At 45.7% G+C, this 138,245-nt stretch overlaps 8 protein-coding genes, 1 long non-coding RNA gene, 3 other non-coding genes and 1 pseudogene across 15 annotated transcripts; 5 read left to right on the top strand and 8 right to left on the bottom strand.

Annotated features, from left to right (window-relative positions):
- Positions 1–2,484: 2,484 nt before the first annotated feature.
- Sod2 (superoxide dismutase 2) lies at positions 2,485–9,797 on the bottom strand. 2 transcript variants are annotated; one of them, XM_042689721.1, is made up of 5 exons: positions 9,697–9,797; positions 9,249–9,451; positions 6,139–6,255; positions 4,845–5,015; positions 2,485–3,659 (listed from the first exon to the last, which is right to left on the bottom strand). In XM_042689721.1, the coding sequence occupies exons 1-5, from the start codon at positions 9,717–9,719 to the stop codon at positions 3,514–3,516; spliced, it is 660 nt and encodes a 219-aa protein (XP_042545655.1). In that variant the 5' UTR covers positions 9,720–9,797; the 3' UTR covers positions 2,485–3,513. The 2 variants fall into 2 exon arrangements, with proteins under 2 accessions (XP_042545655.1, XP_042545654.1); XM_042689720.1 differs by having other exon boundaries at positions 4,836–5,015; positions 9,697–9,796.
- Positions 9,798–16,876: 7,079 nt separating this feature from the next.
- Positions 16,877–25,255, bottom strand: LOC122116082. Its single transcript, XR_006148889.1, has 3 exons — positions 25,055–25,255; positions 19,952–20,244; positions 16,877–17,244 (listed from the first exon to the last, which is right to left on the bottom strand). It is a non-coding gene; the product is annotated as an uncharacterized LOC122116082 (long non-coding RNA).
- Positions 18,135–18,821, bottom strand: LOC122116081 (annotated as a pseudogene).
- Positions 25,256–25,805: 550 nt separating the features above from the next.
- On the top strand, positions 25,806–51,906 carry LOC122116080 (WT1 associated protein). 2 transcript variants are annotated; one of them, XM_042689698.1, is made up of 8 exons: positions 25,806–25,875; positions 31,581–31,618; positions 34,618–34,673; positions 36,175–36,233; positions 38,006–38,133; positions 42,230–42,408; positions 48,532–48,686; positions 50,683–51,906. In XM_042689698.1, exons 2-8 carry the CDS (start codon positions 31,589–31,591, stop codon positions 51,264–51,266), a joined length of 1,191 nt encoding a protein of 396 aa, XP_042545632.1. In that variant the 5' UTR covers positions 25,806–25,875; positions 31,581–31,588; the 3' UTR covers positions 51,267–51,906. The 2 variants fall into 2 exon arrangements, with proteins under 2 accessions (XP_042545632.1, XP_042545631.1); XM_042689697.1 differs by lacking the exon at positions 25,806–25,875 and adding an exon at positions 26,053–26,136.
- Positions 51,907–57,664: 5,758 nt separating this feature from the next.
- LOC122116108 (acetyl-CoA acetyltransferase, cytosolic) lies at positions 57,665–68,283 on the top strand. The gene is made up of 9 exons (XM_042689742.1): positions 57,665–57,769; positions 58,241–58,375; positions 61,139–61,320; positions 63,130–63,247; positions 64,732–64,875; positions 65,786–65,908; positions 66,866–67,020; positions 67,506–67,616; positions 67,901–68,283. Exons 1-9 carry the CDS (start codon positions 57,715–57,717, stop codon positions 68,069–68,071), a joined length of 1,194 nt encoding a protein of 397 aa, XP_042545676.1. The 5' UTR covers positions 57,665–57,714; the 3' UTR covers positions 68,072–68,283.
- A 2,390-nt stretch (positions 68,284–70,673) lies between these two features.
- Positions 70,674–70,800, bottom strand: LOC122116132. The gene has a single exon (XR_006148898.1). It is a non-coding gene; the product is annotated as a small nucleolar RNA SNORA20 (small nucleolar RNA).
- Positions 70,801–75,764: 4,964 nt separating this feature from the next.
- Positions 75,765–85,652, top strand: LOC122116106 (acetyl-CoA acetyltransferase, cytosolic-like). The gene is made up of 9 exons (XM_042689741.1): positions 75,765–75,845; positions 76,355–76,489; positions 78,619–78,800; positions 80,440–80,557; positions 81,567–81,710; positions 82,367–82,489; positions 83,370–83,524; positions 84,686–84,796; positions 85,279–85,652. Exons 1-9 carry the CDS (start codon positions 75,791–75,793, stop codon positions 85,447–85,449), a joined length of 1,194 nt encoding a protein of 397 aa, XP_042545675.1. The 5' UTR covers positions 75,765–75,790; the 3' UTR covers positions 85,450–85,652.
- On the bottom strand, positions 85,562–94,200 carry Tcp1 (t-complex 1). The gene is made up of 12 exons (XM_042689740.1): positions 94,022–94,200; positions 93,127–93,212; positions 92,694–92,822; positions 91,198–91,295; positions 90,721–90,831; positions 90,135–90,316; positions 89,832–89,958; positions 88,427–88,602; positions 87,567–87,690; positions 87,103–87,295; positions 86,832–86,995; positions 85,562–85,862 (listed from the first exon to the last, which is right to left on the bottom strand). The coding sequence occupies exons 1-12, from the start codon at positions 94,083–94,085 to the stop codon at positions 85,646–85,648; spliced, it is 1,671 nt and encodes a 556-aa protein (XP_042545674.1). The 5' UTR covers positions 94,086–94,200; the 3' UTR covers positions 85,562–85,645.
- On the bottom strand, positions 87,388–87,513 carry LOC122116137. Its single transcript, XR_006148902.1, has one exon. It is a non-coding gene; the product is annotated as a small nucleolar RNA SNORA20 (small nucleolar RNA).
- Positions 90,940–91,079, bottom strand: LOC122116133. Its single transcript, XR_006148899.1, has one exon. It is a non-coding gene; the product is annotated as a small nucleolar RNA SNORA29 (small nucleolar RNA).
- Positions 94,201–94,939: 739 nt separating the features above from the next.
- Mrpl18 (mitochondrial ribosomal protein L18) lies at positions 94,940–101,086 on the top strand. 2 transcript variants are annotated; one of them, XM_042689743.1, is made up of 4 exons: positions 94,940–95,133; positions 95,315–95,570; positions 99,859–100,090; positions 100,681–101,086. In XM_042689743.1, exons 1-4 carry the CDS (start codon positions 95,082–95,084, stop codon positions 100,750–100,752), a joined length of 612 nt encoding a protein of 203 aa, XP_042545677.1. In that variant the 5' UTR covers positions 94,940–95,081; the 3' UTR covers positions 100,753–101,086. The 2 variants fall into 2 exon arrangements, with proteins under 2 accessions (XP_042545677.1, XP_042545678.1); XM_042689744.1 differs by having other exon boundaries at positions 94,943–95,133; positions 95,387–95,570.
- Positions 101,087–103,091: 2,005 nt separating this feature from the next.
- Pnldc1 (PARN like ribonuclease domain containing exonuclease 1) lies at positions 103,092–121,342 on the top strand. Its single transcript, XM_042689739.1, has 19 exons — positions 103,092–103,173; positions 103,530–103,587; positions 103,870–103,943; positions 105,485–105,524; positions 107,468–107,591; positions 107,731–107,819; positions 108,751–108,851; positions 111,096–111,172; positions 111,330–111,473; positions 112,992–113,061; positions 113,995–114,080; positions 114,927–114,982; positions 117,079–117,143; positions 117,570–117,623; positions 117,756–117,798; positions 119,294–119,393; positions 119,906–120,081; positions 120,187–120,285; positions 121,258–121,342. The coding sequence occupies exons 1-19, from the start codon at positions 103,098–103,100 to the stop codon at positions 121,319–121,321; spliced, it is 1,596 nt and encodes a 531-aa protein (XP_042545673.1). The 5' UTR covers positions 103,092–103,097; the 3' UTR covers positions 121,322–121,342.
- An 8,705-nt stretch (positions 121,343–130,047) lies between these two features.
- Positions 130,048–131,031, bottom strand: LOC122116121 (mas-related G-protein coupled receptor member H-like). The gene has a single exon (XM_042689757.1). The coding sequence runs from the start codon at positions 131,029–131,031 to the stop codon at positions 130,048–130,050; it is 984 nt and encodes a 327-aa protein (XP_042545691.1).
- Between the last annotated feature and the right edge of the window lie 7,214 nt (positions 131,032–138,245).

The following is a 138,245-nucleotide window of genomic DNA, read 5'->3' as shown; positions in this document are numbered from 1 at the left end:
AAGAAGAAAGAGAAAGGGAGGGAAGGAGGAGTGAATGAAGGAATAAAGGAATGAAGGATCGAAAGATGGAAGAGTGGGAAAAAGACAGGATAGAAAAAAGAAAGAAGAAAAAGACACAGAAAGAAAGAACGAAAGAAAGAAAGAAAAAAAAAGAAAGACATGGATGGAGAGAGGGAGGGATGAAGGGAGGGAGGAAGGGAGGAAGGGAGGAAAAAGAATGAAGGAAAGAAGAAAGGAAGGAAGGAAGAGAACAGAAAAGAAAAATTCAGGGTAACTAAAATGGGGGTTTAGCTGGGCCCAGGTGGCTCACACCTGAAATCCTAGCTACTCACGAGCCTGAGCTGTGAGGACTGCAGTTCAAAGCCAGCCTAGGCAGGAAACTACAGGAGATTCTTATCTCCAATAATCCACTCAGTAAACTGGAAGTGGGGGCTGTTAAGGTGGCTCAGTGGTAGAGCACTTGCCTTGCATGCTCGAGGCCCTGGGTTCGATTCCTCAGCACCACATAAGAAAAAAGGCGGGCCTGGTGCTGGTGGCTCTCGCCTGTAATCCTAGCTACTCAGGAGGCTGAGATCTGAGGATCGTGGTTCAAAGCCAGCCCAGGCAAGAAAGATCGTGAGACTCCTATCTCCAATAAACCACCAGAAAACCGGAAGTGGCGCTGTAGCTCAAGTGGTAGAGCGCTTGCCTTGATCTGAAGAGCTGTGGGACAGCGAGCGACCAGGCCCAGAGTTCAAGCCCCAGGACCGACAAAAAAAAAAAAAAAGAAAAAAAGCGGAAGTGGTGCTGTGACTCAAGTGGTAGAGTGCTAGCCTTGAGCTGAAATGCTGAGGGCCAGCCTCCAGGCCCAGAGTTCAGGCCCCATGACCAGACCTAAAAGAAAAAAAAACTAAAAAGAAAACCGGAATTGTCGCTCTGCCTCAAGTGGTAGAGCGCTGGCCTTGAGCTGAAGAGCTGAGGGATAGCACCCAGGCCCAGAGTTCAGGCCCCAGCCCCGGACCAAAAAAAAAAAAAGAATAAAAGAAAAAGAAAGAGAGAGAAAGAAAAGAGAAAGAGTGAGGACAAGACAAAGAAAGAAACAAACAATTTAGGAGGAAGGAAAAGAGTGAGAAAAAGAAAGGAAACAGAAAGAGAGAACACGAGAAAGAGAAAGAAAGAAAGAAAGAAAAAAGGAAGGAAGGAAGGAGAAAGAGAGACAAAAGGAGGGAAGGAGAGAGGAGGAAATGAAGGAACAAAGGAACAAAGAAAGAAAAGAATAAAGGAAGGGAAAGACAGGATAGAAAAAAAGAAAGAATAAAGAAATACACAGAAAGAAAGGAAGAGGAAGAAGAGACAGACATGGAGGCAGGGAGGGAGGAAGGGAGGGAGGGATGTACAGAAGGACACTTGGATGGAGGAAGGGATTAAAGAAAGAAGAAAGGAAGGAACGGAAAAGAAAAGAAAAAAAAAGAAAAGTAAGGAAAAGACAGGGTAACTAAAATGCCAGCTTAGCTGGGCACCAGTGGCTCCCACCTGTAATCCTAGCTACTCAGGAGCCTGAGTTCTGAGGATTGCAGTTCAAAGCCAGCCCAGGCTGGAAACTCCAAGAGATTCTCATCTCCAATAATTCACTCAGAAAACCGGATGTGGTGCTCTGCCTCAAGTGGTAGAGCACTGGCCTTGGGCTGAAGAGCTGAGGGATAGCGCCCAGGCCCAGAGTTCAAGATCCAGGACCGACAAAAAAATAACAAAACAAAAACATTAGCTGGGCGCTGGTGGCTCACGCCTATAATCCTAGCAACTCAGGAGGCTGAGATCTGAGGATCGCGGTTCAAAGCCAGCTCAGGCAGGAGAGACCGTGAGACTCCTATCTCCAATAAACCACCAGAAAACCGGAAGTGGCGCTGTAGCTCAAGTGGTAGAGCGCTCGCCTTGAGCTGAAGAGCTGAGGGACAGTGCCCAGGCCCAGAGTTCAAGCCCCTCGACCGACAAAAAAAAACATTGCCGGCATTAGTAGAGCAGTTACAGGACCGAGGAGTGGCATGAGCCAGGAAGTCATGTGTCTTAGCAGGGAAGAGGCCCAGAAGCCATTTTTTCCTCTTCCCCAGAGAATCTAGCAAATTTAGTCATCTTTTTCTCCGTTCTGAATATTTGGTTTTACTTTAGCCAATAGGTTAACATAGTAGCAACACTATTCACCCCAGCATAGAGATGTCTCCTATTTGGGCAGTGGGAAGATGTAGGGCCCTTTGGTTTGGGGCCAGAAAGGAGGTATAAAGGTTTAATAAGGTAAGTGCACAGAGCTGTCACTACCATCCTAAAGTAACATTTAGAAATAAATGAGATTTTTAGAACTATAAGTCAGGAAATATCCAATTGATAGAATATTATTCAGGTCTTAAAGGTAATTAAGATGATGAGACATGAGGAAATGCTGAGCCACACAGTAGAGTCCCTGCTACACAGTGCTAGTACACATGTAAAAACGACACAGGCACATCATAATTGCTGAATCACTTACTGGGGGAAGAATGTTCCCTTTATTGAAAAACAACATAAAGATGGTGTAGAGGCTATACACAAAACAAACACAAAAAAAATCACAAAGTACAGAATAAGTGAAAATGTCTTTGAAAGCAAATACTTCTCAAGGAGACACACTACTGGACCCCATCCCAAGATCAATTTGCCTCTACCAGATGCCACCTCATCCGGCCCAGGGCCCAGCTTTCATGAGAGGTACACTGAGAAGATTGAACAAAGGGAAAGCACTTAAGTGTGCCCAAATCTGCCCACTCTGAACACTTCTATTTCGCATATCCTTCTATGTTTGAGAGCAAGCTTCCTATTAAAGCTTTTTCTATTTCTGCTTACAGAAAAATCCAGTCACACAATTATCTCCTCTCAATAGCACTCAGATTCTGAAGGATTGGTTTGTTCTGTGGTACTGGGGATAGAACCCATGGCCTTGCACGTCAGGCAAGAGCTCTACAACTAAGTGACCTCCCCAGCCCATTACATTTTTTTTTAAGTGGCAAAATGGTGTTACCATGGGTACACGTGACCATAAATGAAGGCCATGGTGACGTCCAGCCCTAGCAGGACCAGGGATCTCTAGTAAAAAGGGCAATTCTCAAAAAAGAGGGGAAATGCTCCATTTTCTACATCACTGCTAAACAACTTAGGCGAAAGACTGGACTTTGTAAAACTGCAATACAACAGGAATACGAAGGCTTCTTTACAGGCTTCAAAATACAAGGGTAGAAAAGGTTTGATGGTTTTATGATGACAGCTATAACCTCCTCTCAATAATGGCTCTCAAGAAAGTGTTCAGTCAAGACTAAATTACAGAGCTTTTACATTCTCAAAGAGTGGAGTAATAGTGCAATTTTAAAATATGAAATTATGTATAACATTAATCAAAAATGTGGATAAGCAACATTAACAAATGCTATAATATTTATTAGTATATTTCATACTCTACTACAAAAATAGTCATAAAGAACTTGACACATTCAATACAATGATCGTGTTTTACTTTTTGCAAGCCATGTATCTCTGAGCTACATTCTCCCAGTTGATTACATTCCAGATGGCCTTCAGGTAGTCAGGTCTGACGTTTTTATACTGCAGGTAGTAAGCATGTTCCCACACATCAATTCCCAACAGTGGAATAAGGCCTGTCAGATAGAAAGGGAAAAGAGCAAAACATGAATTTGTCTCTCTCAACCTTTATTACTCTACACACAAAGTTACCCTTTACAAAAGAATTTGTTTCTTACATAATTAGAAATCTGCTTAAGAATGGAAATTCGGACTAGGAAGGTTGCTCAGCGGTCGAGTGCTTGCCTACCATACATGAGGTCTTGGGTTTGAATCCTCCACACCACATAAGCAGAAAAAGCTGGAAGTGGTGCTGTGGCTCAAGTGGTAGAGTGCTAACCTTAAGATGAAGAGCTGAGGGACAGCACCCAGGCCCAGTTCAGGCCTCATGACAGGAAAAAAAAAAGAATGGAAATTCTTTTGTGCCAGTATTGAGGCTTGAACTCAAGGCCTACACCCATTTGGCTTTTTCCCTCAAGGCTCTACCACTTAAGCCACACTTCCATTTCTGACTTGTTGCTGGCTATAGATAAGAGGCTCTCAGGTCCATCTGCCTGGGCTGGCTTTAAACCTTGAACCTCTAATCTCAGCCTCCTGAGTATCTAAGACTTAATTAAGCATGAGCTATCAGTACCTGGCTTCAGCGACATTTTTTTCAAAGTTTCAAATTCAATTAGGATCATGGGAATTTGCTGATCCTAGGCTAACATTTCAAAATCAAATAGCTTCATATACCAAAGAAACGCAGGAAGGCAGGAGTCTGGGGACCTGAGTTCTGATCCCAGCTTAACATAAATGTTCAGCAGAATAGACAGAAAATCACAGGTTCCAAAGTCAGTCTCAATTTATACATTTTTCCTCTTTATCTTGCTATTTATCTACTATAGGCTTTAGGGTTTTTGGTTGGCTGGTATTTTTATTGTTTTGGGATTTTTTGCTTATTCTTGGGTTTGAACTCAGGGTATCATGCTTCATTTGGTTTACTTGTTTGGCTGGCAATACACCATTTGAGTCATGCCCCTAAGCCCAGCTTTTTGGATCCTGTTGTAGAAACAAAGTCTTGTGGGATTTTCTGCCAAGGCTCACCTTAAGCAGAACCCTTCAGATCGGAGCCTCTACTGGCATAAGCCACACGCTTTAGTTTTTTAAGCGCATGGTTGTTTAAATGGACACTAATTCTCTGTAGAACAAACAAGGGTGAATGAATGATCTACAAAATTATACATGCTTATTTTATAAAATATTGAGGAAACCTGTCGTTCCTTGCAGTGGATCCTGATTTGCACACGCAGCAATCTGGAGCTGTCCCCGCTCCTTATTGAAGCCAAGCCAACCCCACCCTGAGCCTTGGACACCAACAGACACCGCCGTCAGCTTCTCCTTAAACTTCTCAAAAGAGCCAAAGTCACGCTTGATGGCTTCTAACAGCTCCCCTATTGAAAAAAAAAAAAAAAAAAAAAAATATATATATATATATATATATACACACACACACACCAGATATAAACAATTATAAAATATTATATACATCAGGAAGCATCATCATCAATGGTATTCACCAGGCACTATGATGAAAATTATCTATACAACTTATGGGTAGGGATGGGAGGGGAAAAATTGGGAGAGCGAGGAAAGGGCTGACATCATCCAAAAAGAAATGTACTCTTTACCTGACTTACGTAACTATAACTCCTCTGTACATCACCTTTAAAATAAAAAAAATTTAGGGGGGTGGACGGGGGTGGGAGATGGGAAGGGATGGGAAGGGGAAACAAAGGAGGAAGCAACAATGCTTGATAAGAAATGTACTCATTATCTTGCCCATGTAATTGTAACTCCTCTATATGGTATTTTCACAATAAAAAAATTTTAAAGATAGGATCAAATTGAAGTTAAAAACCTGTATTTTAATCCTTCACTTTACATTTTGTTTTAATAAAAGGCACATTTACATAGCTTTTGCATAGACAAAATATATCCAGTTCAACAATATGTACGTTTCAACAAAGAGTGGCTGAACTTGAGTTCAGCTCAAACTTCATCTTTAGCTGAAAATTCCCTTCAGGATTCTTTTTTTTTTTGGTCGGTTGTGGGGCTTGAGTTCTGGGCTTGGGCGCTGTCCCTGCGCTCTTCAGCCCAAGGCGAGCGCTGTACCACTTAAGCCACAGCACCACTTCCAGTTTTCTAGTGGTTTTATTGGAGATAAGAGTCTCATGGACTTTCCTGCCCGGGATGGCTTTGAACTGTGATCCTCAAAACTCAGCCTCCTGAGTAGCTAGGATTACAGGCGTGAGCCACTGGCGCTTGACTCAGGATTCATTCTTTTACTATGCAAGTATGCACACTGAGCATATTTTGTAAATCAAACTATAAATAACTATATGTAAACTGAAAAAAAAAAAAAGGAAAGGAAAGAAAATCAGCTATTTCCTGAGAGTATAACTCAATAGCAAATACATGCTTGGCATGCATGAGACCCTGGGCTCAGGGACCAACAAGAAAAAGAAAATCCTACTGTGCACAAAAACAGACATGGTGGCATAAGCATATACCAACCTTTGGGTTCTCCACCACCATTAGGGCTCAGGTTTGTCCAGAAAATGCTGTGATTGATATGGCCCCCACCATTGAACTTCAGGGCAGGCTGAAGAGCTACCTGGGCCGTCACATCTCCTGAAATGTAAAAGGCACACATTTTTTTTTTTAATTCTTGTTTTTATGGCAGGCACCACTGGCTCATGTCTGTATTCCTAACTGCTTAAGAGGCTGAAATCTGAGGACTGGGGTTTGAAGCCAGTCCAAGCAGGAAAATCCATGAGACTCTTATCTCTGATTAACCACCAAAAAGCTGCAAGTGGAGCTGTGGCTCAAAGTGCAGAGCAATAGCCTTGAGCAAAAGAACTCAGGGACAGTGCCTAGGCCCTGAGTTATAGGGGGGCGGGGGAGGGTGCGAGAAACACCTCTGAAATTCAACATTTTCTTTGGTTTCAGTTCAAGTTTTATTTCCTCAAATACAATAAAGTTAAAGTTAAGGCTGAGTGTGATGAGGCACACCTGTAATTTCAGCTACTCAGAGGCTTAGGCAAGATGGGACAGGAAAGTCCACAAGGCCAGCCAAAGCAACCTGAGACTCTGTCTCAAAGAGAAAACCTCTTTTAATTAAAAAAAAAAGAAGAAGAAGAAGAGGGGCTGGGAAGGTGGCTCAATGGTAGAGTGCTTGACTTGTATGCATGTGGCCCTGGGTTCGATTCCTCAGCACCACATAAGCTGAAAAAAAAAAAAGTCAGAAGTTGAAAACAATGGAGGGGGTAACAATGGTCAATGGGAAGTGTACTCCTTACCTTGCTCATGTGACTGTAACCCGCTGTACAGTATCTTTACAATAAAAAATTAAAATAAAATTAAAAAAGCCAGAAGTGGCACTGTGGCTCAAGTGGTAGAGTGCTAGCCTTGAGCTGAAGAACTGAGGGACAGCGCGTAGGCCCAAAGTTCAGGCCCCACGACTGACCCAAAAAAAGAGCTAGTGATATAGCTTAGGAGTAGAACACTTTTCCAGCTCAATGAAGCTCTGGGTTGGATTCCCTAAAAAGATTCCCCCCAAAAAAGGAAAAAAGTTAACAACTTCTAACTAAAAGTTGACTAAATTATGTTAGTAAAGTACGTGTGATGGAATCATGATGCTATTTTGCTTGTACATTTCTTTTTCCCACAAGTTTTAAACAGGAAATTTTAACCTTTGAGTAATTTCAAAAATATAATTTTGAAATAAAAGGTGGCTCTGCAGGTACTCATACAAATAAGCAATGGAGTATTATTATAATAAAATGTAAGGACTTTGTTCCATTGGCTCTCATTAAATAAAGCGTTTCTCGGGCCACAAGAACTGAGATTAAGATGTTTTCACTTTTTTCCAGCACAGAGCCACGCCCCCAGTTGAGCTTTTCCAGTACTGAGCAGAGTTCCCAGGTGTCAGATGTTGTCTTGCAGGAAATACTTTCACAACTGGATATTCCCCAGCATCACCATGACCACATCCTTCAAACATTTGTTTACTGAATCGAGAGCCTTTTCCCGTATCAAGATTCATCTGATTCTTGCAAGTAAATGTTCCAGAATGTGGTAACTTCCTCTTCTACTTGCTTAGCCATTTAACTAAATACAATCCTGCTGAAATACCACATGCTTCCACTAGATGTCCCTAGTCACTGTCTAAGAAAACCTCTAAATTTCACGTGCCTGAAATTCAGTAAACAAACCTTTAAAAAAACAAAAAGTCCTACTATGTGGCTTATGAAGCAATACAGACTCAAACACGGCTATCAATTATTTTCTTGTACACACTGCTAACGGATTAAAAGGACAATATACAATTTTGCATAGACATTAAAACATCTAATTCCCTTATACATCTCCCTTCTGAGGTACAAACATAAGTCCACATACTACTAGTTGTGAGCTCTTAAAAAAAAAAAAGTTAGGGCTGGGAAGGTAGCTCAGTGGTAAAGTGCTTGCCTTGCATGCATGAGGCCTTGGTTCGATTCTTCAGCACCACATAAGCAAAAAAAGCCAGAAGTGGCGCTGTGGCTCAAGTGGTAGAGTGCTAGCCTTGAGCTGAAGAGCTGAGGGACAGCGCCCAGGCCCAGAGTTCAGGCCCCACGACCGGCAAAAAAAAAAAGCCAGGAGCCGGTGGCTCACGCCTGTAATCCTAGCTATTCAGGAGGCTGAGATCTGAGGATCACGGTTCAAAGCCAGCCCGGGCAGGAAAGTTCGTGAAACTCTTCAATAAACCGCTAGAAAACAGGAAGTGGTTCTGTGGCTCAAGCGGTAGAGCGCTCGCCTTGAGCTGAGGAGCACAAGGACAGCGCCCAAGCCCAGAGTTCAAGCCCCACGACCGACAAAAAAAAAAAAGTGAGCTCTATATTATATTGTAATTGAATTACCACTATCTGTTTTCCTACAAAATGGTACTTTTCCTTGTGAACTTTGACCCCTAAGTTAAATCAAGAAGTGTGTCAAGTCTAAAGGGGCCTGACGTGTTCTACAGCTCGCTAAAAGATTATCACAATGCTAACTCCTGCCTCTCTACCTCTCCCACACGGAGTAAATCCCCTTGCAAGGGGCAGCTCAGAGCAAACAGTGGGCATCTCCAAGTTTCCCAGGACTGTGGGAAACGCCCAGCACTCCCCTTCCCCCTCACTGTCGGGTCCCAGTGACCACTGCCTGCAATGCACCAGATTGGGGGGGAGGGGGGAGGGCAGAGCGCCCGCCTCTCCCACTTGCTGCCCAGGCACCAAGGCACTGAGTTGCTTACAGCCACAACTCAGCCCACTTCGGACACCACCCAAGGGCACTTGTGTGACCCAGGCCGCCAGTGGACAGGCCTCTAAGCCCTCCCGCTAGCGGCTGGCAAACCTACCTTGAGGCCGGGCAGTCCCAAGAGCACATTACATAACAAGGCTGGATTTTAAACGCACACAGGCAACACTGAGCTTGTGTCGTGCACGGTCCTACAGCTCACCAACGCTCCCGAGGGGTCACAGGAGGCTCGACTCCGCCGTTCTGAGATACTAAGGGGCCGTCCACCCGTCCACGCAAGGCTCACGGGCGGCCTTGGCTGCCTGGAAACCCGCGGGGTGTGCGGCGCTGCGGGTGGACCCGGCACCTACCCTTGGCCAGCGCCTCCTGGTACTTCTCCTCGGTGGCGTTCAGGTTGTTCACGTAGGCCAAGTGGTGCTTGCTGTGGTGCAGCTGCATGATCTGGGCGTTGATGTGCGGCTCCAGGGCGCCATAGTCGTACGGCAGGTCCGGGAGGCTGTGCTTCTGCCGGGAGCCCAGAGCGCCCAGGGCCGGGCCCAGGCTCCGGCCCGCGCTGGGAGACAGAGGCGGCGGCGGGTCACCCGCCGCTCGGGAGCGCTCCGCGTCCGCGCACGCGCGCGCCGGGCGCAGTCCCCAGCGGCGTCCCCTGCGGGCCCACGGCGCCCGCGGCCTCCCCCGCCGGCCCTCGCCCGGGACCGGGACCGGGACCGGGACCGGAACCGCGCGCCCGCCAACGCCGCCGCCACGCGTCCCTCACCCCAGGGTCCGGGCCGAGGCCCGCCGCCGCCCGCCGCTCACCTGCTCGCCACCCGGTACCACATAGCGCCTCTCCCGCCCCGCGGCCTCCCAGGGACACTGACCACCGTCCGCTCCGAGGCGCGCTTCTTAACCGCGGCGTCCGCGCCGCGCGCCAGGACCGCGCCGCCCCGCCCCGCCCCCTTCCCGCCGCGCCCAACGCGTGGGGGGGACCGCGGGGAAGTCGGGGCGTGTCCTGCCCGCCGCGGCCCCCACGCTGCCCGCCCGGACGACATCGGAAAGGGGACCGCAAGCCTGGCCGCGGTCGCGGCATCTCGGTGCCAACTTGTGGCGGCGCTCAGGCGCGTTTCCCAAAAGAAGGTCGGACCCTCCCCCGCTCGGAGTTGGTTCGGTCCGCAGGCCCCGCCCCGGCCCCGCCCCCGCCCCTCCTCCGGCCCCGCCCCGGCCCCGGCCCCGCCCGCCGGCCTCCACCAGAAGCCGGGGTCGGTCGGCCGCGCTCCCCGCGCTCTCCGGCGGCCAGGGCGCCTCCCCGTCCTTTACTGGAAAAGTCCGCATGGCCATAGCTCGCCCTCCGACCCCCCGGACGGTGCTTGGGGCCGGTGGGACCTAGCTGCTCGTCAGGACGGCCCGGCGAGGTGTAGGGCCAGGCCGAGCGTGGAGCCCTCTTGTCCCTGGTGACCTTGCTCTGCCAGCGAGCTGGCTCCGGGCCCGCCGCCCGCCGCCCGCCGCCCGCCCCGCCGGCTGCCACCGAGAAGTCGAGGCTGCGCTGCAGAACCGGCCTCCAGCTGTCTTTAATTTGCCCTTGGGATTCGTGGCGTCGACTCCAGGTGACAATGAACTCTCCCGAAGAGCGTACAGCTCGCACACAGTTGATCAGTCGAACAGGTTGGAACGCCAGGCTCACACTTTCCTCGTCAGCGGCGTGTCGGGCTCACAGGGACTTCTTTGAACCAGCTCGGGAGCATATAACGGAAATTGCTTCCTGTGCTGTCTTACAGTCCAATGAACTGAGTGGCCAATGGTTTCTAGACCACTTAAAAAACAATCCTGAATTGTGTGGCTTCTCCCTAAAAGCCTTGTCCTGCCAGTGACATGATCTGGGTCTTTAGTGGATAGACCAATATCAAAGGAAGCAGAGAGCAGATGCTGGAGAGTTTCTAGTGCCCTCACCCACCCTTGGCTTTCCACCCAGGGATGACTTAGACGTCGGGTAATTGGAATGGAAGGTCAAATTCAGAGGAAAAAGACTCGTTTACAGACATCAGGAGAATGGAGTCCGAGTATGTGTTGGAGTGAAGAAGAAAATTCAAAATGAGCAGTGTACTGCCCTAGCATGAACAAGGGCTAGGTTCAATTCCCAGTACTGTTTAAAAATAAAACAGAGAAGTTCAGGTTGAAACTTGTTTAATGACTATCCTCAAAGGGTTAATAACATCAGTTCCAGGTAGTTGAAATACATGTAGCTGAGATCAAGCACTCCATTTTCCGGGTGTGGTAGACTGGCACTAATTCCATGAGACACAGGCAAGTTAGGGAGTGATGTATCACTCCCAGCAATACATACTGTGACAACTGGAAAGAAAAAAAAAAACAGTTTGAAGGATGAAACAACAGAAGAACAAGAGAACAAAATGGAACCGTAACGTAAAATGAACCTAAACGATGTTATTGCCAAGCCTGTGAATCAATTAAAAGCTGGGACCACACACACACACACACACACACACACACACACACACACACACACACACACACACACACACACACACTTTACATTTATGTCTGTGCTCTTTGATCTGAAACATTCTCTCTCATTCCAGAAAAAAAAAAATCTGTGACAAAAGGCAAATTACCCCTCAGACAGGCAATGCCAACTTCTTTTCTGGAAGATACCAGCCCAAAATCTTGGTACAGACCACCCACTTGTTTTGCTTCTCTCGGGTGGTAGAGTAATAACATCCCCAGAGACAAAGACAGAAGTAAGAGTCAATCAGGCCATATGTGTGACTTGGAACTCTTATTCATCCATATCTTTCTCAGGCCCAGCCTCTGGTTCTCCCAATGTCTGTATATCTGAGGGTGGCTGAAGGCAGACTGAAGTGGTCTTCTCATGGCTGTCACGTAATATACCTTTCTCTGTACTTTACCTTTTTTTTTTTTTTTTTTTGTCATTGGTGGGGCCTGAACTGTGGGCCTGGGCACTGTTCCTCAGTTCTTCAGCTCAAGGTCAACACTCTACCACTTGAGCCACAGCACCACTTCCAGCTTTTTCTGCTTATGTGGTGCTGAGGAATCTCTACCACCGAGCCACTTTCCCAGCCCCTACCTTATCTTTTTATTTGGCATAAGGGGGCAAGTGGCTGCATGTGATGTCCAAGGAACTCCTCCTAGAGTTCAGGCCTGGTGTCTACAAACCTCATTTCAATAACAGACAGACTGGTCAGAGTGGTTTAATGCACTTCTTGTTTCTATAGATGATTCTTTGGGACTTAATGTGACCCCTTAGGAAATACCCTCTAGAACAAGTAACACATATTGGAGTAGAGAATATCTCTCATATCGTAACTACCAAAAGCAGCATCCTGCCAGAATACTGCCTCAATTCTAGGAGTATCCAGCACTGATAGGTAGTTGGGGTATGGGAGCATCCAGCATTGATAGGTAGTTGGGGTGTGGGAGTTAAAGACATTTGTGGTCTTTTCTATTACACTTAATAAACATGTTTTGTTTTCTTGTTGTTAGGTGGGATAGAAAGGAGTACTACATTCAAATGGTCCAAAGAAAAACACTTGACTAGTTTTGTTCCCAATTCCTTCAGCCACCTCCAGGTGCCCTCTGCAATATCAAGGCACCATGACTGCTCATCTCCCATACATAAATGTCCTATGGTTCCACAGCCATGCTGAGGTCCACCATGGTCTAGACGTTGTTTGGAGGAGGCAACCAGTGGTGGATTGAGATGAAAGCATTTTGAGCTGGCTATTAATTATTCTCCTATTCCAGTAACAGAAGTCCAGCCAGTCTTAAACATAGGAGAGTCTATTGTGTGTAGCATATGTGAAACAAGCAGTTACAGCCAGGATGGCAGTCCTGGGAAGCCATCAGGAATGCCTGCTTCTCTGACTTAGAGTTACCTCATGATCCATTATAGCTTATCCAGGCAGTGGGAAGGAAAAGAGATTCTTCTAAGGATCCTTTGTAGTGGATTTACTAAGTCAATTCTACTCAGTGCTCACGGGCCCAAACTTAGGTACAAGTTTCTAGTTAACCATAAGAGAGGCCAGGGAATATTTGATTTAGCTCTGCACAGTTTTGGTCGGAAAACAATGAATTCTGTTAACTAAAGAGAAAATGAGTGAATTGAGAAATACTAGTTTTGTGACATATCTGAACAGCAATATTTCCACCTGCTTGGGCATAAGCACTGGTCATTAAAAGAATGATATTAGCTACATTTCTTATTTTTCTTTTTCTTTGTATCACAAAACTTTGGCAGGAACCTAAAAGAGAACATCTGATATCCAGCATTGATCAAAATCTCGGAAGTCCACTCCCACTGCCACAATTCCTAATATTAAGAGTCCCACAATATTAAAAAAAAACAAAAACCTGTATTATAAATTCCTAAAGGATAAGATCCTTAAAATCAAAATCCTGAAAGATTACTATCCAGAATGTTGAAGTCCTAAAAGATGCAATTTGAAAAACCTCCTTAAGCTTACATAAGAAGAGTAAAGTCTGGGCTGGGAAGATGGCTCAATGGTAGAGCGCTTGCCTTTCATGCATGAGGCCCTGGGTTCGCTTCCTCAGCACCACATAAGCAGAAAAAAAAAGCCAGAAGTGGCGCTGTGGCTCAAGTGGTAGAGCGCTAGCCTTGAGCTGAAGAGCTGAGGGACAGCGCCCAAGCCCAGAGTTCAGGCCCCACGACCGGACCCCCCAAAAAAAAAAATATAAAAGAGTAAAGACAAATTTAAGGGGAAGTAATTGGCTACAACGTGACAAAAAAATTCAGTTTTTTTTCCATCTGTCTATATGGATATTCCTTACAGCTGGTGAAATATAGAAGCTTTTAATGATTTAAAGGTGACTTGAAACAGCCACCCCGGGGATGAAAGGCAAATTCTGGACCCTTAACCCATTACCCATTCAAAGCATGCTTTCAGCAACTTTGTCATAAGATACAAGATTGGGTAAACAAGGCTAGAATTTACAGATTAGAAGCCCCTATGACTAGATCAAACAAAAACTAATAAGTTTCAAGATGGCTGACTAAATGACACACAAAGATGACAGGGAACTATACTGAATAAAAGGATCTAAATAAGCTAGCCTTACTTGCTCTCAGTTAACTTAGCAATCACTAATTTTGGAGGTCACACAAGGGGGCAATACATTATTCGTTTCCCACTGGCTAACATGTCTGACATGCAGATTATGGTACTGGTTGCCCAGGTTAATTTGCAGTAACTTGTCCACCTTTGCTATGAATACTGACTCTAGGGCTTACAGTTATCTGATGGATAAAACAGGATAAAAGGCTCCATATTGTATCTGTCACTGAATCAGACTTTACTCAGCTCTGTATGTAGACATGTTGAGCATTTAAGGAAATTTTTGTCCATTATACAGGATTAACTTGGCCTGTTGTCTATCGGAACAGAAGTTTGTTTTTCTTACTCCACCCTTCTGCTTTCCCAGCAACTCAGGCACCTAAAGTCCCTCAACTAGAACATTTATGCAAGATGCTGATATTAGCAAGAGGAGAAACTCAAAGTTCCCGAGTTAAATCATCACTGCCAGTTAGCTTAAAAAACACATACACACACACAAAAAGAAGACTGCTTGCCCGTGTTTTGCAACCATGCTCATGACTAATGGACAAATTACCAAACTTTGCCACCCCATCCTGTAGCCTGATCCCCTCTCAATCACTGCTGTTTCCCTTCAGCCTAAGCGGAAGTCATCCAGCTCCAACTGAAATCCCAATATAGGAGCTTTGCTTGTCCTGTTTTAATACATGGCTTGTTCTCATGCAGTTTCCTTGCCATAAAATCCTACTGTCAATATTACATTTGCTTGAAGAAGCCAGCAAATAACTCACTGACAGGAAAATAATGGTGTATATGACTGGACAAGAAGACACACCCAACTTGGCATCTCACTCACCAGTACCATTTCTGTGGTCTAGGTAAGAGTGAGTATGGACTGGAACTCACACTCTGAAAGATTGAATTTAACCCTGCCTTGTTTGTAGGCAGTTCAAGTTTTGAAACTTCCCCCCTCCTCCTGCCCCTATAACTTCCCAACTTTTTGCTGTCTCCTCAATTTCTGATTGGCATTCTGTTTCGTATCTTGCATGGAACATGGGTCATTACTTTTGGACCTGAAGCTTGATATTACCCCCCTGTTCTGACCATGGACCATTTGTCACTTGTAATACATTTGTCTCTCAAACCTCAGTGAAGCCCTAGATTCTTTTTTTTTTTTTAGCCCTAGATTCTTAAGAGTTTCCTTTGACTGCCAATCTGACTCTTCCCACCCTAGTTTATAGTATAATTACACTGGCAGTGAACTGTGGAAACCAGAACAAAATGGAGGTTAAAAAGAAAGGTTTTTCTGGGCTGGGAAGGTGGCTTAGGGAGAGTGCTTGCCTTGCATGCATGAGGCCCTGGGTTTGATTCCTCAGCACCATATGCAGAAAAAGCTGGACGTGGCATTATGGCTCAAGTGGTAGAGTGCTAGCCTTGAGCTGAAGAGCTTTAGGATAGTGCCCAGGCCCAGAGTTCAGGTCCCAGGATTGGCAAAAAAAAAAAAAAAGTGGCTCAGTGGTAGAGTGCTTGCCTTGCATTCATGAGACCCTGGGTTCAATTCCTCAGTACCACATAAACAGAAAAAGCCGGAAGTGGCGCTGTGGCTCAAGTGGTAGAGCACTGGCCTTAAGCTGAAGAGCTCAGGTTCAAGCCCCACGACCGACCAAAAAAAAAAAAATTTTACTAATGGAACTAAAGCATTGAGTATTCCCTTGAGCCAAATAAAGGAGGTTGGCATTTGTTACTGAGGCAGGGTCTTACTGCTTCAAATTCACAATCAAAAGGCAGTAACTCCACAATAAAAGATAGTAGTGAAGAGGAAGAAATTTCAAAGAAAAAATTTAAAGACAATGACAAGTCACTAGTGAAATGGAGGAGGTGATTTATAAGCAGCTGAATGAATCAAAAGGATTCAAATAACTAACTGAGCTCAAAGAAAATTCAAAGAAACGGATGAAATAAAGAAGGCAATGCAGGACATGAAAGAGGAATTCAATTGATATGGAAATCCTAAAAAATCAAATTGTAGTCTTAGGAGATCTCAATAGGTCAAATTGAAAAGAAGAAAAACTCCATTGAAAGTTTGATGAATAGAAAACAGGATGTCAGATAAATGAGAGGTATTAGAGCAATCATTTAGATACTGAAAAATCACTAAGAAAATAGATGGATTTACAAGACTGTAGGATACAATCTCAATACTAAACCTATAAATCATGGGAGGGAGGAGGGGAAAAGGAGGGAGGGGGAAGAGGAGGAAGAAAGGGGGAAAGGAAAGGGAAGGGAAGGAGAAGGGAAAGGAGGAAGAGAAGAGACACAGACTGAAGGCATAGATAACCTACTGAAGAAAATAATAGCAGAAAACTTCCCCAACCTTGGAAAGAGAGGGTCATCGAAGTAGAGGTTTATAGAACACAAAACAGGAAAGATCAAAGAAGAAACACCCCTATATTGTAGTTAAAAGACCAAATACAAAGATCAATGAATATTGAAAGCTTCACTTTGTAAAGATGTGGCTTGGTGGTAGACAGCCAACCTCACAAGTATGAGGTCTTTAGTTTAAACCCCAATACCACCAAAAGAAAGGAAAGGAGGGAGGGATGGAAGAAGGGAAGGGAGGGTAAGGAGGGAGAGGAAGGACAGAACAAAAGAAAAAAAAAGAAAGATGGAGACCAGCATTTCATCAGTAGAACGGGGACACAAATAGGCTAAGGTAAACATCTAAGGAAGCCTAATAAAGGCAGAAAAGAGCAATGGATAAAAACAAGTTATCACGTTCCTGAAGGGAAGGGCTGCTTTTTTCCCCCACTCACCATAAAGGGTCATGGCTAATACCCCTATGATAAAGGATAAGTTAGCAAGAGAAATGCATAAGAAATTGTTTATTTTTGGTTCTAGGAGTAGAGTTCAGGTCTTCATACATGCTAAGGATAGAGCTAGACTGCATCCCAGTTCTCATTATAAGTATATTGAAGTATATAAGTATAGGAATCTTAAAAATACAAAATTCCAAGGGAGTCCCATCTGGTTGGCGCCTAAATGGTCTTCGTAGGGGAAAGGTAAGTAGAGTCTATAGGCAAAAGTCAAGCATGAGTTCTTGATGTGAATCAACTCAGAACACACAGTGACCTCTCTGGGTCTGGTATATGCTATAAATCTTTCTCTGTGACATGTTAAGTCCTTCTTGGCTAGGGAAAGAAGAGTGAAGATAACTGTGCTCTTCTTTGGTGGCGTGGTCTTTGTGCCTGGAAGGAAACATCATGGAACGCCTGTCCCTGTGCTTTGGAAGAGAAAGAGGTTCAAAGAAAGATCAGAGATTCTTTGGTTATGAGAATGCTTTTCTAGTTCAGAATATCAAAGTGCCACACATTGGAGTCCCCTCCCCTTCTCTCTGACCCTTCCTTCCTTCTTTTTTTGGTGGTACTGAGATTAGAACTGAACTCATGCTTATAGGGCAGGTACTCTACCACTTGAGCCTCTACACCAGCCTGTTTTTGCACTTGTTATTTTTGGCTAGGGTATCACTTTATATCCAGGCTACGACTGCAGCTTTCTATCTGTGCTTCCCAAAGTCACAGAGATGACAGGCACAAGGCACTGTGCCTGCCTAGTCATTAAGCTTCTTCACTAATGTGACATTGGCTGAAATGGAGTCTTGTGAACTTTTCTGTTGAGATAAGGCATTGCCATTCCATCCCCAGATCTTCACCTCCAAGTAGTTAGGATTGTAGGGCTGTAGGTTTCCTAACAAGTACTTGGAGAAGGCATCTGCATGGACAATATTAAAACAATAATCCACCCAAAGTCCAGTAGTCTTCTGTCAGAAGTTTAGATTTGTGCTGGGCACTGGTGGCTCATGCCTGTTATCCTAATTATTCAGGAGGCTGAGATCTGAGGATTGCAGTTCAAAGCCAACCTGGACAGGAAAGTCTGTGAGACTCTTATCTCCAATTAACCACCAGATCAGAAGTGGTGCTGTGGTTCAAGTGGTAGAGCACTTGCCTTGAGCTGAAGGGCTCAGGGACAGTGTCCAGGCCCACAGTTCAAGCCCCACGAATGACAAAAAAAAAAAGTAGTTTATATATGCAATCTTCAGTGGTAAAATTAGCAATTTGTCAATAAGCATGTAACTTTTTTTCCAAAATTATATATTTCTTTACAAATAAACATTACAACATGAACTATAGAAAATGCCAAGGTTGAGTTCCAAAATATTCTGCTTCTGAAGGATATCTTGGGCTCTACTTTAAAGCATTCAGTTTAATCTCAGGGCTTTAAGAACATCTTTGCTTTTCTTGGTTTTATGTTTCCCTTTTCATCTTCTTCATAATTGGCATGATCCCACTTCTTGGTGATTTTTTTTTCCAACTGTGTCCACCAAGGTTTCATATCTTCTGGTCATTTCTTCATCGGACACATCAAGTTGTTTCATCTTCCTCTTCCTCTTCTGCTTTGTTCTTAGCATTCATCTGATGCATTAATTTCTCAACTTCAGGATTAAATCCTCTGAATGACCTTCTTCCATAGAGAAGATCTTCACATGACAAAAAACTCTGCTATTCTAATATGAAACCCTCTCTTTAAGCTCTGGCAAATCCAAATACGAGTGTTCTTCACTAATGATCTTTTCTTCCTCTTCTAGTTGTTTCTTGGTTTCTGAATGCAATCCCTTTCACATGAACTTCATGTGCAGCAGGTTCTTGGACAATTTGGTCTTGTGTTTGGACACCATGCTGGCTCTAGATCCAACCACAAACCCCCAGCAAGCATATGACTTTTTAATGTACTATATTGTGAGATTATGGGTTTTCACTTCTTAATTTTCATTTTTAAAAATTAGAAGGTTGGCTGGAAAGGTGGCTTAGTGGTAGAGTGCTTGCCTAGCATGCATGAAGCCCTGGGTTCAATTCTTCAGTACCACATAAACAGAAAAATCCAGAAGCGGCACTGTGGCTCAAAGTGATGAGTGCTAGCCTTGAGCAAAAGCTCAGGGACAGTGCCCAGGACCTGAGTTCAAGACCCAGGACTGACAAAAACATTTAAACTAAAAAATAAAAATTATAAGGTATTTCACCAAGTTGTTCCATCTGACAAGGTTTTACCTATGATTTATCATGTTAAACAGACTTAACAAGCATTAGTATATTGAAATGCAATTCTCTGCTACTCCCTTTTTTTCCCTTTAGCTCAAGGTAAGTGCTCTACCACTTGAGCCAGTGTCACTTCTGGCTTTCTGGTGGTTAATTGGAGCTAAGAGTCTCATGGACTTTCCTGCCCAGGCTGGCTTTGAGCTGGAATCCTCAGATGTCAGCCTCCTGAGTAGTTAGAATTACATGTGTGAGCCACAGGCACCAGCTTTGATTTTTTTTTTTTTTTTTTTTTTGGTTGGTTGTAGAGCTTGAATTCAGGGCATGGATGCTATCCTTGAGTTTTTTCAATCAAGGAGAACACTCTACCACTTTGAGCCACAGAACTACTTACAGTTTTTTAGTTGTTAGTTGGAGGTAGAGTCTAACAGACTTTCCTACCTGGGGTGGCTTTGAACCACAATCCTGAGATCTCATTCTCCTGAGTAGCTAGGATTACAGGCATGAGCCTTTGGCCCCCAGCTACCCTTGAATTTTTTATGTAGCTGGGTCTGCTTCTTATAAAAGTTTGGTTTTCTGGAAGCAAACAGTGGTTTTCAAATGTTTGCAGTACCATACTGCTAATAATGTGGGCTTTGCGTGTCATAATATAAAAACCACAGCAATAGAGCCTATTGCCATAGGACCTTTAAAAGATGTGGCCCCGAATGCTGGCCTGTTGCCATGCTATTCAGCTTGTACGTTATGTAACTGCTGCTCTTTTCTGACTGTGTAAGTTAGAATGTGCTTGGCTATGTGTACAAGGGAACATGATAGACAATGGTTTTAAATGAGGAATTTTCCATTTTACTTAATAAAAAGTCCAACAACTAGCAATCACTGGTATGCCTGGAAACTCACGCAGTGAAGTCAGCTGTGGTGCAGGGACTTTCCAACCTTGAGTCAGCATTCTCGGCAGCCTGATTTGGTTTTCCAATACCATGTAATCCTAGAGTTCAATGGCTCTTGTGGCCAAGAATCACAAGGCAGGCCTGGCAGGGCATAGCAGCACACACCTAAAATCCTAGCACTCAGAAAGTAGGCAGTAGGGTTGTGAGTTTGAGGCCAGACTGTATACCTCTCATCTATCAGAAAGGGAAGTCTTCCTCAGCATCCTAGAGAGGCTTCTTGTGGTCCCAGCCAGAGCTGTTCACCTGAGCAACAGAATGAGCAACATTATTTGATAAAGATGATACTCACCCTAACTTTAGGTTTTAATCCTCCTCCTTTCCTTCTCACTTTCCTTTCTCTTCTCTCCTTCTCTCTTTCTGTCTGTTTCTCTCTCTTTCTCATAGTGGGACTTGGTTTAAACTCAGGACCTTAAGCTCCTGCTTGGATTTCTTGCTCAAGGTTGGTGCTCTACTCCTTGAACCCTTAAGGGTTCTTATCAGGGCCATAGCCATAGTGTTAGAAATAGGGAGAGCAGCATCAGTGGTCACATGAAGAGGAACATAGGGGGTGATGCTGGCATCTGGTAGGCTGGGCTAACAAAGGCAATTGAAAAAAAGAAGTACTTTTAGACTCATAAGAAAAGATTTCTTTTGGGCTGGGAAGGTGGTTCAGTGGTAGAGTGCTTGCCTTGCGTGCATAGGCCTTGGGTTCAATTCCTCAGCACCACATAAGCAGAAAAAACTGGAAGTGGTGCTGTGGCTCAAGTGGTAGAGTGCTAGCCTTGAGCTGAAGAGCTAAGGGACAGTGCCCAGGCCCAGAGTTCAGGCTCCACAACCGACCCCCAAAAAATAAATACTCTTTTTGACATAAAAGACTCATTCTGTCTGCCTCAAATCCCAATATCATGCTTGACAAGAAACATTGTTTTAGCTAGGTATGGTGGCCGCACCTGTAATCTTTTTTAGCAGTTTTTTTTTTTTTTTTTTTGCCGGTCATGCGGCCTGAACTCTGGGCCTGGACTCTGTCCCTCAGCTCTTCAGCTCCAGGCAAGCACTCTACCACTTGAGCCACAGTGCCACTTCCAGCTTTTTCTGCGTATGTGGTGTTGAGGAATCAAACCCAGGGCTTCATGCATGCAAGGCAAGCACTCTACCACTGAGCCACCTTCCCAGCCCCATTTTTTTTAGCAGTTACCCCTCCACCCCTTGCCCCCCCCCCCCCCCCCCCCCCGCACCTGTAATCTTAAACTCAGGAGGCTGAGTTTGAATCTAGCCTGGGTAACACAGCAAACTTGTGAAGGAGGGGAGGAGAAAGGGAAGTAGGGAGGGAGCTGGCTCATTCTAGTGAGTAATTCGCCCCCTTGTCTGAAGATAGTAGGACCCAAAATCAAGGTGCTGTCAGCCAGAACATGGCTCCCAGCAGGGCACTGCACAGTCCCCAGGCTCAAGTGGGGGGAGCGGCAAGGCCCAGCTGCTCTCACCCCACCTTCAGAACTGAGACGTTCGTTGCTTAGTCACTCAGTCCATGACACTTCGTTGAGGCAGCTAGATGAGCTAAATGCTTCCTATTCATATCTTACACATTCTTAAATCAATGGAGAAAGAAGTTATAGGACAAATATTAGAAAGAGACCAATTTATTTTACATAAGTGTAACTTAATAGTGGGTGAAAGTTATGACAGGAATTCCATTACACTTGATACCTTCTTTGAAATGATATGTTGAAGCTGACTGGATATTGATTCTAAGATATTGCAGTAGGCTTCACCCGCTATTCAATCCATATTTATTGCTCATAGACTTACAAAGTTTTTCTGTAATACTTTTGTTAGTATTGGTAGGTTTGATTAGGACACTTTCCCCTGTATTTTCTGGAAGTTAGAGGTTATTCTATTATGCTTGAAGCTTTGGCTCAGATGACCGACCACCAGATGGCTCCACTACAAAATGTGCTCTCTTCACAATGACAAAAAAGCCCCAAACATAAAAGATCGAAGTCCATTTTGGTGCTTGTTTGATGAATTCTGATATGCACACCTGGGTAACCAGGATACAGAGTGTATCCATTTCTCCCCCAAAGTTCTCTTATTTTCCTTTGTCCCTTCCTTTCCTAGCCAACTTCTACTCTGAAATCTACCCCAAGGATGTTTTGTCTTTTCTCCTAAATCCTGTTGGTGTGCCCAACCAAAATATTACTGTGTTCAAGCACAAAATCACTCATCTCCCCTAAGAGTAGAAACAGTTAATTCTCCAAAAAGTCCTGAACATTTTTAGCAGGAAATGTAATTTAGGAAGCTAAGATGTGGATACTGGGTACTCATTTCTACTAGGGGATCAAAACTGCTTTATCTGGAAAAGTTCTAACCTGAAAGTCCAGTATCCCTGGAAAACCCCTCCGTTTCTGGCAAGCAGGGACAGCTGTTCATTGTCACTTCTAAGCCCTTCAGTACACAGAACTTGGACATTAAAAAAAGTTTTTTTCTTTTTTTTTGTCGGTCGTAGGGCTTGAACTCTGGGCCTGGGCGCTGTCCCTCAGCTCTTCAGCTCAAGGCGAGCACTCTACCACTTGAGCTACAGCGCCACTTCCGGTTTTCTGGTGGTTTATTGGAGATAGGAGTCTCATGGTCTCTTCCTGCCCGGGCTGGCTTTGAACCGAGAACCTCAGATCTCAGCCTCCTGAGTAGCTAGGAATACAGGCGTGAGCCACCAGCGCCCGGCTAAAAAAAGTTTTATTTTTCAAACAGAATATTTTAATTGTACAAAATGAGTTTCATTATGATTGGTTGTGTATGTGTTGGCACTAGTCTTGAACTCAAGGCTTTGCACTTTTGTGTGGCTTTTCACTCAAAGCTGATGCTCTAGCACTTGAGCCTTACCTCCACTTCTGGCTTCTTATGGACTTTTCCTAGTCTAGCTTTGAATCCTGAATACCTGCCTGAGTAGCTAGGATTACAGATGATGTAAGCCACCAGCACCTGGTTTGTCTATTTGTTTGTTTTTGCTGGTCCTGGGGCTTGTACTCAGGGCCTGGGCACTAGAGCCACAGCACCACTTCTAGCTTTTTCAAAGTAGTTTATTGGAGATATTTCATGGGTTTTCCTGGCTTCGAACTGCAATCCTCAAAATTCAGCCTCCTGAGTAGCTAGGATTAAAGGTGTATGCCACTGGCAACAAGCAACAAGTCATTTTCATAGATGCATATAATAAGCTTTGATCATACTCTTTCGTTATCCTCTCTTGTCCCTTATCCAGGCCTTTTAGGACACTTAATCTTTAAAATCATGTGTCCATGGCAAAGCACTTGTCTAGCATATAAATGGACCCAGATTCAATCCTCAGCACTTCAAATTATAATTATAAACCAAGCCATCAGCGGTTCCCACCCATAACTAATTACTCGGACCTTCAAGATCAGTCTGAGTCCAGCCCAGACAAAAAAAGTTTGCTAGAGAACCTGACAGAAACAGTAGTAGTGCAGCTCAAGTGGGAGGCTTTAGTAAACACAAGGGCCAGAGTTGAAACCCCAGCATATTGCTTTAAAAAAAAAAGTCATATGTGGGCTGGGAATATGGCTCAGTGCTACAGTGCTTGCCTAGCATGCATTAAGTCCCAGGTTCGATTCCTCAGTACCACATAAACTGAAAAAGTTGGAAGTGGCACTGTGGCTCAAGTGGTAAAGTGTTGGACTTGAGCAAAAGAAGCTCAGGGACAATGCCCAGGCCCTCTGTTCAAGCCCCAGAACAGGCAAAAGAAAAAATCACATGTCCAAATTAATATCTTGAATTTAATTTTTTTATTTTTTTCCTGTTGAACTTCTGTGGCCTTTATGTATCTAATTTTTTCTTCGTTGGCAAGTCTTTACATAAAATAACATTAAAATATTGGTGCTACAATGTAAACATAGCAATAATATTACTATATCACTGGTTTAAACACTTGAGTTGAAACCAATTTGATTTAAGAGTTGATATGTTTCACTTGCTTTCCACTCTGGGGCTTGTTTCCTTTTCAGTAAATAAAACCTTAAATTTAGACAAGTCTTGCTTTCATTCTCTCTCTCCCTTCTCTTGGGAGCCAACTATATTAAATCTCTACATCCTTCCAACCTTCTCCCAGTGAACGTGTTATCTACTTCAGCACCGTGCTTTATTCACTTAATCAAGGACTCTTTCCAAAGCAATACATAATTATTTTCTTCATTGGGTGTCTATATCTAAAAAGCTGGCAGGGAGCCGGTGGCTCACACCTATTATCCTAGCTACTTAGGAGGCTGAGATTTGAGGATCATAGTTCAAAGCCAGCCTGGGCAGAAAAGTCCTATCTCCAGTCTTATCTCCAGTCAACCACCACAAAACTGGAATTGGCACTGTAGCTCAAGTGGTAGAGCACTCGCCTTGAGCTGCAGAACTGAGGGACAGTGCCCAGGCCCAGAGTTCAAGCTCCACGACGGACAAAGGAAAAAAAAAAACTTTTTGCACTTTTGGGGTTATTTCCACACTTTTGTTGTGAGAGCACTTCAAAAAGTAATCTTGTCTTACATACACTCCATTTGTGGCGGTGCATCTTCGGTACAAGGCGAAGCCTAAAGGAGAAATCGCAAGGTATCATTCTGTGACACCACAGGGATTCAACCGCCTTCCATTCCGAGAGGGCAACGTAATTTCAGTGTGCATTTCCACGGTAGGCGGGGCCCAGCATCCTTTCCTTTTCTGTTTGGCCAGTTGTGGGGCTTGAACTGAGGGTCTGGGTGCTGTCCCTGCGCTCTCCAGCTCAAGGCGAGCGCTCTACCCCTTGAGCCACAGCGCCAATTTCTGGTTTTCTGGTGGTTTATTGGAGATAAGAGTCTCACGGACTTTCCTGCCGGGCTGGCTTTGAACCGCGATCCTCGGATCGCAGCCTCCTGAGTAGCTAGGATGACAGTGAGCCACGGGCACCCGGCCAAGCATCCTTTCTTCATTACGGACCCGCGCTTTCTCCTTCTGGGACTTCTTCCCATCCTCCCCTTCGGCACCTTTCCTCTCCGACCTCTCCGGTGAGCCCGTTACACACTCACTTTGCACCGCGATTCCTCACCTCGAGTCCCAGCCCGGTCGGTCGCCGCCCTCCAGTTCCGGAGCCGCCGGGTAGGAAGGACCACCCGCCCAGTGCGCTCCGGCCCGGCCCCGGCTCCGCGCGGGACGACGACCGCCGTCTCTAGCTTCGGGCGGACTAAGCCCTCGCCATGGCGAGCTGCGGCGACGCAGCGCCCCCCTCCAGCGGGGCAAGCCCGCCTAAGCTTCGCCCGCAGAGACGTCCGCGACGCCGGGCCGCGGCCCGAGCCGCTGCGGCGGGGAGACCCGGCCCCGCCCGGGGACGCGCGCGCGGCTCCCGCCCGGCGGTGACCCGCAGCGGCGTCCCCACGTGCGGAGCCTCGCGAGGTGAGGCCCAGCCCGGCTCCCAGGCAGCTGACGCGCGGAAGCATCACGCACGGGTGTGCGCCGCGCAGCTCGGCCCAATCAGGCTTCGCTTTGCCCAGATCCCTCCGCCCAGGCCGCACCGCAGCCGCAGGTGGCTCCGACGAGCGCGCGGACGGGCGGCTGCCGCCCCATGATGCCTCGCGCCGACCTCCGACCTCAGTGGCCCGCCCCTCGCTCCGGCCGCCTCCCTTCCCACCCGCTCCGAGCTTGCTGAGCCCCGGCGACGGCGGCGGCGGCGGCGGCGACGGCGGCGGCGGCGGCGGCGCGCGCGCCAGGCTCCCGGAAAGGCCCCGGTGTGCGTCCCGGGCGCGGCTTGCTCCTTCACGCCTCGAGACCCCGGCCGGGCCGGGTCGGCGGCCGGCCTCGTCTCCCCTTCCTCCCCCGGCGGCGCCCGGCCGCGGGCGGGTGACCGAGGCCGCGCCGAGGAGCGGCGGCTCGGTGAGTGCGCCGGGCGGTCACGGCGGGCGGCGGCGGCGCGTCCGGGCCGGCGCAGGGCGGGGCGGAGCCGGGCCGGCGGCAGGGCGGGGCCGGGCCGGGCGGCGGGGCCTGGTTTCCTCCCTCAGCGCCATTTTGAGGCAGCGAGACCCGCAAATAAAGGGGAGTGCTGGCCGGAGCGCGGCGCGGCCGGCGGCGGCCTGGGCGGCGGCGCGGCCTCGGCCTGGGTGACTGGCGGCGCCCGCGCGGCCCGGCTCTGGAGAGGTAGGTGCGGCCGGCGCCGGGGAACGGCGGGGCCCGGGGAGGCGGCACGCGAGGCCCGCAGGCCCACTCGGGCTCGGCCGGCGCCGGCCTCCCGTTAGCCGCCGCCGCTTGCAGCCTGCGGAGACATTGCCGCCTCCCGAAGCCATCACGCCCGTGACCCCGAGGCTCCCCGGGATCCGGCCTCGAGCCGGGAGGCCGCCCTCTCGGGGCTGACTGGCCGCGCTCCGCCTTTCCCCGCCCTGCCGCCCCCTCCCACCACCTCCCCCGCCGGGAACCGGGCGGAACAAACGGGCCCTGCGGGGGGGGGGGGGGAGCGGGGGATGCGGGGTTCCTTTACCGGATCTCGCGTCCCACGTCTCGGGGTAGCTCCGTGCTGCAGCCGCCCGCTCCCGTAGACTCCCGCTTACAAATGGGAGCTGGCGGCGAGCAGCCAGGTAGCCGGGGAGGAGGAGGTTTGTTGACAGTTTCGTGGACGTCCTCGGGAACTCGCATCTAGGAGCTCGGTGCAGCTGTTTCTATTAGGTTGTTAGGTTTTCGTTTTTTCCCCCAAACCGTTTTTCGGAGGTCGTGGATGTAGAGCGGAAAGGCTCAGCTTCTGGCGCATTTTTATTTTATTTAGTTCTTTGGGGGACGGGGCCAGGGGAGGAGATGCTGGGGATTGAACCCAGGGAAGGAAGGGCCTCGTGCATGCTCCGGCCAGCGCTCTGCTACCGAGCTGCACATTACACCCTGGGCCCAAACTTAATTTGATGAAGAGTAAATTTCTTTGATTTCAAAAGATTACATAAATCTTAACGGATGGTCAAACACAAAACTATTCTTTGGTAGAAAAATGCTAGGATGCGCACTTTTCAACCACGTATTTACGTTTTATCTAGTTTTTAATCTATATCTAGCTTTTAATCCAGTTCGTGTTTCTGAGAAAGTGAGTCACACACTTGTCACTGATTCGTCTTGTTTTTATTTTAAAATTTGACCATTTGCTTTCTCTACCATATCAGTTCCTCCCCCCCTCCCCCCTCCACCCCTTGGTGCCAGTCCTGGAGTTTGAACTCGGAACCTGGGTGCTATCCCTGAGCTGCCCACGACTAGCATTCTACTACTGCTCCACTTCTAGTTGTTTTTGGTGGTTAATTGAAGCTAAGAGTCGTGTGTGTGTGTGTGTGTGTGTGAGTGTGTGTGTGTGTGTAAGGGGTCTTGAACTCAGTGTCTGGTGTTATTGCTTGGCTTTTTTAGTTCAAGGTTGGTGTTGTACCACTTCCATCTCCACTTCAACCGTTTTGTTGTAGGTTAGTTGGAGATAAGAGTCTCACAGTCTTTTCTGCCTTAATTGCCTTTGAATCAGGGTATCTCCCACTTTTTTGTCTCTGAATACTTTTTTCTTTGCTACTAAATTTGGAGAAGGTTTCAGTATTCCCATAATAGTATAACCTATTGGATATAATATTAAGATGTTTGATCAGACGACAATTCAGTTTTATAAATGGAAGTTCTTTGCCTTTGAGGATGTAGCTGATGAAAAGTAGGGTTCACTCCTAAATGTTAGTTTTTTTGCGTTTATGAGAAATCCATGTATAGCATTCTTATGGTTTTGGAAACATTGAGATTTGCAACACTTCATGAGGCAGGCAAAAATTGGAATCCTCTTTTTGCTGAATTGGAAGCTTGCAACCTAGAGTTAAGTGACTTGAACAAGATTGTACATGACTGACAGAAAAGGAAAAGGAAAAAATGGTTTAATGCCTAACCACTACCCTTTCTAACTCAGTGCTAAGGCTGTGATTTCTTTTTTCTTTTCTTTCTTTCTTTCTTTTTTTTTTTTTTTTTTGCCAGTCGGGAAGCTTGAACTCTGGGCTTTGAACATTGTCCCTGAGCTCTTCTGCTCAAGACGAGCACTCCACTACTTGAACTACAGCGCCACTTATTGGACGATTTCTTGCACTCAGTTTTGATTCTTTTCAGTGAGGTACATGCCTTCTTGCTGAAGATGTGTTGAATGATGTTTGCCTTTGTAAAGGAAAATCTGAGTTGTCTGACTTGGAAGCATAATGCTAAGATCGGGATGTGAGGCATCTAGAGTTAATAGTGGTTCCTACTTTCTAAATTTGGGTTGCCTTATCTCTAAACTATCTGCATAAATAAATAAAACATTTACATTATTTAAAAATGAATTATCCTAAACTTGATAAAATTTTGCTTCCAAAATAGTTTGAATTTTTCTGTTTTACTTTTCTTGGCATTTTCATTCTTTAGACAACCTCAACTATTGTTGAGGATGGGGACAGTGAAAGAATTATCCATCTTTATTAATTGCCAACTTTGAGGCATTGAATTTAGGGACCTGACTCCAATATATTAACTAAGTGACTTTAAGTCGTATTTTTTTTTTTCTTTTTTACTTTTTTTTTTTTTTTTGGTTGGTTGTGGGGCTTGAACTCTGGGCCTGGGCGCTGTCCCTCAACTCTTCAGCTCAAGGCTAATGCTCTACTTCTTGAGCCACAGTGCCACTTCCAGTTTTCTGAGTGGTTTATTGGAGATAGGAGTCTCGGACTTCTCCTGCCTGGGCTGGCTTTGACCAAGATCCTCAGATCTCAGTCTCTTGAGTAGCTAGGGTTACAGGCATGAGCCACTGATGCCCAGTCCAGATTTGTTCTTAAAACCTAGAATATTCTTTGTGTCTATTGATTTTAGATGATTATTGCACTTATGAGGCTAAAAATGCCTGAGGAACATAAGTTTCTTATCACAGTCATGCAATGTGAATGTGATGGGAATTAGGTTCTATTGACCAAATTGAATGTTGCAGATGCTTTTTAACATTTAAGCCTATTCTAATTTGCCTTTTATTTTGAATCCATTTAACTGTTGAGGCATATCATAGGATTTTTTTTGGTGTGGGGGGCAGGTCCTGAGCCTTGAACTCTGGGCCTGGAGCAGTGTCCCTAAACTCCTTTTGCTCAGGGCTAGCACTCTACCACCTGAGCAACAGCACCATTTCTAGTTTTTTTGTGATTAAGAGTCTCATGTACTCTGCCTGTCCTGGCTTTGAACTGTATTCGTCAGCCTTCCTAAGTAGCTAGGATTTGCAGGTATGAGCTGCTGTTGCTTGTCTTGCTGAGTTTCTTTAGGATGTTTTCATATGTATATGTGTATTTTATGTATATATGTTTATTTGCAATCTTTCTAAGTTATTTACCCTCTTTCCCCTTCTAAGTAGTCCCTTAGATTTATATTCTGAGTTTATCCACACATACAATTTATTTATGTATCAGTGTGATGTATCCTTCTGGCCATTTTCCTGTAAATTCCATGGTTTCATTTTTCCTTGTGATCAATCGACTCCCCATTCTTAGTTATCAAAGTTGAATACCCTTTTATAGAACTGCTTTATGTGTTTCCTACACTTATAAATCCCCTTAATCTTTTATTGCCACTTAAGCTTTCAGTTAATCATCTTTCTATGGAATAAGAATCTAGGGTGACTATCAGGATGTGACTATCATGTAATAAAACTTAAAATGCAATTACTGAATAACATGGGTTTTCACTTTGCAACTACAATTCTATGCTGAGGTGGTAGGATGGTTGATAACTAGATAATATAGGTAGACACAGTAATCTTCATGGTAAATTAGCTGTTCTCAAACTGATTTATTGAGTTCTACTACAATTATCTGTTATATTAGGGTTGGTGTTCTCAAAAATTTGTTATGGCCTGATCACTTGGGTTAGCTCTAGAAACAACTGGGTTGACTTATTTAAATAAACTCACCTTTGTGATTTTATATTAAACAGAGCAAATATATTTATTCATACTTTCCTTATCCTGTCTTAGTGCCTAGGACGCAGAGATATTAGAAAATGAAATACTTCTTCATTATGGAGCTTTGAGCTCATTACTGAAGTTTTTGGAAAACATAAGTATAAAATGTCAAGAACTATGAGGGTATAGCAAAAGATAGGTATGCACTATTTTCAGTAAAATAAGAAGCCTCTTAGAGGATTTAACAAAAAATGTAGATATACACATTAGGTAGTTCAAATGGCTAGATGTTCATGTTATTTTAGGTCTGAAACTGGGACTCCAACTCAGTACCTGCTGCTTTCATTTATTGGCTAGTGCTCTTCCAACTGAGCCATGCCTCCAACCCCAAACTGTGTGTATTTGCCTGTCTTGGGGCTTGAACTCAGGGCTTGGGCACTATCTCTGATTTTTTGTGCTCACAGCTGGTGCTCTACCACTTGAGTCACATCTCCATTTCCAAGGGTGACTTTTTTTAAACTGTTTATGATTTTAAAATACTTGGGCTGGGAAGTTGGCTGAGTGGTAGAGTGCTTGCCTTGCATGCCTGAGGCCCTAGGTTCGATTCCTCAGCACCACATAAGCAAAAAGAAAAAAGCAGTAAGTGGTGCTGTGGCTCAAGTGGTAGAGCGCTAGCCTTGAGCTGAAGAGCTGAGGGACAGCACCCAGTCCCAGAGTTCAGGCCCCACAACCGGACCAAAAAAAAAAAAAAGAAAAGAAACTTTATAATAAAGGAGTTATGGTTATATAAATCAGGTCACGAGTACATTTCTTTTAGAACTATTTGCCAGGCTAAAAGAAATGTCTGAGGAACATAAGTTTCTTACCATAGTCATGCAAGGTGAATGTGATGGGAATTAGGTTCTGTTGACTGAATTGAATGCTTTTTAACATTTAAGCCTATTCTAATTTGCCTTTTGTTTTGAATCTATTTAACTATTGAGGCACAGCACCCAGGCCCTGAATTCAAGCCCCAGGACTGGCAACCCCCCCAGCACCCCCCCCCCAAAAAAATCCTGATATTTCCCTCCCCCCTCCCCTTTTTTTTTTCATTTTCACTATGGAAATTAAATTCAAGATAGTTTATCTAGACACTGAGCCATACTCCCAACCCATTTTGCTTTAGAATATTTTTCAGATAGGGTCTCATGGTTTGGTTTTGAATAGTGCTGCCTTTCTTTATCCCTTCAGCAACATGCCTAGCTTCCCTCCAGAAGTCAATATCTAACATCAGCACAAAGTTAGACTTAGGCAAGATTTGTATTTTGCCATTTTATAGCAGCATCCCAAGACATCAATACTTTTTAAGGAAATAATGTTAGATCACATACATAATGGAAGATACTAACAAAAAGGAAATTGGGTATAGATTATGCAAAAACTCTTAATGTGTTTGTACCTTTTTTTAATGTCTGTTTTATGTTGGAGGTAGGGCTGGGTTCAATGTCCCAGCACCATAAATGATCCTGATAAATAGATGAAGCAGTTCTAAAATAAAAGGTTTATATAAATCAGAATAGCTATTTACCATTTCACTTAGGTTAATAATTGGCTTAAAATAACATTTTTTTTGTTTTGCTTTAATTGGAAGAAACTAGCAATTGAACTTTTTGTTGTCTTTTTTTTTTTTTTTTTTTTTAAGGATTCAAGATGACCAACGAAGAACCTCTTCCTAAAAAGGTATGTTTTAAAGGAAAAATTTTTGTGTGTATGTGTCGGATGTGGGGCTTGAACTCTAGGCTTAGGCACTGTCCCTGCACTCTTCAGCTCAAGGTGAGCTCGCTCTACTGCTTGAGCCACAGCGCCACTTCCTTCCGATGTTCTAGTGGTTTATTAGAGATAAGAGCCTCACCGACTTTCCTGCCAGGGCTGGCTTTGAACCGAGATCCTCAGATCTCAGCCTCCTGAGTAGCTAGGATTACAGGCATGAGCCACCGGCGCCTGGCAAGAAAAATTTTTTCAATCATGAGTATCTACTTTTTCTTTTGGAGTTTTATTTACTAACCTTGAAATCCTCCTTCTATATCCATACTTTGAGTTTAGTCACTAATGTGTGTATGCTATAAACCTACATAGGATGACTGCTACAAAAGACTCTTGTAGTTTATAGGAGGAATTTGTGGTCCAACTGAAGAGTATAGCTTTTTAAAATGGCTAATATTTAGGGGGGGGAGGCTGGAAAGGGATGTGAAGGGTAAACAAAGGAGGAGGCTACAATGCTTGATAAGAAATGTACTCATTATCTTGCCCATGTAATTGTAACCCCTCTGTACACAGCATGTTCACAATAAAAAAAATAAAAAAAAAAAAAAGGCTAATATTTAAGTGAGCTATTTTTTTCCCCTGGTACTGGGGCTTGAACTCAGGGCCTGGGCACTGTCCCTGAGCTATAATTATGCTCAAGGCTAGTGCTAGTGCTTTACTACTTGAGCACACGGTGATACTTCTGGCTTTTTCTGAATGGTTTATTGGAGATAAGAGTCTCACAGAGTTTCCCACCTGAGCAAGCTTCAATCCTAAAATCTCAGCCTCCTGAGTAGATATGTTTACAGGCATGAGCCAGTGGCGCCCAGTTTAAATGAGCAATTTTTAAATTATTACTTTGTTGGTCCTGTGGCTTGAACTCAGGGCCTAGGAATTGTCCCTGAACTTTTTTGCTTAAGGCCATACAGCTCCACTTCCAGCTTTTTGGTAGTTAGTTGGAGATAAGAATCTCACAGACTTTCCTGCTTGGGTTGGCTTCCAACAGTGATCCTCAGATCTCATCCTCCTGACTAGCTAGGATTACAAGTACCTTGCTTAACTGAGTAATTAGATTATACGTCACAGAAATTTCTATCTTAAGTTAGAGAATGAGATATCATAAAATGAATGATGAATTCTACTACATTTATGTAATTTGAGAATTACTGAGTGCTTCAAGTAGTCTTTTTTTTTTTTGGTCCGGTCCTCTGGGCCTGGGTGCTGTCCCTCAGCTCAAGGCTGGCACTCTACCACTTGAGCCACAGTGCCACTTTCAGCTTTTTTCTTTTTGCTTATATGGTGCTGAGGAATTGAACCCAGGGCCTCATGCATGCAAGGCAAGCGCTCTACCACTGAGCCACCTTCCCAGCCCTTCAAGTAGTCTTTTAATTTGCTGTTCTAATGCTTTTTCCCTCTTCTATTTTATAGTACTACATCACTGGTCATTATTACAACCTATATATATATATTTTTTTTTTTTGGTTGGTCATGGGGCTTGAACTCTGGGCCTGGGTGCTGTCCCTCACGTCTTCAGCTCAAGGCTAGCGCTCTACCACTTGAGCCACAGCGCCACTTCTGCTTTTCTGGTGGTTTATTGGAGATAAGAATATCATGGACTTTCCTGCCAGGGCTGGCTTTGAACTGAGATCTTCAGATCTCAGCCTCCTGATTACAGGGGTGAGCCACCAGTGCTTGGCTCTACAACTTAAAACTTTTTTAAGGAAATACTTTTTTTTAAGCTTATGGTGCAGGGGATCTAACCCAGGAAGTATCAAATATACTAGGAAAATGCTCTAGCACTCAGCTACACCCCTAGGTCTAAGTGGGAAAATTAATTTTTTTATTATTTATTTATTTTTGCCAGTCCTAGGGTTTGAACTCAGGGCCTGGGTTCTGTCCCTGAGCTTCTTTTGCTCAAGGATAACATCCTGCCACTTGAGCCATAGTGCCACTTCCAGCTTTGTGTTTTTTTGTTTTGTTTATGTGGTACTGAGGAATGGAAGCCAGGCTTCATGCATGCTAGGTGAGCACTCTACCACTATGCCACATTCCCAGTCAAAAATTAATTTCTTATTTAGGAATTTGATAACATTGTAGTTTTAAACTAAACCAGGGGGCTGGGAAGGTGGCTCAGTGGTAGAGCGCTTGCCTTGCATGCATGAGGTCCTGGGTTTGATTCCTCAGCACCACATAAGCAAAAGGAAAAAAGGCAGGAAGTGGCGCTGTGACTCAAGTGGTAGAGCACCAGCCTTGAGCTGAAGAGCTGAGGGATAGCGCCCAGGCCCAGAGTTCAGGACCCATGACCGGACCCAAAAAAAAAAAAAAAAACATAAACTAAACCAGGAAAAGTACCTCACCTTTATAATTCTTCCTTAGAATAGGGAAAACATTACTTGTCCATTTATGAAGCATTTTTAGCTTATGCCCTGTTTGTTGACTTGTTTTTAACATCTTCCTTTGTGTGCCAATGCTATGGCTTGAATTCAGAGCTTCACACCTTTTTCTTTGCTTGCTTTCTGTAGAATTTCTTTTTTTTTTTTTCTTTTTTTTTGAGGGTCCGGTCGTGGGGCCTGAACTCTGGGTCTGGGCACTGTCCCTCAGCTCTTCAGCTCAAGGCTAGCGCTCTACCACTTGAGCTATAGCGCCACTTCCGGCTTTTTTTTCTTATGTGGTGCTGGGGAATTGAACCCAGGGCCTCATGCATGCAAGGCAAGCACTCTACCACTGCCATCTTCCCAGCATGCTTGTGCTTGACTATTGCTCTGCCATTTGAGCCAACATGCCTTCAGACTAGCTTTTAGTTTAGTGAGACAGGGTTTTGTTGTATATCCCAGTCTAGTCTTCAACTCAGAATCCTCCTGCTTCTCGTTCCCAAGTACTGGGTTTTGTATTTCTTCAGAAATAACATTCAGTTCTTTTTTTAATTCTCTTTATAGGTTCGTCTGAGTGAAACAGACTTCAAAGTTATGGCACGAGATGAGTTAATCCTAAGGTAAAATGTTGTTTTATCCAAAATAGATCAATACTATAGTGTTTTATCTTTATGCCATATGTTTTGTTTTGATTCTGTTTTTGTTCTTTGAGACAGTTTATTGCTGTAGATATAGCCCAGCCTTCTCTGAAGTTCATGATCCTGACACACATGATCCTGATTGTTGGGATCACAGGGGTATGCCACCACACCCAGAAAATTCTAATGTTAATTCTGATTCTACTGTTAATATAGCCTCAGTCAGTCTGTGGTGTTGTTATTGTTTCATTTTGGTTTGTTTTGGGGGGCTTTTTTGTTTGTGTGTTTGTGTTTGGTGGTTTGTTTGTGTTTTGCACGTCCTGGAGCAAAGTAGCCACAGTGCTACTTCTGGCTTTTTCTGAATGGTTTCCTATCAGGCAAGCTTCGAATCTGTTTGATTCCTCCCTTCCTCCCTCACTGCTTCCTTCCCTTCATCCTGGCGCGCGCGCCCTTGCGCTCTCTCTCTCTCTCTCTCTCTCTCTCTTTCTGCAGGTTCTGTGGGCAGTGTCCCTGGGCTTTTTTGCTAAAGGCTTTTTTGCTCTGCCTCTTGAGCTACAGCTCCACTTCTGGTTTTTTTTTTTTTAATTGATTAATTGGAGATAAGAGACTCAGGTATTTTGCTGGGCAGGCTTAGTAGCAGGATCCTCATCTCAGCCTCTTGAATAACTAGGATTACAGGCAGGAGCAACAGGTGCCTGGTAATCCCAACTTTGTTGTGCACAGCTGACACTCTTACCACTTGAACCACACCCCAATCTAGAATTTTGGGTGTTAATTGGAGATGTAATCTAGTTAACATTACTGCTTAAGTTGGCTGTGTGACCCCAGTCTCCTGATTTCACTCTCCAGAGTAGCTGGAATTGTAAGCATGAGCAACCAGTGCCTGTCTGTAGAGGGGTTTTTATTTAGCTTCTGTTATCTAGCCATTGTCCTTAAGCATCAGTGATTCCAGAATGAATTTGGGTGTAATTTCCCCCAAAAGAGCATGTATGTTTGTGTTTAAAATGGAAAACATTTTTCTGGCTTCTTTTACCATCTCCTAAAAATTGAGGTGTAATGAAGCAATTAATTTATTATTAGTAAACTAGATTTATAATTATCCTGAAATGAAAAAGCATCCGGCAGAATTGGTCTTCCTTTTTTTTTTTTTTTTCTTTTGGTTGGTTGTGAGACTTGAACCATGGCCTGGGCACTGTCCCTGAGCTTTTTTGTTCCATGCTAGTGCTCCACCACTTTGAACCACAGCTCTACTTCAAGTTTTATGGTGGCTAATTGAAGATAAAAAGAGCCTCACAGACTATCTGCCTGGGCTGGCTTGGAACTGTGGTCTTTAGATCTCAGCCTTCTAGAGTAACTAGGATTTCAAGCATGAAACACTGGTACTGGGTTTGTCTTAAAATTTTAAGTTTATCGATATGACTTTTAGTACCATTAATAAAAGCAATCTCAATGTCACACTAATACGGACTTGTTTTTATACTAGATGGAAACAGTATGAAGCATACGTCCAAGCTTTGGAGGGCAAGTACACAGATCTTAACTGTAAGTTTTATTTATGTTTTAGCTTTCTACAGATTGTTAATATATACATCTCCTTTTAGTTCGTTGCTACAAACATAGAGTAATCTGTTTTATTATGAATGTGTTCTTTTTTTTTTGGGTCTGGTCGTGGGGCCTGAACTCTGGGCCTGCACGCTGTCCCTCAGCTCTTCAGCTCAAGGCTAGTGCTCTACCACTTGAGCCACAGCGCCACTTCCGGCTTTTTTGTTTTTGCTTATGTGGTGCTGAGGAATCGAACCCAGGGCCTCAAGCATACAAGGCAAGTGCTATACCACTGAGCCACCTTCCCAGCCCTGAATGTATTCTTTTTATGTTAAGCACATGTATTTTTTTAAGTTTATTATAAATGCTTTTAATTGATGTTATTGAAACAATTGTAATTTTGATTCAGCTTTTAATGTAAGAGCTCTGTGCAGGCACTGTATTGAGCTGGAAAATAAGCTACAGGAGATAAAATTTTTTCTGAGTAGTTTTAAGGGCCTGTTTGTTCTTAGCAAGATTCCAAGAGTATATATGAGAGTAACTCACAACTACTTCAGAGTTTCTTTTGAGTGTGCTTAAGTCTTCTGCAGAGCAGTTTGAATTGAAACATGAGTTATAAGTCTAGAAGAGAGATACGTAGAAGTACCAGTACTAGCTTTATGAAAATTTAAAATTAGGATATAACTGTATATTTAGATTTTTCAAAATTTGCTAAAAAATAATACCAACAATTTAATTTCAGTTTGTAACTTTTCAGTAGAATAGCATACTAGAACGTTTCAGGTACTGGGCTGGGAATGTGGCTTAGTGGTAGAGTGCTTGCCTAGCATGCATGAAACCATGGGTTTGATTACTCAGTACCACATAAAAAAGGAAGTTCAGGTACTAATTGTCCATGTGATAAATGGCATTTTGTATTGAATAGGTTAGAAAAGGACTAGTAATTGGGGTAAGGGGCCAAAGAGATCAAGAGTTACTCTGATTCAAGTAAAATATATGCATTGCAAAACCATGGTAAAAATTCCCTTGGTACAGTTAACATACATTAAAAAATGAGTGTACAGGATAAGTAAAAATGGGCTCCAGGACAGGGTGATAACAGAAGGAGAGTGAGTATGGTTGAAGTACTTCATATGCATCTGTGAAAATAGAGCGGGAAATCTGTTGAAATCTTTTTAAGAAGGCAAAGAAGGAACAAGGGCAAGTGATAGAGAGGACTGAGGTTGATAGGGTACATTGTATGCATGTATAGAAATGTCACTGTCGAACTCTTTATTTACTAATTAGCAATTTTTATCATATGCTATGAAAATTGAGTGTAATGTGTCCTGTGTTCTGGTGGGAACAGATTTGATTTTTTTTTTCTTGTGCTGGGACTTGCACTTAAGGCTTGGGCGATGTCCCTCAGCCTTTTCACTTAAAAGACTGGTGCTCTATCACTTGAGCCATAGCTCTACTTCTGGTCTTCCGAGGCTGATTAGAGATGAGTCTCATGGACATTCTTTCATAGGCTAGCTTCAAACTGTGCTGCTCAGATCTTAGCTTCCTGAGTAGCTAGGATTATAGGCATGAGTCACTGATTCATGGCAAGATAAGCTTTTAAGAACATAATTCAGTAGTTGTGGATCACTAAGTTCAGAACAAATATCCTTGTTATAAGAAAGGGTAAAGACTGAAAATTTGATGTTTTTTATTGTTCTTTGTGGGAAGTTAGAACTTGAGTTTTATCTTGAAATCATGTTTATATTTTGGATTATTTTTCTTTTAACCAGCAAATGATGTAACTGGCTTAAGGGAGTCTGAAGAAAAACTAAAGCAGCAACAGCAGGAATCTGCACGAAGAGAGAACATCCTTGTAATGCGACTAGCAACCAAGGAACAAGAGATGCAAGAGTGTACTGTAAGTATTTCAAATTGTTAAAAAGTCAAATTGAAGAATTAGATTTTAGTGCAGATTTTACATGTTAATTTAAAAGGTATTGGTGCATTTTGGGGGGGATGTACACTCTGAATTGTAAATATACTGAGTGCAAAGTTTTCATGTACAGCTTTTCTAACTTAGATTTTGAATTTCTTTTTGTGGCCAAGAAGGCATTCTATGAAATTTCCATTCATTTTCTTGTTTCCCTTTCTTCTTTCTTGGTACTAGGGTTTAAACTCAGGGCCTCATGCTTGCTAGGCAAGTGACTCTTCACTTGAGCCATGTCTTTAGCTCATTTTGCTCTGTATTTTTGAGATAGGGTCTTGATTTTTCCCCGGGTTAACTTGGACTGTGATTCTATTATTTTCTCTCCATAACTATGATGACAAGCCTGCACCACAGCACCCAGCTTTTTTCTTTGGAGATGTAGTCTCTAAAGCAAGCTTGTTCCTACACTGGCCTAGAACCTCAGTCCTCCTTATCTCAGCTACATTTCCACATATCCCAGTCAGTCTCATCTTTTCTGTAGCTCTTTCTTCCCAAAAGTCATTTCAACAGGTTTCCATGTTCTATTTTCATAGTTGCAAACTATCTACTTTGATCATATTCCTTTTATTTTTGCCTTCCATTAATTCATAAAGGAAAATCTTTATTTCCTCTGTTTTTTCCTATTTTTCATATGATCATTTGTCAACTCAAAATAGCTTAGGAATACAGTTGTCTTTTTAAAATACTTCACACAAAGCCAAGTGCTGGTAGCTCATGTATGTAATCCTAGGTACTCGAGGCTAAGATCTGAGGATCTTGGTTCAAAGCCAGCCCAGGCAGAAAAGTCAGAGGAGGGACTCTATCTCCAATTAACCACCAGAAAACCAGAAGTGGAGCTATGGCTCAAAGTGGTAGAGTGCTAGCCTTGAGAAAAAGAGCTCAGGGACAGTGCCCATACTCTTTTGAGGTCAAACCCCATAACCAACATCCCTGCCCCCCCCCCCCCAAAAAAAAAAAAAAAAAAAACAACTTCACACAGTAGTCTCTTCCGTAGAAAAAAGAATTGGTTTCAGTCATATTTGCCTCTCCTTCTATGACTGAAAATTAGTGACTTTTTTGATTTTGCAACCTATGCATGTGTTTCAGTATATAGACACTTTATTTAAGTCACAAATGCTCAGTGTATACTGTTAAAATTGCTTTATTCTTCCTATATTAAATTATCCTATTAGCTGGCCTAGTATTGAATAAGCAATTGTACTTTTTTGGTTAAATTGAATTACTTTAAACAAATCTTAAGTTAAACATTATTTCATTTTTCTTTTTTCTTTTTTGCCGGTCCTGGGGCTTCTCTGAGCCCGGGCACTGTCCTCAGCCTCTTTGTGCTCAAGGCTAGCACTTTACCACTTGAGCCACAGCACCACTTATGGCTTTATCTATGATTAATTGGAACTAAGTCTCATGGACTTTTCTGCCAGGGCTGGCTTCAAACCGTGATCCTCAGATCTCAGCCCTCTGAGTAGCTAGGATTACAGGCTTGAGCCACTGACGTTTGGCATTATGTCTATTTTTCATAATAAAACCATATATATTTCCCTTGTACTAAATTTATAGTGGGCAGTTTTTTAACTTTCATCCTATTTAAGTCTTAGTATGGAGCAGGATCTTAAACCAGTTCTGCTCTGGATATGAAGCAAGTGGTAATGCTAAATGACTGTATTTCATATTTTAGAGACCTATTTTTAGTCTGCTGCTAAGTAGTAAACTGTCGTTAAAATGCAATGTTTGATATGTGATAGAGGGTTCTAGTTCTGTGGACTGAGCACTATGCTGGCAGTCAGGAGGCCTGAGAGCTGGTATTCTAGTCATAAGCAGCTACTTCATTGCCCAAAAATAAGCAGTGTGAACTAGATCCAGTTACGTTTCGGCTTTTATAATTCTGTGATGTAGATCAACTCAAAAGGGGGTGGTGAAACACAGCACCCTCTCTTTTTTGCTTATAAAATAAAGTTAAAAAGCTAGTATTGCATTTTTTTAAATTTAGAAGTGCAGTTGCTTTTGTGCTTAGTATATATATATATATATATATATATATATACACATATATATATACATATACATACATACATACGTATATATGTATATATATTTTTTTTTTAATTTATTTTTTGGTTGGTCGTGGGTCTTGAACTCTGAGCCTGAGTGCTCAGAGTAAGTACTATACCACTTGAGCCACAGCACCATTTCTGGTTTTCTGGTGGCTAATTGGAGATAAGAGTCTCATAGACTTTCCTGCCTGGGCTGTGTTTGAATCGCCATCCTCAGATCTCAGCCTCCTTAGTATCTAGGATTATAGGTGTAAGCTACTGGTGCCTGGCTTTGTGCTTAGTATATTTTTAGAAGAGTTTAATGTAGAATTATTTCTATCAGCAAAAAAAAAATAGAGAAAATAAGCTAGTATTTCACTAATTTTCACACACCCATATATTTTTCCTTGTGTGTATGCACATTTGTGCCAGTAATGGGGCTTGAACTGAGGACCTGGACACTGTGCCTTAACTTTCTTAGCTTTTCCTCTTAAGATTGGTACTCTAGGGCTGGGAAGGTGGCTCAGTGGTAGAGCGCTTGCCTTGCATGCCTGAGGCCCTGGGTTCGATTCCTCATCACCACATAAGCAAAAAGAAAAAAGCAGGAAGTGGCTGTGGCTCAAGTGGTAGAGCGCTAGCCTTGAGCTGAAGAGCTGAGGGACAGCACCCAGGCCCAGAGTTCAGGCCCCACGACCGCCCCCCCCCCCCCCCCCCCAAAAAAAAAAAAAAAAGATTGTCACTCTACTGTTTGAGCCACAGCTCTGCTTTGGGCTTTTTTCTGCTGAATTTTGGAGATAAGCCTTGAAAGCTATGCAAGACCATGCAGACACCAAGTCACATATAGCAAAGTTTCTTGTCAGCAAGCTGAAAGGCCAACCCTCTCAGGGACAAAACTTTACCTTGAGCAAGGAAGTATATATGGCTAGGGGACTGGGGGTGGAGAATTTCAATAGGGGTAGGGAGTAGTTGGTAAGAGTGGAGAATTTTGTTGTGGTGGGGCTGAGGTTTATGGTTGTACCTTCCTGTGTCATCTGATAAGGCCCAAATCAGCTAATTTTGGGGAAAGGCCATGCTTTACAGTAGGGCCTAAGATAGAGGAGTGGCTCCTAAGGTGGATGACATAGGCTAACAAGCCTAATTGTATAGGCTTTCCTGCTTAGGCAACTTGGAACCACAATCTTCAGATCTCAGCCTCTGAGTAGCTAGAAGAACTAGCCACTGGTTCCTGGTGAGTTTTCTATAATATATTAAACTTTGCTTTTTTTTCCAGTGAATAAAAGGTGGGGGGGAAATAATAAAAGCTGGGTGCTGGTGGCTCACACCTGTAATCCTAATTGCTCAGGAGGCTGTGATCTGAGAATCAGTTTGATCAGTTTGGGACAGGAAAGCCTATGAGAGTCTTACCTCTAATTATCCACCAAAAAGTCAGAAGTGCTAGGCTTGAGGAAAAAAACAAAAAACAGAGGAACAATGTGCCCAGGACCTGAGCTTAAACCCTAGGACAGGCACAAAAACAAACAAACAAAAAAACCCTGTTGGTTGCAAAATAATTTAGGGTCCCAATAATGAAAATGCCAGTAGATAGCCATAATTACTACATAAATAACTTTAAAGGAATGGTGTTTGTTTTTTGTTTCATTTGATTGGCTTTTTTGAGACAAAGTCTTATGTGTTACCCTGGCTGGTCTCATTGTGATTCTCTTGCCTCGGAATGCTGGGATTACAGGTATGCATACCACAAGTGGCAGCAATTGTTTTTTCACTTTATTTTTGCTTTTACAGTCATGAGGATCAAACCCTGGGCCTTACATTTGCTTGGTCAGGACATCCCCTACCCCTTTGTTTCTTTGGAGACAGGGTCTTACAAATTTTTACTTTTTCTAGAGTTTAGATTAAAGAGGATAGGGTAGAGGTTTAAATGAATAAACTAGTGACTCAAGTTACTGAGGGACAGTCTTTTCCTTTGATTTGGTAATAATTGTTTCTTTTGCTTTGCACAGACTCAAATCCAGTACCTCAAGCAAGTCCAACAGCCGAGTGTTGCCCAACTGAGATCTACAATGGTAGACCCAGCGATCAACTTGTTTTTCCTCAAAATGAAAGGTGAACTGGAACAGACTAAAGACAAACTGGAACAAGCCCAAAATGAACTGAGTGCCTGGAAGTTTACGCCTGATAGGTAAACAAATCATACTCCCCAGTCAAGACTTCCCTGACAGTCCCACTGCGAGAAAGCTGTGGTGGGTCAGCCAAGTACTCGTTTCCACACCAAGACTCAGACTTTTTGAGCCAAAAAAAAGCCACATTCTTAGACTGTCCAGCTTGTAATGGTTAATGTAAAACTTACCAGATGAACCTTGTGTTTCAGCTTTTCTCTCTTCCCCTTCCCCTTGCTTCAGAGGCCTGATTTGCCATCGGACTATTCCGAAGAAGAGGCCACCTCCGAAAAATTCCCCATCTAGAACATGTAGACACTTGAGAAATGTTTCTGTTTGAAGAAAATAGAGGGAGAAAAAGAAGTCTTAAGTCTGTGGCACACTGTGTCTTCAGACAATTTGGAGGATTGAAAACCTAGAGATTTTTAAATCATGAATTGAACATGTAAAATTCCTGTAAAATGTAAGAACTGGATTATTCATCGCTATTAACCTTGAGCACAGTGACTTAGAGACACTGTATATCAGTTTTACTGATAAGACTGTGGACTTCATGATTGTTGTTGAACTACTGGGTTAAAACTAAAATTAGGTGAATTTTGCTTTTAAAGGATTCACTTGCTAAGAACCAACTTTGAATAGCCATGAGAGAATCAAGTAATAGATGTCAGAACAAGTAGTGCGTATATTTAATTTATTAGCTTAGGACTCTGAATTCCTCAACGGAGCCTTAAATCAATGTGGTTTCAATCAATGGTTTGTTCATTTAATGGTTTCAAAACTGTAGATAATCTTAACTGAGGAATGTACAAACAAGGTGTGGTATCAAACTTGAGCTTTAAACTGTTTGAAGCATTATAAACATTCATTTCACAACTAGATTGTATGGCTGTGATGAGATTCACTGCATTACTTTTTTCAGTGGTGAACTTAAACCCTCATCCCATCCAACAGGCACATGTTAAAAGAGCATTGTTGTTGGTGTTAATGGGGGAATGTGTTCCTTCATTGTACTTGGGCCTTTTGTATTGCACTCTTGATATTAAATTAAATGTGCCTTCAAGTAGTTGGGTTTTTTTTTTAAGTTCAAGGAATACTCTGATTTTGTTGTACTCTTAACATTATTTTGGGAGGGGCTGTGGAGAGCAGGTTCGTTTCAGAAAAATTGTTCTGTGCTCTTCAAAGTGAAGGAAAAGGCTGTTTATTTTAAAGGACCTATTCCATCTGGTATAAAAGACAAGGAGAATTGACTGCTGATTTTTGACATGTTTTCCCAGAATAACGCAGTAGAAAAGAATGTGAGCCAGACTCACAAGGTACCTGACAAGATTGGGGAAATATGTGGAATTGTGGGCTGGCCTCAGTGAGACATTTTGTGAATTGACAAACGATAATAGTGCTCAATTTATCTAGCAAACTCATTTGACTATTTAGATGGAATGAGGCATTATTTTCCATCCAGTCCTGGAAGTGAATTTTTTTCGTCAGATCATTCTATATGTCACCAATTTGAATTTTCGCTTGGTGATAATGGAGTCTGAGATGAGTGGAAGATATATCCAGCTTACCCCAACGTTAAATGTTTTAACAAGGGTGACTTAAGTTCTCTCTCTTAATCATTCAAATCAATTGTAAGTATCATGTATGTTTGTGCTTTAGGGAACTGATTGTGGGGCGGGGAAGGGGTTGCAAAGGTATTTTGTGTGACTTTTCAGGAAGAGTTCTAAAAATCTCACAATTTATGGTACTTGGAGGGTAAGTAACCAGATCTGTTTCAAATTAGCTTACTGTGCCCAAATTAAGTCTTTTGTATTTATTTTACATGTTTTATTGCCACTGTAGAAATGGACTAATTACATCTTCAGTAAGTCAAGAAGTAATTCATAAAATGTATTATTAACAGTATCTTTCTTTTCCAGCTAGGTAATGAGTCACTCTGAGGTCTATGGCCTGTTTTTCTTGTTATTGTTAAATTTTCTCTAAGATAATATTTGTGTATAATATTGAAACATTGGAGAAAGGTAGAGGTAGAAAGTGTCAGTCCTGGATGTGAGTAGATCTGACACATTTTGCTCTTTAGGAGCTATAACTGTTCTTGTTTCTTGGGTATGGTCAAGGTAATGTGTATGCACATACAGTCATATGTATATTGGTTTTAAACAACTGGGATAATATTGCACGAACAGATCACTTGCAGGTCCCTCCCTTCCCCCTTCATTTTATCTCTTGGGCGTTTTTTAGTGTGTTTAGATTACTACATTTTTATGTGTATATCATAGTTCCATTATACTAATTATCATGATTTACTTTTAATCACCCATAAGCAGATATTTTATGTAAATTAGATCGTAAGCCAGAGTATCTTAGGTACTTTTAGGTATATATACGTTATTAACTTGAAATAAGTCATGCTTACCCAGTAATACTTAATGCAGAATTAGGCAACTAGTTTGAGTTGTGGTTTTTGTTTTTGACATGAAGTATGTATTGATATTTTTGTATTCCCTTAATATATTTCTGTGATTTGTCTATCTGCCTGCCTTGCTATTTGTTGGTGGTACTGGAGTTTGAACTCCTGTTTAAAGGGCCTTGCACTTCCTAGGCGTATTATTGGGAGACACTTTTCCAGCCCAGTTTTTTGCTTAGATTTTAAAGAAGAAAGAACTCTGGGCTGGGCGTGGTGTCTCAAGCCAATAATCTCAAGCACTCAGGAGGCTAAGGCAGAAAGATCCAGTATTTGAGGCTAGCCTGGGCTACGTAATAGTAAGACTGCCTCAAAAAGGTGTAGGGGTTGGGAAAGGGAAGATTTCCTACATTACCTTGTCCACTTTAGTTTGTGCCTTTGGTGACATATATATTTGAGTAGTTTATTTTTTTTTTATGGTTGTGGGAATTGAACTGTGGGCCTGGGCACTGTCCCTAAGCTCTTCAGCTGAAGGCTAGAGCTCTACCACTTGAGCTACAGCACTACTTCTGGTTTTCTGGTGGTTGATTGGAGATAAAGAGTCTCACAGACTTTCCTGCCCCGGCTGGCTTTTTGAACCGAGATCCTCAGAGCTCAGCCTCCTAAGTATCTTAAGATTTCAGGCATGAGCCACTAACACCCAGACTATAATATTTTTTTATGAACCTTAAATTCAGTTATACTTAGCATTTATTGAATGAGTTGGGTTTGTTTTTTGTTTTTTGTCGGTCATGGAGCTTGAACTCTGGGCCGGGGCGATGTCCCTCAGCTCTTCGATTCAAGTCTAGTGCTCGATCACTTGAGCCACAGCACCACTTCCAGTTTTCTGGTGGTTTATTGGAGATAAGAGTTTCCCGGCCTTTCCTGCCCAGGCTGGCTTTGAACTATTCTTCAGATCTCAGCCTCCTGAGTAGCTAAGATTACAGGTGTGAGCCACCGGTGCCCAGCTGGGTTGGGTTTTCTGTGATTGAAAAAAAAAAAATCTAAAAACATGTGAGTGAAAGGAGTAAGCCTCAGTTTTTATGTATTTGTCAAGTATTTATTTGCAGTTTCTCATTTTTATGTGTGTGTAAATGCATCCTTCTTTATTTCGTGGTGTTGGGAATTAAACCTGAGGGTCTTGAATGGGCTAGGCCAAGGCCCTACTACTGAGCTATATCCTTAGCACCCTCATACCTGCTAAGCACACACTTTACAAATGAGTATACTTCTAGACTCATTTGTGTGTGTGTGTGTGTATGCTAAGAGCACAAGAAATTCTTTAATGACAGTAATTAAGTCAGGTCACAAATATGTATTTTGCAATAGGATATTTTTTGAAAATATTAAATCCATATAAGAGTTTGTAAGCTAGTTGGAAAACTTTGAGGCTTTTTTTAAATCAAGTGATTACATAAATTTTACAAATTTCACAGTATTGTGGGATAGTGATACTTAAAAAGTCACACTTAAACCTTTATGAGGCACATTGTCATTATCGTGGTCTTATAAAGCTTATGGACTGTACAAACTTAGACACTACAGCTATTTGTTTCAAATTGGATGATATGTACATTTCTTTCTTTTTGCTTAGTGTAAGCTATTCCCTCTTTCTCTCATTCCCTCCCTCCCAACGCTGCCCTGAATCGCTTAGCTCACTTTCATCAATGTCCAGTGCAGCTGATGGGCCCCTCTATTGTATCCCCCCCCTCCCGTTTCCCTCTGATTCTGTGCCCTCCTCCTAGCTTCTGAGGCTATATTTGTTTGCAAGAAACAAAGGTGTTGGAGCAGGTAGCCAAGTGGAAAGGATTCCACTTGTACAATAGTGTCTTCATCTTATTTCTTCACCATTTGATTTCTAAGCCTGTGTTTAATAGAGACTAAAGTCTGAAGGTGCTAGTTGGAGACATCTGGGGCCACAGATGTCTCCAGCCATTTAAAAATGAAAATGCCAGGGGCTGGGAAGGTAGTTCAATGGTAGAATGCTTGCTTAGCATACATGAACCCCTAGGTTCAATTCCTCAGTACCATATAAACAGAAAAGGCTGGAAGTGGCACTGTGGCTCAAGTGGTAAGAGTGCTAGCCTTGAGCAAAAGAAGCTCAGGGACAGTGCCTAGGCACTGAATTCAAGCCCTAGGACTGGTCAAAAAAAAATCCTTATCATGTGCTAACTCAGGGCTTTCAGATAGGCTCTTTTGAATGGTAGTCACCTAGATTTTCCTGTCTGGGGTTTTAAAAGGAAACGTAATTTCAATCATTATTACATTATATCAGGTTAGACTACAAACTCTAATGGTTGGAGGTGTGGCGCAGTTGGTAGAATGCTAGCCAGTGAATGAAAGTGGCAGATACTGAGTTTGAGTGATGGTCTCTGACCTAAAAAAAAATAAAGTATACAAGATCTTAGTAAAAGAACTTTGCAACATTACTTCAAAGAGGGAAAATTTAAGAAGCACCATGGGGGCCAGATGCCAGGGACTCACCTAATCTAAGATATTCAGGAGACAGATCTGAGGGTTGCAGTTGAAGCCAGCCTAAGCAGGAAGAGCTGTGAGATTCCTATCTCCAATTAATCAGCAGAAAAGTCAGAAGTGGAGCCATGACTCAGTTGGTAGAGAGTTACCCTTGCGCAGTAAAGCTCATGGACAGCACCTGGCCCTGAGTTCAAGCCTCAGAACCAGCACTAAATGTAATTTTAATAAGCACTTCAGCTTTTAAAATTGTTCAGTTTTACAAGATCAGATGCCCTGGAAGTAATTATCAGGCAAGTGGAAGTCCTATTAGAAGAAAGCTAGAATAGAATAAGGGCCCAACTCACTGACAGTGTCCCTGTCTAGGATTCCAGTATCACAATTACATATTTAAATCAGGTTCCTTTAAAAACAGTAATTGATTTCTACTGGAAAGTATGGTATGCTTAATTTGGCACGTATTTCCAGGTTTGAATTATTTCCTATAAGTAGTCCTTTAATGATGCAGGGATGATCTTTACTAACATCAGTAAAATCTCAATCATGGCAGTATTACGTTCTACAAAAACCCTTCACCCTGCAGTTTGGGAGCCCCAAAGTAAATATATCACATAAAGAAGTTAAATGAGGACTTAATGAATAGAAATAGTAAAAGAATTGGAGTTGTTTTTTGGGGGGTGGGGGTCTTGCACTGAGGCTTCAACTTAGAACCTTGCCTTCTGGCTTTTTGCTGGTTAATTGAAGATAAGAGTCTCTCAGATTTGTTTATGGGGGCTGGTTTTGATTTGTGATCGTCCGATCTCAGCCTCCTGAGTAGTTAGGATTACAGGTATGAGCCACCAGCACCTAGCTAGAGAAAGTATTTTATGATGGCACCAATTTTTGTAGGATAAAGCTAACTAAGTACCTAACTATTGTATTAATATTGGTATTTCCAAGGCATCTGTTAACTGTCCTGTTTCTATTTCAAATGGTAATTCAGGATGGAATAGATAATTGATTCAATAAAAACAAAAGTGACTACTTGGACACATTTTGTTCAGGGTTTACTTTTGTAACCGTGTTGGCAAAATACAGAAATGCAGAAGATGGATATGTTCCAGAAAAGAAGATGGAAACTACAGGGCGCTATCCTGTGTTCTGTATGTGTTCGCCCATCACTAATAATTGTAAGCAAAGGCTAATGAGAGGATTGTCTTCATTTTGTGATGGTTGACTCTTTCCATTGCAGCCAAACAGGCAAAAAGTTAATGGCGAAGTGTCGAATGCTTATCCAGGAGAACCAAGAGCTTGGAAGGCAGCTGTCCCAGGGCCGCATTGCACAGCTTGAAGCAGAGTTGGCGTTACAGAAGAAATATAGTGAGGAGCTTAAAAGCAGTCAGGATGGTAAGGTTTGAGGGGGTTTGATTGCTTTTGGTTTGAAAAGTTCATTTAACTTTGAACTGCCTACTGAAAAGTGCCAGGCATGAATATTGTAGGTTGGATGGTTCTCAGCTGATGATTGTATGAAACATTTCTTGTAGAGTCAGCAAAGGGATTTATTTCATCTTAGGGGTTTTCCTTCCCCGTTATCCTGATTGCTTATTATACAAATTTCATATTTGTATTTCATATTTAGGATAAAGGTATTGTGTTTTAACTGGCATAAAAATTTATTAATTACTTGAAAGTATCTATTTCTCGTAAGTATAAATCTTGGAAACAGTTGGAATTCCAGAAGATAATATAACTGATCCAATCTGTATAGATTTTGTTTAATGAGAGATTTAATATTTGAATTTGTAAGACTAAGCTTTTTTGTGTATGTTTAGCTGCCTCTGCTGTATCTTCTGTTTGTGAAGATGAATGTTAATATAAACATAGTCATACTAACTTTTGCAGTTGTTGGTCGGAGCACTCTACCACTCTGCACCACAGCACCACTTCAGTTTTCTGGTGGTTAGTTGGATATAAGTCTCATGGACTTTCCTGCCCAGGAAAGTGGCTTTGAACCAGGATCCTCAGATCCTAGCCTCCTGAATAGCTAGGATTATAGGTGTGAGCCAGGGCACCTAGTTTCAAACTAATTTTGTTTGTTTGTTCTGGGGCTTGAGCTTAGGGCCTGGGCACTGTCCCTGAGCTCTTCAGCTGAAGGCAAGCACTCTACCTTTTGAGCCACAGCACCATTTTCAGTTTTCTGAAGGTAAATTGGAGATAACAGTCTCATGGACTTTCCTGCTTGGGTTAGCTTTGAACAGCAATCCCTAGATCTCAGCCTCCTGAGTAGCTAGGGTTACAGGCATGAACCACTGGCTCCTGTCATTTTTCAGGGCAGTTTATTGGAGATAGAAGTCTCACAGACCTTCCTGACCAGACTGGCTTCAAACTATGATCCCTAGATCTCAGTCTTCTGAGTAGCTAGGATTACAGGCTTGAGCCACTAGAGTCCCTCTTCAAACTAAAATTTTAAACTAAGAATATATCTGATGACTAATTGCCTTTCTGGCCTTTTGGTTAGTTAGTGGAGGTAAGAGTCTCACTAACTTTTTCTTCCTGGGCTGGCTTTGAACTATGATTCTCAGATCTCAGCTACCTAAGTAGCTAGAATTACAAGAATGAACCACCAGCTCCAAGTATTATTTTTAAAACTGCCTTTAAAGTAATAATTTTTAGCCCTTACTACTTGTTAAGTAGGTTTTATCTACCAGTGAGGGATTTTTTTTAAGCCTTTTTAGAAACTTAATGGACATGTGAACTTGTTTGTGTGGTTTTATTCTTGTATGTGGAACAGTCCTTGGTTAGAGTATAGGAGTTCACTGTCCTGAGGACTGGCCCACTATGGATCCAAGGCACTGGCTAAAAGTTTAAGGGGCAAAAGGCTTGCCATGGTACAATTAAAGATAAATGTGGACTAGAGTTTTTAGGCTATTAGTCAGATACATGTGGCAGGATATATTATTAGAAGCATCTGATTTTCTTCTACTCTCATTCCTGAATATCTACTTAAAAATTCCAAGTAAAACTGGGCACCAGTGGCTCATATCTCTGTAATCCTAGCTACTCAGGAGGTTGAGATTCGGGGATGGCTGTTCAAAGCCAGCCAGTTTGTGAGACTTTTATCTTCAGTTAACCATAAAAGGCTGGAACAGTGTTAGCACTGAGCAAAAGAGCTCAGGGACAGTGCCCAGGCAGCAAATTCAAGCCCATTACCAGCACACAGACATACACAGGCACATACACACACAGAACTTCCAAGTAAAACTTAAAAATAATACTGTTAAGCTTTTAGAATTGTATTTGTTCATTTCTCGGGAATTTACTGACTTGGCTTTGTGGCAAACACTTTAATATATCAAATATGTTAAGAGAGATATTAAAGTAGGTTTGACTCTCCTTTGCACAGAACTGAACGACTTCATCATTCAACTTGATGAAGAAGTAGAGGGTATGCAGAGTACCATTCTAGTTCTGCAGCAGCAGCTGAAGGAGACGCGCCAGCAGTTAGCTCAGTACCAACAGCAGCAGTCTCAAGTGTCAGCTCCTAGCACCAGCAGGACTACATCTTCTGAACCTGCTGAGCAGGCAGAGGCCACCAGTAAAGACTGCAGTCGTCTGGCAAATGGACCAAGTAACGGCAGCAGCTCCTCCCGCCAGAGGACGTCTGGGTCTGGATTTCCCAGGGAGGGGAGCACAGCTGAGGATGGCTTTCCTTCTTCTCCAGGGAATGGGAATAAGGCTGCCAACAGCTCAGAGGAGAGAACTGGCAGAGGTAGTAGTTTCGTAAACCAACTCAGTGCTGGGTATGAAAGTGTAGACTCTCCCACGGGCAGTGAAAACTCTCTCACACACCACTCAAATGATACAGACTCCAATCATGACCCTCAAGAGGAAAAAGCAGTGAGTGGGAAAGGTAACCGAACTGTGGGTTCCCGCCACATTCAGAACGGCTTGGACTCAAGTGTAAATGTTCAGGGCTCAGTTTTGTAATGTTTTCTCCAGCAAATTTTGATACAGTGTCATTTAATTGGGGAGAGGAGACTATCCAGAAAATCAGTGCATACTTTTGTCACAATTTGCCTTTTTGTGGGTGTGTGTTTTTGTTTTGTTCTTTTTCTTTTTGCTTCAGTACCTCTGCCACTTTGAACATTGTAATAGTTAATTCCTTTGAATGTTGCTAAAAGGACATTTTGTGTAGGGTCAAGTTATTTTTATATGAGTTAATGTGAAGTTGTAAATGGGAATCTTTAAGTATAACACAATGACGTCTGTATATATCTGTGCTGTGTAAGGCATTCTTCCTTGTGCTGTTATATACTTACGCACCATCCAGACTTGTTAGAATAGATGTGATTTAGGACTGCCAAGTTTGCCCAGTACAGTAGTTTTTTTACCACTAAAAATTGGACTTGTTGATGGAGTCCTACAGTAGTTTCAGTGTTAGATACAGTTTTTTCCACCATACATCTGTGCAATTATCTTTAGGTGACTGAATGTTTAAGAAGTCTGTGTGCAGAGTTACTCAGTTTTTATGAACTGTTGTATCCTGTTAGTGCATATTGCTGTGACTCCACTATATCTTACCTGTACTGACCAAACCTAAATAAAGATTTTTATTGTAACTCCTTCATTCATTGTTCCCTGTGTTTGTCCTTGCTATGTATTTTCATTGACTCACTGGATTCCTCCTTAGCATCTTATGACAAATTGAAGTCAGTCTCTGTATCGGTTTTTGGGTTTTTTTTTGGGGGGGGGGTTGGTCATGGGGCTTGAACTCAGGGCCTGGGTGCTGTCCCTCAGCTCTTCAGCTCAAGGCTAGCACTCTACCACTTGAGTCACAGCACCACTTCCGGTTTTCTCGTGGTTTATTGGAGATAAGAGTCAGAGTTTCCTGCCTGGGCTGGCTTTGAATCGCAATCCTCAGATCTCAGCCTTCTGAGTAGCTAAGATTACAGGCGTGAGCCACCGACATATGGCTTTCTGTATCTATTTTGATTGTGCTCCTAACTTTCAATGTATAAGGTCAGATTATACTTAGAATTTTTTTCTGGCACATAAAAATATGTTAAAATAATTGAAAAGAACAAAAATCTAAAGGAAACAACCCTCCCAGGTATTTCTTAGGTTTTAATTGAACAGCTAGTGTCAGGATAATTAATGTATCTGGGGTCATGATGTTTGTTGAATTCTAGCCCATGTTGACAAGGTATGTACATGGATTATCAGTGTATCTTGTCAACTTGCTAGAATATGAGAAAATTATCAAGGCATAAGACAGTTCAAAGTTTCCTTTATTTTATCCAATGTAATTTAACAAAGTATCCAGTCTCCCAACATACATGTATATATGTGGTTAAAATGAAACATATCATTTCTGTTAAGAGCAAAACAGTTGTTTTAGATATACCTTGTAATATAATCAACCTCAGAAGTAGAGGCTCATTTGAAACTGAGGTCTACATTGCTATTTGAAGATAGCAGTTATGGCTGGAAATGTGGCTTAGTAGTAGAGTGCTTGCCTAGCATGAAATCCTAGGTTCAATTCCTTAGTACTGCATACACAGGAAAAGCCAGAAGTGGTGTTATGGCTCAAGTGGTAAGAGTGCTAGCCTTAAGCAAAAGAAGTTCAGGGACAGTGCCAAGGCCCTGAGTTCAAGCCCAAGGGCTGGCAAAAAAAAAAAAAAGCAATTACATTTTTGCTTATCTAGCAGATATATTTATGGCTTTAAAGGATGTATCAGAAATACTGCACTGTTTGATTAGCCTTTTGTGCAGTCTTCTCAAGTAAATCAAAATTCTATACATAATGAAATTTTAGACATTTTGATGTAAAACAAAATAGTCCCTTGTCAAACAAAATAGTCCCTTGTCAAATATAGGGCTTTGGCTTAGTAATTTAACTTGCTCCTGTTGATGTTATATAATCATTGGTGTGCAGTAGGAAATGAATTTTTCAACCAGGAATTTTAAGGCTAAACTAAGAGACTTGGGAATATTAACTACCAGTGTTCATAGTATTTGTCAAACCTTCTTTGACAAATAGCTTATAGGATCTCTGGTGGTTGTATAGTCAGTAGTTCTTTATTTCTGGAATTGGCTTTTTCACTTGCTGGTATGACTGTTAGTAAGAAGAGCAGTGATAGACCTACTTCCTAGGTTGAGATGGTTCTTGGAAGTAGTGGCTGGCATTGCATCTGATCTGTCATGTGACTTAGGGAAAGTCCTGCTCTGACTCAGCACTGAATGAATTAAGTACCTGTGTTGTGTTAGCTTGGGCTACTTACAACGGAAGTAATATTTCAGCATACACCTAGTTACACAGTTCTGGAGGCTGAGAAGTCATAATCAGATTTGGCTGGTTTGGTTCCTGGCAAGGGTCCTCTTCCTGGCTTACAGAGGGCTGTTATTTCTCTTCCTAGAGAGTGAAGAAGGATCAACTCTTATCCTCACTAGAATGGAACCATCCTTATGACCTAAGTCCTCCCTCCCCCCAAAGGACTAGCCCCACAGCATCCATTACACTGGGGATTAGAGCTTCAATGTATTAATGTGGGTGCAGGCACATTGGGTTCACAAGTGCCAACAAAGAAACTGCTCAGTGTTATCACTACCATCATGTCCCACTTTAAGGATTTATTTTTTTTTTGTCCATTGTGGGGTTTGAACTCAAGGCCTGGGTGCTGTCCCTGAGCTCTTTTTGCTCAATGCTAGCGGTTTCATCACTAGAGTGGCTCATGCCTATAATCCTAGCTATTCAGGAGGCCGAGAACTGAGGATCATAGTTTGAAGCCAGCCCTGGCAGAAAAGTCCCCATGAGACTTGGCTTCAATTAACCACTCAAAAAACAAGAGCTGTCTCTCTGTTCGTTTCTAGCTCTTTCTCTGTTCATTTCTAGCTCTCTCTCTCTTGCTCTTCTATACTAGCTCTCTCTCTCTGTTCCTTTCTAGCTCTCTCTGCTCCCTCTCTCTTTCCTCTTTCTCATTCCCAGGCCTTTCCCAGCCACGTGGAGTGCCAACCTTGCCTGGTCCCAGCAGGTCTACTGAATAAACCTACCCCTAACCTGAACACCACGTGAGTGCTGCAGTTCTTACTCCGCTACCTCTTTTTAAAAACCTAACATAAACGGTGCCGTGACTCGGATAAAGGCTTAAAGTCAGGATAGCTGGGATTTCTCTGTTTTTTTCCTCTTTTTTCTTTTTTTGTTCTTCCTTTTTGCTCTGAGGAATACCCACAGTTCTGACGACCTTTTGCGAACCAGTCTGTCTGCAGCAGAATCAGCGCATCGATACCATTGCTGGCCTTCACATCCACGTCCACACCACTTCTCTACTCTGCCCCTCAATGCTCATGTGACTTCTCCAGATTTCATCTAAGGACTCACGCCACCAAGGGACAGCTGCTGCTCACTGCCTTCTCTGGGAGGGACCAAATTCCAGCCTTTTACCCCTATTGTTGACGCCCCTTGCCAGCAGGAAGTAGCCAGAGAGAATCCTCGCCCTATTTCATGATTATTAAAAGGCTGGAGTGTAAGGTCTGCTCCTGGATGGCTAGCAGACTCCACCCTCCTCGCGGCAAAGTCTCCACCCAGTACCTGCGTTACCTAGGCAACTGGGACACCTGGAAGAGGTCACATCTGCATCTGCTGAGGTCACATCTGAATTTGATGTGGCCACACCTTTCCCCGCCTAACCCAGGCGCTCTCTCTGTTTGTTTCTAGCTCTCTCTCTGTTTGTTTCTAGCTCTCTCTCTGTTCGTTTCTAGCTCTCTCTCTGTTCGTTTCTAGCTCTCTCTGTTCGTTTCTAGCTCTCTCTCTGTTCATTTCTAGCTCTCTCTCTGTTCATTTCTAGTTCTCTCTCTTGCTCTTCTATTCTAGCTCTCTCTCTGTTCTTACCTCTCTGTTCGTTTCTAGCTCTCTGCTCTCTCTGTTTATTTCTAGCTCTCGCTCTTGCTCTTCTTTTCTAGCTCTCTCTGCTCTCTCTCTGCTCTAGCTCTTTCCTCTCTCTTTCCCAGCCACGTGGAGTGCCAACCTTGCCTGGTCCCAGCAGGTCTACTGAATAAACCTACCCCTTACCTGAATAAAAAAAAACAAAAAACAAGAGCTGTGGCTCAATGTGATAGAGTGCTTAAACCTTGAGCAAAAATGCTTAGCGACAGCGCAGGCCCTGAGTTCAAACCCCATAACCAACAAAAAACCAAAAGGTTATGCTTTGGAAAAATTAATAACATGTCAGCCAAGTGTACTGTTTCTATATTCCAATGCCTCCGGGGCTGAAGCAAGAGGATTTCAAGTTTGAGACCAGCCTGTTTTACAGAAATGTTGTGTAAGGAAAACAGGTGAAGTGCTTCTATAATAACATGGCTAATTCTAGTTTCTGGGCCACTTTTGCAAAACAATGCAAGGAAGTGCCATTCTGACAGCTTTCCCTCATGTTCTGAGTGAATGTATACGCTGTATTCAAACATTGTTTATCTTTTTTTTTTTTTTTTTTTTTTGAGCATGACCAGGATTTGGACTCAGGACCTGGTTCTTGCTCAGCTGGAATTCTAGTGCTTGAGCCATGCTTCCATTCTGGCTTTTTACTGTTTACTTTGGATATGAGTCTCTGATTTTTCTATCTGGCTGGACCTCAAAATGGCAATCCTCCAGATCTCAGCTTCCTGAATAGCTAGGATTATAAGTATTAGCCACCAGTGCATTGTTCTTTTGAGTTGGGGAGGGGGGGGCAGCACTCACCATTCTCCTTCCTGAGCCTCTTCAGTGCTGGAATTACAGGTATGTGCCATTATACCCAGCACTCCATGGATATAATGAAAATTTTTGTGGTAAGGGATGCTATGGACCCATTATGGACAGCTGGGATTAGACAGTGTTGAACTACTTTTACTAGTAAGTAAGGAGTGTACTTCTAACTTGATCTAATAGGAAATCCACTGGGATTCACTGTTCTGCTCTGAGACCAAGAAGGAAGTTTGCTGTATGCTAGGTTGGGGAACTCTGCCTGTGGCTAAAACCTGCCCTAGATTTCTGCAACTACAAATCAGTCTAGGAGTGATTACAGGCCCCTTCAGGACAAACTAGCTAGCTAATACAAAGTGGTCTCAGCCGACTGAGTAGCTGGGACTACAAGTGTGAGCCAGCAGTGTCTGGCCAGTATTCAATTATATTAAATGCCCACAGTCTGCATAAAGTATGTGTGTGTACATATACATAACTATATCTATCTATCTGTCTGCCTATCTATCTACCTATCTATCTATCTATCCTGGACATCAGACAATGCTTGTAGATTCCAGTACAGGAAACAGATGAAACTAGGAACTACAACATGGTAAGTAGAAAAGGTTAGGTGTAAGATTGAGGGGTACCAAATACAAGAAATAGGCTACCTGCAGAGTGTAGAGCTTAAGTGGCATTTGAGAGATTTCTAGCTTAACAGATTATATTCTTATTCATTGAGATTTTATGTAGAGAATAACGTATGCATGCAGACATACAGGGTCACAGGCATATATTCACAAACACCTTAACTGAAGTAATATGTGCAGGGAGGATTCCAATGGTGTGACTTCTTTGAACAACGTGTTGAAAGGGAAGCTCGAGGGAAGGGGGGGAAGACAAATTGAAAGAGGAAAAGTGAGCAAATAAAGTTATAGTATTCGACGTACCTATGTGAAAATGGAGCCAGTAACTTGGGGATTGGAGGGGTTGGGAGAGATGGAGAGAACAATGAGCAAGATGCATTGTACTCAAACTGTTGAGTTGAAATCCCTTTGTACAACTACTTAAGGATAACAACAAAAAAATGAAAGAGGTGAATATGAGATTGGTTTAGATATGTTAAATTTTCTATGTTTACGGGAAATTTAAGTGGGAAGGTCCAGTCTGCCAAGCAGATCAAATTAGAAAGATTTCAGCCCAGTTAGCAACTACGTGGTAACAGAAGACAGAACCGACTGGTGTTACCCAGGTTGCTGGTGCAAAGTAGGAATCTTGGAGTAAGCCCACAAAAGGAGACTAAGGTGTGGCCAGACAGCAGACAAAGAAAATGGGGTCTGGGAAGGTGGCTCAGTGGTACAGCGCGTGTCTAGCGTGATGAAGCCCTGGGTTCCATTCCTCAGTACCATCTACACAGAAAAAGCTGGAAGTGCACCCCAGACCTCCGAGCCGGTCATCTAGAGAGGCTCCCCACCCCAGGCCCTGGTCCGAAGGCCCGCATTGCCCCGAACTCCAGGCCCCAGGGCCCCGCGGGGCGCCCCGCACACTCCACCCTCAGCCCAGCTGTCCCTACGCCTGCGCACTGCGGGCCACACGGAAGGGGCGGGGCGGGGCGAGCGTGGGCTCCGCCCCCTGGCGGGGCATGTGAGCTGAAGTGCCCCTCTTTACCTCCTTCGCAGGCTGAGCGGGACGCGCGGCGGCGGCTGAGGCGGGCGCGGCAGGATGAATGCAGGCTCCGACCCCGTGGTCATCGTCGCAGCGGCGCGGACCGTCATTGGTGAGTTGTCCTGCTGCTTTTGCCCTAGCCACCTGCCCGCTGCGGACATGGCCTACGTAGGGGAGGGCCGGGTGAGGGGGCCGCCCGAGTCCTCGCGACTCTGGGAGACCCTCGCCGCACGCCTCCGAGCCCGGATGCCACGCCCTCTTCTTGCATAGCCGGTCCGCTCCGCCCCTCGGGCTTGGATTGGCTCGCTGCAGTAGAGCCACCGTGAGGCCTGGATCTCTCATTGGCTGTCGTAGAGAAGCGCCCTCTACCGAGACCTCTAATTGGCTGGTTTGGGGGTGCGCCACCAGTCCTCCTGAGGTGGCCCGCTGGGCCCTGGTGGGCGTGACCAGGGCTCGGCGACCGCGGCCTCCTCGCGGCCTTTGAGGAGCTTGGTGCAAATCCACCCGGCCTGTGTCGCGCCGCCCCGGGCGGGCGCTCGTCCTCCGGCCGCAGATAACCTGGCCTCCCACCGTTCCCTTGTAGGCTCCTTCAATGGCGCCATGTCCACCGTGCCGGCCCACGACCTGGGCGCCACCGTCATCAAGGAAGTCCTGAAAAGGGCCGCGGTGGCTCCGGAGGAGGTGTCCGAGGTCATCTTCGGCCACGTCTTGGCCGCAGGTAACTCCTCGGTGAGCCCGCCGGAGGTCAGGTTCCAGTCACGGCCGCACACGCACGCACACTGGCCGGCGCAGCCCGTGCGCACGCGTCCCCCGGTGGCCCCTGCCAGCCTGCTCCCGGCCTCAGGCTCGCTTGCTGTTGGTTTCGTGCCGGTCCTGCCTGGGGCTTGAACTCGGGGCCGGGCACTGCCCCTGAGCCCCCACACCCTTACTTCTGCCTTTTTGGTGCTCATGGGCGGGCGATAAGAATCTCATGGACTTTGCTACCAGGGCGGTTTTGAACCACGGTCCTCAGACCTCAGCCTCCTGAGTAGCTAGGACGATAGACAGGCATGAGCCACTCCACTGACACCTGACCAAGACTGCAGCTTGAGTCTCCATGTGCAATGTGGGTAGTGAGCCTAACGGGCAGCATCCCGGCATCTTGGTGCTTGTGGGGACTTTCTGAAAACTGTCAGAGGTGAAATCCAGGTCCCTATCCCCACCCCCAGGCCATAGGCTCCTAACTGGAAGCAGATGAACAGGGACTTGGACAATAGGTTCCCAGCCCTGCCAGACCTGTACCCTGGACTAGAGAGAGTCTCTGAACTCCTGAGTTCCCTGTTGCCCCCCGAGCTAACCCTATTTAGGCCCCACCACCTCACCCGCCATTGGCACCATGCCTCAGGTCTCCTGGTCCTCCCCAGGGCACCATGGTGTCCCTCTTCAAGTCTCCATTAGAGTTGATCTGGTTTGTTGAGGTTGTTTTCCTGCTCTTTCTTTCTTTCTCTCTCTCTCTCTTTTTTTTTTTTTTTTGTGAGTCCTGGGGCAGGGATTGAACTGGGCCTGGGCACTGCCCAAGAGCTGCTTTTGCTCAAAGCTAACACTCTACATTTGAGCCACAGTGCCACTTCCCACTTTTTCTGTTTATCTAGTACTGAGGAATCAAACCCAGGGCATCATGCATGCTAGGCAAGCACAGTAGCAAGCACAATAATTATGTGGATGAGTTGAGGTACATAAAGGTATTTATTTGCTCAAGCACTAGGTTATTTCATTACCATCCAGTAGGTGTTGCAATTCACCCATCCAATACAATCCTATTCCAACATCATCCTGTCTGTCTCAGGACTGCTTATCTGCCAGGTCACTTGGTCTTAGAGTCTCAGTCTGGTTGGCTCCAGAATGGCTTCAGCTGCTTGGGTAGTTCCAAGGCGGGCACTTCTTCCTAGATTAGGTGAGTCTCTGACCCTGCACACTTCTGAAGAGTAGTAAGTTGGTTTCAGGCTTGCTCCGTTTTTATGCCATCACATGTGTCTCCTTAATGTCATTCAGGTGTGAGCAGTTAAGCCCTCATGTGGGAAGTGGCACTGTGCTCAAGTGGTAGAGCACTTGCTTGCCTTGAGCTGAAGAGCTGAGGGACAGTGCCCAGGCCCAGAGTTCAAGCCCCACAACCAATCAAAAAAAAACCCAACATGAAGATTGGGCTTTTTTTTTTTTTTTTTTTTTTGCCTGGGAAGGTGGTTCAGTGGTAGAGTGCTTGCCTTCATGCATGAGGACCTGGGTTCAATTCCTCAGCACCACATAAGCAGAAAAAAAAACAAGTGGCGCTGTGGCTCAAGTGGTAGAATGCTAGCCTTGAGCTAAAGAGCTGAGGGACAGCGCCCAGGCCCAGAGTTAAAGCTCCATGACTACAAAAAAAAAAGCCCCCCTGTGGTCTTGTTGCTTCTGGGTTTGTTTACTGTTTTCTAGTTATGTTCCTAACAGGCACTCTGCCACTAAACCATATTCCCAGGACATGCTTTTTCTTTAGTACCCTGTGGCTCAGTTTCCTAACAGTATTAAGTGTATTCCAGGCTGCAGTTGTTCCGGGGAACATGTGTCAGCTAAGAGTTGGCAACTTTCTAATAAAAATTCCCAATTCAACCTTGCAAAATGTAGCTTCTTTGTATCTTGTAATCAGATTCCCATATAACAAATGAACTTCATCTGTTCTTAATATTCAGCCTAATGCCAGACAAATAGCATTGATTAATATAATTTTAAGTTTTGCTCTGTGGCTCATTTTTGTTGTTTTTGTTTTGTTTTGGTTATGTTGGACACCAAACACAGGTCCTTGTACATGCTATGCAAGCATACTACCATTGAGCTACATTCCCTACCCTTGTTTTTTGTTTGTTTTTCTTTTAAGATGAGCCAGGGTCTTGCTTTATAGCTCAGGCTCGCCTGAAACTCTGCCTCCTGAATGCTGGATTAAAAGCAGTCACCACCACTACACTTGATTGGTTAGATTATTTTTCCCCCAACAAACTCTAAGGAAAGATCTGAGATACGGATGTATCTGAAAATTTCAATAGAGCAACTACTAAATAACTAAATTTACTGTTGACCTTTAGTAACAGATTGTGGTGAGAGTATTTGAAATTTTCCATTTAAATATCTTCTGCTTTCAAGAAGTGTTGAATTTCTTCTTAAATTATGGAAAAGCATTTGTCAGTTCTGACTTCATACTTGTTGAATAACCATTTATCCAAGAGATGATGAATGATAAGTACAGAATGATTTCTTTGTGGAGGAGAGACCTTCAAATACCAGGAGACTGGACACTGTATATCCATGGGCAAACTGATAGGTGCCAAGGATATACAGGCCTTTTGGCCTTTAGTGGGAACTGAGCTGCCTGCAGATTTTCAGAAGTGGCAGGTGACCTAGTTGGCATGTGGCATGCCTGTATGTACACTGTATTGTACTTTCCTAGTGATTGCCTTTGTGTTCCTTCTTCCAGGGTGTGGGCAGAATCCTGCCCGGCAAGCCAGTGTGGCTGCAGGGATCCCCTATCCCATTCCAGCGTGGAGCTGCCAAATGGTGTGTGGGTCAGGCCTAAAAGCCGTGTGCCTGGCAGCCCAGTCCATACGGATAGGTGACTCCAGCATTGTGGTGGCCGGAGGCATGGAAAGCATGAGCAAGGTAAGGCTCTCCTGGCCGCCCATGTCCTGTCATGGCTGAGGAAGCTGATGGGTGCCAGAGCTGGAATCAAAATGTACACGTGAATGACACCTACCTAAGGCTGTCTATTCTTCAGATTGCTTAGGAAATCCCAATAGAAGAAAAGCCTACATCAACCAGTGCAATTGGAAGAGAATATATATTTTCTACACTATTGTTACTGAAGCATACAGTATTTTCTGAATTAAACTCAGGATAGTAGTAGATTGATAGCCCTGGTTTTGTTTTGTGTTTTGCGAAAACACTGTACAGAGGGTTACAATTACATGGGCAAGTTAATGAGTACATTTCTTTTTTCTTTTTTCTTTTTTTTTTTTTTTGGGTCCGGTCGTGGGGCCTGAACTCTGGGCCTGAGTGCTGTCCCTCAGCTCTCAGCTCAAGGCTTTTTTTTTTCTCCTGCTGAGGAATCGAACCCAGGGCCTCATGCATGCAAGGCAAGCGCTCTACCACTGAGCCACCTTCCCACCCTAATGAGTACATTTCTTATCAAGCATTGTAGCCTCCTCCTTTCTTTCCCCTTCTCGTCCCTTACATCCTCCCCCCCCACCAAAGTTGTAAAGTTCGTTTTCGACATGACTTGTATGTCTCATTGTTGCAATGAGTCCACCTGTATCCCTATTTAAATGATTTGTTTTTTCATTTCCCCTCCACAAATTATACCGACATCAAATACAGTGAAAGCAGGGGTTATACCGTGGGGGAGGAACATACAAAGCAACAAAGAAGTTATCTTATAAATGTGTTAGAAACAATCGCATGAAAGAAAATTGTTTTGTTTTTTATGTCTTGTTTGGATACATGGCCCAGTCTGGCCCAGAACTCAGTGATCCTCCTTCCTCTTCCTCGCGAGTGCCCCACTTGCAGGAATGTGGCGCCAAGCCTGGCGATATCCTTGATTTTAAGTTTCCTTCCTGTTATGAGGAAAACTGAACAATTGCGGTTTCCACTTTCCTTCCTGTACGTGACAAGGAATACCTCAGGGATCACCTTGGCTGACTTTGTAGGTACAAAACATGGCAAGAGTCAGGTTGTGGTTGGGCATATGTATAGTCCCAGCTTCTCAGGAGGTTGAAACAGAATGATCACTTGAGCCCAGAAGTTTGAGACCAGCTTGAGTAACATTTCTTAAACCTCATCTCAAAAACATAAATAAGGGGCTGGGAAGGTGGCTCAGTGGTAGGGTGCTTGCCTTTCATGCATGAGGCCCTGGGTTTAATTCCTCAGCGTCATATCAGCAGAAAAACCCAGAAGTGGTGGTATATCCTAAGTTGTAGATCACTATCCTTAGTGCTCTCAGCTGAAAAGCTGAGGGACAGCGCCCAGGCCAGAGTTCTGTCCCCAGGACCAAAAACAAAAACAAAACCATAACTAGTGGAGATATGGCTCAAGTTATAAACCTCCAGCCTTGAGTTCCAAAGCCCCAAAAGATTGCAAGGCCGTGAGTTCAAGCGCCATACTGGCACTTAAGCAAAGGGAAAACATGGAAAGGAGGGTTACTGCTTGGAGCCCTCAGGTAGCAATGGGTTTGCCCTGTGGGATTTCTTCCCCCAAGTCCTGTCCCTCAAATCTGCCCAGTGGTGATAATGGTACCCCCACTTCTACCAAGTTTGTTACCTTTTCCTTTCTATTCTAGCACCTTTTTCTGAGTAGTTAACTGGAGATAAGAGTCTCATGGCCTGTCCTGCCTAGGCTGGCTTTGAACTATGATCCTCAGGTCTCAGTCTCCTGAGTAGCTGGGATTACAGACTCCATTTTTACTTCTTCCTCCAGGCTCCTCACCTAGCTCACCTGAGAACAGGAGTCAGGATGGGTGAGATGCCCCTGGCCGATAGCATTCTGCATGATGGTCTTACAGATGCCTTTCACAACTATCATATGGGCATTACAGGTAAGGCAGATATAGTTGCAAGTACACTAGCTTTAGGAAGTTTGCAAGAAGTATATCATGTTAGTGAGTCTTGCTGTCCCAGGTTCTGGGTCTGGCAGTCACTTGATTCTTCCATGGCCAGGAAACTGAGTCATGAAATGGTGTCCAAAAGGTAAGTGCATGGTGCTCAGGCACTTGAAGGTGGTTAGCTAGCTGGTGGCCTGTGTTTGCTCTAGGCCTCACGTGGGAAAATCAGTGTAGAACTTACTGATAAGAATTGGGTAGGGCCATGCGCTGGTGGCTCACACCTGTAATCCTAGCTACTCAGGAGGCTGAGATCTGAGGATGGAGGTTCCAAGCAAGCCTGGGCAGCAAAGTCCATGAGACTCTTATCTCCAATTAACCACCAGAAAACTGGAAGTGACAATGTGGTTCAAGTGGTAGAGTGCTTATCTTGAGCTAAAGTGCCCAGAGACAATGCACAGGCCAGAGTTCAAGCCGCACAACCTACCAGAAAAAAAAAAAAGAGCCAGGCGCTGGTGGCTCACGCCTGTAATCCTAGCTACTCAGGAGGCTGAGATCTGAGGATCTTGGTTCAAAGCTAGCCCGGGCAGGAAAGACTGTGAGACTCCTATCTCCAATAAACCACCAGAAAACCGGAAGTGGCGCTGTAGCTCAAGTGGTAGAGCGCTCACTTTGAGCTGAAGAGCTGAGGGACAGCACTCAGGCCCAGAGTTCAAGCCCCACGACTGACAAAAAAAAAAAAAGAATATGGTGGGTAGACTTTACATTAGACAAGGAGATAGGCTGTACCTTTCAGATGTACCTGACTTGCTCAATCCTCAAATCCTCACAGAATAGCCAGCAGTTCTGTTTTCAATCCCTCTCCAAGAGAGGTGTAAGGAGTTGGGGAGAGGGAAGATTGGGGCAGAAGGATAGGGTGGTGGGTAAATTCACAAATGTAAAATGAGTTTAAGCTGTAGCTATGAATTTATATAAAAAATATTGGGGGTCTGGGAAGGTGGCTCAATGATACAGTGCTTGCCTAGCATGCATGAGGCCCTGGGTTCATTCCTCAGCACCACATAGTTAGAAAAGGCCAGAAGTGCGCTGTGGCTGAAGTGGTAGAGCACTAGCCTTGAGCTCAAGAGCTCAGGGACAGTGCCCAGGCCCAGAGTTCAGGCCCCATGACCGACCAAAAAAATATATATATATTGGTGGTATACACAAACACACATACACACACTTTTCCTTCTGTTCAGAAGAATGTTAAAGCCAAGTCCGAGGTGCAAAAATATAGTTACTGTGTTCACGTTTACATGGAAAGGGAGTGAGAAGAGGAAAAAATGGCCTCCTTAGAAGGACTGCCATGTTTTGGGGTGTGGTGTGTGGACAAGAGGCCCACTCTATATACACATGCACTTCCGTGTATGTATACTAGTGTGTGTACCTTTTATTACTAAAACAGTTCATTGACATGTTGGGCTTTTGCTATTTCCCTGTAGCTGAAAATGTTGCCAAGCAATGGCAGGTGAGTAGAGAAGATCAGGACAAGGTTGCACTGCTGTCCCAGAACAGGACAGAGCATGCACAGAAAGCTGGCCATTTTGACAAAGAGATTGTACCAGTTCTCGTGTCTTCCAGAAAAGGTGAGTGTATAAATCAGAGTTGAAAGTTCAAACGTGTGTGCACGTGTAGTGGGCACTTACAGGAGTCAGATGTGGAGATGCTTCTTGGATGGGTGTGTGCTGTGGGAAAGGCTGTGCTGGGTTTGTGTACCTGGTTAGATGGGGAGTGCAGCCCAGAGGGCCACAGCCCCTGTGCCTTCCCTGCAGGTGTCCTGAGCACCTGCAGCACTGGTCCTGGTTGTTGGGAGGGAGCAGCTAGCTGCCTGTTCCCTTTCAGCAGTGAATGGCCATCCTGTGTGGCTGCTTCTGTGCGCTTTCCCATTCACATCTCTAGAGGAAGGGCCTTCTGGGCTATTGTCTTAATCTAACACAGAATGCAACAGCCCAGATTCCCTACTGCAAACTGCTATCTTACTGGTAGCCTGACTGCTTTAAGACTGCTGCCCCCTGAGTTCCAACCAGCCAGGTGCAGGACACAAAGCACAGCTCCTTGTGCCCAGTGCTCCTAAACTTTCATCTGAAGGAAGAGGGATTTAGGAACAATTCCCCTAAAATGTTTGTGTGTACTTTCCTATTGGGATGAAAGTGAGGGGCTGGGAAAGTGGCTCAGTGGTAGAGCGCTTGCCTTGCAATGGAATGAAAGTGGGTAGATACTAACAGACCTTTTTTTTTTTTGTCGGTCATGGGGCCTCAACTCTGGGCCTGGGCGCTGTCCCTCAGTTCTTCAGCTCAAGGCTGCCGCTCTACCACTTGAGCCACAGCGCCACCTCCAGCATTTTCCTACTTATGTGGTGCTGAGGAATTGAACCCAGGGCCTCATGCATGCGAGGCAAGCACTCTACCACTGAGCCACCTTCCCAGCCCCACTCCCCTTGTCTTTGAAGCCTGCTGACTGCTGGCTCTGTGGTGTTCTTGGTTTTATGCTTCCCAGGCATTACTGAAGTGAAAACAGACGAGTTTCCTCGCCATGGGAGCAACCTTGAAGCCCTGGCCAAGCTGAAGCCATACTTCCTTACAGACGGCACGGGGACCGTCACCGCAGCTAATGCTTCAGGTTTGCTTTCAAAAGGGCATTTGGGGAAGTGCCATCTTCTGCAAGGTCTACCAAGTGCATACCTTTCCCACACAGAATGATGAAAAAAATCTTACAGTTTCTCCATATTTACTGATTTACCTGAATTTTTCTTTTTATTCTTCAGGGTAGGGGTGCTTTGTAGCACAAACTAAGCTTAAGATCACAATCCTTCAGAGTCTTATATACTGGGAATACAGTGTGTCCTACCATGCCTGGTGTTAATTGCCTGACCTTGCAACTAGAGATAAATGAAGAATTCCTGAGTTTAGTGTGGACATGGTAGCACTCACTTGTAATTTCAGATATAGGCCAACTGAGGCAATTAGCAAGGCTTTGTCTGAAAACCAAAAGTACTGGAGGCATTTTTCAAGTGTTAGAGCTCTTGCCCAACATGCCTGGGTTTAGACCCAGTACTTCCTGATATCAGAAATACCCAATATTCCTTAGGAGTTTATTATTCTCATTTCTCTACCTTCCCCCTCTGCTCTGGGGAAAATCAGGTTCTTATGTTCTATGGAGTTATATGGTCAAAAGTATTTGTAAGTACACTGTAATCTGCTGAATTTCAGTGAACAGCTTTCCCAAGATGTCAATGTAACTCATGTCCACTGGTGGAAAATACAGGATCTACAGATAGGTAGCTTAAAAAAATCTTACAAAAATCAGCCGGGCGCTGGTGGCTCACGCCTGTAATCCTAGCTACTCAGGAGGCTGAGATCTGAGGATCGCGGTTCAAAGCCAGCCCGGGCAGGAGAGACCGTGAGACTCCTATCTCCAATAAACCACCAGAAAACCGGAAGTGGCGCTGTAGCTCAAGTGGTAGAGCGCTCGCCTTGAGCTGAAGAGCTGAGGGACAGCGCCCAGGCCCAGAGTTCAAGCCCCACGACCGACCAAAAAAAAAAAAAAATCTTACAAAAATCAAGCAATATTTTACAGGAATCAATGATGGTGCTGCAGCTGTGGTTCTTATGAAGAAGTCAGAAGCTGAAAATCGTGGTCTTAAACCTTTAGCACAGATTGTTTCCTGGTCACAAGCAGGTGTGGACCCTTCTATTATGGGAACCGGACCCATTCCAGCCATAAAGCAAGCTGTGAGTTTAACTTCCTACACCTTGTCATTTGGTCTCTTGATTGAGCTAAGGCCAGACCCCTAATTCTTTACTAATTTCTGTTTAAACTCACCTTTCTACTTCAGATCATCAGGATTGTCCTTGATTGTGTCATTAAAATGCCTCTAACCCTTAAATTAGTTTCATTATACTTTTAGTGATTTTCTACCATGAGGGTCAGCCAAAATTACTTTCCCTATACTGACATTTGAAGTCAGGGCCTGGGCATCTGCAAGTGTTCCCCCACATCCAACCTGCATCACAGTTTTAAGATTGTTTGGCCACATGGTGTAACAGCTCAACCCTGTGCTGGGATTACAGGCATAGAATACCCCACATAGCTTCATAGTGGCACCTTTAAAGAGTGACATTAAAGTGACACTTTCATGTTGTAAATCTTTTGTCAACAGGAATGGTTAATTCCACCCTTCAATACCCAGGGCTCTATCCATTCTTCTTTCCTGCAGGTCTTTAAAGCAGGCTGGTCTCTGGAGGATGTCGATGCATTTGAAATCAATGAAGCCTTTGCAGCTGTCTCTGCTGCCATAGCTAAAGAACTTGGATTATGCCCAGAGAAGGTAATTGCCTGGGTTTGGCCATTGGGTAATGGATGAAGAAATAACTAGTTAAACTCCTAGTATGACAGAGTTCAGTTGGTTTCGCAGGGCAAAAATACTTTGACCCCATTAGTTTATTTACAATGAATGGGGCATTGTGAAATAAAGAACAGGGAAGATGATCAATAGTGTATGTGGGGCATGAATTATGTCAGCAGTGAAAGGGTGGTTTTCTGTTAAAGCAAACTTGGGAATTTAATCTTTGTTCATGAATCCAATGATTTGATCCTTTCCCTCCTCTTCAGGTCAACATTGAGGGAGGGGCTATAGCCTTGGGCCACCCCCTTGGAGCATCTGGCTGTAGGATCCTTGTAACCCTGCTACACACACTGGAGAGAATGGGCAAGAGCCGTGGTGTTGCAGCCCTGTGTATTGGAGGTGGGATGGGAATAGCAATGTGTGTTCAGAGAGGGTGAACCGCTTAACAGTACTCACAACTATACGTGAACCTTGATTTTTTTTCAACGTAAATTGTAATATGTAAAATCTAAGGACCAAAATGAGGAAGGGAACCATTCTACAACTTCAGAAGAATCCAAGTTTACAGATTGTGTGTGTTAATATTTACATCTAACATTGTTATAAATAAAGGGGAGATCAGTCATGAAAGACTCCAGAGTAAACCGCATCCTGATATCCTCCATGTTTATCATCTTTGCTCTCAGGTGTAATTTTATAAGGTCATCAATTCAAAGAATGGTAATTAATTGCAGTGTCTGTGGCAGATTTCAAGTTCTTTACCTTAACAATAGTGGGTTCAAAACCCCTGCTTGTCTGGGCGCCAGTGGCTCATGCCTGTAACCCTAGCTACTCAGGAGGTAAGATCTGAGGCTCACAGTTCACAGTCAGCCCAGGCAGGTTCACAGTCAGCCCAGGCAGGAAGTCTGTGAGACTGTTATCTCCAGTAAACCACTCAGAAAACCAAAAGTGTTTCAGTGGCTCAAGTAGTAGAACGCAAGCCTTGTGCTAAAGGACAGCATTCAGGCTCACAGTTCCAGCCCCATGACCAACAAAACAAAACAAAATTAAAACAAAAATAAAAACTTTGCTTGCTGGGTGCCAGTGGCTCACGCCAGTAATCCTACTACTCAGGAGGCTGAGATCTGAGGATTACAGATCAAAGCCAGCCCGGGCTGAAAAGTCAATGAGACTCTTATGTCCAATAAACCACCAGAAAACCAGAAGTGGCACTGTGGATCAAGTGGTAAAGCACTAGCCTTGAGCTGAAAAAATAAAAACAAAATAAACCTGCTTGTTTGTTGTCTTGGGGTTTCCCATTTACCAAATCCAGGCCAATCCTATAATTAAAGAAAATGGATTTTATAGCTGACAGACTTCTTAACCTGATAATCTATTACTCCCATCCATGCCCTTCAAATCTGCATAAGGAGCAGTGTACCAGGTGTTGCAGAAAAGGGGACATGGCAGTAAAGTTTCCTATTACTTAATGATGATGGTCATGGTTTGTGTCAGTACCTAGATGAGGCTCTCACACTGGCCATTGGCACATTTGTCAGAATGTACTCCCATGAATTTGTGGGTGATTGTGAGAGCTCCCAATTGGATACTCTTGACCTTTTTGTAGTAGTGATGACCCAGAGAAGCGGAGTAGGGAAAGTGTAACCCTCCTAATCATCGGTCATCATGCTTTGGATAAGTTATCTTTTGGACAAGTTAAATAATAAAGGCTTGTTATAATGGTTTAAATATTAATGCTAAATCTATGTTTTAAAATGATGTTGGGCTGGGAAGTTGGCTCAGTGGTAGAGTGCTTGCTTTGCATGCATGAGGCCCTGGGTTCGATTCCTTAGTACCACATAACAAAAAGCTGGAAGTGGCTCTGTGGCCAAGTGGTAGAGCTCTAGCGTTGAGCTGAAGAGCTGAGGGACAGAATCCAGGCCCAGAGTTCAAGCCCTGTGACCAACAACAAAAAAAAAATGTTTTGAGTCAGGTGCTGGTGGCTCATACCTTTGGATTATAAGACCTCAGGATTGTGGTACGCAATTAGTTGGCTGAAAAATATGTGAGACTTATGTCCAATTAAACACACACAAAAACCAGCAAGTGGAACTGTGGATCAAGTGGTATCGCACTAACCTTGAACACAATTTAGGAAGAGGGGTAGGGATGTTTAGTGTTTGCCTCGCATGTATGAAGGCCTGGATTCCATTCCTCAGTACCACATAAACATTTGAAAAAGCCAAAATTGGTACCCCAAAACCCAAAAATTTAGGGATAGAACCAAGACCCAGAGTTCAAACAGGAATGGAAAATAGTTAAATAAATTGCTGTTTTCATGGGACAGTGGTGGAACAGTAGATGTTCAAGACACTGTAACCAGAACTTGACATTGACCTAGAACCACTTTGAACAGGTATGGATTAAAAAGAAATGGTCACAGAACTAAATTGTTATATATGATTAGTAGATGAAAATGAAAAAGACCTGGAAATCAAATACTTACTATTTTAGGTTTTTGCGTTCTGGGTTAACTTGAACCTCATTATGAAATGCTCTTTGCAACCAGGTCTGTGGAGTCTTGAGCAGCGTTAACTGCCAGAGTATTAGGAATAACAAGGAGAGATCTTGCAAATTCAGCAATTGCAAGCTGTTCCCGAGACCCCTAAGAAACACAAAAGGCACTTGAAGCCCACTGCAGCAGCTAAGGTCTCCAGGTAGTAGTAAAACAGGAACTGACCTGCCATACTCTTGAAAACAAACGGCTCTTACCATGCTGGTTGCATAGTTTTCAAGGTAAATGGAAAGGGCTGCTTCTACGGCCCCACCACCTGGGACCACCGACTTGGACTCCAAAACTCTCTTCACCACACACAGAGCATCATGTAGGGAGCACTCCATCTCATCACACATGAAATCATTTGCCCCACGCAAGATAATTGACGCAGATGTACGAGCCTTTGTAATTAAAAACAAAATGGGAAATTCCTAGTATTTCCACTGCATGTGCCTGGATTAAATTCTGCCTGTGTATGACATTTGCCTATTCAGCAGTACAAACAATGTCTAGACCATGCAAAAAGATGAAATGCATTTCACCTCAATTTACCATGTCTCAATATTACTTTATCCCATGCTTACAGCTGCTCATATCACCAAGGGATTACAGCAGCAAATAAGTGGGAAATTCACTAAGTGTGCATAGTTTCAGAACTTAGAAAGTTGCTTACTTTTTGATTAAGATGAGTTCATCATCACAAATTCTTTCTTGTACCACCTCTTCTGCTTCTTCTGTTCGTCCCAACATTGTAGCTTCAAAAGTTTCTTCACAGATGGGAATATAGCTTAGTGGTAGAATGCTTGAATAGCATGCATGAAGTCCTGGGTATGATTCTGTAGTACCTCATAAACAGAAAAGTCTAGAAGTAGTGTTATGGCTGGAGCAGAGGAGTGCTAGCCTTGAATGAAAGAAAGCTCACGGACAGTGCCCAGGCTCTAAGTTCAGCCCCAGGACTGGCCAAAAAAATTTTTTTCACCTTCCAAATTGGCCAGGGTTGATAAAACACTTGCTGTGAAAGATAATGAAAGGTTTTTCTCTTTCTTTCTTTTTTTTCTTTCTTTTTTTTTTTTTTTTTGTTAGTCATGGGGCTGTTCATCAGCTTTTTTTTTTTTATTTTAATTTTTACTTTTTTATTTTTTTTGTCGGTAGTGGGGCTTGAACTCTGGGCCAGGGCACTGTCCCTCAGCTCTTCAGCTCAAGGCAAGTGCTCTACTGCTTGAGCCACAGCGCCACTTCCAGTTTTCTAGTGGTTTATTGGAGATAAGAGTCTCACAGGCTTTTCTGCCCGGGCAGACATGAGCCACCAGCGCCTGGCTGTTCATGAGCTTTTTCACTCAAGGCTAGTGCTCTACTACTTTGAGGCACAGCACCACTTCGGGTTTTCTGGTGGTTAACTGAAGCTCACTTTCCTGCCCAGGGTCGCTCTAAATGTGATCCTCTATAAAATCTTCTATAAAAATGCTATCTCAACCTCCTGAATATCTAGGATTAGAGGCTTCAGCCACCAACACTCAGCATCGCTTTAGAATCTTCAAGATTCAGACTTTTATCATAAAAGTGGCTTATATTATCATTAAGCATCAGACAAGCAAATGTCTTCCTACATTAAGACAGAACAATGACATTTTTGAAGTGAATAAAAGTAAAATAAACTCAGTGAGTTAAAGACCCAGGATTTCTAGGTATATGGCAATGGCTCTGAATGTACTGCTGCACAAAGCATTAAGTGAAATTGTTTTGAAAAGCTGTATAGTCAGTATTTCAATGTAAAGCGGTTTCGATATGGTCACATACATTGGGGTGAGATATTTTATGAGAGTCAGTAGAAGACCTACACCCAGAAGCCTCAGCAACATGTTTAAGGTCTCTCTTTAAAATTCTCTGGACTGGGTCTGGGAAGGTGGCTCAAGAGTAGAGTGCTTACCTTGCATGCTGGGTTCGATTCCTTAGCCCCACATAAGCAGAAAAAGGGGGAAGTGGTGCTATGGCTCAAGTGGTTGAACACTAGCTTTGAGCTGAAGAGCTGAGGGACAGTGCCCAGGCCCAGATTTCAGGCCAACAACAACAACAACAAACTCTCCGGACTGCCTTAAAACCAGCTTCCATAAAATACTTGAGGCACATGTCATCAATCCCTCCAGCAGTGAGAACAACATTAGCGACAGCCACCAGGATCTTCTGAATCCTCTCCTTGGTGATATCTGACTCCCTAAAGAGAAAGTATTTTCCTTCAGAAATCTAGATTATTGGTAATGTAACAGTGACATCGTTTTCAAAAAAAATTATGTTAAATTAACTGGGGTTTTCTCCTCATCTATAACTAGAATTTAAAGTCACTCCAATTTATAGAAAAACTCAAAAAAACTATGCTATGTCAATTCCAGTTTGATTTCCTAATCAAGCAATGTAGTCAGAACTCTACTGTTTTTAAGTAAGAGCCTGAGGCAGAATTGAGTGTTTCGAGCCAGTCCAGGTCATGACGTTCACAGAGAGATGGAGACAAGATTACTAATGGGTACACAGGGCAGGTCGTCAAGAGAAACAACTGTCATGGGGCTGGGAAGGTGGCTCAGTGGTAGAGCGCTTGCCTTGCATGCATGAGGCCCTGGGTTCGATTCCCCAGCACCACATAAGCAAAAAGAAAAAAAGCCGGAAGTGGTGCTGTGGCTCAAGTGGTAGAGCACTAGCCTTGAGCTGAAGAGCTGAGGGACAGCGCCCAGGCCCAGAGTTCAGGCCCCATGAACGAACCCTCCCCCCCCAAAAAAAGAGAAACAACTTTCAATATGCCTCAGCACAGGAGGGTACATAATCATAGTTGCTGACAATTAAGTACTTTGAAGTTCCTAACAAAGAAATCATAAATCTGAGATCATAGATATGCCAGACACCCTGATACATCATTAAGCATTGTATACAAATAGTGCAACACATCACAAATGCTCCACAGCATTTAGTTACCACATGTCAATTGACATAAAAGTAACCCAAGTTGGACTGGGAAGGTGGCTTAGTGGTAGAGTGCTTGCCTTGCATGCATGAGGCCCTGGGTTCGATTCCTCAGCACCACATAAGCAAAAAGAAAAAAGCCGGAAGTGGCGCTGTGGCTCAAGTGGTAGAGTGCTAGCCTTGAGCTGAAGAGCTGAGGGACAGTGCCCAGGTCCAGAGTTCAGGCCCCACTACTGGACCCAAAAAAAAAAAGAAAAAAAAAAGTAACCCAAGTTATCTGAATGATGCAGGTCACATGGAATTAGGCAGACAAAATCTCCACAACTGTCTACTGCAATGTACAGGTTGAATCCTATCACTTGCAGCCTTAGTGTCAATCATACTAAGTTAACACTCAACTGTCAGGTTTTAACTGCTTCTTTGATGAAATACGATTCTAGACTTTGACTTCTAGATCTTTAACCATACCATGAAACACACAGAGATCAATTTTCATGTATCACCTTCAATCCTATTGAAACCTCTGAGCTTCACTTGGATAAGATGTGAAAATCCTTCAAAACACACACTTCAAACTCCCAACTGTAATAAAAAATAATATATTTTTACTAATAAGCCACTTGTTTGGTTATCTCTAAGACTCATTTTTTTTGGGGGGGGTCCGGTCATGGGGCCTGAACTCTGGGCCTAAGCAATGTCCCTCAGCTCTTCAGCTCAAGGCTAGCGCTCTACCACTTGAGCCACAGTGCTACTTCCCAAGACTCATTCTTTTTAGCACATTCAATCTGTTGTGACACAAGAATAAGTCACAAACAGCTCCTTTCAAAGGCCAAAAATTTCCCACCATACCTGTCTAATTTGGTCCAATTTCTCAGGGTCTGTGATAACCACTTGTACACCAGGTTTCATTTTTGTTTTCTGCAGGCTGAAGTCAAGGCAAGCAATTTTTGCATTAACTATCCTCTCGGGCATGCCTGTAAGCAAACATAATGTAAGGTAACTATAATAATGCTATGGTCCATGAAATGCAGCTACTTTTAGATCAAAATAGAACAGAACAAAAATGCAACATTACATACAAATACAATTTAACTTGTAATTCATTACATTAAACCTTAAGGCACTAAGGACATGCAACCTCCTATTTTCTGTGCTTATGTTAGAGAAGATATTACTGTACACAAACCACAACAAAAGCACTTTTATACTGTAGTAATTTAATTCAAGACCTTACCCTGGGATCCCACCACACAGTTGAGTGCATAGCCATTGACTAGCATGCTTTCTGTTTGACTTCTCCCGTGAGCTTTCAGAATATTAACAGACGTGACTGGATAGCGTGGCTGGCCTCTTGAGTCTGTGTACTTAATGGCAAGCACGGCATCCACTACCATGTTGGAGAAGAAATCACCGTTTCTTGTGAATAGTTAAGGATAAGGAGACTCTCAGTGAAGGAAGGGTACACATTTAACACCCAAAGCAATTCTAGCCCTATTTGCTCCATAGTTCTGGGCTGGCCTTGAACTCTCCATCTTCCTACCTTTGCCTTTTGTTGTGGTATAAAAGTTAAAGATAGAATATTTGATTTAGGTCCTTAGGCCATGCAAAAATTAAAAGCCTGTGCTTATCAATGATGGATGATTTTGTAACTTTATTTTTGTGGTTATAAAATTTAAATTGTAAATCCACTTCTATCACTCCCATCTTTAGTTCTATTCCCCATGTTTCCCGTCAACAGTCCTAGGCAGAGGGCCCTGGCAGAAATTGTAATAATCTCTGGAGTAAACATTGGCCAGAATGGACAAAGCCCAACTGAGCAAGCTTAAGCTCTCCCCCTTCCCCCTTCAGGTCAAAAATGCTTAAAAGCTGACATAGGCTGGCACTCAAGGCCGAACCCTGAGCTCTGACCTTGGGCACGGCCCTGATGCGTCAGAGCTTTGTTCTTCCGCTCAAATAAAAGTTTGTTTAAACCTCAACTCATCAGTGGTTTGGGGTCCTGGTGTCTACTGATGCCTGGGCACTGGAGGCCTTTCAAGTACCAGCATGTCACCAAGCTGGTTACAAAGAATTACCTGTTACCCAACCTGCTATGGTGTTATTTGCTACCACCGTCTTTGTTCAACGTTTACCGAGATCAGTGGGCTGAGCAAACAGTTCTGATAGAGAAATCTCCAAGTTAAAAGAAAACACCGAACTTTGAAACAAGTGCGGATAAAGATGGGGGCGTGGGGAGGCTGTGCAGCCAAAGGCTCGCGGTTCGGCCTACACCCCGAGATCTGTGTCTTTTGTGGGTGGGCCTGCACCCCGAGATCTGTGTCCTTTGTGGATGGGCCTGCACCCCGAGATCTGTGTCCTTTGCGGGTGGGCCTGCACCCCAGACCTCCGAGCTGGTCATCTAAATAGTCTCCCCACCCCGCACTCGTACCCCAGGCCCTGGTCCCAAGGCCGCAGCGCCCAGAACCCCAGGCCCCAGGGCTCGGCGGGGCGCCCCGCCCACTTCACCCCCAGCCCAGCCGTCCCTGCGCCTGCACAGTGGGGCTGAAAGTGAGCCGCCGCGGGGCGGGGCGAGCGTGGGCTCCGCCCCCTGGCGGGGCCGTGCCCGGCGGTGCCCGGTTTTATCTCGCCCGCCGACTGAGCTAGGCACACTTGGAGTCGAAGGCGGCGCGGCAGGATGAATGCAGGCTCCGACCCCGTGGTCATCGTCGCGGCAGCGCGGACCGTCATAGGTGAGCTGCCCTGCTGCGTTAGCCCTAGCCACCTGCCCGCTCAGCAAGCGCGCTGCGGCCCGGGCCCACGTCCGGGAGGGCCGGGGGCCGAGTGAGGGGTCGCCGCGGCACCTCCTGAGCTAGGGCTCGAGGAGCACAGCTCCGGGCGCCTCCAGGTCCACGCGCCACGCCCCCTTCTCGAGCCTCCGGCCCATTCCGCCACTCGGGCTCTGATTGGCTGGCTGCGGTACATCTACAGGGCCACCCGGCTATTTCATTGGCTGGCATAGGGAAGCTCCCTCTCGCTAGACCTCTGATTGGCTGTCTAAGAGACGGCTCGGGTAAGCACCCCCAGCCGGCCTGAGGTGGCCCGCTGGGCCCTGGTGGGCGTGACCAGGGCTCGGCGACCGCGGCCTCCTCGCGGCCTTTGAGGAGCTTGGTGCAAATCCACCCGGCCTGTGTCGCGCCGCCCCGGGCGGGCGCTCGTCCTCCGGCCGCAGATAACCTGGCCTCCCACCGTTCCCTTGTAGGCTCCTTCAATGGCGCCCTGTCCACCGTGCCGGCCCACGACCTGGGCGCCACCGTCATCAAGGAAGTCCTGAAAAGGGCCGCGGTGGCTCCGGAGGAGGTGTCCGAGGTCATCTTCGGCCACGTCTTGGCCGCAGGTAACTCCTCGGTGAGCCCGCCGGAGGTCAGGTTCCAGTCACGGCCGCACACGCACGCACACTGGCCGGCGCAGCCCGTGCGCACGCGTCCCCCGGTGGCCCCTGCCAGCCTGCTCCCGGCCTCAGGCTCGCTTGCTGTTGGTTTCGTGCCGGTCCTGCCTGGGGCTTGAACTCGGGGCCGGGCACTGCCCCTGAGCCCCCACACCCTTACTTCTGCCTTTTTGGTGCTCATGGGCGGGCGATAAGAATCTCATGGACTTTGCTACCAGGGCGGTTTTGAACCACGGTCCTCAGACCTCAGCCTCCTGAGTAGCTAGGACGATAGACAGGCATGAGCCACTCCACTGACACCTGACCAAGACTGCAGCTTGAGTCTCCATGTGCAATGTGGGTAGTGAGCCTAACGGGCAGCATCCCGGCATCTTGGTGCTTGTGGGGACTTTCTGAAAACTGTCAGAGGTGAAATCCAGGTCCCTATCCCCACCCCCAGGCCATAGGCTCCTAACTGGAAGCAGATGAACAGGGACTTGGACAATAGGTTCCCAGCCCTGCCAGACCTGTACCCTGGACTAGAGAGAGTCTCTGAACTCCTGAGTTCCCTGTTGCCCCCCGAGCTAACCCTATTTAGGCCCCACCACCTCACCCGCCATTGGCACCATGCCTCAGGTCTCCTGGTCCTCCCCAGGGCACCATGGTGTCCCTCTTCAAGTCTCCATTAGAGTTGATCTGGTTTGTTGAGATTGTTTTTCTGCTAACTAGCCTCATGGCTCAGTTTCCAAACAGTATTAAGTGCATTCGAGGCTGCAAGTGTTTTGGGGTACATGTGTCTGCTCACAGTCACTGGCTTTCTTTTACTTTTTTTTCTTTCTTTCTTTTCTTTTTTTTTTTTTTTTTTGTCGGTCTTGGGGCTTGAACTCTGGGCCTGGGCACCGTCCCTCAGCTCTTCAGCTCAAAGCTAGAGCTCTACCACTTGAGTCACAGTGCCACTTTTGGTTTTCTGGTAGTTTATTGGAGATAAGAGTTTCATGGCCTTTCCTTCCCCAGGCTGGCTTTGAACCGTGATCCTCAGATCTCAGCCTCTTGAGTAGCTAGGATTACAGACATGAGCCACCAACACCCGGCACAGTAGCTGGGTTTCTCATAAAGACTCTCCATTCAACCTCTCAAAATGTTGCTTCTTTGTGTCTTGCAATCAAATTCCCATATAACAAATTAGCTTCATCTGTTCTTAACTCTTAATATTCAGCCTGTTAAAAAGGATTTCAAGTCTTGGTCAGTGGCCTGTTTATTAGTTGTTTTGGTTAGTTGTTTTGGCCTGTTTGTTAGTTGTTTGGTTGTACATGCTATGTAAACACACTAACATTGAGCTACATTCCCTACTTTTTTTTTTTTTTTTTTGGTGAGCCAGGGTCTTGCTTTATAGCACAGGCTCGCCTGAAACTCTGCTTCCTGAGTGCTGGATTAAAAACAGTCACCACCACCACACTTGATTGGTTAGATTGTTTTTTCCAACAAACTCTAAGGAAAAGTTTATCTGAAACTTGTAATGGAGCAACTACTAAATATATAATCTGTTGACCATTGGTAACAGATTGTGATGAAAATATTTGAAATTTTCAATTTAAATCCTATCTGCTGGGGGGGGGGGGTAGGGAAGGGATGGGAAGGGAAAACAAAAGAGGAGGCTACAATGCTTGATAAGGAATGTACTCATTATCTTGCCCATGTAATTGTAACCACTCTGTACGGTATTTTCACAATAAAAAGAAAAAGAAAAAGAAATCCCTTCTGCTTTAAGAAGTGCTGAATTTCTCCTTGAATTACAGAAAGGCATTTGTTAGTTCTGACTTCATACTTATTGTGTAACCATTTATCCAAGAGATGATGAATGATAAGTACAGAATGATTTCTTTGTGGAGGAGAGACCTTCAAATACCAGGAGACTGGACACTGTATATCCATGGGCAAACTGATAGGTGCCAAGGATATACAGGCCTTTTGGCCTTTAGTGGGAACTGAGCTGCCTGCAGATTTTCAGAAGTGGCAGGTGACCTAGTTGGCATGTGGCATGCCTGTATGTACACTGTATTGTACTTTCCTAGTGATTGCCTTTGTGTTCCTTCTTCCAGGGTGTGGGCAGAATCCTGCCCGGCAAGCCAGTGTGGCTGCAGGGATCCCCTACCCCATTCCAGCGTGGAGCTGCCAAATGGTGTGTGGGTCAGGCCTAAAAGCCGTGTGCCTGGCAGCCCAGTCCATACGGATAGGTGACTCCAGCATTGTGGTGGCCGGAGGCATGGAAAGCATGAGCAAGGTAAGGCTCTCCTGGCCGCCCATGTCCTGTCATGGCTGAGGAAGCTGATGGGTGCCAGAGCTGGAATCAAAATGTACACGTGAATGACACCTACCTAAGGCTGTCTATTCTTCAGATTGCTTAGGAAATCCCAGTAGAAGAAAAGCCTACATCAACCAGTGCAATTGGAAGAGAATATGTATCTTCTACACTATTGTTACTGAAGCATACAGTATTTTCTGAATTAAACTCAGAATAGTAGTAGATTGATAGCCCTGGTTTTGTTTTGTTTTTTATGTCTTCTTTGGATACATGGCCCAGGCTGGGCTGGAACTCCATGATCCTCCTTCCTCTTCCTCGCGACTGCCCCACTTGCAGGTCTGTGGCACTAAGCGCTCTACCACTTGAGCTACAGTGCCACTTCCGGCTTTTTTTCTTTTTGCTTATGTGGTGCTGAGGAATCGAACCCAGGGCCTCATGCATGCAAGGCAAGCGCTCTACCACTGAGCCACCTTCCTAGCCCCCTGGCAATATCCTTGAATTTAAGTTTCCTTCCTGTTATGAGGAAAACTGAACACTAGAGGTTTCCACATACCTTCCTGTACATGACAAGGAAGACCGCAGCGATCACCTTGGCTGACTTTGTAGGTACAAAACATGGCAAGAGTCAGGTTGTGGTTGGGAATATGTATAGTCCCAGCTTCTCAGGAGGTTGAAACAGAATGATCACTTGAGCCCAGAAGTTTGAGACCAGCTTGAGTAACATTTCTTAAACCTCATCTCAAAAACATAAACAAGCCAGGCGCCAGTGGCTAACACCTGTAATCCTAGCTACTCAGGGGGCTGAGATCTAAGGATCACGGTTCAAAGCTAACATAGGCAGGAAAGTCCATGAGACTCTTATCCCCAGTAAGCCACCAGAAAACCGGAAGTGGCATAGTGGCTAAAGTGGTAGTGCAAGCCTTGAGCTGAAGAGCTGAGGGACAGCACCCAGGCCCAGAATTCAAGACCCATGACCAACAAAACAAAGAAAAACAAACATACACACACAAAACCCCATAAACTAGTAGTGGACATGTGGCTCTAGTTGTAAAATGCCAGCTTGAGCTACAAAGCCCCAAAATAGTGCAAGGCCATGAGTTCACAAACAAGTAAAGGGAAAACATGGAAAGGAGGGTTACTGAGTGGAGCCCTCAGGCAGCAATGGGTTTGCCCTGTGGGATTTCTTCCCCCAAGTCCTGTCCCTCAAATCTGCACAGTGGTGATAACAGTACCCCCACTTCTACCAAGTATGTTACCTTTTCCTTTCTATTCTAGCACCTTTTTCTGAGTAGTTGACTGGAGTTAAGAGTTTCATGGCCAGGCTCAGTGGTAGAGCGCTTGCCTTGCATGCCTGAGGCCCTGGGTTCGATTCCTCAGCACCACATAAGCAAAAAGGAAAAAAAAGCCGGAAGTGGCGCTGTGGCTCAAGTGGTAGAGTGCTAGCCTTGAGCTGAAGAGCTGAGGGACAGCACCCAGGCCCAGTTCAGGCCCCACATCTGGACCAAAAAAAAAAAAGAGTTTCATGGCCTTTCTTGCCTGGGCTGACTTTGAACTGTGATCCTCAGGTCTCAGCCTCCTGAGTAGCTGGGATTACAGACTCCATTTTTACTTCCTCCAGGCTCCTCACCTGGCTCATCTGAGAACAGGAGTCAGGATGGGTGAGATGCCCCTGGCTGATAGCATTCTCCACGATGGTCTTACATGTGCCTTTCACCACTATCATATGGGCATTACAGGTAAGGCTGATATAGTTGCAAGTTCACTAGCTTTAGGAAGTTTGCAAGAAGTATATCATGTTAGTGAGTCTTGCTGTTCCAAGCTCTAGCAGCCATATCACTTGATTCTTCCATGGCCAGAAAACTGTCATGAAATGGTGTCCAAAGGGTAAGTACATGGTGTTCAGGCAGTTGGAGGAGGTTGACTGGTAGCCTGTGTTTGTTCTGGGCCTCATGCTGGCAAGCCGGTGTTGACTGTAGAAGTTATTGATAAAGGGTGGATAGACTGTATTAGTCAAGGAGACAGGCCGCACCTCTCAAATGCACCTCACTTACTCCATCCTCACATCTTCACATCCCCACCTAGTAGCCACCAGTCCTGGGTTCAGGCTCTAGCATCAGGGGTCAGAGATGGGAGTGGAAGGGAGAAGATAGGGTGGTGGGTGGATTCAGAAATATTAAAATGTGTTTAAGCTGTAGCTATGAATTTGTATGTATGAATGTTCAAGTATTAGTGGTACACACCCACATAACCTTTTCCCTCAGTTAAGAAAGTGAATGCTAAAGCCCAAGGCACAAAAATACTAACAGTTAATGTGTACACATTTACACAGAAAGGGAGTGAGAAGGAAGAAAACAGCGTCCTTAAAAGCACTGTGGCTGGGCTGGGAAGGTGGCTCAGTGGTAGAGCGCTTGCCTTGCATGCCTGAGGCCCTGGGTTCGATTCCTCAGCACCACATAAGCAAAAAAAAGAAAAAAGCCAGAGTGGCGCTGTGGCTCAAGTGGTAGAGCGCTAGCCTTGAGCTGAAGAGCTGAGGGACAGCGCCCAGGCCCAGAGTTCAGGCCCCATGACCAGACCCAAAAAAAAAGAAAAAAAAAGAGCACTGTGGCTCTGAATTGTGGTGCTGGGATAAGAGGCCCACTCTGCACACACTGCTCCTCCGTTCATCTAAGCACTTGCTAATGTGTGGTTTTTGGGTTGCTAAAACTTAGTTCATTGACATGTTGGGTTTTTGCTATTCCTCCCAAGTTGAAAATGTTGCCAAACAATGGCAGGTGAGTAGAGAAGATCAGGACAAGGTTGCACTGCTGTCCCAGAACAGGACAGAGCATGCACAGAAAGCTGGCCATTTTGACAAAGAGATTGTACCAGTTCTCGTGTCTTCCAGAAAAGGTGAGTGTATAAATCAGAGTTGAAAGTTCAAACGTGTGTGCACGTGTAGTGGGCACTTACAGGAGTCAGATGTGGAGATGCTTCTTGGATGGGTGTGTGCTGTGGGAAAGGCTGTGCTGGGTTTGTGTACCTGGTTAGATGGGGAGTGCAGCCCAGAGGGCCACAGCCCCTGTGCCTTCCCTGCAGGTGTCCTGAGCACCTGCAGCACTGGTCCTGGTAGTTGGGAGGGAGCAGCTGCCTGTTCCCCTTCAGCAGTGAATGGCCATCCTGTGTGGCTGCTTCTGTGCGCTTTCCCATTCACATCTCTAGAGGAAGGGCCTTCTGGGCTATTGTCTTAATCTAACACAGAATGCAACAGCCCAGATTCCCTACTGCAAACTGCTATCTTACTGGCAGCCTGACTGCTTTAAGACTGCTGCCCCCTGAGTTCCAACCCGCCAGGTGCAGGGACACAAAGCACAGCTCCTTGTGCCCAGTGCTCCTAAACTTTCATCTGAAGGAAGAGGGATTTAAGAACAATTTCCCTAAAATGGTTGTGTGTACTTTCCTATTGGAATGAAAGTGGGTAGATTTTTTTTTTAACTAATGTGACTCTGCTTGTCTTTGAAGCCTGCTGACTGCTGGCTCTGTGGTGTTCTTGGTTTTATGCTTCCCAGGCATTACTGAAGTGAAAACAGACGAGTTTCCTCGCCATGGGAGCAACCTTGAAGCCCTGGCCAAGCTGAAGCCATACTTCCTTACAGACGGCACGGGGACCGTCACCGCAGCTAATGCTTCAGGTTTGCTTTCAAAAGGGCATTTGGGGAAGTGCCATCTTCTGCAAGGTCTACCAAGTGCATACCTTTCCCACACAGAATGATGAAAAAAATCTTACAGTTTCTCCATATTTACTGATTTACCTGAATTTTTCTTTTTATTCTTCGGGGGGTGTGGGGGTGCTTTGTAGCACAAACTAAGCTTGAGATCACAATCCTTCAGCGTCTTATATACTGGGGAATACAGTGTGTTCTACCATGCCTGGTGTTAATTGCCTGGCCTTACAACTAGAGATAAATGAAGAATTCCTGAGTTTAGTGTGGACATGGTAGCACTCACTTGTAATTTCAGATATAGGCCAACTGAGGCAGTTAGCAGGGCTGTATCTCAAAACTGAAAGGACTGGGGGCATTTTTCAAGTGGTAGATCTCTTGCCCAACATGCTTGGGTTCAGCTCTACCAATATTCCTTAAGAGTATCTTCTTGGGCTGGGAAGGTAGCTCAGTGGTAGAGCGCTTGCCTTGCATGCCCAAGGCCCTGGGTTCGATTACTCAGCACCACATAAGAAAAAAGCCAGGGGTAGCGCTGTGGCTCAAGTGGTAGAGTGCTAGCCTTGAGCTGAAGAGCTGAGGGACAGCGCCCAGGCCCAGAGTTCAAGCCCCACAACTGGACCCCCCCAAAAAAAGAGTATCTTCTTTCCATTTTCCTACCTAGCTCTCCCTTCCCTCTCTGCTCTGGGGGAAATAGGGTTCTTGGAGGTCTATGGTCAAAAGTATATGTAAGTATAATGTAAATTGCTGAAATTCGGCTTCACCAAGATGTCAATGTAACCCATGTCTAGTGAATACAGGACCCACAGATAGGTAACTTAAAAGAGCCTCCTAGAAATCAAGTATTTTACAGGAATGGGCGATGGTGCTGCAGCTGTGGTTCTTATGAAAAAGTCAGAAGCTGAAAATCGTGGTCTTAAACCTTTAGCACAGATTGTTTCCTGGTCACAAGCAGGTGTGGACCCTTCTATTATGGGAACCGGACCCATTCCAGCCATAAAGCAAGCTGTGAGTTTAACTTCCTACACCTGTTAATTGGTCTCTTGATATAGCTAAGGCCAGACCCCTAATTCTGTACTAAGTTCTTTTAAACCCACCTTTCTACTTCTGATCAGGATTGTTCTTTTTTTTTTTTTTTTTTGGCCGGTCGTGGGGCTTGAACCCTGGGCCTGGGCACTGTCCCTGCACTCTTCAGCTTAAAGCGAGCACTCTACCCCTTGAGCCACAGCACCACTTCCAGTTTTCTAGTGGGTTTTTTTTTTTTTTTTTGGGTCCGGTTGTGGGGCTTGAACTCTGGGCCTGGGTGCTGTCCCTCAGCTCTTCAGCTCAAGGCTAGCGCTCTACCACTTGAGCCACAGCACCACTTCCGGCTTTTCTTTTCTTTTTGCTTATGTGGTGCTGAGGAATCGAACCCAGGGCCTCCTGCATTGCAAGGCAAGTGCTCTACTACTGAACCACCTTCCCAGCCCTTTTCTAGTGGTTTTTATTGGAGATCAGAGTCTCACGGACTTTTCTGCCCAGCTGGCTTTGAACCATGATCCTCAGCCTCCTGAGTAGGTAGGATTATAGGTGTGAACCACTGGTGCCCAGCATCTGGATTGTTCTTGATTGCATCAGTAAAATGCTTCTAACCCTCAAGTGAGTTTCATTATACTTTTAGCAGTTTTTTTTTTGTTGTTGTTGGTTGTGGGGCTTGAACTCTGGGCTTGGGCACTGTTCCTCAGCTCTTCTGCTCAACACTAGCACTCTACCACAACGCCAATTCCAGCATTTTCTGCTTACGTGGTGCTGAGGAATTGAACCAAGGCCTCATGAATGTGAAGCACGCACGCTACCACTGAGCTACCTTCCAGTCCCCCTTTAGTCCCATGAGGGACAGTCAAAATTACTTTCCCTATACTGATGTTTGAAGCCATGGCATGGGCATCTGCAGTTCCACCTCTGTGCCCCACATCTAGCCTGCATAAGTTTTAAGATTGTTTGGATACACCATTTACCAGCTCAGCCCTGTGCTGCGATTATACATGGAGCACCCCACATAGCTGCATAGAGGCACCTTTAAAGAGTGACACGAAAGTGGCACTTTTATGTTGTGAATCTTTTGTCAACAGGAATGGTTTAATTACAGCCTTCATCACCCAGGGCTCTATCCATTCTTCTTTCCTGCAGGTCTTTAAAGCAGGCTGGTCTCTGGAGGATGTCGATGCATTTGAAATCAATGAAGCCTATGCAGCTCTCTCTGTTGCCATAAAGAAAGAACTTGGATTATGCCCAGAGAAGGTAATTGCCTGGCTTAGTCACTTGGTAATGGATAAAGAAGAGGCCAGGTGCCAGTGGCTCACAGAGGTAATCTTAGGTACTCAGGAGGCTGAGATCTGAGGATCACAGTTTAAACCCAGATCAAGCAGGAAAGTCCCTCTTACCATGAGAAAACCAGTGGTTCAAGTGGTACAGCACTAGCTTTGAGCTGAAGAGCACCCAGGCCCAGAGTCAAGACCTACAACCAACACACAATAGAAATAACTAGTTAAGCTCCTACTATGATAGTTGAATTGGGTTTCCCAGGGCAAAAATTCTTTGACCCCATTAGTTTATTTACAATGAATGGGGCATTGTGAAATAAAGAACAGGGAAGATGATCAACAGTGTATGTGGGGCATGAATTATGTCAGCAGTGAAAGGGTGGTTTTCTGTTAAAGCAAACTTGGGAATTTAATCTTTGTTCATGAATCCAATGATTTGATCCTTTCCCTCCTCTTCAGGTCAACATTGAGGGAGGGGCTATAGCCTTGGGCCACCCCCTTGGAGCATCTGGCTGTAGGATCCTTGTAACCCTGCTACACACACTGGAGAGAATGGGCAAGAGCCGTGGTGTTGCAGCCCTGTGTATTGGAGGTGGGATGGGAATAGCAATGTGTGTTCAGAGAGGGTGAACCGCTTAACAGTACTCACAACTATACGTGAACCTTGATTTTTTTTTTTCAATGTAAATTGTAATATGTAAAATCTAAGGAACAAAATGAGGAAGGGAACCACTCACAAGAATCCAAGTTGACAGCTTGCTGTACTTTTAATATGTAAGGTGTAAGACACTGCCTCTAACATTGTTATAAATAAAGGGGAGTGAGATCAGTCATCCAGGGCTCCCGAGTGAACGGCATCCTGATAGCCTCCATGTTTATCATCTTTGCTCTCGGGGTGTAATTTTATAAGGTCATCAATTCGAAGAATGGTAATTGCAGCTTCTGTGGCAAATTTCAAGCTCTTCACCTTAACAATGGTGGGTTCAAAAACCCCCGCTTGTTTGTTGTCTCGGGGCTTCCCATTGACCAAATCGAGACCTATCCTGTAATTGAGGAAAATGGGTTATAATAGCTGACAGAGATCTTGTTGATAACCTATTACTCCCATCCACGCCCTTCAAATCTTCATAAGGAGCAGTGTACCAGGTGTTGCAGAAAAGGGGACATGGCAGTAAAGTTTCCTATTACTTAATGATGATGGTCATGGTTTGTGTCAGTACCTGGATGAGGTTCTCACACTGGCCATTGGCACATTTGTCAGAATGTACTCCCACAAATTTGTGGGTGATTGTGAGAGCTCCCAATTAGATACTCTTGACCTTTTTGTAGTAGTGATGACCCAGAGAAGTGGAGTAGGAAAGGTATAACTCTCCTAATTATGTCATCATCCTTTGGATTAAGTTATGGATAATTAAATAAAAATAAAGGCTTGTTATAATGATTTAAATATTTGTGCTAAATCTATGTTTTGAAGTAATCTATTGAGAGCCAGGTGCTGATGGCTCATATCTTTGGATTATAAAATCTGAGGATGGTGGTACACAACTAGCCTAGGTTGAAAAATCTTTGAGACTTATGTCCAATTAAACATACACAAAAACCAGCAAGTGGAGCTGTGGTTCAAGTGGTAGAGCATTGACCTTGAACACAACATAAAGGAATAGGGGTGGGAATGTGGTTTAGCATTAGAGTGTTTGCCTTGCATGTGCCTGGATTCAACTTAACAGTACCACATAAACATTTGAAAAAGCCAAAATTGGCACCCCAGAACCCAAAAAACCTAGGGATAGCATGGAGACCCAGAGTCCAAGTAGAGGAATGGCAAATATTTAAATGAATTGGTTTTCAGGGGACAGTGATGGAACAGGAGATGTTCAAGACACTGTAACCAGAAATTGGCATCAACTTGAAACCCCTTTGAACAGGTATAGACTAAAAAGAAATGGTCAAAGAACAAAATTGCATGTATGATTAGTAGATGAAAATGAAAGACCTGGAAATCAAATACTTACCATTTTAGGTTTTTGCGTTCTGGGTTAACTTGAGCCTCATTATGAAATGCTCTTAACTTTGCAACCAGGTCTGTGGAGTCTTGAGCAGCGTTAACTGCCAGAGTATTAGGAATAACAAGGAGAGATCTTGCAAATTCAGCAATTGCAAGCTGTTCCCGAGACCCCTAAGAAACACAAAAGGCACTTGAAGCCCACTGCAGCAGCTTAGGTCTCCAGGTAGTAGTAAAACAGGAACTGACCTGCCATACTCTTGAAAACAAACGGCTCTTACCATGCTGGTCGCATAGTTTTCAAGGTAAATGGAAAGGGCTGCTTCTACGGCCCCACCACCTGGGACCACCGACTTGGACTCCAAAACTCTCTTCACCACACACAGAGCATCATGTAGGGAGCGCTCCATCTCATCACACATGAAATCATTTGCTCCACGCAAGATAATTGATGCAGATGTACGAGCCTTTGTACTATTAAAACAAAATGGGAAATTCCTAGTATTTCCACTGCATGTGCCTGGATTAAAGTCTGCCTGTGTATGACATTTGCCTATTCAGCAGTACAATGTCTAGACCATGCAAAAAGATGAAATGTATTTCACCTCAATTTACAATGGCCTATTTTACTTTATCCCACGCGTATAACTGCTCATATCACCAAGGGATTACAGCAGCAAATAAATGGGAAATTTACTCTTACTCATTAAGTCTGCATAGTTTCAGGACTTAGAAAGTTGCTTACTTTTTGATTAAGATGAGTTCATCATCACAAATTCTCTCCTGTACTACCTCTTCTGCTTGTCCCAACATTGTGGCTTCAAAAGTTTCTTCGCCTTCCAAATTGGCAAGGGTTGACAAAATACTTGCTGTGAGAGAAAGAAAAGAAAGGTTTTTCCTGATTGGTTTAGAATCTTTTCCTTCTTGGTTGGTTAGTTGGGACTCTTAACTTGGTCTGGATGCTGTTTGTGACCTTTTTCACTCTAGGGTAGCGTTCTACCACTTTGAGCCCCAGCACCACTTCAGGTTTTCTGGTGGTTAACTGAAGCTCACTTTCCTGCCAGGGGTGTCTCTGAATGTGATCCTCTATAATAATGCTATCTCAGCCTCCTGCATAGCTAGGAATAGAGGCTTCAGCCACCAACACCCAGCATGATTTTAGAATCTTCAAGATTCAGCTTTTCTGATAAAAGACATTAGAACAAATAAATATAAAATGGTATATGTCATATTTAGCAAAAGCCAAATACATTTTCTTGATATTCCCCACAGGAGTAAAATTCATGAAGTTTTCAGAAGTATATTCACCCTAGCCATCTTCTATGCTCTTAAAAAAAAAAATTCAACTCTGGATTGGGAATGTGGCTTAAAGGTAGAGTGCCTAGCATGCATGAAGCCTTAGGTTCAATTCCTCAGTACCACATAAACTTTGCCCTGAGTGCAAGGCCCAGGATTTGCAAAAACAAACAAAAGTGCAAATTATTTTGAAAAGCAGTATAGTCAGTATTTCAATGTAAAATGGTTTCCATATGGTCACATATTGGGTGTGTGTGTGTGTGTGTGTGTGTGTGTGCGGCATTTTATGAGAGCCAGTAGAAGACATACCCCCAGAAGCCTTAGCAATGCGTTTAAGGTCTCTCTTTAAAACTCTCCGGACTGCCATAGCACCAGCTTCCACAAAATACTTGAGACACATGTCATCAATCCCTCCAGTGGTGAGAACAACATTAGCGCCAGCCGCCAGGATCTTCTGAATCCTCTCCTTGGTGATATCTGACTCTCTAAAGAGAAAATATTTTCCTTTAGAAATCCAGATCATTGGTAATGTGTGACATCTTTTTAAAAAATAATTGTAAGCTAATGGTGTGTGCTGATGGCTCATGCCTGTAGAACTAGCTACTCAAAAGCCTGAGATCGTGGTTCAAAGCCAGCCCAGGCAGGAAAGTCCATGAGACTCTTGTCTCCAATTAATCAACAGAAAACGGGAAGTGGCACTGTGGTTCTAGTGGTAGAGCACTAGCCTTGAGCTGGAGAGCTGAGGGACAGCACCCAGGCCCAGAGTTCAAGCCCCATCACTGACAAAAAAAAAAAAAAAAAAAAAGTTAAATTAACTGGGTTTTTCTTCCCATCTATAACCAGAATTTAAAATCACTCCAATTTATAGAAAAACTCAAAAAACTATGTTATGTCATGAAGCAATGCAGTTCAGAACTCTACTGTTTTTAAGTCAACAGGCTGGGGCAGAATGGAGTGATTTGTGCCAGTCCAGGTTACAAAGTTCACAGAGAGAGACAAGATTGTTAATGGATACATAGGCCAGGTCGTCATGAGAAACAACTTTCAATATGCTACAGCATAGGAGGGTACGTAATCATGGCTGGTGACAATTAAGTACTTTGAAGCTCCTAAGAAAGAAATCATAAATCTGAGATCATAGATATGCCAGACACCCTGATACATCAAGCATTGTATATAAACAGTGCTAACATCATATGTGCTCCACAGCATTTAGTTACCACATCAATTGAAATAAAAGTAACCCAAGTTATCTGAATGATGCAGGTCACATGGAATTAGGCAGACAAAATCTCCACAACTGTCTACTGCAATGTACAGGTTGAATCCTATCACTTGCAGCCTTAGTGTCAATCATACTAAGTTAACACTCAACTGTCAGGTTCTAACTGCTTCTTTGATAAAATAAGTATCCTAGATCTTCACTTTGATTTTGAAACTAAACGTACCACAAAAGACAGACATACACAGATCAAATTTCATGTATCACCTTCAATCACATTGAAACATCTAAACTTGACTTGATAAGATGTTAAAGTCTTCCAATACACACAGCTCAAACTCCCAGCTGTATACAAAAATTATGTTATTTCTACTAATAAGCCCCTTGTTTGGTTATCTCTAAGACTCATTCTTTTTAGTACACTCAATTTGGTGTGACACAAGAATAACTCACAAACAGCTCCTTTCAAAGGCCAAAAATTTCCCACCATACCTCTGTCTAATTTGGTCCAATTTCTCAGGGTCTGTGATAACCACTTGTACACCAAGTTTCATTTTTGTTTTCTGCAGGCTGAAGTCAAGGCAAGCAATTTTTGCATTAACTATCCTCTTGGGCATGCCTGTAAGTAAACATAATGTAAGGTAACTCAAATACAATTTAACTTGTAATTCATTACATTAAACCTTAAGGACATGCAACCTCCTATTTTCTGTGCTTATGTTAGAGAAGATATTACTGTACACAAACCACAACAAAGGCACTTTTATACCGTAGTAATTTAATTCAAGACCTTACCCTGGGATCCCACCACACAGTTGAGTGCATAGCCGTTGACCAGCATGCTTTCTGTTTGACTTCTCCCGTGAGCTTTCAGAATATTAACAGACGTGACTGGATAGCGTGGCTGGCCTCTTGAGTCTGTGTACTTAATGGCAAGCACGGCATCCACTACCATGTTGGAGAAGAAATCACCGTTTCTTGTGAATAGTTAAGGATAAGGAGACTCTCAATGAAGGAAGGGCACACATTTAACACCCAAAGCAATTCTAGCCCTATTTGCTCCATAGTTCTGGGCTGGCCTTGAACTCTCCATCTTCCTACCTTTGTCTTTCAAGTACCAGCATGTCACTAAGCTTGTTACAAAGAATTGTTACCAAAACTGCTACATTATTATTTGCTACTGTTATATTCAGTTCCAATTACTCTTATGTCTCTATTTTTTTTCCTCCTTGGAATTCAGGGAAGGCAACAGGGAATTTAATAAGTGTTATGTATATTTCTATAACAGAATGGTTCACTCAGATGAGTATCCCAGGAAAAATGGTAAGTCTTAATGGCAAAAAGGAGGAAAAAAAAGAAACAGAAAAATAACCAAGGATACATTCCAATAATTTTGGAAGACATGGATGTCTTAGCAGCATTAATCAGGCAGTCTCTTCCAAGTTCATCTGTGTTAATAATTAGATTTTCACTGATGTATCGCACGGCTTCCCTGAAGCACAGGAGAGAACAGACTCATATATTCACTGAACTTTTTGGTTTCATCGTATTTAACAAACACATGGTCAAAATGTCACAGGCATTTTGTTCATGTCATAGGCACCTACTGTTCAGCCATTTCATATAGAAGGAGGGCACTTCAGAACCCTCCCCCTTCAGATCATGGCAACTTTAATGTATCCCATAAGCATAGCCACTAAAGTCTATGTTTAGGAGAAAATGTGGTAGTCAAATGGGAAGATGCACTCATCCCAGTGCTTTGAAATTTTTTCAAACAAAATTATGTTAGTAATCAATACTGTAAGAGTATTTACAACCACTACATCAGCAAACTTTCTCTAAATGGAAATAATCTTACTTGCATGCCAGCCGATAGCCACTAATTACTGATGTGGGATGAATTTTCTGTTTGACTAGTTCATCTGCATTTTTCAGAAGTTCTGCTGCAATAATAACCTGTCGAGAAAACAATCATTGTTGTAAGTAAACAGAATGTTCAATATATGCAATGCATACATAAATGACAGTAAAATGGCCAAGTATTAACTAACCACAATTGCCATAACGGGAATGAGTTACAGGTTAGTGAAAAGTATTAGAAAACTAAAGTACTTCATGTAAATGGCCCAAATAGAGAAAATAATGTGGCGAACAAACTAGTTCAGATGTTCCTGGAAAAGAAAACATATCCATTAGGTTTAGAGTTTAACACTCATGACTAGAACTATTTTATTAAATTAACAAATCCTGTATTTTCTTTTGGAAGAAATGATGTTATTTCTTAAGTCACATTACTTACATAAAGACTGCTCCCATATTGAGAAAAGATTCTTCCAGCTCAAGGCTAAAGCTTAATATAGAAGTAATTTTTCCTCAATTTCTTGTTTTGCCAGAACCAACACCTTTCTCACCAAAGAACAGTATATTGGTTGCTGGATAATCTATGAGACTTTATGTATCAAATCATGTTCACTCACAGGCCAGTCAGATATATGTACTTCCATTCTGAATTTCCTGAAAGTATTTAAAATACTTGAGCTGTGGCTGAAATGGTAGAGACCTGCCTATAAGTATAAAGTCCTCATTAAGTCCCAGGAACACCAAACAATGGGTAACAATCCCTCCTTCATATAATATAAAACAATTGTTCCGAGTTTCACACAACTATTTATTATACTGAAGGGGGGAAGGAGTGGGAGAGGGTCCCCAAACATGTGAAATTCCAATTTTTAAAATGAAGGGGCTATTTTTGTGTGTCTTATTCCTGGGGTTTGAACTGAGAATGGTCATTGTTCCTTAGATTTTGTGCTCAAGGCTAATGTTCTACTGCTTGAGCCACAGTTCCAGTTCTAGCTTTTTGGTGATTAATTAAGAGTCTCACAGACTCTCCTGCCCAGGCTAGGGAGCTGTGATCCTCACAGTTCAGCCTAGTAAGTATGTAGAATTACAGGCATGAATCACTAGCCTGGTTGAAGGGGCCATTTTTATCATTTCATATTCTTTTTGGGGGGGGTCCGGTTGTGGGGCCTGAACTCTGGGCCTGGGCGCTGTCCCTCAGCTCTTCAGCTCAAGGCTAGTGCTCTACCACTTGAGCCAAGGTGCCACTTCTGGCTTTTTTTTTTTTTTTTGCTTATGTGGTGCTGGGGAATCGAACCCAGGGCCTCATGCATGCAAGGCAAGTGCTCTACCACTGAGCCACCTTCCCAGCCCTCATATTCTCTTTCTAAATTGTACTAGGTAATTATAATCAGTTTTCAATTCTTGTTTATTAATCACTTCTGGAGAAACATCACCTTCTTAACTTTCTAGCTCATTTCTGACTCTCTTTAGGGCTGTTCTTTAGGCATCACCTACCACAGAAGTGGTCCCATCCCCAGCTTCTTTGTCCTGCAGATCAGCCAGCTCACAGAGAACTTTAGCTGCAGGGTGTTCCACCTCCAACAACTTCAGGATGGTCGCACCGTCGTTAGTAATGGTTACATCCTGAGAAAGCCAACGGAAAAGCGGTCAGCACAGATCCCCTGCAAATGCAGGCTATCACCTGAATCAGCACACATCTATGAAGGTACCCGTTGGGCTTTATACAATTCCCAAAGAAGTGGCGCTGTGCCACCAAGTGATGAGTGCCATCCGTGAGCTCTTTTACTCAGGGACAGCGTCCACGCCCTGAGCTCAAGCCCTACAACCGACAAAAAACCAAATACACTTTCTAATATCCAGGTTTAGGAGAAAAGGTATATTCAAGGTCTTTTTTCCTTTAACGCAACTAACAGTTACACGTACTTACTCCAATATCATCCACCAACATTTTGTCCAAGCCAACCGGACCAAGGGAGCTTTTTACAATATTGGCAATGGAAGCTGCAGCCATAACTGTAACCAATTGAGAAAGGTAAAATTAGAAAAATCTTACTGCCTAAAACCAAATCTAAAGATTAAAAGACACCTGACAGCCTTTCAAATCCCTCAAGCCTATCAATATCCTTTCTGTTTCTCAAATTATTGGGGGCCAGCCAGTTTCAAGTCGAGTGTTTTCCATAATGGACTTTAGAGAAATCAGGTCAGAAATGTCACGAGGGGAGGGGGGAGAGGCAAGGCATCAGCCTGTCCTTCAGACCCAGCGAATGGTGCAAGCTTTATTTCCCACTCGTCCAAGCAAAAATAGCAAGGCCCAAAGGGTCATCGAGTCAGGCACGTGATTCCGAAGCGAAGGGCTCCCGAATGAAGCTCCACTTCCGATCACAAATGACTCGCTAACTGCCGCTTTCGTCGGCGCCTCCTTCTTCCTCATGTCCACGCAGCATCTCAGTTCGGCTCTAAGAACGCGTCAGGGCAGGTTCTGCCGAGCCGGGGGCCGTGTGAGGAGCGGCGGGGCGCGGGGCGCGGGGCGCAGGCGCTGGCGCTGGCTCCGCGGGCCTTTGCCCGTCAGCAAACGGAGCCGAGCGCGGGGCCGCGCCGCCGCCAGAACAAAGGCGGGGCGGGCGCGCGCAGGAGCGCCGGAGCCCCGGGCTCGCGTCCCCGCACCCCGCCCGTACGCGCACGGACGCCGCCCCGGCCGAGGGACCTTTCTGGAAGCCGAGGGGCGGTGGAAAGGCGGCGGGCGGCCCAGCCGCGAGGGGCCCCGGAGGCCGGGATCGGCCTGCGCGCCGCCCGCGGGCCGGCCTCGCCTCTCCCGCCCTCACCGTTCTGGGAGCGGATCGCTTCCCCGGTGCTGCGGTCCCCGAACACAGATAAGGGCCCCTCCATCTTCACGGCGGGCCACGCGTGCGACTTCTACCGTTTATCTCGGCTCCTAGGCCGGGCGGCGGACACGAGCGCGGCGGCGACGGCGTGAGGAGGGCTCCAGCGGCGCCGCAGGGGCTTGTGGGCCGCACGCCCCGCCCGCTTCCTTCCTCCCACACCCAGCCGCGAGGCACTTCCGGAACGGGGGGGGGGAGAGATGAACTAGCCGGAAGTGAGGAACTTAGAAGGGGGCGGGCTTTTTTCTTTTTGGGTCAAATTAGAGGCCGAATGAGAAGGGCGCGAAAGTAGACCCCGGGAGTCAGGCTCGGGGGCCGCCGGAAGGAGGAAGTACTTCTCTTGGTCCGCCCTCCCGGCCGGGTCGCGTTTGCTCCTTGCATATTCTAGTACCTTCTAGAAGAGGTGGGAGTAGGGCGGGGCTCGGGGTGTACTTGTGGTAGGAAAGGGAAGGGAAGGCCCTCGGACTTCCTGAGCAGGCAGCCGGAGGCCAATCGGCAGGCTTGGCTCTGGGGACGTCGGTTCCTGGGTGGGATGGAGGAAGGCTGCCCCGCGCCGGACGGAAACGTCTCGCCTTTTTCGAGAAGAAAAGTGTCCTGACAAGGTTATCAGTGCAACCCCGGTGCAGCTGTCAGATGCGCGTGTGCACACGGCAGGACCAGCTTACGCTGAGCACCTAGCGGGCTCAGACCCCGGCGTCCCTCGTGGAGGAACCTGTGCGCAAAGCAGCGCCCAGGGCGAACGTCGTCCGGCCCTCTCCCGTTGCTACGACAGGATTGGTCGCCTCCAGACCGGCTTGCGCTCCGACGTCAGCGATGATTGGCGGAGCAGAGATGACCTCCCGGCCACTCAGAGGCCGGGATCTTTTTTGGTTCCGGGCCTTGAAGGTTCCTGTGGTCCGAGGGACCCTACGGCTTTTTCCCAGAGCCGGAATGGCCGCGGCCACCTAGCCGCCGGACGGCTCTGGACGAAGGAAGGCGAGGCTCGGGTGAGCCCCCCTCAGCGATGGCGCTGCAGCTGCGGTTCTGGAAATTGCCTTCGGCTTGCAGGAGCCTAGGTAATCCGCCCGGCCCCCCCAGCCCGCCCCGGTCCTGCTCGGTACGCGCTGGTTTGCGAGTCCAGTTTTAACTTGGGGGTGCACGAGTCCCGTCGGAACGCGGAAGCGCCGCCGGCGTTGGGGTGACGGCAGAAAGTGAAGGTCGGGGGCTGAGGGCCGCTCCCCTTCCCCCTCCTTCCAGACCCGCCTGCGGGGTGGGGTCCGCCCGGCGCGCGCCGCTTCCTTGACGGGTCTGGCGGTTCGCCCTTCCCAGAGCGGGCCTGCGCCGCCCTCTCCAGCTCCACGCCGGCCGGGAGCCCTACCGAGCAGCCTTCGGAAAACGAAGCCGTCGCCCCCGAGTTCACCAACAGGAATCCCCGAAACCTGGAGCTCTTGGCAGTGGCCAGGAAGGAACGAGGTTGGAGGACCGTGTGGCCCTCGCGGGAGTTCTGGCACAGGTAATAGGTCTGCTGGCAGTGCCCGGCGCCCGGCGAACTTGTCATCAGCTCCTTCAGCCCAGGATACTCTGGGGAGGCCCAGCTTGCAGTAGCGGCTTAGGGAGGGGGTGCTTCTCCTGGGCAATTAACAGGTGTCCTGGAAAGAACTTAGATTAGGAACTGGGTACTTACTGCGGCTTCTCAGAGTAGGTGACATTGAGAATGGTAAAATCCCAGAGAAATTATCTGTCAATAGAGCTTTAGAGCAGAGAAACTGCTGGAAGGGGAGTGAACGTGATGTGTTTGGGAACTGACAGGCCTTTGTACCTGAACTTTGATGGATGTGAGGTTAATGATGCAGTATGAAGATAGAAGAAGAGGTAGGAGATAGGTTATGAGCTTTGTAAATTAAGATAAAATATGAGGTTGTCTTTTTGTTTTGGTCCGGTCATGGGGCCTGAACTCTGGGCCTGGGCGCTGTCCCTCAGCTCTTCAGCTCAAGGCTAGCGCTCTACCACTTGAGCCACAGCACCACTTCCGGCTTTTTTCTTTTTGCTCATGTGGTGCTGAGGAATCGAACCCAGGGCCTCAGGCATGCAAGGCAAGCGCTCTACCACTGAGCCACCTTCCCAGCCCTGAGGTTGTCTTTTTAACTGCCTGGGGAAACTATAAGAAGATAATACATTTGTTATTCAAGGAGATCACTGTGATATTTCCATACAGTGTTTCCAACAGGTATCTTACTGTGTTTTCCTATGTCTGTATAAAGCACTTACACCATACTTTCCAGTTGGTAACTACCAGAGCTTGTTTTACTTTGTCATTTTTGTGTGTGTGCATTAATTATACAAAGGGGTTTAACCATGGTATTTCAAACATACATGTATTATGTTACAATCACATTAACCCCCTTGGTTGCTCACTCTCTTTCCTTACTCTCCTTTATTCATAAGCTTGTTTAACAATTATTGTATCCATATCTGCTTCAGGGAGAATACATTGTTGAGGTAAGGGAGCTAAATTGAAGACCAGTTAAAAGTATTGCTGGGAGAAGAGAGTACAATTGAGGAAGAATAATAGAGATAGAACAGGATAAGTTTTTTTCTTGTGGTTAAGATAAAAGAGATTCATAAACTTCTGCCCTATCTTCAAACCACAAACCTTAGCTCTCAGCTACTCTCTATAGCAAGGATTACAAACATGAGCCACCAGCATCAGTCTAACAGTGTAAATTTTATAAAGGTACATAAGACGCATGTATGTAAATGAAATCCCTTTGTATGGTTAATTTATACTAATAAAAATTTTACTAATTTAATACATGTATATTGTGATAAGTTAGCATTGCTACTTTTTAAAATTAATAGTGAGGGCTGGGAAGGTGGCTCAGTGGTAGAGTGCTTGCCTTGCATGCATGAGGCCCTGGGTTCGATTCCTCAGCACCACATAAGCAGAAAACAAAAAACTGGAAGTGGCACTGTGGCTCAAGTAGTAGAGTGCTAGCCTTGAATTGAAGAGCTGAGGGACAGCACTCAGGCCCAGAGTTCAGACCCCACGACTGGACCCCCCCTCCAAAAAAAATAATAAAAATAAAATTAATAGTGAAATAGAACAAATTTTCATATCTATATGTTTGAGAATTTGTATTCCTTTATAAATTTCCTTGTATAAAAATATGTGTGGGTTTTATTCATTTATGTATAAAGATGATTTTTCTTTTCTTTCTTTCTTTTTGAGGATATTGTGTTTGAACTCAGGGCTTTTTTTTTTTTTTTGGATCGGTCTTGAACTCTGGGCCTGGGCCCTGTCCCTGCACTCTTCAGCTCAAGGCAGGTGCTCTACCACTTCAGCCACAGTGCCACTTCTGGTTTTCTAGTGGTATATTGGAGATAAGTCTCAGGGAATTTCCTGCCCAGGCCGGCTTTGAATCTCGATCCTCAGATCTCAGCCTCCTGAGTAGCTAGGATTACAGGTGTGAGCCACCGGCGCCCGGCTTGAACTCAGGGCTTTGAACACAATAGGCAAATCTTCTATCACTAAAGCTGTATCTCTCACCCCAAGATGGTTGTTTATTGACAACTTTTTCTATACCTAGTTGCTCTAATTATGTTTTCTCCTAAAAGAATGTTATGAAGCAGATATAATAACTTTCTCCATTTTACAGGGGCAAGGAAATTGAAGCTGAAGGAGACAGGATTAATAAGTGACAGAGCTAAGATACATGACCTATATAACCTTAGTGGCAGGACATAAAATTTTCACTACTATGCTACAGTGTGTAGGTTTTTTATCTGCTGCTTGTTTTCCTTGGTGAGGATTTATTAGAAATAAATATTTGTAAGGAGTATTTAAAGTTAAGTTAGATGTCAGCATTATTTATTAGGTGGACATATAGCCTGTACATTTACAAGGCATTATATTGGTGTAGAAGATTCAGTTACTAAAAGTCTTTCATAGTTTTATAGTGGAAGGTAGACTAGGGATCACTGTTATAGTGGTATAATATGTTTTTAGGTAGTTAACGTAGTAAACAGGGAAGAGTCAAAGAAAGGATGTAAGGGAATTCACTTTGAAATAATCTGGATCCTAAGCCTTAGAATCTTATTGAATACTAAGCTTAGTACTTTACTTTCACATAGTTTGGATCATTTAAACTGCAGATCCTTTTCCATCCCTGTCTGGCCTTCTTAACCATCTTATCAGAGAATTTCGAAATATTCAAAAAATATTTTGATTATAAAGCCAATAGGAAAAGGCCTCAGAGATACTGAGACCCTCCATTTCATAGAGAGTTATTGGTCATTTTTCGTGTGTGTGTGTGTGTGTGTGTGTGTGTGTGTGTGTGTGTGTGTGTGTGTGTTGGTTGTGAGGACTGAACTCTGGGACTATGTGCCGCCCCTCAGCTCTTCGGTTCAAAGTGAGTGCTCTGCCACTTGAGCCACAGCACCACTTCCAGTTTTCTGGTGGTTCATTGAAGATAGTCTCACGGACTTTCCTACCCAGGCTGGCTTTGAACCACAATCCTCAGATCTCAGCCTCCTGAGTATCTATGATTATAGGCATGAGCCACCGGTGCCCAGCTTGGTCGTTTTTCTTAATAAGAAATATATTACGGAAATTAGCCCTTTGAAGAATATGTGTTAATTTTTTATTGCTTGTTTTTTGGTTTTTATAATTTTTTTTTTGAGATAGGATCTTGATATAGCATAGGCTATCCTTGAGATCTCTGTGTAATGCAGACTGACCTTGAGCTAGTGATTTTCCTGCCTTAGCTTCTCCTGGGCTGAGATTAATGTACCACCATGCTCAGGCTCAGTCTAGTGGGTGTTTTTTTCCTTTTCTTTTTAACCATGCAGAAATTTTGTCCATCTCTTTTATTAAAGCTATTTGACATTGTTGCTGTCATTTTTCTTTTATATAACAGTATTGGGGCTTGAACTCAGGGCCTGAGCATTTACTCTTCCTTAGCTTTTTTTTTTTTTTTCTCAAGGCTAGCACACCACCACTTGAGTGAGCCACACCTCCACTGCTGGCTTTTCTGGTAGTTAATTGGAAAACTGGAGAGAAGAATCTCATGGACTTTCCTGTCTGGGCTGGCTTTGAACTTCAATCATCAGATCTTAGCCTCTTAAGTACTAAGTTTATAGGCATGAGCTACTGGTGTGGATCTTCTAGTATTCTTATGATTTTCATTTTTACCTTTAAGATTTGCTGCATTTGTTTTCCTTTTCACTGGAAAATAAAAGCATATTTTTATCCAGTCATAAAGTCATAATCAGCAGCTTCAACTTTTTATAAAGCAGCTAAGTAAATAAGCAAAGCTCTTCAGAAATGCCAACTTTAAGATGGGCACTGGTGGCTCACGCCTGTAATCCTAGCTACTCAGGAGGCTGAGAGCTGAGGATCGAGGTTCAAAGCTAGCCCGGGCAGGAAACTCTGTGAGACTCTTATCTCCAATAAACCACTCAGAAAACCAGAAGTGGCACTGTTGTTCAAGTGGTAGAGTGCTAGCCTTGAGCTGAAGAGCTGAGGGACAGTGCCCAGGCCCAGAGTTCAAGCCCTACCACCGACCAAAAAAAAAAGCCAAGTTTTTTATTTGTGCTTGAAGTTACGTGTGAGTGGTTTTTTATTCTTGAGTATAGTTTCACAAAGGCTCTTAAAGAGGAAGCTTACCTTTTCCAAGTGAAATCTAGATTAAGTATGTTGAAGTAAATTAAGCATTGAATTCTTAAGAAGTAGATGTTGAGCTGAAGTCATTTAACTTTTGGTTGGGTGTTTTACAATTTTATTCTCTTTTTGTCCTATTTAGGTTACGAGTTATAAGGACTCAGCATCATGTAGAAGGGATTGTTGAGCATCGAAATGGCCAGGTTGTGGTTTCAGCATCCACCCGGGAATGGGCTATTAAAAAGCACCTTTACAGCACCAAAAATGTGGTGGCTTGTGAGAGTATAGGACGAGTGCTGGCCCAGCGTTGCTTGGAGGCAGGCATCAACTTCATGGTCTACCAACCAACCCCATGGGAGGCAGCCTCAGATTCGGTATTTTTGCTTTTGCTTACTTTTAAAAGATACCATAGGGGGCTGGGAAGGTGGCTCAGTGATAGAGCGCTTGCCTTGTATGCCTGAGGCCCTGGGTTTGATTCCTCAGCACCACATAAGCAAAAAAGAAAAAAGCCGTAAGTGGCGCTGTGGCTCAAGTGGTAGAGCACTAGCCTTGAGCTGAAGAGCTGAGGGACAGCGCCCAGGCCCAGAGTTCAAGCCCACGACTGGACCAAAAAAAAAATTAAAAAAATAAAAGATATCATAGGACTAAGGCTGTAAGCTTAGTGGTAGAGCACATGCCCAACATGACGAGCCTTTGGGTACATTCCCCAGGAACACACAGACACACAAATATCAAAGGCATGATTGTGTTAACTCTTGACGTTGGATATTATGATTCCCAAGTACTTTCTATGTGAGAATTGTATAAGAGCAAATCAGTTTCTTTTTCTCTTAGAAAGCAACCTTTTTTGTTTTTCTTGTTGATATTGGGGCTTGAACTCAGAGCCTAAGCTTGTCTCCAGTAATTTTCAGCTTTCTTGAGTGCTGACTTAACCTTTTTTTCTATTCCTGATCTTCAAAACCAGATGAAACGCCTACAGAATGCCATGACAGAAGGTGGTGTGGTACTGAAGGAACCTCGGAGAATCTATGAGTAAAAAGCAGCATTATTTTGGATGTGTACATATAAGACAGCTACTGCAGCCATTCAAAGAAAGCATTTAGAAGAACAAGCAGCATGGAGTTGAGAGCAATAATGTAACAGAGGAAGATGATTTGTAGTTAGGGTTCCTTGTTCTTCTTATCTGTGTATGGTTCTAGAATCATTTTTAATCAAGGCTATTTTTTCTCCTTTCTTGACCCTATTAAGTGTCCATAGATACTTAAGCTATCTCACAGTATCTAAGGGAGATGATCATCAATGACATGTTAACTATTTGAAGGCAAAGTTGTTTGTAAGTTACAAAATAAAAGTATATTAGTAACTCTTTATTTTCTGGTTCTGTGAGATTTCTTGTGAGCTTCCTGTGGCAAGATTATGCAAGTGTGGTTGTGAGAATTACTCATTACTGTGCGTAGCTTATCATGGCACGTGCTCTCAGTAAGTGGGAATTGTTTGATGCTCAGGGTATGGGCTATTATTTAGTTATTTATTTGCCAGTTCTGGGGCTTGAACTTAGGGCCTGGGCACTGTCCCTAAGCTGCTTTTGCTCAAGGCTAGCCACAGCACCACTTCAGGTTTCTTTTGTTTATGTGGTACTGAGGAATGGAACCCAGGGCTTCAGGAATGCTAAGCAAGCACTCTACTACTAAGCCACATTCCCATTCCTTTGTTCTTTTTAAAGCAGGAGTCATTTAAGCATACAGTTAGAAAACAATCTTAGTCACGAAGATAAAAGCAGTACATGCTACTCAGGAGGCTGAGACCTGAGGATTGCAGTTCAAAGCTGGTCCAGGTGGGGAAGTCTGAGACTTGTCTCCAGTTTACCATGTAAAAAAACGTTTAGCTGTGACTTAAAGTGATGGAGCACTAGCCTTGAGCAAGAGTTCAGAAACAGCCCAGGTCTTGAGTTTAAAAAAAAAAAAAAAAAGTTCATACTATGCTCCCTTAGGCCCGATTTACTGTTTAGAGAGGTACATTTGGAAGATGAAAGGCAGGCAGTGGGGAGCTGCAACTGGAGGTGGACACTGAGGGGCAGAGTGCTGGGTTGTGACTAGGTGAGAATTAGGAAAAGCAAGCCAACTGGAGCTTGGGAGTTGATTACATACACTGAAAGTATTCAGGGTTTCCAGCTACTTGATTTGTGTGAGGAAAAAAAGCCTGTACCCATTTAAAGTGGTTTTTAGAGCACTGTGCCTCATTCTAGGCATTTAGTATTCGATGGCTTAGTAGCCTCCCTTTCTCAGTAAAGTCTTGGTGGAGACAGCTTTGTTCATTCCAATTCTTTCTTCTCTCACCTTAAATATTGACTGAAGTACTTCACTTTGAAGACCAAGGATCTAGAAGACAGTACAAACAGAAGTTTAGAATTCAAGGATAGCATGTAAAGACAATCATGGACTAGTCACTGGACACATATTAAAAACTGCGTCCCCCTAGGAGGAACTTCTGCAGGCCTAAGGGCACGTTAGCTTGGCCTTGGGCACCGAGGTCACCTTCAATCCAGCCGGGCAGCTCTTGATCACCAACAGCTTTCACCTTCAGATTAAGGTGGCCGCCACCTGCAACTCCTCCCTTGGGGTCAGGCTGTAATAACCCGTGAGCCAGAAGATCCACGGAAGCACAGTTAAAGGTGACAAGGGGTTTTATTAGTTGGTCTGCAACTACCTCCAAGAGGGCAAGTTTTCTTTTTCCTCCTTCCCATGGCCTTTGGATCGCTGCAGGCCTTACTGACCTCCGTGGGCCTCTCTGACTCTGCAAGCCTCTCCACGGGCCTCTCCCACTCTCCGCAGGCCTCTCTGATCTCCGCAGGCCTTCCCACCTCTCCACCTGCCTCTCTGCTCTGCGCGGGCATCCCCCCGGCCTCTCTTCCGGCCCGGGCCTCCCCTCAGGCCAGCCTGGCATCCCCCCGGCCTCTCTTCCGGCCCGGGCCTCCCCTCAGGCCAGCCTGGCATCCCCCCGGCCTCTCTTCCGGCCCGAGTCTCCCTTCAGGCCCGAGGGCCGAGTCCCATGTGTTTCTGGTAGCACCCTTGTCTCTCATCTCCGACCCCGGAACCCCTCCTCCCTATATCCGGTGGTCCGCGCCCCTTCCCCCCCCCCCCCCCCCCCCCCCCCCGCAGCCGCCCTTTGACGCCCCGCCCCTCAGCAGCCTGGCGTGCTGGCTGCTGGCGTGCTGGCAGGGACGTCAGCGCGGGGCGGGACTTCCCGTCCCCCCAGGTTCTCACAAGGCATGGGTGGGTGGGGTCCCGCGTGCACTGGGCGGGGTGGAGGCGGCGTGAGGGTGGCGTGGGTGGCGCGGCTGGCGCACAGGGCGCCCGGCCGGCCTCCGTAGGCCGAGCCGCCATGGACGTCTGTGCCGATGACTTTGAGCAGACCCTTCCCTTGCTGCAGAAGCTGGTCCTGGACGCCGACTTCGTGGGTACGGCTCCGGGGGTGAGGGCCTGGTGGTCAGAGAGCCCGGCCCCGGGGGGCTGAGGCAGGGGGTGGGGACGGGTCGGGGCAGGAGGGGTCTGCGGGCCCGGGGCTCAGCCCCCGGAAGGACACGGAGGTTTCTGCTCCAGCCCGGACAGGGGGCGTTAAGCAGCCCCCCATGCCCCTTGCTGGCCAGACACCCCCGCAGAGGCCCAGGGGCGGCCTGGCCCGTCCTGAGTTTGGCTCCTTGTTTCTCCCTTCTTGACTTCACCTGGGTCCAGGAGCAGAGGGTGAACAGGTGAGTGTCAGCCCCCTGAGGCGGGTTTCCCAGTGGGGACTCTTGTCTTTCTTGCCCCCCTGCAGGTCTGGACATAGAATTCACTGGCCTCCGCTCAAATCTGTGTGGACCCCAACAAATCAGGTAAAGTTCAAGCTGTCTTGGAGCCCCTGGGAGGCCACTCAACTCTGTCCCCTGTTCCAGACCGGGCTAGGCCAGCATGTTTCTCAGTAGGCACCGTTTGGGTCGGGGGGTGGGGGGAGGCAGGACTTTTTGGGACCCGGCTTTTTGTTCATAAGTGTCGGTACTGTGCCCTCCTTGTGACAAGGAAAGAAGTGGCTCCTGCTTGAGTGGCCAAGCCATCCTGCAGGCCCATGCCTGGAACTGCGCCTGCAATGACATGCCTTTTTTGTTGTTGTTGTCCAGTCTTTTTGATTTGCCATCCGAGTGGTATCTCAAGACACGTCAGAGTGTTCAGCAGTTTACAATCTGTCAGATTGGTGAGTCTGTTCAGTTTCTTATTAATCGTCTAACGAGGTATTTTATAGTTTTTAAAAGTGGTATTTTAGTGGTTCTGTGTAACAAACAGCTTGGGTCTTTTTCAAAGACATTGTTATCATGGTAGGTGTTAGTATTCTGTTTGGGGATACTTTATGCTTGTGGGATCAATACTTTGGGGCAAGCAGAAAATATAGTGATAATATTTCCATGCCTCAGTAAACCAGTGCTGAGAGCAGCTTCTGCCACCTGCTCCATCTCCCAAGTGAAATTTGTGTGTGGTTTCTTTTCTTTAAAACGAAAAGTTACACAAACAAGATGCTACAAATATTTCTACATTTTGGATTCTTTTTTTGGTCAGTCATGGGGCTTGAACTCTGGGCCTGCGCGCTGTCCCTCAGATCTTCAGCTCAAGGCTAGCTAGAAAAAGCCACTTCTGGCTTTTTCTGTTTATGTGGTGCTGAAGAATTGAACCCAAGGCCTCATGCATGCGAGGCCAACACTACCACTGAGCCGCCTTTCCAGTCCCCAGCTTAGACTTTTAGTTAATAGTTTTTAGTTTCCTCTGGTTATTTCTTTTTTTTTTTTCTATTCATTTTTTGTCGTTCATGAGTGCTGTCCTTGAACTCTTTAGCGCAAGGTGAGCACTCTACCACTTGAGCCACAGTCCCACTTCAAATTTTCTGGTGATTTATTGGAGATAAGAGTCTCACGGACTTTCCTGCCCCAGCTGGCTTTGAACTGCAATCTTCAGATCTCAGCCTCCTTAGTAGCTAGGATTACATGTGTGAGCCACTGGCACCTGGCTCCTCTGGTTATTTCTAAAACTATAAAAATGGTGTTAGATATTTGTGTGTGTGCACACGCGCGTCCATGCATGTGCGTGTGCACATGTGCATGTTTGCATGTGTGTGTGTGGTACTGGGTTTGAATTTAGGTCCTCATCACACTTACTTGGTAGGTGCTCTTCCACTTGAACTATACATCCAGTCTGTTAATATTTCTATATTTAAAGAACTTGTTAGAATTACATTTTAGTAATTTTAGTACAAAGTACAGCTTGAGGTAGAGGGTGTGGCTTGTGCTTTGGTCGCAAGCACAAGGCCCTGAGTTCAAGACTCTAGTATCATAAAAAAATTACAATTGGAAAGTATGTCTTTGTCTTTGTTTTTATTTTTTAGACCTAGGTGTAGAATTTAGGGTTTCATGAATGGTAGGTGATTCTATACCAGTGAGTTACATCCTGGTCCTTGTTTTTATTTATATTTTGAAACTGTCTCAAGTTGGTCAGACTGGCCTTGAACTCACTGTATGTAACCCAGGCTGGCTTCAAATGCTTGATCTTCCTACCTCAGCCTCCCAAATCGCAGACTGTTGGTGTGAACCACCATACCCAGCCCTTTATTTTTCAGTAAGGGTATTATTCTGCTCTACACACAGTAGTATCTGTGGCTACAAAGCACTGTTCAAAATACTTTGTCTTTGCAGTTAACTTTAGGTAGCTTTTTTCTGCAACTCATTACATCTGCTGTCATTCCTCTAGGATTGTCTGTGTTTTCCAGTGTTGAAGGAGAGTCAAACAAGTATGTATAAAGAGCTTTGGGAAAACATTTGGCCCCTGCCCATCTGTGTTCTGCAACTTTTCTGCCTTCAGATTCTGCCTTGGGTACTTGAGTTACTTTTGTCTTGGGCACTCTGGTCTCTTCCTTACTTTCTGGATTTTTCCCCTTGCTCTGACCTTTGTACATTCCAACTTAACCTTCAGATGTCTCTTAAAGCAGTACTTTAGCTGGGTGTTGGTGACTCACACCTGTAATCTAAGCTTAGGAGGCTGAGAACTCAGGATCATAGTTCGAAACCTGCCTGGGCAGGAAAGTCTGTGAAATTTTTTTTTTTTTTTTTGGGTCCGGTCGTGGGGCCTGAACTCTGGTCCTGGGCGCTGTCCCTCAGCTCTTCAGCTCAAGGCTAGCGCTCTACCACTTGAGCCACAGCACCACTTCCGGCTTTTTTTTTCTTTTTGCTTATGTGGTGCTGAGGAATCGAACCCAGGGCCTCATGCGTGCTAGGCAAGCGCTCTACCACTGAGCCACCTTCCCAGCCCCATGTCTGTGAGATTTTTATCTCCACATAACTCCCCAAAATCCAGAAGTAGAGCTGTGGCTCAAGTGATAGAGTGCTAGCCTTGAGAGCAAAAAAGGTTAGGGACAGTCCACCGGCCCTGAGTCCAAGCTCCAGGACTGACACAAAGAAGAAAAAAAACGCAAACTATTTTTTCTGTGAGACTTTTCCCGGCACCCGCCCCTGTACCTTGGGTTCCGTGGTCCCTTGTGTGCCGTCATGAAGCAATGAAGGAGAGTGAAGTTTAAGCTCTCCGGTGGCTCGCAGGTCCTGCAGTCAGACAGGATACACTGTCTATCCACAGCCCAGCGTGGAAGCAGCCCAGGGGGGCCGAGCCTCTGCTCCCGCTGAGTAGCAGCCCCGCGGTGGAAGGCAAGATCCTCCTCCACTCAAGCCCGGGTTCCTCACCAAGGGCCATATTGCTGTCTTCTTTTCTTTGATCTCCAGTTTCTTGAAGAACACATGGATCTTCAAGTACTTCCTCAAGGAGAGACAGAGCGCATTCTGAAGCCTGCTTTATGAGTCCGAGTGTTGTTCATTTGCTTTTTAATAGTTTGAGATTTTTATTTTTTATTTATTTATTTTATTTTATTTTTTGGGGTCTGGTTGTGGGGCCTGAACTCTGGGCCTGGGCGCTGTCCCTCAGCTCTTCAGCTCAAGGCAAGTGCTCTACCACTTGAGCCACAGCGCCATTTCTGGCTTTTTTCTTTTTGCTTATGTGGTGCTGAGGAATCGAACCCAGGGCCTCATGCATGCAAGGCAAGTGCTCTACCACTGAGCCACCTTCCCAGCCCTAATAGTTTGAGATCTTTTGAAAAATTATCTTTAAGTAGTTGTACAAAGGGAGTGCCATTTAATGAAACAATCTAGGAATACAGGGCATCTTGATCAATGCCATCCCTTCAGCGTTCCCACCCCTTCCACCCACTCTTTCTTTTTTTAGGTTTGTGGTGTATAAAATGAATTCTTTTTTTTTTTTTTGGTCAGTCTTGGGGCTTGAACTCTGGGCTTGGACGCTGTCCCTGCGCTCTTCAGCTCAAGGCAAGTGCTCTACCACTTGAGCCACAGCGCCACTTCTGGTTTTCTAGTGGTTTATTGGAGATAAGAGTCTCATGACTTTCCTGCCTGGGCTGGCTTTGAACGGTGATCCTCAGATCTCAGTCTCCTGAATAGCTAGGATGACAGGCGTGAGCCAGCAGGGCCCGGCTTACAATGAATTCTTGACTGCATTGTCTCTTCCTCCCCCCTTCACCTATCTTTCTTCCCTTGCCCCCCAACCCTCCACCTTGCATGTACTCATTTCCTGGTGCTCATTTTGTTGGGCTTTGACTTTTTCTTTCTAAAAAAATTACACTATTTGATGTTTTTTTTATCCTTATGTTTGAACTTTTTTTGTTTTTTTAAATAGATATGTAGCCCATTCATGTAACTTCTTTCTCTTCCCTACCACGTTTGGGATTTTGGATTCAGAATTCTCTTTCCAGGCTTCCAGTGTTCAGTTTTTGAATCAGTATGGCTTCAACTATAACAAGGTATGGCATGGGGGAGGGGCGGGCATGTCCAAGCCCAGTCTGACTGGCCTAGGCCTCCCGTCTCCTCTGCTCCCATTCTAATGTGGCTCTCTTCACTGTGCTGCCTCTCACTAGTCTCTTGTCCTGCTCCTGTCCTCAGTTTCTCAAAAATGGAATCCCCTATATGAATGAAGAACAGGAAAAGAAAATTAAGCACAGCATCCTGACGGGGAACTGGAGAGTTCGCAGGTGAGGCCCTCGTTCCCCTGCTGCTGTTTTCCCGCGGGCAGGTGGGTGATGTCATGCCATCCGTGTTTAGTGGGACTGGTTTCAGCTGCCCATGCTCCCAGCAGGACAGTCTGTAGCGTTGAGAGTCCACTCGGCCCCAGATGAGAGCAGCTGTCCTTCTCTCAGCTCCCTTGGGAACTTCCCACTGCTTGGAGGGTGACTTTGCTGTTTAAAGGAAAAAGAACCAGGCGCCAGTGGCTCACTCCTGTAATCCTAGCTACTCAGGAGGCTGAGATCTGAGGATCAAAGCCAGCCCAGGCAGGAAAGTCCATAAGACCTTTTTATTCCCCCTCCAGTTCTGCGGCCTGAACTCTGGGCCTAGACACTATCCCTGAGCTTTTGCTCAAGGCTAGCACTCTACCACTTGAGCTACAACACCACTTATGGCCTTTTCTGTATATGTGGTGCTGAGAAATTAAAACCAGGGCTTCATGTATGCTAGGCAAGCACTCTACCACTGAGCCACATTCCTAGCCCCTTTGAGACTCTTATCTCCAATTAACCACCAGAAAACAAGAAGTGGCGCTGTGGCTCAAGTGGTAGAGCTTTTGCCTTGAGCTGAAGAGCTCAAGGACAGCACCCAGGCCCAGAGTTCAAGCCCCACAACTGACAAAAATTGGGGAAAAAGAGAATGGCTGTTCATCTGGTACCAAAGAAGCAGTTTGGTTCCTCCCAGTGTCAAGGCAGGGGGTGGGGGTGGGGATGGGGTGGGGGTGGGGGAGTGGTAGTGGTGGTGTTTGCTGACGGGGTTGTGTTGGCCTCCAGTTTGATCTTCTCTAAGATTTTTGAGGGTAACTCACTGGTAACCGTGCCTGTGTCAGTCCTGTGGGGCACTGTGTCTAGTATTCTGGTGTAATAATATTTCTGTAATGTTTTTTGTGCCCATTTTCAGCTCTCTGGATAAAGACCACATCAAGGTGGTGATTGATGAGGTGACGAGGTGGCTGGACCTGGCTGAGGAAGGCGACTGGATGTCTCTGCCTGGTATTGCAGGTAGGCAGGAGGCCCCCAGTTCACCCTGGGAGAGTAGGGATGATGGTGGCGGTGCACCAGGACTCCAGGGACTCATTTCCCTTCTCGCTGATCCTGGCTCCATTTTCTCAGTCAGTGTCTGGTCTTTGCGGTTAGAGAAAGACATGACCTAAATTCAGAAGTTGAAGGCGTGTGTGTGTGTGTGTGTGTGTGTGTGTGTGTGTGTGTGCGTGCGTGTGCGCGCGCGTGTGTGCGTGTGTGCGTGTATACCACTACTGGGGCTTGACCTCAGGACCTGTCCACACTCTGTTTCACTCAAAGCTGGTGCTCTACTACTTGAGCCATAGTTCTACTTCCAGTTTTTTGGTGGTTAATTGGAGGTAAGAGTCTCATGGACTTTCCTGCCTAGGCTGGCTTTGAACTGCAGCAAATCTCAGCTTCTTGAATAGCTAGGGCTGTAGGTGTGGGCCACAAGCACCTTGCTAGAAGTAATATCTTAGGTCTACTAAGTCTCAGCCTCTTGTGGCTCATTTTTTATTTAAATAGCACGTGTCAGTGTAGTGTGCAGAATGGCAGCCTTGCTGTTGAACAAGAGCATTGTGTCTTTATTCGAGAGCTGCACTTGCTGGTCGTGAGCGCGCATGCACTTAGCACAGGTGGCTACCTCCAAGCCTACTTCTCCAGCCCCAGCTGCTGCTTTTTTTGCCCATGAACTGTCATTGTCACAGGAAAGAATGTTAATGATGGCTATTTAAGCAGGTATTTTCAATCATTTTCTTAAGTAGAAAATGTAAGTCTCATGCTTTAAGGAAAGTAAGCAAGAATGTTTGCTAGTGATAAGATTTAAGCTTTCAATTAAAAACAAGAGTTTTGAAGAACCTGGAACTATCACCAGAAACTTGACAGCCTCCCAACACAGGACCTTTGTGGTGAAGTCAGCGATGTATACCTATGTCTTCTATTGACCTGGTGTAGTGAGATGTGTAACACTCTGCCTGTGGTACCTAAAGCACAAACCAGTGGATGGAAATATCTAAAGTGTGTGACAGACCAGTTGACTCAATGTAACAATACTAGGAAGGAAATTAATTGTGGCTGCCAATTTCATATAACAAGCTTTTATTTTGTTGTCAGTCATGGGTCTTGAACTCTGGGCCTGGGTGCTGTCCCTGAGCTCTTCAGTTCAAGGTGTGTGCTCTACCACTTGAGCTACAGTGCCACTTCTAGTTTTTGGTGGTTTATTGGAGAAAAGAGTCTCACAGACTTTTCTGCTCGGGCTGTCTTTGAACTGTGATCCTCAGATCTCAACCTCCTGAGTATCTAGGATTATAGGCATGGGCCACAGATGTCTGGCTTAACAAGCTATCTTGTAGAAATTGCCACCCAATGAATGTTACATAGTATTAAAAAAAGATGATCCAAAGTCATTTGATTAGACTGGTGACTCTCTTCCTTTATCTGTGTGAGCAGAATCTATGTGAGGCTAGGTCTCTTTCCTATACCCAGTGATTACAACATATCAAGACAGATTAAATGCAGAAGCAGATGTTAATTCCAGCCAGATGTTAGAAATGTACAAAAACATTGAAACAATTTCACTCTTTTCACTACTTTTAACTTTAAAAAAACTTGTAGTGTTTTCTGTTTTTTGTTAATTGGTGGTTAAATGGGTTTGAACTCAGGATCTTATGCTTTCTGGGCAGGTACTGAACCACGTGAACTATACCTCCAGTCCTTTTGCTTCTGTTGCTTTTTTAAATAGAATCTTGCTTCTTTTTTTTTTTTTTTCATGGACGAGTCTGGACCTTAGTCCTCCTAATTTACATTTTCTACTTAGCTAGGATGCCAGGTACATAGCACTGAACCCAGCTCTTTAGTGCTTGGCATGGTTCTCTTGAACTTTCTGCCTAAGCTGACCTCAAACCACAACTCCTAATCTCCTGATCTCATCTCCTGAGCAGCTCAGTTTGCAGGCATGTGCCACCACATCCAGCTTGAAGTCTTTTCTTAACATTTTAATTCCGAACATGGGTAATGGCAATAATTGAAGCCCATAGAAACAAGTCTTTGGTGTCAAAAGCGTCCTTGTGATCATAAATCTTGAGGATGCTGCCTTGGCATGTCCCGGCAGACCATGCCCTGACACAAGTGAGATCCCCAAGTCCCTCAGAGGCCCTCAGTTCCTCCTCCTCTCTGGCTTCTCTGGTGGGATGGCTACAGCGCACTTCCAGCTTCTCCATGTGCTTTGTGCTTCCTCTGCCATAGGGTTCCAGGCCTTTGAGGTCCAATTGGTGCTGAGGCAGGCCCTCCCCAACATCTGGACAGAGCTGAAGGAGAAGGGGGTGAGTTTTCCCCTGGGAATGGCTGCCCTCTGCCGAGCTGTCTCTTCACTGGCCTAATCTCTCAAGGTTTCCCCTTCTGTTATTCTTCCTCTCACCTGAGATGAACAGCCATTGCTGTAAGCTCCGTTCTGGGGAACTTGTCTGGTTTTCTTTCCAGGTGGTAGTGAAGAAGGTGAGTCGACAGCATCGCTGGTACCTGGAGCACGCCTCTTGCGAACGAGCCAGCTGCTGGAAGGAGCAGATTCTTCTCTCTGCCAAGGGCTTTTCTGTTTTTTTCCAGATGCTGGTAAAAGCCCAGAAGGTAGGAAAACACTTCACAGTCTTTTGTATTTCCAGCTCAGTATTGAAGGACCCTTTGTCAATAAAATGAGATTTCTTTTTTTTCACTGATTTATTTTTTAATGTGTGTGTTTGTGAGTGTGTGTTTCTTTGATTCTGGGGATCGAACCCATGGTTTTGCATTTGTGGGCAAGCATTTTGTCTCTGAGCTATATCCTAGCCCAAAGGAGATTTTTTAAGATAAGCAATTACCTTTTTTTTTTTGTCGGTCGTGGGGCTTGAACTCTGGGCCTGGGCGCTGTCCCTCAGCTCTTCAGCTCAAGGTGAGCGCTCTACCACTTGAGCTACAGCTCCACTTCCGGTTTTCTGGTGGTTTATTGGAGATAGGAGTCTCACAGTCTTTCCTGCCCGGGCTGGCTTTGAACTGCGATCCTCAGATCTCAGCCTCCTGAGTAGCTAGGATTACAGGCGTGAGCCACCAGCACCCGGCTTGCAATTGTCTTCTTATTGATACTGGTTGCTTAAACCCAGCTGTCTTTCCCCAAATACGATGGAGTAATTTGGGAAAAAACTACACGTGAAAAATGTTAATATACTCTAGCCCTGAGCAAAAGAACTCAGCAACAGCGCCCAGGCCAAGTTCAAGCCCCACGACCTACCAGAAAAAAATCTAGAGGAAAAAAAATGTTAATATTTCTTTGTCTCTTTTGGTGATAAAGGACTTCCATGCTAATTATCCAAAACTGTTTAAAAGTATTGGGCTGGAAGCATGGGTCAAGTGGTAGAGTGAAAAGCCAAGTGAGAGTGTGAGGCCCTGAGTTTAAGCCTGGATCCCAACACACACACACACACACACACACACACACACACACACACACACACACACACACACACACACACACACACACACACACACACACACACACACACACACACACACACACACACACACACACACACACACACACACACACACACACACACACACACACCAACAAAACTGCTTGAAGGTTCAGATTCCCAGTGGACCATGCCTTAAGTACTGTTCATCCCTCCAGTTCCCTCTTCTCTCACTTCCTGCCTGCCTTCCCTCTACTTCCTGTCTCCCTACCATCACTTCCTGCCTGTCTACCTTTACTTACTGTCTCCTCTCTCCTGCCTTCCTCCTCTTCTTCCTGCCTCCCTCCAAGTAGGCTCACCCCTTACTTGGAGGCAGAGTGAGTGAGGAGGCGACTGTTAGCTGGCCAGAACTGTAGCAGAATATAACACTACCTCTTTTTTTTGCCAGTCCTGGGGCTTGAACTCAGGGCCTGGGCACTATCCCTGAGCTTCTTTTGCTCAAGGCTAGTACTCTACCACGTAGCTTTTTCCTGTTTATATGGTACTGAGGAATCGAACCCAGGGCTTCATGCATGCTCTACCACTAAGCCACATTCCCAGCTCCAACACTACATTCTTTGTAAGAAACTGCTATTAAGTGGCTGGTGTCAGTCATTCTTTTTTAAATCTCATCTCTTTTTTGTTGATTTACTCCAAGTAGCCCTTAGTGGGACACAATATGATGATGGATCTGCTGCATCTCCACGAGAAGTTCTTCAGACCTCTTCCAGGTAGAAACAAACCTGCCATTGTCTTTCCTTTTAGCCTTGTTTGCTGTCACAAGCTTCTGGAGAGGTTGGACATAGTCCCGTGTGATCTCTGGTCTGTGATACGTTGGGATAGATCCTAGAAATGTATAGAAAGTTCTCAATGAAACTTCCCTGAACAATTACCATCTACTAATAATTTCTTTAAGAAACTTGTTTATTCTTTTCCTGTTGCTGGCTAGAGCTTCTCAGCTATACGAGCTGATGTTGGCAATAGCAAGTATTGAGTTTGATGGAAAACCGCTTGGCATTTACAGTTAAAAGTAGTAATGGAGCATAGGCACTGTGGCTCAAGCCCATAATCCTAGCTCCTACGGCAAGTGAGATCCAAGGGTCACCTAGGCGGACAAAGCCAATAGATTCTTTTTTTTTTTTTTTTTTTTTTTGGTCCGGTCATGGGGCCTGAACTCTGGGCCTGGGCGCTGTCCCTCAGCTCTTCAACTCAAGGCTAGCGCTCTACCACTTGAGCCACAGCGCCACTTCCAGCTTTTTTTAATTTTTTGTTTATGTGGTGCTGAGGAATCGAACCCAGGGCCTCATGCATGCAAGGCAAGCGCTCTACCACTGAGCCACCTTCCCAGCCCTGCCAATTGATTCTTGATCTCCAGTTAACCAGCAAAAAGCTGGAAGTGGAGGTATGGCTCAAGTGATAGAGCACCAGCCTTGAAGGAAAAAAGCTAATCCTTGCGTTCAAGCCCCAGTACTGTTACACATACACATACACAGTGGTATTTTGGGTACAGATTAGAAATCTTTAAGAATTAGGATTAAGGATGTAGGATGTTCTCAAATCCTGTTTTGTTGGCCTTACTTGTCAATGGGGTGACAAACTAGGTTAGACAACAATTCCTTCTTTTTTTTTAACCAACTTGTAACTGTCTGGATCTTTCCCCTCAGAAAGTTATGACCAGTTTAAGCAGAACATCCACAACCTATTTCCTGTGCTCATTGATACCAAGAATGTGACGAAGGACATCTGGAAGGTAATGAGTGGCATGGTGCTTGGGCAAAGACCGCTCTGACTGGTAACACCCTCTGCTCAGTTTTGAATTTTGTTCCCTGAGCTCTTAGGGAACCAGTGTCTGTTTCCTGTGGATGTTGGCCTCTGTGGGGCATCTCATTAGCTAGTTTGGATTCTTCTTCCCTGCCTTCATGGGCCTTCTCAGGTTTTGATTTAGATTGGACAACGGGATAACTGATTTTGGAACTTGATGCGCATTTCATAGATAGCTGGGCCTGGAAAGCAGCGCAGTAGGTTCCTCTTAGAGTCTTCAGAAAATGCCATTTTAGGTCATGGGTTCTCACACTGATGGCAAATGAGAACTGGATATAGCACAAACCAGCCCCAGCCCCAGCGGCACTGCAGGATGGAGGCCAGGATGGTTAGGATAGAAGGCAGGATGGGCAGGATGGAAGGCAGGAACTATTCCGAAAGCTCCCCAGGTGATTCCATTATGCGCTGCCTGTGGAAGGGAACAATCTGCAGAGCTAACTGAACTGCGGAACAGAAAAAGAATCAGGTCAATGTTTTAAAGACTGCAGAAATGGGGATGTGTTCCTGTGATCTTAGATGTGTCCTTTGTGGTACCCGAAGGCCCTCTGGTCCCCAGAATGCCTGCTACTCTGTGTGTATGGGCCTCCATGGTGCCTCAGATTCCTGTGTGTGAAGAGTCCCCTAAACAAACCTGCTGAGGGAGTCAGGGTAGCTTGGGTGTAGTCTGGCTACTAGGAGCCCTTGGAGGAAGCCCCAGGATCCTAGGGTCCTGACATTAAAGCCCCAAAGCAGCAGATACACGCAGGCACAAATATTGTGTTCTCCATAACTGCAGGAACTGCATTTCCCACGGGTGTCCAATCTCTCAGAAGTCTACGACGTGCTGAACAGGTGCGAAAGGGTCTTCGGAGCTGCTTGTGGATCAGAGTCTGCGGCCTCAGCTCTGCTTGTGCTTGGGGCATGATGGGTACCTGCCCAGCACTGCTGGGACAACACCTCAAGCTCCTGGTGTTTCCTCCACCTGTCCCTGTCTTAAATAACCTCACGGTGCCCATCTCCAAGAAGAAATCAAGAAGACAGAGGCAGCGCCCGCCTGCCCTACTCATCATTTTGTGATCACTGACACTTTCTCCTTGTGTCTCACGTCACACACACAGGCTCTCTTTGTGTGCCAGGCCAGGCAGACAGGGCTGCCCTTTCCACCCCTGCCCCTCTGCCACCCACCTCCTCCCTCTACTCCCCGGCCTCCTTCCTAGCCCCTCAGCCTTTCCTCTCCTCATTTCTCTCAGCGTCCACACTTTAAACTTCAATCCTTTTCTGACCCTTTGTTCTGGCTCTCTCGTAACCCTGTGGTGTGGGCAGAGGTTTGTGGTGGAGTGTGTGTGTGTGTGTGTGTGTGTGTGTGTGTGTGTGTGTGTGTGTGTGTGTGACGGGTAGGAGGAAGGAGGTAGGCTGGCACGAAGTCACCATGAGATGCCTAAGACCCGCTATTGCCAGTGACTGCGTTGTGACACAGGCACGCCCCTCTCCCCTCACTGCTGGCAGGTTTTCACACTCCTCACAAGGTGCCCTCTGCAGGGCACCCCGGTACACGCTTGTCTGTGGTAGTCTCTGACAGAACATTGCAGGTAGGCACTGGGAAAGGGCGTGGCACCTAGTCCTGAGCAGCGGTCACACCTGCGCCACGGGAGATCCCAGGTCTCCTCTTTCCTTGGCTGTGTTGTACTCTGGAATTCTCTCCCCTGGTGGGTGAGGGGTGGATGTGTGGTACGGTGGCTTTGTATTTGTTCCTCTGTTTCTTCATCTCTACAATTCTGCTTCAGAAGTCCCTCCTCCACGTGTGAAGTCCCTCCTCCATGTGCCTCTTTAGAACCATGGGCCTCATGAAACTTGCCTTCCCAGTGCCACAGCCCGTGGGACCCTGCGTCTCTGTCTGGGCCTCAGTGTGGCAATTACAGTGCATGTGCCGTCACCTCCATGTTTATCCCTCAGACCACCAGAGGGCAAGCTCTGGAGAGCAGAGGGTGCCTAGGTTGTCTTGGTGACTGGGTTGTCTTGGTGCCTGGGCTTGGGCTGCCTCTGCCCAGGGTAGCCTGGTTGGGGCCTCTTGCCTGCTGATCTTGCTCTTGTTGCTTTGTCATCAAGACATCTGTCTGATGACAAAAAAAAACTGGTTGGGGACAAACTTAAGGGACTGCTGGGTGCTGGTGACTCACGCCTGTACTCATAGCCACTCAGAAGGATCTGAGGATCATGGTCATGGTTCATATGCATCCCAGGCAGGAAAGTCTATCAGATTCTTTTTTTGTGTGTGTCAGTTGTGGGACTTGAACTCTACGCCTAGACGCTGTCCCCGAGCTCTTCAGCTCAAGCCTAGCACTCTACCACTGGAGCCAGTGTGCCACGTCCAGCTTTGTCTGTTTATGTGGAACCCAGGGCCTCATGCATGTGAAGCAAGCACTCTACCACTGAGCACCTTCCCAGCCCAGTCTGAGATTTTTTTTGGGGGGTCCGATCGTGGGGCCTGAACTCTGGACCTAGGCGCTGTCCCTCAGCTCTTTAGCTCAAGGCTAGTGCTCTACCACTTGAGCCACAGCACCACTTCCAGCTTTTTTTTTTTTTTTTGCTTATGTGGTGCTGAGGAATCGAACCCAGGGCCTCATGCATGCAAGGCAAGTGCTCTACCACTGAGCCACCTTCCCAGCTCCTCTGTGAGATTCTCATCTCCAATTAACCACCAGAAAACCAGAAGTGGCACTATAGCTCAAGTGGAAGAGTGCTTAAGCTGAAGAGCTCAGGAACAGCACTCAGGACAAGTTCAAGCCCCATGACCAACACAAAACAAAGCAAAACAAAAAAGCTTACAGGTCTCAGGGGAGAGTAAGGGGATTTTGTGTACGTGATTGCGTGTGTGTGCGTGCGTGTGTGCGTGCGTGTGTGTGTGTGTGTGTGTGTGTGTGTCTTTACCTATTTTTTTTTTCTCTCAGTAACTTGAATCCCACAAAGAATTCTGGACCTGTGATTGTTCATGCCAGCAAGTGTGAAAGATACGGTATGTTCCCACCAGCTCTGGCTCCTTATACTATTGGCAAAGTACAACGGGGCCAAGCTGAGGCATTCTCGGTCCTGGTCTCCCAGGCAGCAGATGGTGGAGGTTCCTGTGGGTTTCCTCCACAGCCTTCCAGCCCTGTCCTCCAGACAAGCACTCCCAGGCACAGCCAGGGAGCTGTCTGTTTCCTTCTGGATGTGGGGTATAGATCAGTCTGGAAGCTCTGGGCGCTTGTCATTCCCACGTGGGGAGGATGGAGATGAAGTGAAGCGTGTTTGTGAATAGGGAACATGACCCCTGTGGCAGTGGGGGGGTCAGATGTGCCACGGCTGCCACGGACACTGAACTGGGGCGGGGAGAGACTTCTTTCCCAGGCCCTGTTTCTAATGGCTGCTCAGTATCTCTCTTACTTACGGAAAAACGCTTCAGCCAAGACAAAGTGCCCCCACGAAGCAGCTTACGACGCCTTCCTCTGTGGGTCAGGTAAGAGCTGCTGTTCCTTAGAAAGCGACTTCTCTAATGGGCTCAGCCCCTAGGCTGATTCACGAGCCAGAGTTTGCCTACTTCCACACGGCCTTGAAGTCTGTTAAATCTCAGCTTTTGTTTTTTTCCTAGTTCTTTTGAAAGTGGCTCACTTGCTCCTACAGAGGGTGCACAGGTGAGTGTCTTTCCTCGTGTCCTGCCAGTCGATGGCCAGGGCTTGGCAAGTCTGTGTTGTAAGCCAGGACCTCCCAAGAAGGGAGGCCAGCTCAAGAAAGAAGGCAGGATGTGCAATGGTGTGTGTGTGCTCATCTCTTTTGGGCCCAGGCAACAGCTAACATATTGTAGACAAATAGCCCTTTCCTGCCACCCCAGCCTCCTCCCTCGATCTCCGCATTTGGAGAATTTGAATGTCAGGGGACCCAAGCAGTCAGGTTTGACTTGTATTCTTTTTTTTATTTTTTTCTTGGTCAGTCATGGGGTTTGAACTTGGGGCCTGGGTGCTGTTCTTGAGCTCTTGCTCAAGGCTAGCCTCTACCACTATGAGCCACAGCCCCACTTCTGATTTTCTGGTGGTTAATTGGAGATAAGAGTCTTACAGACTTTGTTGCCCAGGCTGGCTTCGAACCGCAGTCGTCAGATCTCAGCCTCCTGAGTAGCTAGGATTACAAGCATGAGCCACTGGCGCCCAGCTCTGATTTGTATTCTAACACCTTTAGAACATCAGCTTGGTGTGTTTATTAGTTATTTATGTGTATTCACATAGCCGAGGAGAAGACACATCATTGGGTTTCACAAAGCTGGGGGGAGACTTTGAATAAAGCACCCTCCCATGTAGCTCCAAACCAGAACTTTAACAGCATTCCCCGTGGGGTAGTATCCTGCCGCCTCCAGTACGGACCATCCTAGGTGTGCATTTGTTCCGTAGGACATCACAGGCTCAGGGCTGGAGCTAATCACAGTTGTAGCCTGTTCTTCAGGACTGATTTAGAAATGCACGATCTAATCTGTACTCTAACTGGAGCGCTGCTTGTGTTCATCCATTTTGGCAGTGGATGTGAGAAATACCTATGCCACTTATAGCTTACACCAGGAAGCTGCCCGCCCACCTCCTGCTCTCCTGTGGCTTTGCAGCGTCCTGCTGCCCAGCAGTAGATGGTTGTCCTGGGTGGGACAGATCTGCCAGCAATAGAACACCTTGGTGCCTGGGCCTTCTGTTCTTTTAGTCCTCAAGCCCTGAACACCTGCCTTGGTTTAGGGATGTCTGTGGCCATCCAGACCTGTCTAGCTCCCTGGCCTGTACTTCTCAAGGTGACCCCTGGACAGAGAGGGCTGGTGGTAGAAAAGAGGCCATGGGCAAGGACAGCCATTTAGAACCAGCAGTGAGGAAGTGGGGCTCCCCTGCACCGTGACCTCTCCTGCTCTGAGCCTGTGGCCACTGTGGATCCTCGCCAGATGTCACCAGCTGATGGTGTCTTAGATGCTCTTGGGCCAAGTTGCTTTGCTTGTGTGTGTGTGGGAACCCACTGTCAGGAGCCCCAAGACTTGTGAGGGGCGGGAGGAAGAAGGCCCCGAGACAGTGTCCCTTCTCTGTTCTGCCACCAGGTCCTGAGCCCTGGCTGAGGACACGGGAAAGCCTCTAAGCCTGAATGCTTTGGGTTTTCTGTCTGCAGCAATGCCCCCGTGCCTGAGCCCTCCTTCCCGCAGTACCTCGGCGTGCTGACTCCTTATGTGAACCAAGTGAACCTCATCCGAGCTGGGGTCCCCAAAATTGTACGTAGATTTTGTTCTGTTCGGGTGTTCCCGGGGTGGGGTGTGTGTGCTAGAGAGGTTCAGGAGCAGCAGGTAGAGCTGGGGGGAGGGACAGATCACACTTCTCATGATTTTATTTGGGGAGGGCTGGTGTTGGAGTGTGAACTCAGGGCTTTCTGCCCTTGCCTGGCTTTCCACTCATGGCTGGCACTCGACCACTGGAGAGTGGTTAAGCATCTTACAGACCTTTCTGCCCAGGCTGACTTTGAACCGCAGTCCTCAGATTGCAGCCTCCTGCCTGTCTAGGATGTGAGCCACCAGTGCCTGGCTTCACAGCGCTTTTTATTTCTTCATGATTTTTTTTTCTGCCAAAACACAGATGGACTCATCCTTCCCTTTATCCCACTCCCTTTTTCCCCTCCTTCCTCCTCCCTTCTTGTTAAATAGAGCCTTGCCTCTACTCCTCAGTATGTTCAGATAGTGTCTGATGGCAGTAAGATTTTTGGAAACTCTCTTGTTCTTCATGATTCTAGAACTTTTCTGGCCCAGATTACCCCAGCGTCCGACCTCCCATCCTCATCGTCAGCATCCGGAGGTGGCCCGGGGTCAGCGAGCAGCAAGTCTATTGTGAGTTCCAGAATCTCTGCAAGTTCGATGTCAGGCGGCTCACGAGGAACCAGTTCCTGCTCCTGACCAACAAGTTTAAGGAGTAGGTGCCCCGGCTGCCTGCCACCGCCCTGCTGCGGCCCCGAGCCCAGCTGCAGCGAGCAGAGCAGTCATGCTGCTTGCTAACCTGGGCACGCTTCTTTCGCAGTGCCCGCAGTGTGTTAAAGGAGTACAGGTGCCACCCAACTCTGCAGGTGTCCCTGTACCGGTACTGGAGACACTCCCCCACCATCACCTGCGTGCTGCAGTGAGTGCTCTTCTCCCTGGTGTCCCCGTTGGGTCTGCTTCAGGCCGCATCCCTGGCGTTGTTGACAAGGGTGGTGAACGAAAGTTTTTCAGCACATTCCACAGGTCCTTTGCGGTGTTGACCCCGCCGTGGGTTCTGGGGATTCTGCAGTGAGCCCAAGTCCATGCTCAGAGCTCAGGTCCCCAAGGGAGGGATCAAACACGAGTGGTTGTATCGGATGATGGGTGAGGAGGAGGAAGGCTGAAGGAGACAATGAGGAGCTTGGAAGAGACTGAGGGAGACGAGGGCTGAGCCAGTCAGGGCTCTAGGGAGCAGCATTCAGGCAGAGTGGGCAGCCGGGGCAAAGCCTTGAGTGGGTGTTGCCTGGAGAGTTGAGGGACACAGGGGTTTGGGAGGGGGGAGGGCACGATCCAACTCAGATGTGCAGACTCTTGCTGTCTTTTGTGCCAAGACACACGAGCAGAGGGGGAGAGCAGGAGCATTGGGAAGCAGGCGGGGCAGGGTGCGGTGTGGTCAGGTCCAGGGAGCCTCAGCAGTGATAGTGAGAGAAGCCAGCAGCGGACCCGACAGGGGTCCAGTGTGCATGCGAGGTAGAGGGCCTGCACCTGTAGCATGATGCTTTTAGGAGACTGAAGCTCTCAGCTATAGAAGGATGGGCTGGAGTTCCAGAGGCTTTCAGAGGACTCTGGCGGGCTGCTTAGGGAGCTACGGCCCGAGGGCACAACATTGTGGAAAAAAAACTCCTTGGCAGCCCCTTGTCCTGCCAACCTCTGATCCAAATTCTCCAGGCAATGTGGCCTGTCTGCATCCCAGAGCCATTGTTCCTGGGAAGCAGAAATTGAGCATTGACACAGGGAAGTGAATGGAAGGAAGGGCGTTCAGCTGAACTAAGTCAGGAGGAGAAAAAGGGCCGCGTCCAGGGGCAGTTGGACCCTGCCCTGCCTGGGCCCGACCCTTGTCTTTGCCTTGCAGAGTCTGCAGCGCAGTCACCACCTGGGCCCTGCTTGCTTTTTTCCTGGGAAGAGCCAGTCCCTGAGCACAGCCAGTCTCGCGCAGCTCGGTCAGCGTGCCCTCCCCCCCCCCCCCCCCCCCCCCCCCGGGGCCTGCGTGTGTAAAGGCGCACCTGTACAGCCCTACCACAAGCGCTGTTATGTTTGAATGTGAAATTCTGTAAATACTATCAATGATAAAGAAATTCTTACATCCCTCTCTTCGCACGTGGCTGAAGATTTCCTTTTCCACACATGACTGTGGGAAGTCTCTGGGGGTTTCAGCCTGTGCTCCCAAGTGTCTAAAAAAAGAGCCACAGACCAGGTGAGCCAAAGCCCAGGTCATTTCTGGGTGAAAATGGTCAATGGGTTGACGATTTAGGCCTGAGAGATGACTCTCCTCACGAGGGGACAGTGAAGCCTGGGAGTGTCCATGTCGCAGGCACTGGTAGCATTTCGATAAATGTCTTGAAGCACTCAAGCTTCACAGTTGTCTGTGCCCACGGTGGAAGTCGGGGTGCAGCCAGATGCCTCCTGTTTCTTGCCCAGCCTCACAGTGCTTTCTCTGCCAGGCTCCGACCTTTGCCAGGCTCCTATCAGCTTTACTCCAGGCATCAGAAAAGCTTCTTGAAGTCTTTGTGGGAGGCAGTTTTTCCCCGGGGGAGAAAAGTGAAAGAAGCGTTAGTGTGGCCACTGTGCAGCTGGAGAGCTGCCCTTCCCGCAGTCACGGGCCTGTCCTGAGGAGGTCCCAGGGCCCTGGCTGTGCATTCTGGTGGCCGAAGGCAGTGTGGGTTTTGTTCCTGCTGAACGCCATCCCTCCCGGCTGATGAGACCATCTCCCAGGCCTGCTGCATTTGGGGCAGGTCTGCATCAGGCACACAGCGTGCAAACGAGCCCCTCGCTCCGCCCAGCGCCTGGTGAGACTGCTGGCTTTGGGAAGGGAGAGCCTTAGTGCCGTCAGCTGTCTCCATAGTACTACCTTTACCCCTTTTCTACTCAGCAAGTCTGCCGAGTGCCAGCTGTGTGTGTCTACACAGTGCCACCAGCAGGATGCTGTGGCCCTTGACCTTCATAATTGGGCCCATCATTTCTGCTCCCTTCTCTGCCTCTGGGAGCCATCTCTTTCTCTTCCCTCTGTCCACTTCACACTCTTCCTTCAGGCTCAGCTCAATGCATATCTGGATGGGCACCGGCAACTCCTAGGATACTCTACTGCCCCTGACAGGCCTGCAGAGGTGGCACTGGGTCTCTAGGCTGTGAAGCCTGCAGGACCAGTTGGCCTATGGCAGGGATTCTTGGCTGGTTGGTTTCTGCCCAGGTGCGGGACGTTCTGAGGGGCATTGAGCCTCATGGCTTTGCATGCTGGTGGTGTTCTGCCTCTGCAGCCCCCACACCTCCCCAGCCCAGGGATGTCCTCCCGGCCTCTGCCCCAGCCCTGAAGAAGTGACGCAAATCCTTCCACATCCTTGCTCTTAGAATTTGGAATCTTGAGTCTTTGTAATTGACACTGTGGACATGAGATTTTTAGTGTGGAAAAATATGGTGACTAGAAATAATTTTCAAGGATCTTTTATTTTTTATTTATCAGTCATGGGGCTTGAACTCTTGGCCTGGGCGCTGTCCCTCAGCTCTTCAGCTCAAGGAGAGCATTCTACCACTTGAGCCACAATGCCACTTCCAGTTTTCTAGTGGTTCATTGAAGATAAGAGTCTCACAGACTTAACTGCCCAGGCTGGCTTTGAACCACGATCCTCAGATTTTGCCTCCTGAGTAGCTAGGATTGCCCGGCTGGTTGGGACTCCATGACTCTTCTTCCCCCCTTCCCGCACCCCCACCCCGTGACACCCCCAGCTCCTCTTGCTTTTGCCACCTGCCTTTGTCTTGAATGGTGGCATGGCACCATTGTCAAAAAGACAGCAGGAGTTGTGGAGGGTGTGGGCTGGCTGAGGCAAAATATGCAGGTCAACGCCAAAGCCATTTCAAACCACTGCACATTCTGAGCCGGCACAGCAGTGGGTGTAACTCAGAGTCCAGAAGTGACGCCCACGTCATGACCTGGGACTTTCTAGAGGTGACACACTGTGACCTCGGGCTTTCTGGGCTCTGCCTGCTGCCTCTGCCCAGGAGTAGGACAGGGCAGGCAGCCTGTGCAATCCAAGGACATTCATTTTTTCGATAATTAGTAGAGGTGTAATAGTACCGTGTGATGCCCTAAGCATCTGATAACCCCATCTCACCAAAGCACTTCTACAAACACGAGTTCAGCTTGAAGAGACGGACTTCCTATTACTCTCAGGCTGAGAGCCTCAGGAGCCTTCGCTTCCTCTGGGTTTCACCATCCCAAATGGATGCTGTGACTGGAGATTTAAAGCCTCATCTCTCAGGAGTCACTTGTTCCTGCCCCCCAGCCTCAGTTGGGCTCTGTGTGACATCAGCTGGCAGCAGAGACCCTACATCCCGGCCAGGTCTCCATGTCGGTGGGCTGACACCCCGCCTGCACCTTCGTCCCCCAGGGCCTGGCCAGTTCTGAGTCCACTTGTCCTTGGAGCCATTCTTCACTGTCCTTCCCCATGGGCGGCCTTTCCCCGGGGACATGGGGCTGATGTCATCCGCTGGATGGAGGCAGTGGAGGCCTGGGCAGCGGGGATCAGGAGGAATGGAGGAACTGGCCGACGCCACTTCCCTTCGCCTGGCCCAGTGACCGCTCTTCCCTGCACCCCTCATGAGGGAGCTGAGTGGTGTTCGGTGCTAGGCTCTGGGAGCTTCACGTCGTTTGGCCTTTTTCTGTCATCTAGAAAACCAGATCATGGCCTCCAGCTCCTGCAATTGGTTTCTGTTTTCCTGACAGTGTCCTGAGAGGGCGGCTGAGTTCAGGGGGGCTGGGCGTGACCTTCGGGGCTTCCCTCACTGGGGATGGTGGGGTTTTGCTTTGGTGCCTTGCACTCAGCCCTACACCATCCTGTAGGGAACTCAGGAGCCTCTGAGTTTGTTGCTGTTGGTGGTGGTGGTAGGACTTGAACTCTGGGCCTGGGCACTGTCTCTCAGCTCTTCAGCTCAAGGCGAGTGCTCTACCGCTTGAGCTACACCACTTCCCAGTTTTCTGGTGGTTTATTGGAGATGATAGTCTCACGGACTTTCCTGCCCAGGCTGGCTTTGGACCGTGATCCTCAGATCTTAGCCTCCTGAGCAGCTAGGATGACAGGCGTGAGCCACCGGCTCCTGGTCCCTCTGAGGTTTTTATTTTGTGACCCACCTCTGGCCCACAGCCTGTCTGCTCTGGCCTTCCCCAGCTCAGCTGCTTAAACACTTATCTCTGTTTGGATGGAAAATCGCTCCTTTATCATTGTACATTTTTTTTTCTACCCATGAGTTCCCTGTAAACGCTGCAGAATCCATGCCAAGCTTTCAGAACTGTGGAAACAAAACCTCTCTCAAGAGGCAGCTTTGGCGTTCATGCAGTCCCCTCTGCTCTCTTTCCAAAATTCTTCCTAAATTTATAAGCTCAGAAGCCAGGAATGTGACCTTTTGGGTTAAGCCTGTGACCTACTGTCCCCTGGGACAATAGCCTTAAGTTGGATGGCTGGAGGACCCAGCCAGAGGAGCACGGGCCTCTGTTGAGAAGTCTCCCTGCCTACTTCTGTTACCTTGTCATTGTCATTTTACAAATGAGGAAACAACAAAAATGACAATTCTTGCCAACTGACTACTGACAAGAATCAAATTTATTTTCTTAATGTTTCAGTAAATTATATTGAATTTGTGCTTGGCGACTCTGACTTGTGCCCTTTCTTCTACACCAAGGCAGGGCAAAATGGGGTCTATTAGTTAGCTTTGCATTGCTACAACGTAATACCCAAGTGGGGGACACTTAAGAAAGGAAAAGATCTATTGAGCCCACATGTTGAGGGGGTTCCATGTCCAAGGTGGGGGGACATTGGTTTGGGATCCTGTGGGAATGCCATATGACGGGGAGACAGCTGTCACCGCTTGCGAAGGAGCAGAGAGACGATGATAGAGCCTGGTTCCTGGACCCCCCATGGGCCTGTCGGTGACCTAAGACCTCCCAGCTGGTGCCAGCACCTTCTGATGGCACTGCTTGGCCTGCTGCGCCTTCAGTTACAATATGCCCTTTGGAGACACTCAAACAGGATCCATAGCCTAGCAGTGGGAAAGCAGTATTTATTCCCTTCTCCCCACTTTGATTTGAGTAATTCATTTTTCCTGATGGAGCCATCTTTGGACAGACAGGTTTCATTCCACTGTGGTCAGCGTGGTCAGTGTTGTTAATGTCAGCATCATCATCATCATCATCATCATCATCATCACCACCACCACTACATCCATGCCCATTCTGCCCCGTCTCAGACTGACCACAACCCTTTCAGGGTGTGTAGATTCTGCCACAGCTGCAATCTTCATTTCTGGATTGCTAGATTCAAAGCCATCTTCTCGATTCACTCTGCTTTTTGCTCAGATGCTAATTCTACAGACAGGCCAATCCTGATGGCTGCATTCGGCAGAACACCCTGTGTCTCTTTGTTTCCTTTGTTTTTTAAATCTCCAGTTTCTCAGTGTCTGACACTTGCAGGGACTCAGTGAACACTGAGTGAGTGAATGAGCTCCTGGCTGGGAGAACATGACAGTACACAACCCCGCCCCAGCCTGAGCTCTGGCGGCCGTCGGTGCAGAACTATGTGCTCTATGTTTTCTACAACGGGAAGAGGCAAAAAAGGTTTTGAATACTGGGACTAGAAGAAAGAGTTACACAGACCAGAAACAGTAATGTCCTCTTGTAATATCATGGCTGTAAACTAAGAGCACCGTTAGTAAATAAGTGACTCTCCAACCTAAGTGATCTGTGAAGAATGGTTTAAGTCATTCTATATCCCACTGCGATACCAGAGGTGTTCAGCAGATCTATACATTTTTTGGTGGATTCTATAGGGTCTGTTCAGTATAGGATCATTTCATCTAAACGGGGATAATTTGACTTTTTTTGCCTATTTGATCTCCCAAATAGTATTGAATATAAACCATTTGCCCTAAAACCAACTCAGAATCAGTATAAGGAGAAGGATAAATAGTCTTGGTGTACAGCTCGCAGAGCTGACCTGGGAATTCCAGACTTTTCCCAAAAAGTTTATGAAAGTTTCTTCTGATATTTTGACTCAACTTATATTTACTTATACTTCCTCCTGCAATTGAAGTTTGTCCAGCAGAGTGCATACTGAAGGCTGACACCGCTACCCATGGATGGTGGGGCAGGGTAACAGAGGAAGAAATGAAAGTCATGCTAGGAAACAAACTACTGTGGTGTAGTTCTACTGGATCAGAAGGTACATCATATGCATATTTTTAAGCTTCCTGGTAGCCAGAGCAAAAAGAAAAACACTTAGCCATAAAGGCCAGACTCAGATCCATCGGTATTAGGAGAAGCATGTTCTCTCCTGTTCCTGAGGTCTCTTGAGGAGGACCCTGTGTGATGTGTTGAATGCCATCTTCAACTACACCTCCCCCACAAGCAGGAAGGTGACAATGGCAACTCATCACAAGAAATGTCATTTGGGTGCTGGTGGCTCCCGCCTAGAATCCTAGCTACTCAGGAGGCTGAGGTCTGAGGATTGCAGCTTGAAGCCAGCCTGGGAAGAAAGGTCCATGAGACTCTTAATTCCAATAAACTACTCAAAAGAAGCCAGAAGTGGCACTAAGGCTCAAATGGTAGAGTGCTTAGCCTTGAGCAAAAGACACCCAGAGCCCAGGCCCTAAATTCAAGCCCCAGGACCAGCAAAAAAACAAAACAAAAACAAAAAAACAACCCCAATCTCCCAGAACGTGTAATTTACAATTTTATTACTAGTGAGTTCAAACATTTTGAATGTTCATGATCATTTGTTCCCTTGTTTGTGTATGATTACAAATTACCCAACATTCCTTCAGCACTTGTATCTCTTGATGCCCTAATGTGTGCCTTCTTAATTTAGTTGAATATTCAATTAAGAGATATTAATCCATTGTCGTGTCTATAAAAATGTATTTTCTAACATGCCTTATAATGCATATTCCTGGGACTTGTTAGAACTTCTAGATGCTATTCAATCATAAAACGTTTACTAAACCCCCAGTTGGGTGGAATTAGTTTTTGTTTTTGTTTTTTTTGTCGGTCGTGGGGCTTGAACTCTGGGCCTGGGCGCTGTCCCTCAGCTCTTCAGCTCAAGGCGAGCGCTCTACCACTTGAGCTACGGCGCCACTTCCGGTTTTCTGGTGGTTTATTGGAGATAGGAGTCTCACGGTCTCTCCTGCCCGGGCTGGCTTTGAACCGCGATCCTCAGATCTCAGCCTCCTGAGTAGCTAGGATTACAGGCGTGAGCCACTAGTGCCCGGCTGGAATTAGTTTTAAGAATGTGTTAGGTGACCATCATTTGGACTACAGGATTGTCCCAGTGCCAAAATGATTGGATGGGCAAAATCTATAAGTAGTGTTGACAAATGCCTGTGTCTCACTTAAAATAGTGAGGTCTGTCCATCAGGGATGCTTTGGGACCACTGTAGAATGTTTTCTTGAAATAAAATGAAAAGAACACATTCCAAAAAGAACTGGCAGTGCTTTAAAGTCAGCAGTTTTGAGGTATGGGGGATGTAGGGTGAGCTGGGTTCAAAGCACTGCAAAACACATGAGCTTGTTTCAACACATCGTGCAAAGAAATAATAATTGTGTTTTATGCATGAGTTTGTACCTGTTCCATGTTAAGTAAAGAAAGGGAAGGAGGATAAAGGAAGGGGGAGATTAGCAAGGGAGGAGTCAAGGAAGGGAGGGAATAGAAGGGGAAGGAGGAAAGGAAGAAGCATGAAAATTTCTATGCCCAAGCAAAGCTCTAATGATTCCCTTTGCAACTCCTTTTCATTTCAACTGCTGTAGAGCAGTTTTGGAGGATTCACAGGACCATTTTTCTATTTCCTAACTCATCCCAGGATGAATTCTTTACGTGTGAATAATGGGAATGCTCTTTAGGGCAGCATTACAGTTTTGTAGAAATATTAACATCAGGTTGGGCACTGGTGGCTCACGCCTGTAGCTACTCAAGAGGCTGAGATCTGAGGATTGAAGGATAAAGCCAGCCAGGGAAGAAAACTAGGAGACTTTTATCTTCAATTCATCACCACAAACAGGGAGTGGGGGTGTGGCTCAAGGTGCAGTAAAGGGCCAGCATTGAATCAAAAAAGCTAAGGGAAAGCACCCTGGGCTCTGAATTCAAGCCACAGTACTGGCACATGTGTGCGTGCATACACACACAGCATTAACATGTAGTCCTGTGTTTTCAACAGTAATTCCTATTCCTCCCGCTAATCCAGAGCACAAGGTCTAAGGAGACTCGGGAGAGAAAGTGGGAGTGGAGGAGAAGACGGCAGTTTGTAGTGTTACCTCTGGAAGACTGTGGAGGTGTTAAGCTTGCAAGGATGGGCGTGGGGTTGAACTCCTTAGAGCCCAGTTGAGCTTGGCTCCATCCATTCTGTAACCTTACTCAACCCCTGAGCCCACGTCCTTTATCTGTGATGATGGAAGAACTTGGCTCGGAGGGCTGTTAAGATGAAGTGAAACAGCTGGGCACCAGTGGCTCATGCCTGTCGTCCTAGCTATTCAGGAGGCTGAGATCTGAGAACCGTGGTTCAAAGCCAGCCCAAGAAAGACTCTTATCTCCAATTAACCACTCAAAACCCAGAAGTGGAGCTGTGGCTCCAAGTGGTAGAGTGCTAGCCTTAAGCAAAAGAGCTCATGGACAGTGGCCAGGCCCTGGTGTGGGGGAGGGGGGGGGACGCATCAGGAAGGGGAGAAGATGAAGTAAAACAATACTCAGAAAGTTAAGTATTAGAAGTGTTAGCTCTCACCCCAAGTTCAAAAAGCCAAATGTTGAATGTTCCTTCTCATATGTGGAATATAGACCTATATCGATGATGATGATGATGATGATGATGACAACAACAATGATGACAAAGATAGTGATGGGATGGGAATGTGAAGGGAAGACTGGCTAGGAGGGACCAGTGAAAAGGAGAGGGAGACAGAGGATCCAAGAATGTGATGTATGTATTTGTGTGTGTGTGTGTGTGTGTGTGTGTGTGTGTGTGTGTGTGTGCGTATGCATAAATACAGCATAAAAACTCTACCAAGCTGGGTGCTGGTGGCTCATGCCTGTAATCCTAGCTACTCAGGAGGCTGAGATCTGAGGTTCTCGGTCCAAAGCCAGCCCGGGTGAGAAAATCCACAAGACTCTGATCTCCAATAAACCACTAGAAAACCGGAAATGGCGCTGTGGCTCAAGCGGTAGAGTGCTCACCTTGAGCTAAAGAGCACAGGGACAGCACCCAAGCCCAGAGTTCAAGCTCCACAACCGACCAAAAGAAAAACAAAACTCTACCAAAACTGTGTGAAAAAGAGGGACTGTGCAATGGTAATTTGGTAGAGGGAGGGATGACTCTGTTCCAAATACACTGTGCACATGCATAGAAATATCACGGTAAAAACCCTTCTACTGTACAAATGTATGCTTCCCTCAAAAATACACCAAAATCAAAACGTTAGCTTTCACAAAGTTACCGATGACAAGTGGATCATGTGAACAATTCCCAGGAGGAATGAAGGGGTTTCATCTTCATCTTCAGGGAGCTGCAGAGGCCAGGGAGGAGGGGAGAGGGTGTCAGCATGGAGGCCTCTTCCCCACGTTGGGGGCAATGTCAGGCATCCAGGCATCCACCCCTCCACCACGGCGGGAGAGGATCATGCAGCGTTCTCACCTGAGCCTGCCGCTGGCCTTTCTTCAAAGACTTTCTGCAGTGCCTCTTTCAGGGACTTTCTACCCTTCCTCCTCCTCCTCCTCCTCAGGCTTCCTACCACAAAATAGACGACTGGATTGACACTGCAGTTCACAGCGGACAGCATACTCAGATAGGGCAAGTGAGTCCACACAGACGCGTTGTTATTTGGGTAGGAATAGAAGGCTATGATGAGCTGGACCTTCATGGGCATGGCGAAGGCAAGAAACAGGATGATGGTGGCCATGATGATCACGTAGAGCTTGGCTGGTTGACGTGGCTTTAGGTTGCAGCAGACTTGAAAGAAGAGGACCAAGTTGGAGAAGATCATCAGAGGGACGAAGACCAAGAAGGTCAAGATGCAGGAAAATATGTACGCGTAGCGACACTCCGGGAACCTCGGCTCCTCGTTCAGGAGGCAGAAGAAGTTTTCCAACCCTGACACCAGCACAGAGAGAGCCCACAGCAGCGCACAGGCCACAGCAGACTGGTGCTTCGGGCGCCGACACTGGTACCAGATAGGGTACAGCACGGAGAGGCACCGCTCCACACTGATGGCCGTGAGGAGATACAGACCCGTGTTGTAACCGAAGATCACGAGAAACACAGCATAGTTCTGCAAGGTGATGTCATCGAAATGGAAGGTGTCCACCAGCTCGATGACGGATGAGAAGAGAAGGACCATGAAGTCAGCAATGGCGAGGTGCAGAATGTAGACGGTAAATGGCTTCCTCTCGATGCAGAAGATGAGAAACCATATGAGGAGTCCGTTCCCAATTAGTCCCAGCACACAGATGAGCTGGGATATGCAGATGTGATAGTATTCATTTTCCACGTTCCAGAGGGTCTCAGCCACTGGCTCTGATGACCAGGTTGTTTGATCCAGAGATTCATTTCTGGTGGAGGGTGTAGATTCCCCAGGATTCAAGGTTGTGGTGGGGGGCTCCATTTTTGGGCAACGGCTAGCTTTCTCCTGTCTACCTGTTATTAGAAACGAAAGATGGAATGATGGGTGCCATTTGCTCTGCATCTCACAATGAATTCGGTTTTTATTGGGGATCTCTCCACACCTCCTTCCTGGAGGAGAGAGGATGTGAGTCAAAGACCTTGCTGTTTCCCCCTCTTCTTTCCCATTCTCCTGTCCATCCACCCAGGCAGACTCCATGACCCTAAGAGTAGACACCTTCCCTAAGCCTAGCCATCAACTCTGACGGATTCTTCATTCTCTCTGGCTTTGTAGGAAAGCCCACCATGTTCCTCATTGCCTCCTGCCTTCCTAGAAGAGACTTCTAAGGTTTTTTGTTTTGTTTTTTCAAGATCTAAGTGGCAAGATTGGGAAAAGGATAAAACAATTCACTTACTTTAAATACGCCAATGAACCAGGGCCAATGCACAAAAAAAGAAGGCCATTGTAGCGTGTATAGAAATTTGTTCATCATCTCTGTCTTCTCTAGCTATTCCTCCTTTCCCCTCCGTCGAGTTTATCACAGCCGCTTTACTCCCTTGGCAGTTTATCCATCAGCCATAAGTACAACTAATAGATGATTATGTGTTTCCCTACTGCATGTTGAGAGTCATCTCTTTTGGCTTACCGGACAAGAAAATCTGGCTGTGAAGGGAGAAGATGGAAAGAAAAGGGGAAGAGGAAGAGGATGGAGCCCTGCTGAGCAGAGATTCAGGGAGGAAAAGGCCACTTAGCAGATGATTGTAGTGTCCAAACCCAGGATAACCTGTGGTACCCAGGATACCTGTGGTATCCAAGGTGTAACTTTCTGTTTGCTACCACTTCTCCATCCTTACCCAGTGTTTCCTGCTGTCCGGAGGGTGCCTGAGCCCCGGCCTTCTGAGGGAAGTAGCTGGATACAGGGAAGAGCTCATGGAGCAACACCTTGGGTTGTTTAATGATTCCTGAGGGTTGTAATTTTTTTTTTTTTTGCCAGTCCTGGGGCTTGAACTCAGGGCCTGGGCACTGCCCCTGAGCTTCTTTTGCTCAAGGCTAGCACTCTGCCACTTGAGCCACAGTGCTACTTTTGGCTTTTTGTGTTTATGTGGTACTGAGGAATCGAACCCAGAGCTTCATGCATGCTAGGCAAGCACTCTACCACTGAGTCACCTTCCCAGAAGGGTTAGGTGGTTTTTTGTGTGCCCATTAGCATTTCATGTTTCTTCTTGTGTAGGTTGTTCTGTGCTCTTTGCCCGTTTTCTTTCTTTCTGGTGAGAATATGCATTCTTATTTACTTATAAGAGAATAGTAGTCTTTTCTGCATGTTCCTCCTCTCCAAGGGAAGTCAGGTTCCTGGGCAAGCCAGTTGGGCTGCCCAGGAAGAGCTGACTAACCAGGAGGTGAAGGCAGATGCTTTTCTCACCCAAACTTTACTCTCTTTCCTTTCCCTTCCTCTTCCACTATACTAAGCAGCTGCTACAACTGCCCATCTCAGGAAAGGGGAAGCAAGAAGATGAGAAAGACCCTCTCGAGGCGTTGTTACTCCAGCACACCAGCACCCGGAGAGTCCTCCCTGCCCAGCCTGCACCGGGATGGCTCCAGGCAGCCGTGGGCCAGCGGACAAACCAGTTCCCGCTTGCCACTGTGCTTCCAAACAAATATGCACAAATAAGGGAATGAGGCTCTTGGTGTAACTATTGCCCTCACTAACCTTGCTCTCTTGACCCGAGTGTATTCGTAAATAACGGTCTGAGAGCAGAACTAAAGTAACACGGTGACATTGCTAGAGGAGCCCTATGGGGTCTGGGGCATTCCCTTCCACATGGATGCTGAAGGGCTGCCACGGAGGGTACCTGCTGCCATGACCTTTGTGTTCCCAGGTGTTCCTCCCTCTTCCCGGCTCCAGAGCTCCCTGGCCTGCATCACCGCTCACTGTCCACAGAGGCGCCCATGGCAGAGAGGAGGGAGGGCATTGGGGAAGGGCAGGGGCCATGAGTTCATCCTTGAAGTGGAGTGGGGTTTGTAGAGCTTGCACGGAGGCTCCAATGTGTCATGGAGTCTCAGGAGGAAAAGCTGCTATCTTTCCAAATTCAGCCCCCACTGCTGCTTTGCACCATGTTGCTTAAGACCTGGTATTGACTGACTTTCCAGTGACTGCTCTGATTCTGACCATGAAATCCAGCCGATCAAAGGCTCGGCAGGACTTCATGTGCTCACAGATGTGAGATGATACCACAGGGAGCTAGGTTTATAAAGTTATTTTTGTTTTTATATATCTTTATTGTAAAGATACTGTACAGAGGGGTCACACTAACATGAGTAATGAGTACATTTCCTATGGAGCATTGTTACCCCCTCCTTTGTTTTTCCTCTACCATCCCTTCCCTCCCCACCTCCCCAACTCCTCCCTCCCCCCTCAGAAGTTGTAAAGTTTGTTTTCAAGTAATGTCTTATATGTCTCATTGTTACAATGTAATTTTATAAATTTATTACTGGTACTTTTTAACATTTCAAACCAAGCTGACACTCATGTTTGTAGACTGGGTACTGCACACTATGCACACAATACACATACACACACGTGCACAAACAGGAGGAGCACATACATGAAATGGCAGGAGCACTAAGGAGTCACTTTAGCCTTTTAAGATGTTCCAGCCCAAACAAGTTCACCACTCAGTAGGCAAAACATGTGGATCCCCCCTTCCCGGCCCCCTGTAAGGTGACCCCTGAAATTTGCCATCCCTCAGAGAGGGCTCAGTCACTGTGCAGAGGGACCGGGCAGAAGGAGCTGGCTGGCTGCCTGCCTGAGTCACTGTGGTCTTTCTGGAAGGTGCCAGTGGGAGCACTCACCGTCCAGTGATTTGATCTTCTGGTGGTGTGGAGCTGCCGTGGTGACCCCCAGGTCTCCGCTCCAGCCTCCCTCTTTGCCCAGATTCTGATCTCTTTCCCAGCAGACAAGAAGTTTCTTGAAAGCTGGAAGCGCGCACATCAGTCTGGCACCAGTGTGTCTCAGGGTCTTATTTTGGCATCACTTCTGGCCAAGGAGATCTGGATCTTAATTTGCAGCACTGGAGGGCTGAGGGTGGGGCCAGCCCTCCTCTAAGCCCTGTCAATCAAATAGATAACCAATCATTCACCACTCTGGGCAGGCACTTTGTCCCATCCAGTGGGGAAACACCATATTCTGAGCCCAACAATGAGCCTAAGATATCATTTTCAGGTTGTTTGTGAATTGAATGTGTGTCATTGTAAGTACCTGGCCTTGCCCCCTAGTACCTCAGCCTCCTAGTTGTGGACCTTTGTATTTTCTAGAACCTTCCTGAAGATGGAAAGGGCAGCCGTAAGCACATGCTCCTGGCATCCAGCGGATGCGCTTCCCAGAGCTGGCCATCACTTGCCAACTACTGATCATATCTTCTGTCTGACAGCATTACTTGTCTTATCCTTTCTGTCCTTTTGCTTTCATCTTAGTGCAGCAAAAAGCATGTGGTTGATTTTTTAAAACCACACTCTAAAAATTTATGTCAGAGAAAAGACTCTTCAACAAATGGTGTTGGGAAAGCTGGATATTCATATGAAGAAGACAGAAAAATGGATCCCTATGTCTCACCTTGTACAAAAATCAATTGAAAGTGGTACACCTGTGAACTGAGGAGTGGGTCTGAAGCTTTGAAATGCCTATAGGAACATAGGCGATGACTTTCTGAGTAGGACCCCAATTGCTTAAGAAATAAGAGCAAGGGCTGGGAAGTTGGCTTAGTGGTAGAGCGCTTGCCTTGCATGCCTGAGGCCCTGGGTTCGATTCCTCAGCACCACATAAGCAAAAAGAAAAAAAGCTGGAAGTGGTGCTGTGGCTCAAGTGGTAGAGCACTAGCCTTGTGCTGAAGAGCTGAGGGACAGCGCCCAGGCCCAGAGTTCAGTCCCCATGACCGGACCCTCCCCCCCCTCAAAAAGAAAAGAAAAGAAAAGAAATAAGAGCAAGAATTGGCAAATGGGGCTGCATCAAATTGAAAAGCTACTGCACAGCAAAGGAAATAATTACTAAAATGAAGAGACAGCCCACAGAATGGGAGAAAAAGCTATTCTTCAGATGAACATCCAAAATATATAAGTAGCTCCAAAAATTAAGCACCAAGAAACAAATAATCCAATTAATAAAAGAACACATGAATCATAAAGACAGCTTTCCAAAGTATACTACAAGTGGTTAACAAAAATATTGAACAGAAATATTCAACATGTTTCAGTCATTAGAAAATACAAACCAAACCATGTTGAGATTTTATCTTACCCTTGTCAAAAGAGCAATCATCAACAAAACAAACAACAAATGCTCATCAGAATATGGGGAAGGACCTATCCACTGTGGGTGGAATGTAAACAAAGGTAGTAGGGATGGTCCCTCAAGAAGCTGAAAATAGAGCTCCCGTATGATATTGCTGTACCACTCTTGGGCGTATACTGAAGGAATGTAAGTCAACATGCAAAAAGAGATAACTGTGCATCTGTCTTTATAGCAGCACTAGACACAACAGTCAACCTATGGAATCAGTCTACAACCAGTGAATGGACAAAGAAATGTGCTACCTAGACACAGTGGAGTTTTATTCAGCAATAAAGAAGAATAAGATGATGTTATTTGCTGAGATATGAACAGGGCTGAAGAGCATCGTGTCAAGGGAGGTGAAACAAGCACAGAAAGACAGATACCACGTTTTTTCTCATTGTGGAATCTAGGCCCAAAGACTATCATGGCTAAAGGAGGAGTGCGTGTAGCAGGGGCAATAAGAGTAAGGAGAGGAGAGGAAGAGAGGATGATGGGAAGGTGGACACGATTAAAGAACATAGTATATATGCAGACACATACATCTGTCTAAAACGTGCACAGCAAACCCACTTAAAACTTCAAAAAGTGAGGGAGAAAGAGGTACTGAGAAAGACGGACTGAAGTTGATCAAAGTACCTCATACTGAAACCACTCTGTACCATTAAATGCTTTTAAAAGTGTGTTGTCAGTTTATCTTGTTTAACTCAAAGTTCTTCAGCTGCTAATTTTGGAAGGTGAAAAGTGTACATTTATCGCTAATGAGCAGAATGTTTCATACCACAAATTTTGCATCATTTGCTGAAAACTAAAACAAGAAATCCGACCACCTGATGGCACCAGAAAATAAGAAACCGAAGGGGTGTTTGTCTGCCTGCTGGCAGAGTCCCGTCCACCTCATTTTCCCAAACATCAGGGAGGGATGCTATTTTTCACAAATGGCTTGGTGTATTTTTGTTCTTAGTGTGCTCTGGCCTGAGGCTGGGGCTCTGTTGTCTGTGGAGCAGAGCCCATGGTCTGGGACGGACCTCATTGCCCAGGCTGAAGTTCACAGAGTCTCAAAGCGAACCGCAGTCCGGTTGAAGGCGTCTTCTGGGAACTGACAAGGCTGGGCTGTAAATACCATTAGGTTTCGAATGGAAGGTTTATTTTAAGACCGACTGTGGACGGATGCTGAGGAAGACATCCTTGAAAAGGAAAGCCAGCTGCTCCTCTTCCTGTGCTCACAAACTCTACTGTTGACACGGAGTTGGGGGGTGGGCGCGTCTCCTCCTGCCAGTTCCCCAGTTCTTGGTAGACACCAGCTGGATGTTTCATGACTGGATTCACTTCTGACACTGCCTACCATCAAGTCCCCATCCCACCAGACTGCCCCCATTTCAGATACCAGGGTGCGTCCGTACCTTCCTTCTGATTGACCTATAAATGAGGATTGCCAGGCAGCCCCTCCTTGGGTCAATCATTTGCTAGCATGGCTCCGGGAACTTGGCATCACGATAAAGGCCACAGAGGGGCATAGCCAGGGACAAGGAATGCACCCAAGTGCCAAGGACTCGAAACCCTCAGACTCCAGGTGTCACCAGCTCTGGGCAACCCTCACCCCAGCCTCTGGGTGGTTGTGCACAGGCATGATGGACGGCATTGGCCAGTGCTGCTGGGCTCAACTACAGAGCCTCCCTCTCCTTCAAAGTCTTCCCCAAAGCCTCCTCATCAGCATAAACTCAGGCGTGGCCGAAGGGGCTTGTTCTAAATCCCAAGTGCCCCTTTCTCTTCTACACTCTCCCCCCCTGACTCCCCTCCCATGCTATTTTAGAAAAGCAGATCGCATGACCAAAGATGATCCTAACGCTCGCCTCACTTCAAAAACAACAAGATTTCAGCTCTGGCTGTAAGCCTGGGATGAAGACCAAATGTGATATTTTTATTTGACAAGTGACTATGGGAGCTGGGAAGTACTTGGAGAAGAGGGACGGCTAGGATAGGGAGACTGTTGGGTTCTCTCCCTGCTCAGACCCGGGGCGGGGGATGGGGAGCGGGGGATGGGTCAGAGGGCTCCAGAACCTGGGGGCAAGGGCTGTGCCGTTTTCTGCACTAGGAAACAGAGCACTAGCAAGGATTCCTGGAGGAGCCCCGCTGTTGGTGTGGGTGGCTGAAGGGTCTCCATGCTCACAGCGTGTTGTGCATTGGCCTAAGAGAACCTACTGAAAGGCCCAAGCCTGCAAAAGTGATGGACAAGGCACAGGCAAAGGGCCCTATGGTAGTGTGCAAAACCCCACAAGGTTCAAGAAGGAAAAGCACACTCGGTGCTAGGGATGGATGTAGGACAGGCAGGAAGCATCCCCTGGCCTCTGGCCCTGATCTATTCTTTCCTTGATCAGGTCTGTTCCTCACCATGAGGCTCTTCCTTGCGCTCATATAGGAGCTCCAGGGAACACATCTCAACGTCATGCATGTCTGCTGCATACAGATCTATAGGAGCCATGGGGTATTCCCTCCCAAAGTGTATTTTACCTTCCATCAGCTTAGACCCAAGGACAAAGCCTGTGCAGGCCTGAGAAGCAGGCATAGTGCTGTTTGGCTGGAAATGCCCGGCTTCTGGGGGCTCTAAATGCAATCTGCTTCAGAAGGCCGCAGGCAACACCTTGCTGGCCACCAGCAGCACCTAACCTGGACCACGTGGACTTGGATCTGGCATGGGGACAGGCTGCAAAAGCTACCGTGGACCTTTAAAGAGAAGGCCAGGAAAGCCTGCCCTACTTTACAAGGCCTAAAGCCAGATGGAATAGGTTTGGCCCCTTACTGCCTGGGGTGAGGACCGGGACAGGGATGGAGTGGTCACGAAGACTTCTCTAGCTGAAGCGGATCTTGATGATTCCTCCTGACCACCCAGCAC

This window comes from Dipodomys spectabilis, unplaced genomic scaffold (assembly GCF_019054845.1).
Source record: "Dipodomys spectabilis isolate Male_0828 unplaced genomic scaffold, ASM1905484v1 ptg000126l, whole genome shotgun sequence".
NCBI classification, from domain to species: Eukaryota; Metazoa; Chordata; class Mammalia; order Rodentia; family Heteromyidae; genus Dipodomys; species Dipodomys spectabilis.
The sequence above is the reverse complement of the archived record's forward strand: the minus strand, read 5'-3'. Positions and strand labels throughout refer to the sequence as shown.

Bases quoted from the DNA above. Each gene is read 5' to 3' on its own strand.
- Sod2 (XM_042689720.1), bottom strand. From the start codon at position 9,719: ATGTGGTACCGGGTGGCGAGCAG. The intron at 9,452-9,696 runs GTGAGCGGCGGG...TCTGTCTCCCAG, and splicing joins TGGTACCGGGTGGCGAGCAG to CGCGGGCCGGAGCCTGGGCC. The intron at 6,256-9,248 runs GTAGGTGCCGGG...TTTACATTTCAG, and splicing joins CCAGGAGGCGCTGGCCAAGG to GAGATGTGACGGCCCAGGTA.
- Tcp1 (XM_042689740.1), bottom strand. From the start codon at position 94,085: ATGGAGGGGCCCTTATCTGTGTTCGGGGACCGCAGCACCGGGGAAGCG. The intron at 86,996-87,102 runs GTAAGAGCCGTT...TGTGTTTCTTAG, and splicing joins AAAACTATGCGACCAGCATG to GGGTCTCGGGAACAGCTTGC. The intron at 85,863-86,831 runs GTAAGTATTTGA...CCTCAATTACAG, and splicing joins GAACGCAAAAACCTAAAATG to GATAGGTCTCGATTTGGTCA.
- LOC122116108 (XM_042689742.1), top strand. From the start codon at position 57,715: ATGAATGCAGGCTCCGACCCCGTGGTCATCGTCGCAGCGGCGCGGACC. The intron at 63,248-64,731 runs GTAAGGCAGATA...ATTTCCCTGTAG, and splicing joins CTATCATATGGGCATTACAG to CTGAAAATGTTGCCAAGCAA. The intron at 65,909-66,865 runs GTTTGCTTTCAA...AATATTTTACAG, and splicing joins CACCGCAGCTAATGCTTCAG to GAATCAATGATGGTGCTGCA.
- LOC122116080 (XM_042689698.1), top strand. From the start codon at position 31,589: ATGACCAACGAAGAACCTCTTCCTAAAAAG. The intron at 36,234-38,005 runs GTAAGTTTTATT...TCTTTTAACCAG, and splicing joins CAAGTACACAGATCTTAACT to CAAATGATGTAACTGGCTTA. The intron at 48,687-50,682 runs GTAAGGTTTGAG...TCCTTTGCACAG, and splicing joins GCTTAAAAGCAGTCAGGATG to AACTGAACGACTTCATCATT.
- Pnldc1 (XM_042689739.1), top strand. From the start codon at position 103,098: ATGGACGTCTGTGCCGATGACTTTGAGCAGACCCTTCCCTTGCTGCAG. The intron at 103,174-103,529 runs GTACGGCTCCGG...GCCCCCCTGCAG, and splicing joins CCTGGACGCCGACTTCGTGG to GTCTGGACATAGAATTCACT. The intron at 120,082-120,186 runs GTAGGTGCCCCG...CTTCTTTCGCAG, and splicing joins CTGACCAACAAGTTTAAGGA to TGCCCGCAGTGTGTTAAAGG.
- Mrpl18 (XM_042689743.1), top strand. From the start codon at position 95,082: ATGGCGCTGCAGCTGCGGTTCTGGAAATTGCCTTCGGCTTGCAGGAGC. The intron at 95,571-99,858 runs GTAATAGGTCTG...TGTCCTATTTAG, and splicing joins TCGCGGGAGTTCTGGCACAG to GTTACGAGTTATAAGGACTC. The intron at 100,091-100,680 runs GTATTTTTGCTT...CTTCAAAACCAG, and splicing joins GGGAGGCAGCCTCAGATTCG to ATGAAACGCCTACAGAATGC.
- LOC122116121 (XM_042689757.1), bottom strand. From the start codon at position 131,031: ATGGAGCCCCCCACCACAACCTTGAATCCTGGGGAATCTACACCCTCC.
- LOC122116106 (XM_042689741.1), top strand. From the start codon at position 75,791: ATGAATGCAGGCTCCGACCCCGTGGTCATCGTCGCGGCAGCGCGGACC. The intron at 81,711-82,366 runs GTGAGTGTATAA...TATGCTTCCCAG, and splicing joins TCTCGTGTCTTCCAGAAAAG to GCATTACTGAAGTGAAAACA. The intron at 84,797-85,278 runs GTAATTGCCTGG...CCTCCTCTTCAG, and splicing joins TTGGATTATGCCCAGAGAAG to GTCAACATTGAGGGAGGGGC.